The following is a 144,179-nucleotide window of genomic DNA, read 5'->3' on the forward strand; positions in this document are numbered from 1 at the left end:
CGAGCCCATTCTGGGTCCAGCTCTCAGTATAGACTTTGGTACTTTTCTTACTTGAGGTCTGGCCACCAATGTAATTTCCCTAGTCTTCTTAAATCCTAAATAAAATGATTCCTTAAAGGTGTTTGTTAGGGCTTCCCTGGTGGTGCAGTGGTTGAGAGTCCGCCTGCTGATGCAGGGGACACGGGCTCGTGCCCCGGTCCGGGAAGATCCCACATGCCGCGGAGCAGCTGGGCCCGTGAGCCATGGCCGCTGAGCCTGCGTGTCCGGAGCCTGTGCTCCGCAACGGGAGAGGCCACAACAGTGAGAGGTCCGCGTACCGCAAACAAACAAACAAACAAAAAAAAACAAAAGATGTTTGTTAAAGCTAAAGTCAACATCAAACCAAGTTGTATCATGACAGATCAGAAAACAAATTCATGAATTATTTTATTTGAACTTAAAATTGTATCCGAGTTGTCAAATATAAATATTAACACATCTTCTATTTTTAGGTTAAACTTTCAACAGGTTTACTGTCAAATTCATGATTCAGTTGTCAAATTAAGTAATTTCCTCTTTTTTTGTTTTACCTCTAATGACCGTTTTCATTGTTTATGTTTAATTTTGTATGCTGTCTCCAATTATTTTGAAGGTAGAAATGATATAAATAGGTCCTAAATAAGTCAAATTATATTAAATTAGTTCAATGAGTTGGCTGCAAAGATATGCCATTGGCGTCAAAGAAAGCTTTACATTTTTCTGATGTCTTGAGAAACTGAGGGGATTCGTTTCATTTCTCGGTGAGAAATCAGGCTCTCTCTCTCTTTCTCTCCAATTTCCTAGATGGCAGTTTCTATAGCAACCATCATCTTAATGTTCCTGCATCCCAACTCCTCTCCCTGAGTGTGAAATATTTGTAAACTTTTTTTGCCCAGTAAAAGCTTAGTAAGAAATAAAAAAAAGATAGCAACCCTCCACTTATTATATAGTGACAGGGGTTAATTTGAGTTGCTGGGTGGCAAACAAATGGTCAATGGCAAATGGTCATTACTGTGGTAGGAAATTCTTGGTTCAAATATCCTCAATTCACTCACATGTGTACAACAATAGGAATAAAGGAAATTAATAAAGAAAAGGCCAAATGTTAGGCCACATAGCATAGTGGTTAAAATGTGGAATGAACACTCATATGGGTCTGGCTCTCTTTCTTGACTGTGTGACTTTGATCAAGTTACTTAACCTTCTTATGTTAATGGGGACAAGGGAAAAAGTGAAATTACTGACCCTATAAAATTGTAGGAAGAATTCATCGTGCAAATGCATATTAAGTATTTAGTACAATGCCGGACACACAGGAAGTGCTCAACAAATGTTAACTTTGAAAAAAAAATGTAGCAGGTGGTTTATATGTGCCAAGAGGCATTAAGGTCCATCCTGGTGCTTTTATTTTGCCTTCAGTTTCTGTTAGTAATTGCTATGTAATTATTTTTGCAGTTTTGTAGTATACTATTTACTTTGAGATTAATAGTCTCTTCCCTCACCTAACTGCCCTGAACCCCTGCCTCTACCATAAAAGTCCTTTGGTTTAAGAATGTTGTATAAATTTCCTGGTCATCCAACAGAATGATCTCTGAACTGCTATGTCTCAAATCCCATATCTTAGAAAATGATGACAGTGTCTATAAAAAGCTTTGTCAAATACACATTCCCTGTCCTAAAATCCATATGCATCTGACTCATGCTGGCCCAGGCAGGTGATAATCTATACGTGGATCATTGGATGCTAATGAATCAGGGCAAAACTGCAGTATCCATGAGCAATCTATGAGTCCTGCTTGGCACAAGGGTGTATTAGCTCTGCAGGTCATACGCACTTATGCCCAAATAGCAATAAGTCTCCATATTAAATCAATTCTCTTTCACTATATATAGAAATAGATCACGTGCTAACAGTTTCTTTTCTGCTGATGCTCATTTCTCACATGTGGGGGAATATATATCCTCCATCTTTATTTTTCCCCTATACCACTCATTTACTGAGGACACACCCCACATGAAAGTAGACATCATAAAATAATCTGGGGAAGCAGTTTGTGATATATCTTTCCTCTCTGCCCCACCCCCCGACAAACAATTTATATGTAAATACACAGAGCTAAGGCAGACACTAACTTGTCCAAATTAAATGACAGTCAGTCCCTGAGGACTAGCAAACATTCTCCAGTACATCAAGGATTATGGTTTTTTCCCTCAGTCGCCTGACAGGACAAAGGACTGTTTGCATAATAGACATACGGTCTCAGTCCACCCATTTACATACAGAGAAATTAAAGAGAGCATGTGTGCATGATCACTGTATGTACAGAGGACTCATTCTTCCTTCCTGTTTTGGCAACACTTATTAAAGTATTTCCCCTCTTGGACAACTTGATTTTCACTAACTCTGTAACTTAAATGCCATAAATGGCAGACATTAATGATTCTTATGTCTTTATTTATGCCATATATGCACATACAAGAACATTACATTAAGGAAATGAAATCCTCATGATTTTTAAGAAGAAAAGTGCTATTTTGGATGTTAATGGAAAAATAAAATCCAGACTAATACATCGTTAGAAATTCAGGGGAAATATTTAGTACCGGCACACATCCTTGGAAAGTAAATAGTAACTTACATTTTTGCTGATTTTTCTCTTTCCCTACACCTCATCAGGCAGAGAGGATCATAAATCCTCTCTTAGGTGTTTGTTAATTTTATGATTTTTTATTAATGAAATAAGCATTGATAATAAGAGTCCATATTACGAGCTTTTTTTTTTTTAGATTTTCATCAAATAGATTTTTTAAAGCAACTTGTATTTTAAAACCTTAGACAACTCATTCTAGAAAGCTAATTAGAAAGCTAATTACCAGAATGGAAATGATTCATATCTGTCTGGGGGCAATTTAGGTCACAGATATGCTTCAAGGCCAGGAAGAGGGACATTATCTTTTAAGTTTTTTAAAATTTCTGATTCTATACTCAAAATTCACTTAGAGTAATATGAATTATGCATACATGATTTATTCCTGGATTTCCATAAAAATTTGAGGTGACTTTTTATATGTTTTGTTTAAAGAAGTGATGTCTACAGTGAAATTAAACATATTACCTTTCTGCAGGACAACTCATTCTAACGCTATGGAATGTTACATAGATTTTTCAAATCCATTTGACTAGGAATCTTTGTTCTTCCCTGTGGGCTATCTCTGAAGCATAGTATTTTATAGAGTCTATTAATATATCCACTCTATTAACTGGAATTTTTTATTCATTATATTGAGTGATAACATTCTGCTACTTTTTTTGAAGTCTCACTAATACTCCTTTCTCAAGAGGTCCCTGCATTCAAAACAATTTTTCACTACTTTAATATTAATAATTAGAAAGAAGAAAGAATTGAAAAGCAACACACCATTATATTCAGCTGGATTAAGGTGAAAAATACGGGGACATTTTAAGCAACCTCATTTCCCTTTCTGAAAGAGGACCACTGATAGAAACCCACCTTGGAGATGAAAAAGCTACGGGAAAGATGATTTCAGAGGGAGCTGTGTCTAATAGTTTCACCCTGGATATTTTGAGAAATCATTAAAATAGTCAATACTAACCACATTAACTAGTAATAATCACAAATTTTAGCTAATAAATTATTAATGTAATGTAGACGATTTGTCAGCAGAAAACACTTTATCCAGTCTTCTCATTTTCTTCATTTCCACTCTGAACAGTCTGATGAACTGTCAGTTACATACATAATTCTTGTTACAGTTTGTTTATTGCTTTTTAGCAACCCAGTAATCCTAGTGGATGAAAATATTTTTCATTTGTCACAGTGACACGTGCTATGAAGTGAAAATATGAACAGCTGCAAGATCTCCTAAGCTGATATAAGATAACATATGTATTTTTTAAGATTCCACCTGATTTTTTAAACATCCTACTTAACTAAAATTAACCACAGTATTAGACTTTGGTTTCCAATATGGCCTTATTGTGACAGAACTACAATTTCAGAAAAAAATTCAGCAAAGACTTTGACAGTCATACCTCAAGCTCAACATTTTAAAAAATTCCTTCTAAGGAATTTATCCTCCAAAACATTCTTAGATTAGACTTGCCTAACTCATGACTCTTAAAGAGTTCTTAATTATTCTCTGTTTAGTCCAGCACAAGCACTATTTTCATTAGCTTCCTCTGTGCTGGCGTCTTGGGTGGTAGATTACATTGCTTTACCCTTAGAATGTTTCTGCATTTCTACATTCTTGCCTGAGCCATGGATCATTACTATAGAAGTAGCCACATGGATAAAATATAACCATATAAAGTACATTTAAAAAGATGGGCATTTTGGCGGGGGTTGGGGACAAGGCAGGGGATCTTGATTTTATTTGTGTTGAAAAATTTAGAGTTTAAAATAAACATTTGTACTATTTTAGGTTGTTTGTAGTTATGTATTTAAAGAAAAGTTATCTCACATAAATATCTTATTAAACAATCATATTGGATGGGATTCCAAATAAAATCAGCCCTAAAAAATGGTAAATAATCTATGGATCTATTTGTAGAAATGCATGCTCTGGCAGTAATAAAAAATTATTTAAAATATGTTCTAGAATAATTCTTCTGATACATAAGATAGTTTAAAAAGCTGCAGATGGGAAACAGCAGGAAATAACTTTTCTGAAAGATTATATAAACAAAAGATAATAGCACAAGCAGAAAAAATGTTCATCAGACACTGAAATCTTCTTATACAGACAATTTGTTTCATACTGTGAATCTTTCTCCTGTGAATGTACACTGGGATTTTGCATGTTGCATATAATCCTCAAGTATGTGTATTTGTCCTGCATGGAGAATAATATAATCCAATATTTACAAATTAGGAAATTTTAAATATAAATCTTATTTACTATTGTCCTTTGAGAAACTGGAAGTTCTGTTAACAAAGGCCTGGAATTCCCATATGAAAAGAACTGGCTTAGGGAGTAAATGCTCCCTACACCATCCCACCATTTCCTATTTTCTTATATCCAGGCCATTTCATGACTGTCTGGACCCTGTAGGCATTGGTGTTTGAAACTCTTTGTATCAACTATATAAATAAATTCTTTTGGACAGAGTCCAAGTTACATCTCTCTTACACTGAGTACTATTTTATTGCAAAGAGGGATGTGATAAATTTATAGTACATGATTAAATATCCATGTTCTACCATATACAAAAATAAACTCAAAATGGATTAAAGACCTAATGTAAGGTCAGACACTATAAAACTCTCAGAGGAAAACATAGGCAGAACACTCTATGACATAAATCACAGCAAGATCCTTTTTGACCCACCTCCTAGAGAAATGGAAATAAAAACAAAAATAAACAAATGTGACCTAATGAAACTTAAAAGCTTTTGCACAGCAAAGGAAACCATAAACAAGATGAAAAGACAACCCTCAGAATGGGAGAAAATATTTTCAAACAAAGCAACTGACAAAGGATTAATATCCAAAATATACAAGCAGCTCATGGAGCTTAATATCTAAAAAACAAACAACCCAATCCAAAAATGGGCAGAAGACCTAAATAGACATTTCTCCAAAGAAGATATACAGATTGTCAACAAACACAGGAAAGGATGCTCAACACCACTAATCATTAGAGAAATGCAAATCAAAACTACAATGAGGTATCACCTCACACCGGTCAGAATGGCCATCATTAAAATATCTACAAACAATAAATGCTGCAGAGGGTGTGGAGAAAAGGGAATCCTCTTGCACTGTTGGTGGGAATGTAAATTGATACAGCCACTATGGAGAACAGTATGGAGGTTCCTTAAAAAACTAAAAATAGAACTACCATACGACCCAGCAATCCCACTACTGGGCATATACACTGAGAAAATCATAATTCAAAAAGGGTCATGTACCACCCTGCTCATTGCAGCTCTATTTACAATAGCCAGGACATGGAAGCAACCTAAGTGTCCATCAACAGATGAATGGATAAAAAAGATGTGGCACATATATACAATGGAATATTACTCAGCCATAAAAAGAAATGAAATGAGTTATTTGTAGTGAGATGGATGGACCTAGAGTCTGTCATACAGAGTGAAGTAAGTCAGAAAGAGAAAAACAAATACCATATGCTAACACATATATATGGAATCTAAAAAAAAAAAAAAAGGCTCTGAAGAACCTAGGGGCAGGACAGGAATAAAGACACAGACACAGAAAATGGACTTGAGGACATGGGGAGGGGGAAGGGTAAGCTGGGATGAAGTGAGAGAGTGGCATGGACTTATATACACTACCAAATGTAAAATAGATAGCTAGTGGGAAGCAGCCACACAGCACAAGGAGATCAGCTCCGTGCTTTGTGACCACCTAGAGGGGTGGGATAGGGAGGGTGGGAGGGAGATGCAAGAGGGAAGAGATATGGGGACATATGTATATGTATAGCTGATTCACTTTGTTATACAGCAGAAACTAACACACCATTGTAAAGCAATTATACTCCAATAAAGATGTTTAAAAAAAAGTAAATTTAACCTTATAGAAAAAAAGATATCCATGTTCTAACATGATTGCAAATAAATTATTTACAAGACTATTCCAGAATATCAGGATAAAACTAACTACATTATATTAGTATTTTAAGTGTTACAGTAAAAAGAATTTCTAAATAATAATGAATCTTTTATTTTCAGAATGTAAGAAACAAAGCGACTCCTTTCACCTTGAGGTGCTACTGTCTTGATTTTGCTAAAGTAAAATTATTATTGACCAGTAAAAATATACACAGATACTACTATTTATTTCTGTGGGTAGTAAGGCTGAGGTTCATTTCATATAGCTATCAGGAAATAGATAAGTAAAGGAATATTTGTCATTTATAGATGAAAGAGCATCCAACTCTGTAGGATATTTGAGATAGAATAATGTCTAAGTATTCCAAATAAAGACTAGCCCAATCTATAATACGTAAATTATATTTATTCAGCAAGTTTTCTGAGAATATTCTTTGACAGAAGCAGGCTTGGTTGTTTCTCCCCAGGCCATTTAGTTTTTCTTAGTCTAATAATCCAGTAATCCCACTACATTTATTCAGTTGGTTTATTGGTGGTTTTTTTTTTTTTTTTTTTTTTTTTGCAGTAAGCGGGCCTCTCACTGTTGTGGCCTCTCCCGTTGCGGAGCACAGGCTTCCGGATGCGCAGGCTCAGCGGCCATGGCTCACGGGCCCAGCCACTCTGTGGCATGTGGGATCTTCCCGGACCGGGGCATGAACCTGTGTCCCCTGCATCGGCAGGTGGACTCTCAACTACCGCGCCACCAAGGAAGCCCTATTGGTGGTTTTAATGATCGATTTTTGTGCTGCTGTACAGAAAGTCTGTGACTCAGATCAGAAATAATTATTAAGTAGCTTGTATCAGGGCCAAATTGTGGTTCAACAGAAAATGCCTTAGAGGTTAAAAGACCTGAGGGTCATTCCACATGCTACCACTGAATATCTGTGTAATCTTCTGAAAATTGCTTAACCTCTCTGGACCTCTGTTTTCTAACTTGCAAACAAAGATTGCTGCAATAAATAATATTCCATAGTTTTTTTTTTATCTTCAATTTTCTGATCATTAACTCATTTCTAAAACTGAATTTAGTTAAGATTAAATTAGAAATGAAAAAGCGGAAGTAACAACTGACACTGCAGAAATACAAAAGATCATGAGAGATTACTACAAGCAACCCTATGCCAAAAAAATGGACAACCTGAAAGAAATGGACAAATTCTTAGAAATGCACAACCTTCCGAGACTGAACCAGGAAGAAGTAGAAAATATAAACAGACCAATCACAAGCACTGAAATTGAAACTGTGATTAAAAATCTTCCAACAAACAAAAACCCGGGACCAGATGGCTTCACAGGCGAATTCTATCAAACATTTAGAGAAGAGCTAACACCTGTCCTTCTCAAACTCTTCCAAAATATAGCATAGGGAGGAACACTCCCAAACTCATTCTATGAGGCCACCATCACCCTGATACCAAAACCAGACAAAGATGTCACAAAGAAAGAAAACTACAGTCCAATATCACTGATGAACATAGATGCAAAAATCCTCAACAAAATACTAGCAGACAGAATCCAACAGCACATTAAAAGGATCATACTCCATGATCAAGTGGGGTTTATCGCAGGAATGCAAGGATCCTTTAATATATGCAAACCAATCAATGTGATACACTGTATTAACAAATTGAAGGAGAAAAACCATATGATCATCTCAATAGATGCCAAGAAAGCTTCTGACAAAATTCCACACTCATTTATGATAAAAACTCTCCAGAAAGTAGGCGTAGAAGGAATTTTCCTTAACATATAAAGGCCATATATGACAAACCCACAGCCAACATCGTCCTCAATGATGAAAAACTGAAAGCATTTCCACTAAGATCAGGAACAAGGCAAGGTTACCCACTCTCACCACTATTATTCAACATAGTTTTGGAAGTTTTAGCTACAGCAATCAGAGAAGAAAAAGAAATAAAATGAATCCAAATTGGAAAAGAAGTAAAGGTGTCACTGTTTGCAGATGACATGATACTATACATAGAGAATCCTAAAGATGCTACCAGAAAAGTACTAGAGCTAATCAGTGAATTTGGTAAAGTAACAGGATACAAAATTAATGCACAGAAATCTCTTGCATTCCTATACACTAATGATGAAAAATCTGAAATGAAATGAAGAAAACACTCCCATTTACCATTGCAACAAAAAGAATAAAATACCTAGGAATAAACCTACCTAAGGAGACAAAAGACCTGTACACAGAAAATTATAAGACACTGATGAAAGAAATTAAAGATGATACAAACAGATGGAGAAATATACCATATTCTTGGATTGGAAGAATCAACAGTGTGAAAATGACTATACTACCCAAAGCAATCTACAGATTCAATGCAATCCATATCAAATTACCAATGGCATTTTTCACAGAACTAGAACAAAAAATTTCACAATTTGTGTGGAAACACAAAAGACCCTGAATAGCCAAAGCAATCTTCAGAAAGAAAAACAGAGCTGGAGGAATCAGGCTCCCAGACTTCAGACTATACTACAAAGCTACAGTCATCAAGACACTATGGTACTGGCACAAAAACAGAAATATAGATCAATGGAACAGGATAGAAAGCCCAGAGATAAACCCATGCACATATGGTCACCTTATCTTTGATAAAGGAGGCAAGAATATACAATGGAGACAAGACAGCCTGTTCAATAAGTGGTGCTGGGAAAACTGGACAGCTACATGTAAAAGAATGAAATTAGAACACTCCCTAACACCACACACAAAAATAAACTCAAAATGGATTAAAGACCTAAATTTAAGTCCAGACACTATAAAACTCTTAGAGGAAAACATAGGCAGAACACTCTATGACATAAATCTCAGCAAGATCCTTTTTGACCACCTCCTAGAGAAATGGAAATAAAAACAAAACAAATGGGACCTAATGAAACTGAAAAGCCTTTGCAGAGCAAAGGAAACCATAAACAAGACGAGAAGACAACCCTCAGAATGGGAGAAAATATTTGCAAATGAAGCAACTGACAAAGGATTAATCTCCAAAATATACAAGCAGCTCATGCAGCTCAATATCACAAAAACAAACAACCCAATCCAAAAATGGGCAGAAGACCTAAATAGACACTTCTCCAAAGAAGATATCCGGTTTGTCAAGAAACACATGAAAGGATGTTAAACATCACTAATCATTAGAGAAATGCAAATCAAAACTGCAATGAGGTATCACCTCACACCGGTCAGAATGGCCATCATTAAAATATCTACAAACAATAAATGCTGTGGAGGATGTGGAGAAAAGGGAACCCTCTTGCACTATTGGTGGGACTGTAAATTGATACAGCCACTATGGAGAACAGTATGGAAGTTCCTTAAAAAATAAAAATAGAACTACCATATGACCCAGAATCCCACTACTGGGCATATACCCTGAGAAAACCATAATTCAAAAAGAGTCATGTACCAAAATGTTCATTGCAACTCTATTTACAACAGCCAGGACATGGAAGCAACCTAAGTGTCCATTGACAGATGAATGGATAAATAAGATGTGGCACATATATACAATGGAATATTACTCAGCCATAAAAAGAAACGAAATTGCGTTATTTGTAGTGAGGTGGATGGACATAGAGTCTGTCATACAGAGTGAAGTAAGTCTGAAAGAGAAAAACAAATACTGTATGCTAACACATATATATGGAATCTGAAAAAAAAATGGTCATGAAGAATCTAGGAGCAAGAGGGGAATAAAGACGCAGACCCACTAGAGAATGGACTTGAGTATACGGGGAGGGGGAAGGGTAAGCTGGGACAAAGTGAGAGAGTGGCATGGACATACATACACTACCAAACGTAAGGTAGATAGCTAGTGGGAAGCAGCTGTATAGCATAGGGAGATCAGCTCAGTGTTTTGTGACCACCTAGAGGGGTGGGATAGGGAGGGTGGGAGGTAGGGAGATGCAAGAGGGAAGAGATATGGGAACATATGTATATGTATAACTGATTCACTTTGTTATAAAGCAGAAACTAACACACCATTGTAAAGCAATTATACTCCAATAAGGACGTTAAAAAAAAAAAAGAAAAATAAATACCATATGCTAACACATATATATGGAATCTAAGAAAGAAAATAAAAGGTCATGAAGAACCTAGGGGCAAGACAGGAATAAAGACACAGACCTACTAGAGAATGGACTTGAGGACACGGGGAGGGGGAAGGGTAACCTGGGACAAAGTGAGAGAGCAGCATGGACATATATACACTACCAAATGTAAAATAGATAGCTAGTGGGAAGCAGTCGCATAGCACAGGGAAATCAGCTCGGCGCTTTGTGACCACCTAGAGGGGTGGGAGGGAGGGAGAAGCAAGAGGGAAGAGATATGGGGATATATGTATATGTATAACTGATTCACTTTGTTATACAGCAGCAACTAACACACCACTATAAAGCAATTATACTCCAATAAAAACGTTAAAAAAAAAAGAATTTTCTATACTGTATAGAAAATAAAGATAGGGAAGCTTTTTGTGTGTGTGTTTGTTTACTGCTGTTTTGAAAGCATTTAATAAATAAAAATTATGCTCTAAAGTAATAAAGATACAACACATATTATATGGTCAACAAAAAGCATTCATTTAAACTATTAAAGATCTTCTGACTGATATGGGTATTGTATTTCCCTTAAATTAGTTTTTAAAAAAATTTTCAATGTTTACTTAATATACTATATTTAAAGATGCCTAGGAATTTCAGCATTAAGGGACAAATCAATATATGCCCTTATTTTTCAATTGCTTGGTTTTTTTCGGGGGAAAGGTGCTAAGTTTTATCTGTGCAATTGATTATTGGGTATACAAAGTTACATAAAGATCAAGTGAAGTTGATGGCATCATAAACATTCATAGAAAAATATACCCAGTGAAATCTAATATAATTATTATATTATAATGACCTACCAAAAAAGTAGATGAAAGCATGCAAGGCCTCTTTAATGCGCATGTTAACTTGTACCAGTAAATGTGAATCTTTAGCTATCTCTTATCCCATTGTGTATGCTAACAGGATTAGCTAGTATTAGTCCCTCATCCACAAGAAATGTGATATGCAGTGTGACCTGCAAATCTCTCCTGGGATTGAAAAGGGCTAAGTTGAACCATGCATGATTTCAAAGCAATTCTCAGCACAATTATCTGCTTGACCTGTAAGATGAACAAGCATATCATTTAATTAATTGAACAGTGCTGTTCATTTTTCTAGTAATCACATGGTGATATGCTCTTGCTGATTCTGATGGGAATGACCAGAACTGCACATTAACTGGTCTGATGGCCACTTCCCACATTGCTATGAAACACTACTTTTAATCTTGACATGAATAATTCTTTTATAGGAGTCCCATAAAAGCATCCAAAAGACAGCATTAACAGCAGCTATTCCCTTACTGCAGTGATAATTTTTTTTTGATCTCCTAAAGTCATAATACAAAACATTTCCTTCCCCACTTATTTATGACGTATAAATGTAAGCCATATCTTTAAAACTGTAAAGGTATTTAGCAATGTAAAAGCTAGTCATATCTATGGTATGGTGAAGACAAATGCAGAAAGAACAGAATTGATGAAACAAATGTATTCGTTTATTCAGCTAGAATATAGGTGAAAGATTTCAATTTCATGTGGGTGTGTGGTGAGTGAAGGGAAAAGGGATGTATGCTTTTCTCTTATGAGAGAAAATAGAATACAGATTTTGTATTGAAATTATTCTGATGTAAAAATTCCAATTTGTTATTATATATATTTATTCTGCGTGCTCAATTAGGAATTTATTTTATGAACAAACAAATGGAGGAGCAATAGTCAGGCAGAGCAAGAAGAAAAAATACTCCCAAAATATTTGGCCACAGACTTTGTCTACTAGATCTAGATTCTCCTCTCTCCACTCTCTTTCTTTCCTTATCTCCTTATCTCTGAACCTCTCTGTCTCTTCCATTTTCTTAGTGCTTATGTGTCTGTTTCCCAGCTTGAGTTTCTGTTGTGTTTTCAACAATGAGATCAGATTCTAAAGTATAATAAATAAACAAACAAAAAAATCAATGTGTTAAACAGTTGAAATATCCTTTTCTATTTCCAATTCATTGTGCTTGTTAATTATTTATCACCTGAATTCCCTGATATAGCATAAAGACATGAAGTCAATGACACAGTGTGTGATGAAGGTCCAACTTTGTGTCATGGAGTAAGATTAGGCTATGATACACCTTTAGAGGAAAAACAGAATGAATCTTTTACTAAATAAATAATGACAAAAAGTAGATTTTCCTTTGCCTCCTTGTGTGAATTTTTTTCAGGTCAAACCAGGTAGTTGGCAAATATTTTCAAATGATCCCCTCAGAATTTCTATGCTGTAGATCAAGATTTCTTTTTATTTATTTACCTATTAAAATGTTCTGAGCTATAATGAATGTACAATATTATATCAGTCCCAGGTATACAACATAATAATTCGATATGTGCACACATTATGAAATGATCACCACAATAAGTCCAGTTACCTGTTTGTCACCATACAAAGTTGTTACAATATTACTGGCTATATTACCTATGTGTACATTACATCCTCTTATTTATTCTGTAGCTGGAAGTCTGTACCTCTTAATTTCTTAATCTCAACAGTATTGATATTTTGTGTTGGATAACTCTTTGTTGTAGGGACATAGTCTGTGAATTGTAGGGGCCTCTACTCCCTAAATGCCAGTAGTAATGTCCTCCAGACAAGGAGGAGACAATCAGTAAAAAAAAAAAAAAAGAAAGTAATATACGGCTCCAAGTACATTATTTGCATCATCATTTTAAATCATTCCCAGAATGTGGGTACTCCTGGGATGAGAAAAAAGAGGGAACCTGCATCAGTAATTGTAGGAAATACACTTTTATAGAAAATTATATGATATATTGACACTGATGAGAAGCAGACCCAGTTTTATTTTCAAGTTTCACTCAGAACGAGTCCATCCTAAGGGGACATACTGTCACATTTAATGCATCTGTTTAACATACTCACATAGCTTGCTTAACTATTCTAAATTAGTCAATTATTTTTCCTAAATTCCCATAGTTTTCTGGATCCTAGTTCAAAGCTTAGTGTCTGGGTGAATTCATCTAATTTTTAAAAGGTATAGAATTAAACTCAAAAATGGCTTTTTCAATTCCAAATAATTGCAAATAATTTACCACCATACCATTTTACATATCATGCAAAAGTTTATATCTAACTCAAAGTTTGAGTGAAGAGGGGAAAAAATAATTTTTTTCTCTTTAATAATTTTTGAAGCAACACTTTCTAAGCTGAAGTGAAAACCTAGAAGGACTCATTAAAAATTCAAGTAAACATTAATAGATCTTACAATTATTCTAATTAGGTTAATTTAATTATCTAGTTTTGTGGAAATAAGATGATATCTCTCTGAGATTCAGACATTGGTTAGAAAATGTTCTTAGGTTTGTACACTAATACTGTTCAAATACAGAGAATTTTATACATTAATTTCAGTTCTATTGTGTTAAAAACATCTTGTTTATAAAATAGAAGCTGTAAAGTATTTACAAATATTCTGGGGCACTCAATAGCATGGGAAGTAGTTCTTAAATGGAGAGTTGGAGTTTACACTGAATGTCTTGTACCTTGCCTTCTTATCTGTTTCTCTTTGGATCTCTTTTTTCCTGTGATAACCATCATCTTATTTTCCAGTTGTTATTATTGCTTTTCACCTCTGTTTTCCCAGGCAAAACCACAGAAATACTGCACATGGGATATAAATTCAAATAACACAATTTCTATAATCAAATATGTGAACCTGGCCAATTTATTAACTCCCTGAAGTCTCAGTGTTTTCATGTATAAAATGATAAAGTGAAATTATCTTATACGATTAGTATAAGACTAGTATAATAATTACTATTAATTCATGTATATATTAACATATTTGTGGTCAGAGAGTAGACTCTCCATAAAGAGTAAACATTATCCTTCTTCACTAGGTTGAAAATTCAAGACCGTTTTCCCCCTTTGGGAAAAGGGTATTATATATTATAGTACATATAAAATAAAATGTTGCAGAAATCTAATATAACATGAAATGCCTTTCATATAAATTTAGGGTCAGGCATAATTTACTATGGGTCTTAATTTTCTCCTTTCTATCGCTTTTGTCTCTTAAATTGATAGCATCTGTGGATTGTAAAAGACCTTAAAAAAAAGACCATAAGGACCTTTTCCCATTTGTTTATTACCAACAAAATTTCCAGATTTTCTAAAAATTTGTTGAGCACTAAGACTTATGTTTCTAAACACAATATGATTATATTCTGTATTTGAATGGAATTACTCTAATATGTATTACAAAAGTACTGCAAATGTCTGGTGAGTAATTTAAAATATTTAAGCTGAATCATTTATTTTGTTTAAAAAAATTAGAAGTGTTTTTAGATCAGATAGGATTTTCTAAGGTTTGGAAGCTAGTGCTGTTAGCTTGATTTTCCTTCTGGTAGCCAGTATGTCACAATTATTATCTATCAACAGACCATTATAGGAATTAGTGATGAAACCATTCAGAGATATTTTTTACAAATGGTATAAATTGAGCCTAAGTTCTCCTGTGGGTACTGAAAGAAAGAGGGGCAAAGAAATTTGGAAGCAAAATTGTCTGTTTCATACGTGTCTTCTGACCTTCCTGCTCAATTTTGTTCAATAGCTAAGCTTCCTTAAACTTTAAATCCAATTCCCTTGGAGAACACACACTTAGAAACCTGGAAGCAAGGGACACAAAAGGAACAGTGAATATCAGAGAATCAGAGAACATTTATCAGAACCATGGAAAAATGTATTTCTGAAACATCTGAATTGTATCTGAAAAATCTAGGTTTTCCTCCTCTTTTTTAAAAATATTTCCTTTAACCCTGTAGTCACTGTTGATGAACAATATCTATCTTATTCCAGTAAAAGCTAGAAGGAAACTGTCCAGCTGTATTCTCAGGCTCTCCATATGCAACTATAAAGAATCTGATCTATCTCCTGATACTTGAGACCCAAAGGCAGCAATAGGATTATTCTGGGACCAATTCCCTCTCCTGAAAGACTTCAATGAGTCCGAATATGCATTACCATCAGCAGGCCAAATGACTGATGGCATGGGACTCATCCTTATTTATCTTCCCAGGATTGGACAGACACCCTATTGATTTGTAGGTCATTACACAACATGTTAACAATCCAGTACCATCCAGTTCAAAAGGAAATTTGAAATTAGTGATGGATCTTCTTGCAGGTCTATGCCGAGGGCACAAGATGGGTAGTCAAGCATTACTCTATCTTGAAATTACTACATTCTCCCTTCACTTAATGTCAGTCGGACTTACGCAGAAGACTCTAAAAGATGGAAAATACCGAGCTTTTTAACCAAAAGAGAGTTTTAAAAATACTAAAATATGTCTTACATTCAGTCAAGTGGAATCTTAACTATTTTCTGAGAGGAATGCTGAGAAGTTTATAGGAGTGAAACAGAGCCCCACTTTCTTCAGCCATTCTCATGCTTTCGAAGTTCGTGGAACCTGATTTTAAACTGGCAGTTAATCTAAGTCCAGGCCTTGAAATGCCCGGAGGCGCTCAGCTGCAAAATCAGCCTCACGCAGGGTAACAGCACTTTGCTTTATTTGGTTTTGAAAATTAAACCAAAAGGCGACTATTCTGTGGGCTATTTGATAGGGAATTAAGTTCTCAAATGACATTGAAATCATCCTGTAATCCGGAGGTAACTTTGAAATAAAGAGCTCACTTTAAAAAGCTCACAGCACAATTTATGCATCCACATCTGTGCTGTACCCTATAACCCTGGAGGGTCCCACATTTATTCCAACAATGTATTCATTGATCCAAATATTTGTGTAGCTTCTCTTTTGGAATTGTCCTCAGATCCCATTGCATTTCTATGCCTATTATTATTTCATGTAACTAATTCATTCAGCAATGATTTCTTGAACCTCACTATAATACAGGTACAGCTCTAGCTGCTGGTGATAGAGCAGTGAACGAAAGAGGTGGATGAAAACCTGCCCTCCAGGACTTTGCATCTTAGTGTGAGAAGAGAGGCAAAAATAAGCGAGTAGATCAAGGACCTGCCAGAGGAGAGAAACTGCTAAGGAGAAAATGAAGCTAGGAAGGAGGATATGAAAGGCTTGGATGGGAAGAAGGGCTTTCTGAAAAAGCTCCACGGTAAGGGTGTCATTTGAGCAAAGACCTAAAGATGGTGAGGAAGGGAACCAGGTCTGTAGCTTAGGAAAGAATATTCCAGGCAGAAAGAACAGCACATGCCAAATTGTCTTTTATGGCATTTTTCGGAGGTAAATTTGAATGTGGAAATAGAAACAAAGTTTAGAAATTTGGGGGTGGTAATAAAAAAAAATCCTTACGGTCCAATCATTATGCTGTACACCTTAAACTTGTACAGTGCTGTATGTCAATTACATCTCAATAAAACTGGAAAAATGTTTCTCCGACTATGCACATATAACCATACATGCATACACACAGAGACACATATAACATACAACAGAGTTTTGTTATAAGGAAGTTGCCAATTGCCGGGCTTGAGCTTTTCTTTATTGCCTGGAAGTTCTCCTTCACACCAGTCCTATGATTCTCCCCACTTTCATATTTTGTTGCATGTTTAGAAGCAATACTCCTGACTTAGCAATTCCAGTTTACTGTCAACTTCCTGGACTTTCCTCTCCACCTCTTCGCCTTAACTGAAACTTGGCTCACCTCTGGAGACACAACTAAGCCAGCAGCATTCTCAAGAGCTTTGTATTTATTTTCTAATACTTTAGATATGTCATGGGCTGGTTCTTCCACATTCTCCTTTACCACCTCCAAAACCATTACTTCCCTGCCCTCTTGTTAAAACCAAACCAAACCAAACCAAAACAAATCAAAAACTTTCCTCCTGCTTCTTATAGATCACGGTCTCCTTCTCTTTCTGGCTGCCATCTCCAGCCTCTCTGTTGCCTCCCATTATATAAATATAATTAAAATTTCTGTCAATGGCTCCCAGACTTCCTTGAATCACCGATGACCCTCCGCCATTCAGGCTGCTTTCATCATCCATGCACCTTGATCTCTCAGACCCTTGATCTCCCCATTGAGGGATCATTTCTCCTGTCCTATCTCTCAGTCACAATCTCCCACTGTCACATGAAGGTACTTAGCATTATCTGAGATTGCCACGCATCTAAAATCACAAATTCAAGCACAAGCACCTCTTAGAGTTTGTTTGTAAGATAACCGAGATATTAACCTCATCAAAACCTACAGAACACAGCCTCTTTTACCTCATTCAGACCGTCATTCCTACCTTTCATTCACTTCTCTTAATATTATCATAGATTCCCTGAGCCTTCATTTCAATAATTGTATTAGCACATCCAAATTCGTTGTTCTCTTTATTAAACTTGCCTTGCAAAAACCCAATTTTACATAAACTACCTACTTTCTCCAGACTGCTCAGGAATAGCCATCTCATGCTGAGAAATGTCCCACAACAGGACAGACACTCAAAATAAATGTATGATCTCCAAACTCGAGAGGCCCTGAACACTGGCCATTGGACAGGGAAATCCTATCCCACACTTCTGAATAACATGCAAGTCTTCTTTGAGCTCCTGGAAACTTCCACTTCCATTTGGATCCTCACTTTCTATAGATGGCCCCAATTCCTACCTCCTAATGAAAAGTGAATTTTTCACAGGGATTCTTTTGACTTTCTTCTTCCAAACAACTCCTCCTACATTTCTACTTCTCCTTGTCTTTTTCCCTCCTGTTACAGCAAAAGGGCTGCTTTTACATCTAAGGGCAATCCGACATCCTCTGCTCTGAGTCATGATCCTTCCCCACCTTCTGAAAGAACTTAATCCTTTCAATTAACTTTTCATGCTTCTATACGTTCAAACATACCTTCTCAGTGTGATTCTTTCCAATGACAGTTACACTTGCTCCAACAGCTAATCTTTTTTAAGGAAAAGCAGTGCTCAAACCTCTCTCAACTTTACAAATCCCTCCAGCTACCACCGATCCTGTTGCCTCACAGTCACTATTGAAAACATTTGTCTGTGGATTCATTTTCCGCACTATCATTTTCCCATGGCCACTCAGTCCAGTCTGGCTTCTGCACTCATTACTCCTCAGTGAAAGTTCTGAATAAAGTTACCAGAGCCACAGTGATTCCAAAACCAAAGGTCGTTTTTCAGCGCTTAACTTCTTTGCCGTCTCGGCCACTTTGACCATGGTGAATATTTCTTAATTGCTTCAAGCACTCTTCTTCCAGTCCCTGTGACATCCTCTCTCTGGTTTTGCTATTACTCTGCTGCTGTTTTCCTCCAAGCTCCTTGGCAGTCTAATCACCCTGCACCAGACCCCTTAATGTGGGAGTTATTCAAGACTGTGTCATGGGTGGACTTTCCTTCCTTTGTTCTCTCTAGGGTATTCCTAGGCAATTTCTTCCATGGTCAACTTTTCTACCATCACCTATAGGCAGGTGACTCCCAGAATTATTTTTCTACCTCAACCCTCCTTGTTGAGCTTCGGATCTGTATATAAATGAATATAATGCAGAATCACTATCCAAACATCTAAGAAGAGACTACGTCCCAACTGCACTTTTGACCTTCTCTCCCATAGCCCGGTCCTCGACCTTCTTTGGCTGGCTCAGCGAATGAAATCATTGAGTCAGAGATGCAAACCTGGGCCTCAGGAGTCATACTGATCCTGACCTCCAGGTCACCTCCCAAGTTTAATTCATCACTGAATCTTGTCAATTTCATTACACTCAAATTCATCCACTTCTATCTCCACTACCAGTAGTTTAATCTAAGCTACCATTATCGTGATGAACTATTTGATCTTGCAGGGTGAATTCTATATGCTCAATCACCACCAGCCTCTCAATTAATCACTTGTTTGTACAAAAGACCTCAGCCTCATTATATTCCTCCAAAATATCAGTGTCATAAAAGGCAAAGACATTCAAAGAGACTAAGGAGACATGATAACTTAATGCAATACCTGATCCAGGACTGGATCCTGTACTGTTGGTAAAAAAATACTATAGAGGACACTATTGGGTCAGTTGAAAAAATTGAAATATGGATTCCATAAAAGTGGTTGTATTCATGTTAAGTTTACTAAGGTTGAGAACTCTCCTGTGGTTACATAAGAGAATATTCTTATTCTTGGGAATACAAATCGAGATGTTGTAAGAAGAAAGGAAAATTAGGTAAAATGTTAAATAGACGAATAAGGTTATGCAGGGTCTAGTCTTTGCAATGTACTTATACTTTGTACTATTCTAATACTATTCTATACTTTTAGCAACGTATAAAAACTCTTCAGTCCCATAGGTAATTATACTAACTGTGAATCAGAGAAAAAACCAAAACCACAAACCTAGAAAAAAAAAACCAAAAAAACAACCAAACAAAAAGCGGCTCTACCACTTTACTGTGCTTTAGTTTCCTCAACTATAGAATGAACCCTTGTTCATGGAGCTGTTTTGCAGATTAAATGCATTGATGATGATGTAGTGTGTTTAGAATAGATCTTGATACAGAATAAACATACATATACACTAAATGGTAGCTGTTAGTGGTGTTATTATTAATTACTTTCATACCATAAAGGAAATAAGAATAGTAAGACCTATCAAAATTCTTTCTTGATATGATAACTCCATCTGTATGGGATTCCTTTCATTTGATATTGCAGATTAATTTCAAAGAAAGTTTGCTACTGAAGATGTTTTACACAAGGGTCTTTGTTATGTAGACAAAAATCATGATTGATGGTGCAAGGCTGGTTTACAGATTTAAAAAAAATTGAAATAGGTTTCTGTAGCGTTTTGTTTTAATGTTCACTTCTACTGAAATGACAGAGGGGAAAAAAATCAGTGTTGTTAACTCATAGAAATTTTCCATACATCCCTATGTGTTTATATGTGCAAAAGAGTTTGTTTGCAAGGGGTGGGAACAGGAAAAGGAGGAGGAGGGAGAGGAAGAGAAAAGGGAGGAAAAGAAAAAAGTAGAAAATAAGAAAATGAAGAGACAATACTGATGGTGGTGTACAAAGAGAGAGAAATAGCTTAACTCAGCTGCAAAAATAGACAATATTTACATATAGTTATAGTTATTTCTATCTTGTGAAGGGTCAATCAAGGTTCTCCCAATGGAGAAAAAGATTAAGGGCCATTCAAAATCATGTGAAACATCAATACCCTCTGACAGTTTTATAATTAATGTGAATGCAAAGTATCCTGCACCTTGCGATAAGGACAATAAACAAGATGAGAAGCCATTTGAGGGTATATTTGGAACAATCAGACAATGAGATTTGACTTTGATATACTTAAAATGTAGTGCAAGAGATCAGTATTATTTCTAGTGGTCATGGTGATTTCTTTTTTTTAAACCTGTTTATGTGCAAAGGCCAATGCTTCCATTGGCATGAATGGCTACAAACATTTCTCCAAATTAGGAGAGGGGTGAGGTTCATGTCTACAGATGGATTATGTTATATGGTCATGAAATTTGTATGGTTTACTAATGTATAGAGCTCTAGCTAAATATGGAGAGATTCTTTAACCTCGAATTACTTATGCCACACATCCTTTCAAAACTGAATTTTGGCAAACAGCAAATGATAAAACTTGTAAGGCACTGACACTTGTAATAGAGATTAGACTAATTATCAATGACCCCAACTAATTTCACTTTCAGGAAGAAAAAAATCTATTAGTAAAATTACCTTTTTAGAGATTCATCACATTGAACCCTAAAGCCAATGCAACCCTTTGGTTTCTTAAAGTATTTTAATATAAATAAGGATAGTCTAATTAGCATGATATTTTATATATATATATATACATATATTTTCAATAATGTTATTTAAAATGAAGATACCCAAATAGCCATAAAAGAAAAATGTTTATAATTTACTATAATAAAATATATATTTGCCATGTAAAAGTGAAACATATTTAACATTCTTTCTACAAACAGGCCCTGATTTACTGCATTATAGGGAATTAAGTATATGATTTAAATAATTCCAAATGCATTATTTTATTTTAATAATCTTTGGCAGACAACTCTAAGTACTTTTTTGTTTGTTTGTTTCAGTGAACAATAATTCTTTGGCTAAAAATCCTAAGTAAGCTGGATTAACTAGGAGAAGCATCAGTCATATTACAAGCATCAAGAAAGGCTAAAATTGTGTCAACTGCAGAAAAGGGTTACTTGGGTTTCACAAGTGCCTTCAAAAATTAGGGTGCTGTTCTATGTTTATAATAAGCTAAATAGCTTAGTGCTCATCGTTGAAAGATATCTTCCAATGTGCTAAAAATAAGATAAATATAAAAGTAAATTTTAGTCTCTTTTATTCCTGTATAAGTCTTAGATTATATTTATTCAAAATATCTAATGTCCTTAATTCTCAAGTCATAATTTTCTTTATGAAAGATCTCTGTAAAAATGATTGAGAATTTTTTTTTTTAACTTCAAAAGTATATTTTTGCCAGCAGGGACTTTTTCTTTCCTTTTATCTACCATTAAAATGTCATCAACAAGAGGGTTTTCCAATCAGCCATTTGTGGCCTTCTGACAACCAACCTTAATTTGAATATCTACTATCATTTCTAGTCTTTCACAGAGGAAATCCTCAAATATGGTGAAATTAACCAGTTCCCTCCCACTATCCTTTGGTCTCCCATACCTTCAATCTGCCCACGAGTCTGCAAGTCACTTTGGCCCGTCCAAATTCCTCCACTTTAGTAACCCGGTAAAGCCTAACCCCTCTATCAAGCTTTTCTAGGGATTTAAAGCTCTAGTTTTCTTATGCTGAATGCTTATGGCATATATCATATTGTAACATTAAAATTATGTTTTTTAATTTTATATCTTTTTAGAGTGTTTCAAAATTGTCCTGTCTTCTATTTCTGGTCTTATATTTTATCTCTGGTAGCTTGCTGTAGTGAAAGAGGCTAAGAAGCAGAGGTCCAGAGTACAGCTTTATGAAGGGGGAAAAAAAAAAGAAGGATAATTTTCTATTATAAGGGACAGAAAGAGAAAAGGATGGGTTGGAGAAAGTCAGGCAGCTGGCTATATTTTTAATTTTACCATAGTTATTTTCTACACTTCATCCGTAGTTTGTATCTAAAAGTTAAAACCATTAAGTAGAGATTAAATTATTATTATTGGTAAATACTGTTCACAGCAGAGTCTATTGGTATGCTGTGATTCTTTGTCTATGGTTGCCTGAATAGTCTCCTAGAGCATTAAATCTTCCTAATTTCCAACATTTTGAAAAATTGGCCCTTACTATCTACTCTTGCTGCCACTACCCTAGTCCAAACCCTTAGCCATTCAAGCCTGGACTTCTTTTTGATAGTTTCTTAGCTTTTCTTTCCAATATATACTTTCTTACAGGTATACAGGGGGTGAGGGGGATTGAGGGTAATTATCTCTTTTTTAAAATTTAAATTGTTTAAAAAAGTAGGTAATTATTTATTTAGCTTATTGACTATAATAACCCCGGGCAGTTCACTTCCATTTTATTCATAATGGCTATTTCCAATACTACCTATTCACCTCTAACCTCTAATATACCACTGCCACTGCTTCTGTTTATCTTACAGCTGAGGACAGACCCTCTGATTCACAGAGAAAACAGATGGTATCCCAATAATTCCTGACTTCAAACCTACAGGCATGGCCTGACTTTTTCCAACTTACCCTTTTTTCCCCTTCGTAAAGCTGTGCTCTGGGCCTCTGCTTCTTGGCCTCTGTGGTCACTTGACTATCTACACTCTCCTTCAATACTAGGTCCTTTCTAGTAGCATATGAACACACCCAAGGCATTTCCATCCTTGAAAAATAAACAAATTAAAACAAACCACATGAATTACCTCTACTTGCCCTTTCTACTTATCCTCTCCACTTCCTTATCTCCTTTACAAATCACTGCATTCCAGCTTCAGTCCCAACATCTTCACAACACAATGTTTGCCAGTCACTAATGGCTTCCTGTTGTTAAATCCCAAATGGACAGGAGTCCTTTTTAGTTTTCATTTTCCTTCTGGATATAACCCCAACTCTCACTGGCTTCAACTGACAACTGGCAAATTAAAATCTTCCAAGAACAACCTTTTCTGGGGCTGCCAACAAGTTAAAATCCATTTGGACTAGGAATGTTTGAATGAGTAAGTGATTTTACTATTGGTCTATATTAGATATTTAACGAAATTAGTCTTCAGAATCACAACTGGAATGTGTACTGTGCCTTCTAAACAATGAATCACCACAGTTGTGGTATTTGCAGAAACATACCTAAAAGAGAAAGAAAGCATAGTCTCTGTAGCATACACAGACTCAATCTTTAACATTTTTTTTTAATTTAGTAGTAACAAGGAGAGACTAGAACAATGTACATGTTAAACATATTTGAAATCAGAGTTATTGAATATAAAGATAATAAGCAGCACAGATCCAATTTACTTACATTGCAAGTTAAATGAAAACTGAAGAAAGAATATCGAATAGGTATTAAAATTTTACTACAGTACGAATGAGATTTCATGACTTAAACTTGATTATTAAAATTATGAGTTTGAGCACTCTCAAAGAATGGTAGAAATGAACAAGAGGTTACAAAACATCTCAGATCACTATACTATAATTGCCCTCAACAGGAAGAAGCAAGAAGAGAAGCAAGCGAGTAGGACAAATGAAATATAAGGACTTTTATCAAACTCAATGTTATTTATTAGTAATAATGTTCTTGAAATGTGCTAAAGATTCAGAGACATCCTTGAGGAAATAGAAGTCATTGAGAATCAAAATACCCAGGGGCAAAGAGAGTATTATGCTTGATGAGAATGACCTATGGTTTCAACTGCAGGAATTGCTGAAAATTCTAGAGTAAATCTCTTCAGTAATCATTTTATCTGAATCACACACTTCGGTCTTGTCGAATTCTCTGTGCCAAATGATGCAGAGAAACAACTGTTCTTGAGCAGTCTGTTGCAGCTTTTAAGTACAGGAGAAATAAAAGTGAAAAATCTTACTGAAATAATTTAATCGACCAAAGTGTTTGGATCCAAATTCCAGTAATAGCAGCACCATGATCAAATTTATTTGATTACGACAATAGCAGCCCACTCCGGGGCTTCCCTAGTGGCTCAGTGGTTGAGGGTCCGCCTGCCGATGCAGGGAACACGGGTTCGTGCCCCAGTCTGGGAAGATCCCACATGCCGCGGAGCGGCTGGGCCCGTGAGCCATGGCCGCTGAGCCTGCACGTCCGGAGCCTGTGCTCTACAATGGGAGAGGCCACAACAGTGAGAGGCCCGCGTACCGCAAAAAAAAAGCAGCCCACTCCGGAGGTGATATTGTAAAGACACCACCACATACTGTAAAACAGAGAACACTCTCAAGAGCTTGTACCAAGAATGTGGTGTGGCATGAACTGCCAAGCATGGCCTGCAGGACTCATGCCAAGCATGGCCTGCAGGACTCATGCCATTCAGCGCTGGCACAGTACGCTCTGATTCCTCTTGTTTTTTACCTTGCTGAGGCCTCCCTGTTATTTCAGGGAATAAAATTTTGTCTATATCTGAAAACAGTCACATCAAACAAAGAAACAAACTATGAAGCCATGTAAAAATAAATTTAATTAGTAAATTTTCAAGTATCTTTGTTATCTAATTTTTAAATGGAATATAACAAACAATTTCTGAACTAAGCAAGTTACATAGAGGGTAATGAAAACATGACGTGTATTCCAGCCTGCCTCAACATCACCTATACTCCACTCTGTCTCCAAGGTTCCAGATTTTTAAATGAAAAATTCATATATTCGAAATTTCTAGAAATTTACAACCTTTCATATGACTGCCAAAGTAGTATTTCTAAAGTCCTGTTTTCGTGAGGTCTCTCTAGCCTGGCTCCCCTATCTCTTCTAAGGCAAAGTGGATAACTCTCTGCTATGGGTTCAATATTCTCTGACACTCTGGCTTTATGACCTAGGAAATTACTTAATGTCTTTACATTCCACTTTCCTAATTATAAAGAGGGCAGAATAGTAGTTTTTATTTGTGCATTAAATAAAGTAACAAATATGAAGAGTTCAGCCAACCGCTGACATAGCCTAAGTACTCAATCCAGGTGAGCTATTATGATGCTACATGATGGCAGACGCAAAAACCTAGGGATCACTCTTGACTCCCCCTTTTTTCAGGTCCTGATGGATGTATGTGGTGTCCAAGTCTCACTCATTTTTAACTCCTTAATATCTTTCAAATCTATATCCTCATTCCCTGTCCAGTATCTCTGCTTCACTTTAGATTCTGTTGTCTGTTGCATACACTTGTCTCCTGGTCTCTAGTTTCAAGGCCTCTGCTCCAAATCTAATTTCCATATAGTAGTTTAATCCTATAGAATAATTTAGTCATATAGAAATCAATTCACATCACTTCCCTTAAAGATAAAGTGCAAAATCACTAACATAGCACAAGAGCCCTTTGGGATCAAGCTATTGCATGGTTTCCAGCCTCATTCTTGCCACTCTGTTTTCAGTGCTATAAAAACTGATTGGATTGACCTATGATCAAATCTCAGTCAACAAAGAATATGTTAAACATTTAAACATATTTGGCCTTTCAGTTTATTCATGCTAAGTTTTTGCTTTCTTCTTGACCTTATCATTTTTGAACTGCAGGAGAGAACTATGAAACCAAACTTTTTACTGTATACACACACGCCAAATAATGCCTTTACCTCTGAAAATACTTGTATTGCTACCACTTATATGGACATATTTTATTTTTACTTTAAACATATATACACTTAGTCTCACCTTTAACCCAAATATATTAGAATTACACAGAAATAATCAATTTATCTGCCAAATGAGAGAAACATTCTCATTAATGTATAAGGACACTTCATTTTTGCCTGAAATTGGTTTCTGCTGGCTTAATCTTCCAACAGACTTTTCCTAAATGACCTCATTGTTTTCAAACATAAAGTGAAATCAGAATCATCCTCTAAGGACCCTCTCTCCCTCATCATTATACATTTCCAAAAGATTATGCCACTAAATTTCTAGACAGCTTCATCACTGGAAAGCCAAGAATGTTTTGATCACTAGAAATGCCGCTAGAGAAGATGGTACCTTCCAAGGGGATATAATCATTTGAAAATTTATGTTCCTGTATGTGGGTTTTGGCTTGCCATTCATCCACTTATTTATTCACACATGCAACACCTCATACATCAAGAAAATGTAAGTACTGAGTTTTCTTAGCATTTATATTCCAAAGGGAAAATACATTTTTCCTCAAAAAAAAATTTTTTTTAAATCTGTAAAGCTGGGATAAAAATAGTAACCTACCTTAAAGAGATATGGTGAAATTAAATGAGTTAATAGATTACTATGCTTAAAACAGTGCCTGGCAAATAACCAATTCTCATGAACTGTTAGCTATTATAGGCTATTATTTCATAAACAACAATAGAATTTTGATATATGTTTAGTCTTCAATATTGGATTTTTGAACTCACTTTAGATAAATAGTAATAATCAATACTCATGTAGTATATAAGATTCATGGTTCACATGTATTTTCCCTGAAAAGTTAGCATGATGGTGCTTTGGGGTAATTTGAAAGGCAAGAATGAGAGTAGTGATGCAAATCCCATACAAAATCCCTCTTGACTTAAACTCTTGTAACAGGGTTTGCTAGCTGTCTCCTAATATCCAATTTTTCCTTCATCCTTTTGGTAATAAGTCCTATGAGTTTTAGCTTTTTTTTTTTTTCCCAACAAAAGATACATTTTCTAGACTCCCTTGCAGCTAGGTATGAAATGTAAATACATTTGGGCATTGGCATATGAAATGAAACAGGATGCAAACTCTGTATGGTAGTCTTGAAGGGAGGATTCCCCTGCCTTCTTCTTCCCCTTTATGTGACTGGAATATGAACATGATGGCAGGAGTTGGAGCAGCCATTTTGAAGTAAGATGTGAAAGCTCTGTGTTGAGAATGGCAGAGGACCAAGAAAAAAGAAGCTTGTGTCTTTTGACCCCATACTAAGATTGTAATATGAAAAAAATAAATTTCTCACTTATTTAAGACACTATATCAGGTATTTGCTACAGTAGCTATGCCTGTATTCTCTACTTAAAAACCCCATATTTAAAGATCTGGCTTGCCTACCTATAAAATTTGCATTCTATCCAAATAAACATGGTAGAATAAATACTGTTTTTGTATTTTAAATTTAGTGTTTTAAAATGATATCCATTAATGTCTATTTAATTATTTTTTCATTTTATTTTAAAGACACAGCTTCAAGAGTATGCTTCTGTCTTGAATGTGATATTAATTTAGCTTCAATGAGAAAAAATATTCTTATGACTATTGATCTCAAATTTTATATGCAAATTAATGATAGATGTAATTTTAAAAACAGATGAAAATATATATAATTTCAAAACACAATTTAAAAATCTGATGTTTAGAAATGCAGATATTTTATGAATTAAGAATACTTTTATTGTTACCTTCCCTAAGTGGGAAGTGCTGGGTGTATTTAAATGACAGTTCCAAAGGGGCTTGAAATTTCATGAGTGGTAGAATGTGGGTTTGATGATTAAGAAATTCACAACATTTCTTTTTAGAATGGCTCTTTTTAGAGTAACAAATACAGATGTTATTACGTACCTGCTATGAAACAAATTGTGCTTACACAGAATGAATGGATAGTATGTGTTTCTTCCTCTGAGGAAACATGAGCTCAAGAAAGTTACCATCAGATGCAGGAATTTCCACATATAGGAAAACAGATACAAAGAAAGGCACACACAAGATGCGGTAATGGCAACATAAAGAGAGCAATGGATTATTTAAACCTCAGCAAATAAAAATGGATTATTTAAACCTGGCATTGCTTATCACATTCACCATATATACACTTCAGTTTTTTACTAATTATCCAATGCTGCTTGACAAGTAAGAAGTCTTTTTTATTAAAAGGAAAAAATATGTTCGCTCAGTCTAATGCTCTCATAATATGGGTGATAATAGTTACAGTTTAATTATTAATCTATGTTGATATTGTTAAATTATTGGTATTTTATATTTTTTCCAGTTAGTTTTTGATGCTCTATTCAATTCTATTTAATACAGTTTTTTTTTGAAACCACTGTAAAAAAAATAGTTGATAATAGTTACTATGCATTGAGTGACTATGATGTCCCAGGTACTTAACCCTCACTATTTCTTTTGGTTCCGCCAAAAACCCTGTGAGGCAGGCGTTACTATTATTGACGCTTTATGGATGAGACGTATCCAAGTAGGGATTTGAGCCTATGTTCATCAGACTCCATTGTCCACATTCTTTCCATTATGTAATCTTCATCCTTGATTCACTTCCTTATTACACTACTGGTCCTATTGCATAACAAGAATTCATGTCGGTTAACTGTTCCCTCTTCTCCCTCTGACTGTTAGCTCCTTAATGCTTGGAGCACTCGATGAATTTTATGTAATGAAAGACATGTGCTGAAGAAAATTTCACTCTGACAGTCCTTGAAAGGAAAGGATGCCTCTTTAAGGCAAATACAATCCATCTTTAAGCTGTGTACTTAAACATAAATACAGCCTGGATGGTCTTTTAAATACTGCCTTTCCAAACCATAGTCAGCAAGCAGAAGGTCTCCTGCAAAATTCTCCATTTGTCCCTAAATTTATCAAGCTTTGCTTTCGTGACAGAGTTGCCAAATACGTTCTTGATAAAACATGTTCTGTGATGGCATCATGTAACGACACCCACAGGCTGTACACCTGTGGTCAAAACAGATAGGAGAATGGCATATTTAGATCAGACAATAAAAAGAATTGAATATCTGTGCTCTGGTTCTACATATGAAATTAAGCAGTATCAAGCCCGAGCTTAAAAATGATTCCCTTACTATATTTCTTTATTTGAATAAAATATTACATATACATACATATATATATATATATATATATATATATAGAGAGAGAGAGAGAGAGAGAGAGAGAGAGAGAGAGAGAGAAGGTCTTCAAGATAATGAGTTGTTTTCAGTTTTTTTCTTTGTTTGCTTACACCTTGTTTCATTCCCCCCACCCCCATCCTTCTTTTAAGACATAAGGGCATTCTGAAAATAGAATGCTAACAGCTGTAACAGTCTGGTTACAAGAAGTCAGAAGTGGCATGAAAGGATATCAAGAGATTTGCCCATCAAGTAAATTTTAAATTAACTACCGTACATGATTAAAATGTCTAAATATTGGTTCATTGCTTAAATGTTTCAATTCCAAGAAAATTCATCTAGTCATAACATACACATTTTTTAAACCACTGTATCTATTTAACATTGCTTCCAAAAGATCATATAGTTTGTTATTCTTCAGTAAGAAAATTGGGTTTTAAATTCATTCATCAGGACAGAATAAGATTTTTCTTTTTATGAACTCCAGATACTCTTTAATACTGAATTTCAAACAAAATATTTTCACATGGAAAACTACTGGGAGGCATCTACATATTCTTTTGAATTTATACTTCATATAGGACTTGTAATGGATCCTTTAAAATTACACTAGAATGTGGCCAGAAACTGCAAAGTCAGATATTTGCATCCTTCCTAATGCTCATTTACACATTCATCCACCTGAGTATTGGAGACTTTCAGCTAACCTAGAATCTGATTTGATTAGGCAACCAGCTGGCTAGCTTTGAGGTCTTTCCAGATATGGGAGTGGGGGAGGTAGGGAGTGAACCTTGAAAAGGAGAGTCCACAGAAACATGAAGTAAAAAAAATTAGGTCATGACTACAGCAAAGAAAAAAGTGTAAAGAGAAAAAGGCAAAGGTACAGTGTGCAAGGTAAAATGAAACAAAGGAAGAGTAATTAGGAAAACTGCCAGTTCCTTTCACTGGAGACCTTGGGGGAAATGCTTTATCATGCCTAATGACAAGTAACCTGCACAGAGTCAAAACTACATGTGAAAGGTTTGTCCTAAATTGATGAAAACGATAATGAAAAAAAAAATCCTACATTTAATCACTGAGCAATGCATTCCCTGAAGAACACACACTGACTCACAGAACTTTAATTCCATTCAGGATCACATCTCAAAAACACGTTTTTCCCTTGAGTGGGGTCTGGCCATGTCTCTGACTCAGTCTGTTTCTAGTTAAGTGCAGCATGATGCAATGATGGGCTGGAAAGAAAATGTTTAATTAAACTGTCTCTCTGGTATCAGATATTTAAAGTATGTAAACTATGCTCTCTAAAAACTGATAATTAAAGCCATTGACACTAATTTGTGTGTATAGATGTAGTATTTTATTTTGGATGTCTTACAATTTTAAACTTGTAAAGAAAATCCTTAGGAGTAATAATATAACTAAAACATAACTTACGATGTGCCATGCTATCTCCTATAATTCTATGTATGTGTCATTTAATTTTCACAACAACCCTATGAGGTAGGCACTAATTTTATCCCTAGTTTACAGATGAGAAACATGGGGCAAAGTAACACTTCATGGCTCGTGAGTTGTCTAGCTGGTAACTGAATTCAACAGTCTTGCTCTTGTGTCGAAATAATAATATACATGAGTTTTGATATTACACAAGCTTGTTTTTTTGATTATGAATATTGAAGAGAATCTCACCACTTAAAATGCATTATTTGACCTGAAAGCCTTCTCAGAGGTATTTCTACTAATGATTTTGTTGTCTTGATCATACAACAGCTTAATTTCCAAGTCCTTTCCTCACCGCAGTCTGCACCACGCAACTCTGGAACCACCTGGCCTTGCGTCTTATTATCTGTGTGACTCTCACTGTTGCTTATGTCCCTTCTGTCCCATTTCCTCATGTGTAAAATAAGGAGAATAACAGTATCCATATGTAACGAGAACCAAGCAAGTTCTAGTGACAGTTAAACTAGCTAATCCATATAAAGCACTTACTACAGGGTTTGGCATGAAGTAAGCACTCAGTAAATGCCAGTTTTCATCACTGTCACTGATGTGAGGCAGTCCTCTGCTCATCTCATGCTCCTCTAATGTTATGCAGACCTTACATTTCCTATTATTGCATAAAACTTTGGAGAAAAACAACAAGGTCCTGTTTAGTTTTGGTAAGGGCCAGATAGACACAATGGGGAAAATCTATAAATGCAGAGAGATCTTTTAAAATATTGTAATATAAATGTGGCATCTTTTTCTCTCTCTAAACAAACCATTACCTAATTCCAAAGTGCACGTACCACAAAATATTCAACTTTAAACAACTTTCTACTTTCCTGATAGCCAAACTCCATACCGGGGTCATCAATAGCAGCTTATGAACTTCATCCTTTTCAGATGGTTTGAAAGGTTTAAACCAGAGAAGAAACTAAAAATCAGTTTATTTGGAATAATGAAATTTAGGGTTTGGCAGCCATTACTCTTACAAAGGTATCTAAGGAGGTACAATTACTTAAAGAACTCTGTTTAAGCAACACAAAATAAACATTTTTTAAGGCAGTGAGAGAAGGAAAAGCAATAACAATCTCCCCAACTTTCTTTGCTATTTTGAGCTTTGCTGACAACAGAAGCTTTTCAGCTGCTGATCATAAAGAGAAGAAAATCTTATTTTAAGCTTCAGTCCACAACAAGAAAAATTATTCAATATTCTCTGTGACAATGCTCACAGGCACCTTGGAACTTCTGTGAGCTCCAGGACCTACTCCTCAAGTAATATATGGTGGCATGGAATCAATGAGAAAGTAATTTGTACGCCAAATACAAGTGGACACTGTAATGAGGCAGAAGGACTTATTTAAACTGGAAAGCCCCAGACACAGTATAAATAAGCATCTTGGCAGTGGAGACTGGGACAGACATGAGTGCATGTGGATTTGGGAATGTGCTTCCCTGCCGGAAATCATTCAATTATCAAAATTCTTTCCCCCTGAGACTTACAAACAGAAACCTTGGCCAGTGCTCAAATATTAAACATTAATGATGTTCTCCTGATGTTTAAAGAAGAGAGGGAAGGCTGTGGTCTATGTTAGTCGTTAGAGAAACAGTTGTGAGGGAACTCTGGATAGATTTTGGGAAAATTAAAGATATTGCCATCAGCTTCCAGCTTTGTTTTTCTAGTAAGAAGGGAAGCATTTCTGGATGCTCTTAGTTCTTCTCTACTTTGAGATAAGTGATTGTACATTTACTTTTATGATGGTTAGTAGATTTATTCACTCATTTAACACATATTTATCAGATGCCCACTGTGTGCCAGATGTCACGGAAAACTCTGGGGTGCAAGGGTGAAGATGACAAAGTTTATGCCTAAGAGAGGTAAGGTCCTGGGGAGGGGAGTCAGACAAAAGGGAGTAAACCAGGAAGATAATTGCAATTTTTAGTAAGGAACATGGAAAAATCAAACGAAAGGCTGACAGAAAGGATAAGAGAATAATGTTTTATGTAGAACGAATGAACACATGGTGAGGAGTTTGGATTTTATTTGAGGTCTGAGAGGAAGTCATCAGAAGTTTTTAAAAAGCGAGGACTTCCCTGGTGGCGCAGTGGTTAAGAATCCTCCTTCTAATGCAGGGGACACGGGTTCGAGCGCTGGTCTGGGAAGATCCCACATGCTGCAGAGCAACTAAGCCCGTGCGCCACAACTACTGAGCCTGTGTGCTGCAACTACTGAAGCCCACGTGCCTAGAGCCCGTGCTCCGCAACAAGAGAAGCCACCGCAATGAGAAGCCGGCACACAGCAACAGAGTAGCCCCTGCTCACCGCAACTAGAGAAAACCCACGCGTAGCAATGAAGACCCAACACAGACAAAAATAGAGAAAGAAAGAAATTTAAAAAGCAAAATATTGTGATCCAATAAATAAAGATCACTTCTGCTACTGAGTGAAGATGTGTAGTAGGGTTTGGGAGCAGGGGTGGAAGTGGGGAAGTTAAGATTTTGTGGCAATGATCTAGGCCAAGAAAGGAGGTGGTTTGCTCAAAGAGATGTCAGAATAGAATCCCACAAAACCTCAAATTAAAGCAATATTTTGGAAAGTCAATAGGGCTTGCTGCAGAGGAACGGGGTGTGGGGATTGACTGTAAGGTAAGAATCCTAGGGGGCTCATAGATATCTAGCTTGTAATTAGATCTATAGCATTTTGTTTTGTTTCCAGGTTAGAACCTCAGACCTTATTCACCTTATAACTGAAACATCTGTAGCATTATTTTGTTTACTAAAGATTTTACTGGGGGTCAGGTTTGGGAGAAGGGGGAAGAGAAAGGGCTCCCTTTTAAACATACTGCAACTCAGACTCTTAGGAGGAGTGCAGAAAATAAATATGTTTTTATGTGCATCAAATACTATTGGGAATCTACCTGTTACTCAGTTTTATTTTCTTTCTATCAGAACTTATTTTCCTCTGATTGAAATGATTTCAACTTTTAAAAAATACCCATCTTAAAATAAATACTGCTACTGCTCTTAAAGTGTATTTATTTATGTACATATTTATTTATGTATTTGTTTCTTCAAAAAGAAATTCTGAAACACGCCTATTGAATCATGTAGGCCAGAAAGTTTGGCAATAACATTTTGTGTTAAAAATTCACTTGACCAAAGAATTCAGATTTTCTTGACAAAACTCTTGAGATAAGTGTAAAGAAAAACTTTGTTGTTCTTTCACAACAAGTATTTTGTTGGGTGGTGACTATATTGTATCTCAAGATGTATACTTGGATGAATAATGCATGTTAGGATTTTGAATTTTATTGGCTAACCATTATTTCATTAATTTATGGTCACATCATTGAAATCATTGAACATTAAACAATTATTCAACTTAGTATATGTACTGGGTTGAATAGTATCCCCCCAGAATTGATGTTCACCTGGGACTTGTGACTATGCTCTTATTTAGATACAGGGTCTTGCACATGAAATCCAGTTAAGATGAGAGCACACTGAATTAAGGAAGATGTCTTTATGACGGGTGTTCTTATGAGAAGGGGGACATTTGGACTCATACACAAAGATACACAGGGGAGAAGTCCATGTGAAGATGAAGACAGAGATTGGACTTATGCTGTCACAAACCAAGGGATGTCAAGCATTGCCAGCAACCCTCAGAAACTAGAAAGGCAAGGAAGGATTCTTTGCTAGAGCCTTTGGAGGGACCATAGCCCTGCTGATACTTTAATTTTGAACTTTTTGCCTCCAGAACTGTGAGAGAAAATATTTCTGTTGTTTTAAGGCACCCAGTTTGTGGTAATTTGTTATGGCAGCCTTGGGAAATGAATATAACATGCAAAAATAAATAGCAGCTAGCATTTATTCAATGATCATTATGTATCAGGCTTTATGTTAAATGAAAGTTTGGAAAAAAATTTCTTATCAAGATTACTTATAACTTTGCTTATATCCTTAATATAGCAAAAACTGATGTCATTTAAAATTTTTATCATCAGTTTATAAATCAGAAAATACACCCTGCAAAGAAGTACATAGTCATACATACACAAGCATCCCATTAATCTACAACTTTTCACATTTGCTACCCAGGGAGACATCTTACATTAAATTATATTCCTGTTCTATCAAACTTACCAGACCATGAAACTGGCCTACGAGACTCAGCTAACCTTACGTGTGTGACCTAACAAATGGCAGGGCACTGGGAATTAAGCATATACTGTAAGCTTTCCAAACTAAAAAACGCATTCACATTTGTTTATACACTGCAGAAATTTGTATAACATTTGTTTCTATCTATGAAGCACCAAAATGACCATTAAATGCAATACATATAGATGATAAGTGTGTAGACCAAAAAGAAATTGGTTAAGTAAATTCTCTAAATTTTTAAAATAATCTGCACTAGTGTCAAAGTACACAGCCATACCGAGTCAGAGAGATGTTTGAATGGTAACAAGGTCAGTAACAGACTCCAGATGTGTCATTAGAAGACCCTGAGGAAAGCTCCCAGTAGCTTGGGCATTAAGAAGGACTCTGCTAAAATAAACCTCATTTGGAATGAAAGAGGCTATCCTTTGCACTCATAATAACATACTTTAGTTCTTACAATACTAGCAACCTGTTCCAATTCACCATCAAACATTTTAAAAACAATGACACTGAATGAAGAAGTACAAAAGAGCTGTTTTAGACTTAGGTCACTTGCTGGATTTTTGGCTACTTTTGGCTTGGTGACAAAAATAATTATTGCCTACTTATGTTCCTTCAGTTTAAGATGGCCTCCAAGGCTCTCAGAAACTCCTCTACGCCAATTAGAACAAGGATACACAAAAACAACATTAAAAGTTACAGCCACTTTTTTTTTTAATAGTTATATAGGGCAAACAAAAGGCAAAACTGATCTGGTCTTGGGGTTACATATTCATAAGATATGAAACTCTTACAAGTGCTAAATCTTAATGAAGAAGGGAAAAAGGAAAGAGCGTAGACAGTGATTATAACTTAGCTTCTAAAACTTACAGCTTCCCCCCACTTCCGTAATTACGAACATTCTGACTAAACTGGGTGACTCTCATGTGTAAGCCATATGGATTCTTTTCAAGTGATTAAAGCAGAGTGTGACTGTATAGTAATTTCAGTTCTGCCACTTTTCTCATTATGTCACTTGGGTTGCTCTGTGGTTTAACCTCCCTGCAATTCAATTTTCTGGTGTTCCTTGTAAGGAGTACTTATCCACCTGGCAAGAAAGCTCTGGCAAGACTTCTTTTTGTTTTATTTATTAATTTTCTTGAAATGCTTCCCTTGACTCTAAAACAGCATCCCAACCTGGGAAATCATTCCAATATATGCTCAGAACAGCTATATCTGTAATTAATGAGGAATGGATTATTGTTGAAACATCTGACCATTTAACTGTACCTTCATTCAAGGGTATGAGGCCAATAACATTATTTCTGATATGAGAAATATATATTTTTTTCATTTATACACTTAGTATCAACCCACGTTGGATCAAACAACTACTTTGCATAACAGGAACTTTCCTCTCTGGCCCCTTTGCTTTATTTAAATTAGTTATTTAGACTTTTCAGTGTACTTTGTGCTCTGAATCGTTTATGCTTCCTCCAATCCTTGAATAACATCTTTGTTCCCCCAGAAAAAGGACACACGCGCACGCACACACACACACACACACACACACAATCAGAATATTATTACTGCTCCAGCACAAATTGATGACTGAAATAAGAGAGGAACTAACAGAGATGATATCTGTTCCAGTAAACTTGGGAAATCAGGAGAGTCAAGCATTTTCTTTTGACATGACCTATAATGCCATGTTATGAAAATAGTTCAATAGTGAACTGGCAGAAAGAAGGCTTAATCTGAAATACCAGCTCTCCCTTTAACTATGCATCCTTAGGAAAGTCTCCTTCATTATCTAAACTTGTCTCATTGGGTGAAAGCCTTTCCCATTAAGAAGTAAATTCATATAAGCCAAGGTTGTAATACATTTTCTCTGTGGTGTTCCCCAGTGTTCACAATCATACCTAGGATAATCTAGTAACCTTATGAATCTCTGTAGAATCAGAGAATGAATGAATGAACTTCAGTTTCTTTGTCTGCAAATAGACATTATAATGTTTTTATACAGGGATTTTTACAATAATCAAACGGCATATACAGAAGCATCTAAAACAATAACTGTCACATGGTAAACAAGTAGAATTTCAATATGTTCTTTCTTAAATAGGAAATTGAAAAAGAAAAAAAAAGAGCCTCTGCATTTGTTGTGCGATGTTATCATCTATCTTACATACCAAAATAAAGAGAACAGATTAACTGAATGTGTGAGTCCATCACCCACATAAAGCTGGTTGGAAAAATGGTTCTGCTCCCTCACTAATCTCTTTCCATATCCCCAAATGCTGCTTAGTCTTAGGATAAAATAGTTTTGTTCTCCCAGTTGATTTTACTGCTGAGCTAAATAATTTTCTGAATCAACATATAATGGTTACATTAGGCAGTCTATTCGCATTGTCAATAAAGCAGTATTTATATAAGCAAAAATAATTCTGCATTTTATTCATTAGTGTCTATGTGTTTTCTCACTTTTACAGTAAAAACAAATTACTGGTCTGGAAGTACAGGTACACACACACACACACACACACACACACACACAGTCTTTTGTCATGGTAGTATATGAAGGGAGATTTCAGTTGTCAGAATTTAGGCTGAGACACTGCAAAATGTCAAATATTAATCATTCATCAGTCCCCCACCTCCACCTTCCACTGACAGCAGGAAGAAGTACATTAAGAGAATTACTTCCCCATTAAGTGAGGTAACATCTGCCTCAAAGCTGGGTGAGGATGGAGTCTGGACCATCTCCTCAGCAAGATCTGTTCATGTGGAATAACATAACAGAGGCATACAGTTTTGCCTGAGGGCTCTTTCACGATTTGGGGTGCACCATTTGGTAGAAATTGTAATAAAGCAAGCATCGTTTGGCACACCAGTAATCTGCATTGAGTAAAGACTTCTGAGTACAAAATTCATACACACGATTTTCATTGTTTTTTTTTCCTTTTAACTCCATAAATCATGATGATAAAAACCAACCAACCAACCAACCAACCAACCAAACACAACACTTAAGAACAGAGGTTTTTCCATCCACACGTTTAAATAATGACTTTCTGGATTTCCTTTTGGAACTTTGCATAAAAGTAAAACAATACTTTCTAATTAGGAAGGGTCACCCTTTCCTCAGAGGCTGCAGACACATGGTACATATGCTCATCACCAGCCTCACATTTTCAAGCATTTTCAGTAGACAGGGCTTGAGAGTGTAATGAACGGAAACAGCATGACCATGTTAATCCAGTTGTGATTAAAACCAAGGGGAACTAGTCATCGTTTAGAATTAACAAAGTTTGTACGTTATGCGATTGAAAGGAGTAGGCCTTCAATAAATGAGGAATGAGGAAAAATAAAAACTTCAATAATATTTTACTGATGTTTGAGATAGAACTTTCATTAATATGACAGATACCTCAGTAAAAATGAAGAAAATAACTTTAGGACCTTGGACTCACACTAAGTTTGTGAACTCATCTAAATTTCTGTCACTGAGACATTTGATGAACTCAAAATAAGACTTTAACTTGTAAAATGTCTTACAAGTGAAAAGTAGTGTCTTTACATCTACTCATTTCTGTGACTTTTTATTCTTATGACAACCCTGTGATAAAGATACTGCAGATGTCAGTATCTTAACTTTTAAGAGAGAGAATAGAAGTGTCCCATTTTTATAAAGCATTCCGGGTTATTCTGAAGCAGGAGCTCGAGATGTACCTTCTTCTACTGTTTGGGGAGCTTCTGAGTGTAATTAGAATGTGTGTTGGTCACCCCCAAATCTCTCAATTTTAACTGAAGTTCTGTACGTGGTATTCAGTAGTTTTGGTTAAATCAATTAATGTACGTAAACACAATACATTATTTTGTGGGCACGATTGATCTTTTTCATAAATAGGTTATATCCTCACAAAGGACATATTCTAGGGATAGGGAGGGTGGGAGGGAGGGAGATGCAAGAGGGAAGAGATATGGGAACATATATATATATGTATAACTGATCCACTTTGTTATAAAGCAGAAACTAACACACCATTGTAAAGCAATTATACCCCAATAAAGATGTTAAAAAAAAGAAAAAAAGGACATATTCTAAGGCCTATCACATATACCAACAGTCACTTGCCAGAAAATAAGTTTGAGGTTATAAGCCTTTTGTAATAATGTCCCTTAAACCCTGGGCAAAAATAATCCATTAATAAACAAATGCTAAAAACGAGGTAAAATAAACTAGGATAATTTAAGCATATTTTTAGACTGTCAGTTTGGGAATTCTGGCAGCTGGAGAAGTAGGGTGTAAATGTGATTTTTAGACTCATGATTGATTTCTATTAAATCCAGTACATGACCGAGAAAGAGGAATTTATCATACTTTCAGGGAAAAAAACATCCTTAAAGTCCTTCTCACTTGCTAAAAATATCCAGTAGAACACAAAGTTACAAATTGAACTTGACTCTCTGGGCAGGGATGGAGTAAATTAGCAGATCTTAAAATAATCGTGTAAACTGGAACTGCCACTCTTTGAGGCAGCCTGATCATTGGACTGCAATGAATCCCTGGTTTGTACAACTCCATCAGGGAAGCCCCCCCCACCTTCTGGCCCAGTTTCGGTTAGTCTGGCGTAGGATAATGCCTTTCAGTTACGGCAGCTCACAGTTTACACAAGTTGTTCACATTCCATTTGCTCATTATATCCCATAATGATCATTTGAAGTAAGCTGAAAAGAGAACATTGCCTTCATTTTATAAACAAAGAAAAGTGGCTCAGAAAGATCAAGTTGACTTCCCCAAGGTCACCTGGCAAGGCAGTGGTTGAACCGACATCAGAACAGGGGTTTTCTATGCTACTGCTACACCATGACATACTCTGATATTTTGTGGGTTTTTTTTCCCACCTAGGAATGATAACCAGAGTCATTCTCTTAAACCACAAATAATGACTGGAATAAGAAATTAGGGCAGGAAAGCAGCCACTATAGATTCAGTCTTGTGCCTTGTTTGGCTTAAAACTTCTGACATAAATTAACATTTTGTTTAGAAATAGAGACATCACTGAAACCCCAGCTAGACATTAAATGATGTTCAGTCTTTGGACTGTGTTTCACTCCATCTAAGTTGTGTCTTTTTCTCCCTTTAAATGTGTTGGCCATATTTAAACATTTAGCTACAACAATTTCGACCAGAGACTAAATTAAATGAAGAAATTTTGGAATTTGGTATCCCTCTCCCATTGCATATCTAATTTCATACCCTTGCTATACTTCTTATACCTACAATTTGATTTCTTTTTGTTCTTGTCTTTGTTATTTTAACCTCTTAATATTTTACCTGTATGGCAACAATTAAATATTTTCTCCTCAAAGATTATAGTGTACACGTGTGAAATATGTTTTAATTCATCAACACACAAGAAATGCATATGTACATTTTGAAATTAAGACACAGTATGGAAATACGATAGTTATAGGTTTATTCTGTAGTTTCTCCATTTAAAAGTTTAAAATAAAATTGACTTCCTATTCTGTTTTCTCCATGTTAATATGCTTTAGGCATACTGTACGTATCTCAGTTTGTTTTTGAATACCAAAGATCACACTAATGGCTTTATTTACTGCTGTCTATGCCAATATTAATATTTTGAGTATAGTGTCACAGCAGCACCAATGAAGAAAGAGCTTCAGAGTGAATTCCTCTGGAAATACATCAGTACCTTAGCCTGAAGTACAGTTTGGGATTCAATTATTCAACTCCTTTGGCTATTGTTTAATCTTTTAAATATTCTATTTCCATTGGGAGACACCAAGCTCAGATGACCACAAACTTTGTCATTTCAAAATGTCGACGACCCCAAACTCAAACACTTTTTCAAAGACTGTAATTGTTAAGAATGATAATTATAACGTTGGACAATCAATCCAGGTAAAGGCTGATGAGAACATTAGACTATCACCTAAAAATCCATTTTAAAAAATGCTATTCACCATGAGCAACATATTTGAATACCACATGCTATAATATTTATGCTAGTATGTGCCATTTTCAAAATGTGATGTCATGTAGAGATGTTTTTCTTGAATAGTAGAGAAAAAAATTGTGTAGCTAAGAATTTGTGAACTTTGTATCTTGGCCCTAAACTTTAATATTCAAAGCACAGGGCTTCCCTGGTGGCGCAGTGGTTAAGAATCCCCCTGCCAATGCAGGGAACACAGGTTCGAGCCCTGGCCCAGGAAGATCCCACATGCCACGGAATAACTAAGCCCGTGTCCCACAACTACTGAGCCTGCGCTCTAGACCCTGAGAGCCACAACTACTGAGCCTGCGTGCCACAGCTACTGAAGCCCACGCGCCTAGAGCCCGTGCTCTACAACAAGAGAAGCCACCACAATGAGAAGCCCGCGAACTGCAATGAAGAGCAGCCCCCGCTTGCTGCAACTAGAGAATTTTTTTTTTACATTTTATCAAAATGTAAAATGCATTTTGTAATTCTTAGGTATTTTATCAACAGGTATTTTTTATTATCAACAGGTATTTTTAGGCTTCCAAGGCCAGATACAAACTTCACTTTCTTTTCACCAGTTTATCAAGTTGTAAAGAAATGCTAAAAATACACAGTAAGAAAGAATGAACAGAAAACTCAACCTAACAGGAATGCACTGTACGCATCGTTAGATATCTATATCTTTATATCTATATCTATATATCTATATCTACATCTCTATCTGTCTGTCATCGATCTACTTATCTATCTGTCTAGGCTTTTGCAATTTTATTGAAAAAGTCAGCTGATTTAGTTGAAATTAACTTAAAGCTATCCTTGTTATAAAACCAAAAAATTCTTGAAAATTATACCTAAAATCGCTCCAGTTTATCATAAATACGCAATTTCAAATGTGTTTGGAAATACTCTACTTGCTATTTTGTGATAGAGCTCAGAATCATTCTTTTAGATATGTAAAAATCTTGTTTTTGTTATTTTTAATATACATTAAATATAAATGCATACACTACATGTCGTGTGTGTGTGTATGTATGTATGAATATTGTCTGGGACCCAAGTATGCATGGAAAATGAATTTTCTAATAACATGGAATTATGCAACCTTAGAATTCAATTGTTATTTATAGAAGTACACAAACTGATTTATAAAAAATCATCTTGTGACAAGTTTTAACTAAGTTTGGCTTAAAGCTTACATAAGGAAATTTAGTTATTGTAGTGTCATTTTTTTCTTGTCTTTACAAGGAGTTTTACAGAAAGTCTTACAATGTTGAATCAGAGAACAGAGATAGTCCAATGAATGAGTTTGTTACCTGAGCAGAATTGAGGCCAATGATTCCTTCTGCTCTATTGTGAATGGTATTAACGAAAAGTTACAGAGAACTTCAAATTCTGATAGTAACAATCACAATTTCACTGAAATGGCATACTGAATTATCTGGGACCCCAAGTCATCATATCTGACCTCAAAAGCCATCAAAATTTTCAATATAACAATTTAACTAAAACATATTCATAATTGTTTATACATAGTCTTCCAAATTAAAAATGAACCCTGAGCAGCTCTATGCTTAATATCAATTTTCTCTCACAGCAAAGAGAAACAAAAGAAAGCAAGCTATTCACAATACCTGTAAATCTCATCCCCAGAAATTACCATTTTATTCCTTTTTACCATCACATGCAAGTGATATTTAAAGAATAACTTTTCTCTATAGATAAGACCCTGATAAATCTTGAACCAATTTGTTTGCCTTACATTTGATTTTAAGGATTATCTTTCTTTCAAGAAACATAGTATATTTTATACTATAAAAATTTATAGTATATGTTACCTTGCTAATTTGGCTACATTTCAAACCAAAGGAAATCAAAATGTGAATATCTCTTTGCAGATTCCCATTTTCATGTCATGTAGAAGAGTTGCAAAAACTTTCATGCTATTTTGCTTTTATTTTCAGGACTAAACATCTAGCGGATATAAAAACTAAATAGCACCAGATACTGTAAAAATAGGTTGTATATACTCAGTATCATGATTTTCAAACATATTGTGAGTAAAAGAAGAAAGAAAATGTTTTTCTTCCATCATGCATTTTTATGGCCATCTTCTTGGGAGCTGGTATTAAATCTACTCTTTTGCAACATTCTCCATCTCTACCCCCATCCCCACCCAATGTATTTTCTGGCGTCTGACCTAAGTTGCTTATATGATTGGTCAGGCTGTCCTGGCATTAAAACAATTTAATTTACTTGCAAAGATATTTCTAAATCTCTTTTGTAAAAGACACAAAGGATAATGTATCAGATCTGAAAAGGAATTCAATATAAGCCAATCGGAGAACTACATAATGTCATCACTATGTAACCAAATGAAGAAGAAATGCTTTCTACCTAGTTTGAAAATAGTCAGGAATCAATTGTTATTTCCTAGAGTTGTTCCACATTTTAGCAGACTTAATGAGATTAAGACTATGGTTTACTCAAGATTAGAAAAGAGCTTTCTGGACAAATGTGAAATTTGTACTTTATATGAGGTACTCATCTGAGGCAAAATTAAGGGTCTTCTTTGATTATGTGGGTTTGTGCAGATCTAACAGAATGTTTTCTTGGTTGAAAGGTCAGGTGCGCGGGCCTCTCACTGTCACGGCCTCTCGTTGCGGAGCACAAGCTCCAGACGTGCAGGCTCAGTAGTTGTGGCTCACGGGCCTAGTTGCTCCATGGCATGTGGGATCTTCCCAGACCAGGGCTGGAACCCGTGTCCCCTGCATTGGCAGGCAGATTCTCAACCACTGCACCACCAGGGAAGCCCTAAATAGCTTTCTTTAAAAGTATCCTACATGAAAACTCTTTTCCTCCTTTTTTTTTTTTTTTTTTTTCTTTTGCGGTACGCGGGCCTCTCACTGCTGTGGCCTCTCCCGCTGCGGAGCACAGGCTCCAGACGCGCAGGCTCAGCAGCCATGGCTCACAGACCCAGCCGCTCCGCCGCACGTGGGATCCTCCTGGACTGGGGCACTAACCCGCGTCCCCTGCCTCGGCAGGCGGACCCTCAACCTTTCCTCCTTTTTATAAAAGAAAACAATATACTATATATACTTTACATATAAATGATAAAATGAAGAAGTATTTACAGAATATAGTATAATAAGGTGTTAAGTTGTTTGCTAAATTGGGATTTCCAGAGTGTGCTCTTACAAATTTCATTTATTTTATTTCAAAGAGGCCAGACAACTCCTGAGCCTTCCTGAGATGTTTGAAATGTAAGACTCTCTATTACTGGATGAAATTAGCCATCCTTGATGCCCAAACTTCAACCAGAAATGTTCACTGGCAATAGAAAGGATAATAAGATTATACAGTTTTAGTGATTGGCTTTAATTAAAATCCAAGATTTCAAATAGGTACTCAACATTGAGAGCAGTCTTAATTTATTTTTTTCCCAAAGAACTGCTTTTATACACTTTAATATCATCTATTTCATATTTTCTCTTTTTTCAATTTTCCTACAGCTACTTCTAATCTGCACTCTCAGTTTAGAACACAGTGTTTCAAGAAAATGGAAGCTATCAATTAGAGAACACCTTTATTTTCTTGCAACCAAATCCACTAAACTATATAAGCCAACTTCGTCGTCTTTCTTCCCGTTACAACAAAACAAAGTACCTCCTGATGACAAAGACCAATCCCTCCATACATGCACTGGATTCCATTCTTCTTGCTCTTTTCCAGGACTTTGCTCTTCTGGCATTTCGCTCTGTCTCCTTCATCACCAGTTTTCCCACTGTGCATCTCCCTCCTTGATTGTCTTGTTTCTTCTTTTTCTTCCCTTCCTCTTCTCCCTCCCATGTAAATCGTTACAAATAATGTACAAACATTCTCTAGATCTCAAGGCAAATAATAGCCAATTGTATCAGCATCCACTCAGTTACTAAAGCCAAAAACCTGTTGATCGTCTTTAACTACTCCACTTCTCTGACTCATATCCTATTCGGCATCAACTTATTTCATTTCTACCTCCAAAATCTACTTCAAACCCATGTACCTCTCCCCATCCTCATACCATCTTTGCTCAAACAACAACTATAAACACTTAAATGGTCTCTAAGCTTCTACACATGCCCGATTAGCAATAATGATTTTAAATTCAACAACAAACATAAGAACAAGTTACTCCAAGGCTTGTATCATGGCCATATTTTGAATATGCAGGACCCACTCAACTTGCTTTTTCAGCCCACTAGATTCTGATCATCCAACACTAATGGAGACAGTTTAACATGCCAAATGTTTCCCACCACAGTTCCTTTGTTCATATGGTTCTTTCTAAATGAAACAGTGTCCTCTTCTCCCTCAGTCTCTCTCATGGCTAGTCTTTCTCAACCTAAATATATAATTGCTCAAGAACCTCTTCTTCTAGTTTAAGTTGATCTCATTATCATCTATTATTTAATTTTTTAATCAAAATTTATCTCTGTCTCATCTCTCTCTTTCTCTCTGCACACATTCATCCATTCTATTATCTATCCTTTTTATTATTTTTCCCTTCACCACATTATAAGGTCCTCAAAAGGCAGGAAGTATGCCTTTTAATTTAGTATTTTATACCCATACTTACCATGATGCCTGGCATCTAGGTATTTCTGAAAGATGTGTTAAAATAATTACCCCTGAAAATATGACCCTCAACCCAGGGATAGAATACTGGACTTAAATCAGAAAGCCTAGGTCTGGCTAAAGTTTTCTAAAAACATTTTGAGGCTTCAGATCAAAGGTACTAAGTAACGTTACTACTTGCTGACATGTAGGGCTGGAATAAGTAAGGCCTGACATTTATGACTGCACCAAAAATCAGTCTTTAGAGATATTCAGCACTTACTACTAATAATTTCAGCTGTATTATAAGATAACATGATCATGATTTATTTTAACATTAGTTTGCTTAAGTTTATTTGAAATTGTTTCTGGGTTATACTGGCAACAGAATGGGGAAGAAAGGATCTTAGAATCAGAATAACTTGATTTGAATGCTAGTGCCTCTACTTTTTTTTTTGCGGTATGCGGGCCTCTTACTGCTGTGGCCTCTCCCGTTGCGGAGCACAGGCTCCGGACGCGCAGGCTCAGCGGCCATGGCTCAACGGGCCCAGCCGCTCCGCGGCATGTGGGATCTTCCCGGACTGGGGCACGAACCCGCGTCCCCAGCATGGACCCTCAACCACTGCGCCACCAGGGAAGCCCTGCCTCTACTTTTTAACCATGAGGATTAGGAAAGTTATTTCTTATTGGAAATAACATCCAAAATCTTATCAAGCCAAAATTTTATCATAGAGTTTTTGAAATTATCAAATCAGAAAATATAAATTTTGTTCTAAACCATGCAAAGCCAATGTAACATCTAATTGTTCCTATTATCTTTCGCATGGGGATAGAGATGAGTATCTCTGTTTTCTTGTGGAAAGATTATTAGGGTTTAATTTCCAAACTGGAAAAGTAGATATTTACTGAGGTATCTAGGTCAGAACTTAGCAAATTGTAGTCCTTATTTACTTTAAAATTCCATCCTCATTCATGTGTTTAACAAATTCTTTTTGGAAATCTATCATATGTAAAATACTGAGTGAGGCACAGTTATACAATGTGAATAAAGTAAGCAAATTCCTGCCCTAATGGAGTTTAATATCTAGAGGGGAGAGAGAGATTAAACATGTAAGATCACAATTATTTATAAATGTTTTAAGTTAAATGATGGAAAATAATACGGTATTATAAGTGATAAATAGGGAAAAAGTTTATAGTGGGTAAGAGAAGAGCTTTCAGAGTTAGTTGTTATTTTGTGATAGTAACAATAAAAATATAATAACATTATTTTTCATTTGCGTGTTCTGCTGAAATGGGGAAACCAAGATATAACAGTTTTATTATGTAGATATTACTATATAGAGCTTTCACTTATTAGATTAATCATTTAATATATTTATTTTTCAATTTGTCATATTAATTAAAATATTTTAAAGTTGTTTGTTTTGTATAACTTTAATGCGGTTACAAAAGTTTTATGACATAATGGTACTTAATATTAATAAGTCAGATACATATTTTATGAATGAGAAAACACAATTTGCAACACTAATTCATAACAAAAGAGCAAAGCATCAAAAAGTTGTGAGTAATAAACATTAGTAGTGAGTACATAAAATTTTATGTACTTTTCTTTTCTTTCTAAAGTTTAGGATGGATTTGTGAAAGGTAATGCCACTGTAAATCACTGCATTCATCTGTGAACTGTTGTATGCACATGTATATAAATAAAGCTTTTTTTTTTTTCTCTTGGAAGCTTCCCACACACATCTGTTTCTTTCAGCAGATATTCTTTAAGACAATAAATGATTTCAGTTGCATGTCAATCAGAATGAAATCCAGTGAGAGTTCACATGTAATTTCTATTTGTATTATTTTGGTTAAGATATTTAATTGTATAAAGACTAAAAGAGCAGCAAAGAGAAAGTAAGGTCTAGTCAAAATCTATTTGGTAATGTGAAAATTATGAATAATCATAGTTTTAAGCCTCCAAAATTGAGAAAAACCTGCAGGAGACAGAAAATATCCTTCTTAGCTACTGGGCACTGACACGTGGATGCATTTTCTTCTCTGTGGGTGGTGATTGCTATAGCTGCTTTAAGAATCCCAAACATTTCGTGGTATACGAGAACATAAATGATGCATGTAAGGATGGATTTCACATCCTAGCCCAAAGATCATTTTTCTTTTTTCCAAAGATCATTTTTCTATCAATGGTATTGACTTTTAACAGAAATCTTAAGCACATTGTTATATAAAATAAATTGATGCCCAAACTCTAAGTAGATGGGTTTGGTTTGTGTCCAATGACAATGAATGGTTACATACAGCTGCAAGAAGTCATAACCAACTGGTTTCATAGCCTTCTGTTTGAAAAGGTGCCCAATCAATTTTATACTAATCAAAGTGGATATAAACTTTGCACTTATTTGGCTCAACATTTAAAAATCCTTTCCAAACACTGACACAATGAATAACTATTTAGAAGTTGGCTCTCCCATATTGTATAGGAAAAATTTCTTTTAATGTATCTTGAAGTTTCTCCCATCATTCTCCCTTTCATTTATGTTTTTTGTTTGCTTATTTAGTTCTTTGTGTTGTTAGAGAAAGATGTGAACTCTACATAATCAAAGAGCACTATCTGATATGGCAGTATGTGGTTATTTAACTTTAAATTTATGAAAATAAAATAAAACTTACAAATCAGTTTCTCAGTTGCACCAGCCATATTTCAAGTGCTTGAAAGCTACATTAACATATCTCCATCATCATAAAGTTTCACAGCATTCTGCTGTTCAAAAAGGCTAAATATAAAATAGAGAAATATGTAATAAAAATATATTCTCTCTTACTTATAGCCCTAAATCCAGTTTGAGTGACACTCCATTCTTGGAAGTGCTCTGAACTGATCTTGCCACTCCATTCTCAGAGTTGAGCCCATTCTAGAACAGAACACCAGAAGTGGCTTCCAAAAATAATGTGACTTCCATCCAGCCAAGATGATCCTCTAGGTTTTCAGAAGTTTTTAAACTGTCACAAATCTTGCAACACTTTGCGGCCTTACTTGGTGGCCGTTGTGCTACAAAGGTTGTGAAACCGTAAGCAGTGACTCAAGTGGTCTCGGCTGATAGGGGAGAATGATGATGGAAATCTTATGCTTTATCTTTCTTTTGTTTTTCACCACTCCACTGTTAAACTGCTAAAAACTTTCCTCAAAAAGTTTTTAGCAGTTTAACACTTATAAACATGCAGGGAAATCAATCTATCTGAAGCTTTCATTTCTCTTTATAGTCATGATGCAGAACATCAAGTATGACTTTAAAAGGTTTCTGTCATTGGTCTGCTTTGCAATTACCTTAAGTCTTGTTCCTAACTCATAGAAACTGAAAATAAAGGGAGCTCTTATGCATGCATGTTATCACTCATAGCAGCTTACAGACCCCAGCAGGGATTTCCTTCTGACCCAGTAACAACAATCTGCCCACTGCCTGCAGCCAATGAAGAATCACCACAGCCCTCCCCAATTTCCTCTTAACACTTAATAAAAGCTGACTTTCCCTTTGTCTCCTTGGACTTGCCAATGGTTCACCGTGGTTTGCATGTCCTGAATTGCAATACCTCTGCCATTCCCAAATAAACTCTTTTTGCTGGTTAAATAACTGGCTCTTTTGTTTTTTAAGGTCAACATTACATGGCGACCACAAAGGGACCCAAAGGAGATAAACCCATATAGAACTAACAACCTCTAGGACTGTGCAAGGTACCTACTTGAACGCCTTGTGCTCTCTGCCGGTGAGTTGTCTTTTCCTTTTTGTTCTGTAAGTGTCCTCTCAGATCCCAACTCTCTCCTTTTGGTTGAGCTCTTCGACTTTATTCAGGATTGTTTTTTTGTTTTTATGAAGGCACCGTCCTTCCTGGTGAATATGTTCCTGTTTTCTGAACTTCTGGTTTTGAGTAATGGGCTCCCAACCTGCTAAATTCTCTTAGGAGGGTCCTCCTTCTGGAAAGTCAGGTGGTCTTACGTTTAAATACTACGATCCCTCCTCATGTGCAATTTTATTGAAATGGACCAACTTAAAAATAATTCAGAGGCCATTATGGAGAACTTTCATTATCCCCAAACTTTTCTTAGAACCAAAAATAGAAGACCACGGCTCCAAAAGAAAACCAACTGAAAGGATTCCTATTTCAATTGATATCTTGTGGTTTCCAAGAATATTGAGGACTCTAAAAGTGCCTCTCTACAAAATACTGAGGCATACAAACAATTGAAAGAAGACAAAAACACTTCTGATGTCTCTTTCTCCCCTCCCTCATTCTCTCACTGAACTTCCCTTTTTCTTTGAACCTCTCCCCAGTCTCCCCTCCTCTGAACCCATTAGAACCTGCCCCTTTAAAATCAGACCCTCTGAGGATCCTAATGCCTAGCCCCTAATTTCCTATGTGTCCTGGACTAAGGCTGAACTACAAGCCATAGTCAAGGATTTTCCAAGAGTTACTAAAGATGCTCACAAATTTTCCAAGGAATTTAATATAGTCATCCAGACTTAGCAGTTTTTTCACATGAATACCAGCTAGTTCACATGCTTATTGGCAAAGGCCAGGACCATCACTGGGTGAAACTGAACTAATTGAGATGATCCTGAAAAATCTCTATAACTGTAAATGGGAGACCAATTCTCTGCCTTGTTATATGATCGGACTTAGCCATCACTAAACTACTTCACCTGGAAATCTTAGGACTTTCCCAAACCTATTGGTTGGAATGAGATTCAAGTTTGCATTCCAAAATCCAGTGAACCTATGCACGACCATTACAGTAGACTCCAAATTGTTTTTAAGTAAAATTCTGGTCTTCCTATCCATGTTGAATCCACTTGGGTAGCATTCAACACTGTTCATTAATGGGCAAAACCAGGATCTTTCCCTTCTAGTAAAATGGACCAGGATGGAATGAGAAACCATGTCTACTCCAGATTTAGTTAATTTAGCAAATCAGCTCACCTACACCCTAGAGGATTTGAATAAAAGGAAGATCATGAAAATCCTTAATTTTCAACTCCAATAAATGGAGGCCGCTAAAAAAACCCAAACCCCTCCTGGTCTCTGTCATGATTGCCAAAAGCCAGGACATTGGAATAAAGCAGGTGTAGATGATATAAATTTACCTGGAGGCTCTGTTTTATTACAACAGTAGATGACTTGCTTCTCTGCTCCCCTTCTCAGGCCTCTTCACAGGAAGACAGCATCCACACGTTAAAACTTTTAGCCTTAAATGACATATTCTCCAAGGGAAAATTGAAGTTTGCTCAAACTCAGGTTTGATATTTGGGGCACCTGATCTCAGAAAAATGACTACATTTATATCCACATAACCGTCCTGACATTCTGAACTGTCCTAAACCCAAAATTAAGTGTCAATTATGAGGTTTTCTGCAGCTAGCTGGCTACTGCTGAAACTGTATTCCAAACCTCTATATGATTTACTAAAACCAACAAACCTGACCCTATTATTTGGGAAAATCAGGATGAATTAGCCTGTAAAGCCCTAAAGGAAAGCTTGATATATCACTCATCCTTGGACATCCCAATTATCAACATCCCTTTTTTTCTTTTTGTATTTGAAAAGGAAGGGAGCGCCTTTGGGGTAGTCACCCAAAAACATGGGGGCCACCATAGATGCATAGAGGATTATAGCCAAAGCTAGACCCTGTGCCACAAGGATGTTCCCCTTGCCTCAGAGCCATTCTTGTCGCAGCCCTTTTAGTAAATCCCACCAAGAAGATAGTCATGCAATCACCTCTAACCACCTTTGTGCTTCGTGCAAAAGAAGTCCTCTTGAATTCTCATCATACTTGACACTTTTTGGTCAGCCATCTCACCTCCTGTGAAATCCTCTTGCTAACTTCTCATATAACTCTTTCTCACTATAATAACCTTAGACCTCCACCCTTCTTGCACACTCTATGGATGATACCTCTCATTACTGATTGACTTTCATGGAGCACCTCCTGACCCCTCATGATATTCTACAGGAAACTCCTTTGGATAACCCTGGCTTTTCATGGTTTACTGATGGGTCTGATGATGTCAGCATCATGATAGTATGAGAGGCTGCCTTTGTCTCTTCTTTCCCTTTCAAGCTACACCTAGTAAAACAACCATAACTCAAAGGTACCTCTGCCCAACACACCAGAAGGCTGGAGAGATCCACACACCTAATACATCTGATGGTGGATGGGAACACATAGAGGAGGTGAAACCAGAGAAGCAGCAGAAGTGGTGTCTGCATTCCCAGCCTCCCAGCCACAGTAGCAAAAGCTGTAGCCACAAAGAAACTAGGAGCAGCAGGGGGACTGATGCACATGACTCCAGCCTCTTGGTTACAGTGGCACCCGTAGCCACGGGGAATTAGGTAGCAGTGTGGTGTGACCCACGACCCTGGTCCCTCCAGCTGCACTGGTGTCCAGGACTCCAGCCTCCATACCTGTGACCCTGGTTCTTCCCCATCTTCCCTCTCCCCCTGCAACAGCAGTAGTGCCTGCTAAACAGGCAACCCTGAATGTGGCAGAAGTGCCTGCCATCCTGATGCCCCCAGAAGTGACACCAGTGACTAAGGCACCAAAGACCCTGGAGGCACAAGGAGTAACAATGAGGACACCTGTGACACCTCTGGCAGAGGCAGTGGAGGGTGAAAGCATGAATTCTCAAATACAACCAGAGGCAGCTCAGGTAAGGGAAACCAGAAACGTGTGCCATAGCACCACCTACTGAAAAAAGAAAGGCCTCTAATTCCCAACCTGTTGAATTGTTAGAATCAAAGTAAACAAAGCTTTACCTAAATAAGAAAGGTGTTTGCTACTTTAAAAGTGCCGACAAAGGAACAAGTTATAAAGTGCCATGAAAAACCATGGTAACACAATATGACAAAAAGAAAATGACAATGCTCGAGAAACCAAACTTAAAGTCATGGAAGACTGTGATCTAACTGAGAGAATTAAAATAGCTCTCACGAAGAAACTAATGAACTTCTGAAACCTGAAAGGCAGTTCAATAAGCTCAAGAATACAATTAATGGATAGATGGAATATTTGAACAAACAGAAATTCTGGAGTTGGAGAACTGAATGAGATGAAGAATGCATTAAAAACTACCATACAGTCCAACAAGAACACAAAAACACTAATTTGAAAATGTATATGCAACACTATGTTCATCACAGCATTATTTATAATAGCCAAGATATAAAAACAGAGGGAGGATCTTCAAGATGGCGGAGGAGTAAGACATGGAGATCACCTTCCTCGCCACAAATACATCAGAAATACATCTACCTGTGGAAAAACTCCTACAGAGCAACTACTGAACGCTGGCAGAAGACCTCAGATCTCCCAAAAGGCAAGAAACTCCCCACATACCTGGGTAGGGCAAAAGAAAAAAGAAAAAACAGAGACAAAAGAATACGGATGGGACCTGCACCTCAGGGAGGGAGCTGTGAAGGAGGAGAAGTTTTCACACACTAGGAAGTCCCTTCACTGGCGGAGACGGGGATTGGTGTGGGGGAAGCTTTGGAGCCACGGAGGAAAACGCAGCAATAGAGGTACAGATGGCAAAGCGGAGAGATTCCTGCACAGAGGATCGGTGCCCACCAGCACTCACCAGCCCGAGAGGCTTGTCTGCTCACCTGCTGGGGCGGGCGGGGCTGGGAGCTGAGGCTCAGGCTTCGGAGGTCAGATCCCAGGGAGAGGACTGGGGTTGGCTGCATGAACACAGCCTGAAGGGGGCTAGTGCACCACAGCTAGCCAGCAGGGAGTCCGGGAAAAAGTCTGAAACTGCTTAAGAGGAAAGAGACCATTGTTTCCTGGTGCGCGAGGGGAGGGGATTAAGAGCGCTGCTTAAAGGAGCTCCAGAGAGAGGCGCGAGCCGCGGCTATCAGCACAGACACCAGAGACGGGCATGAGACGCTAAGGCTGCTGCTGCCGCCACCAAGAAGCCTGTGTGCGAGCACAGGTCACTATCCACACCTCCCCTCCCAGGAGACTGTGCAGCCCGCCACTGCCAGGGTCCCGTGATCCAGGGACAACTTCCCCGGGAGAACGCACGGCGCGACTCAGGCTGGTGCAACATCACGCCGGCCTCTTCTGCCAAAGGCTCGCCCTACATTCCATACCCCTCCCTACGCCCCGCCTGAGGGAGCCAGAGCCCTCTAGTCAGCTGCTCCTTTATCACTGTCCTGCCTGTGCGAAGAACAGATGCCCTCAGGAGACATGCATGCAAAGGCAGGGCCAAATCCAAGCTGAACCTCAGGAGCTGTGCTAACAAGAGAAAGGGAAATTTCTCCATGCAGCCTCAGGAGCAGCGGATTAAATCCTCACAGTCAACCTGATGTACCCTGCATCTGTGGAATACCTGAATAGACAATGAATCATCCCAAAACTGAGGTGGTGGACTTTGGGAGCAACTGTGGACTTGGGGTTTGCTTTATGTGCCTTATTTGTTTCTAGTTTTATGTTTATCTTAGTTTACTATTTAGAGCTTATTATCATTGGTAGATTTGTTTATTGTTTGGTTGCTCTTTTCCTTTTATTAATATATATATCTTTTTCCTTTTTCTCTTTTTGTGAGTGTGTATGTGTATGCTTCTTTTTGTGATTTTGTCTGTGTAGGTTTGCTTTTACCATTCGTCCTAGGGTTATCTGTCCATTTTTTTTAGTGTAGTTTTTAGCACTTGTTATCATTGGTGGATTTATTGGTTTGGTTGCTCTCTTTTTTTTAAATTACTTTCTTTTTGTTATTTTAATAATATATATATATATTTTATTTCAATAACTTTTTAATTTAATTTAATTTAATTATATATTGTTTTCTTTCTTTCTTTATTTTTCGTTTCTCCCTTTTCTTCTAAGCCATGTAGCTGACAGGGCCTTGGCGCTCCAGTTGGGTGTCAGTCCTGACTTCTGAGGTGGGAGAGCCAAGTTCAGTACATTGGTCCACCAGAGATCTTCTGGCCCCTCATAATATCAATCGGTGAGAGCCCTCCCAGAGGTCTCTGTCTCAACACTAAGACCCAGCTCCTCTCAATGACCAGCAAGCTCCAGTTCTGGACATGCCATGCCAAACAACTAGCATGACAGGAAAACAACCCTACCCATTAGCAGAGAGGCTGCCTAAAATCATACCAAGTTCACTGACACCTCAAAACACACCACTGGACAGAGTCCTGACCACCAGAAAGACAAGATCCAGGCTCATCAACCAAAACAGAGGCACCAGTCCCCTCCCCCAGGAAGCCTACACAACCAACTGAACCAACCTTACCCACTGGAGGCAGACACCAAAAACAACAGGAACTATGAACCTGCAGCCTGAGAAAAGGAGACCTCAAACACAGTAAGTTAAGCAAAATGCGAAGACAGAGAAATATACAGCAGATGAAAGAGCAAGGTAAAAACGCACCAGACCAAACCAATGAAGAGGAAATAGGCAGTCTACCTGAAAAAGAATTCAGAGTAATGATAGTAAAGAAGATCCAAAATCTCAGAAATAGCATGGAGAAAATACAAGAAATGTCTAACAAGGACCTAGAAGAACTAAAGAGCAAACAATGATGAACAACACAATAAATGAAATTAAAAATTCTCTAGAAGGAATAAATAGCCGAATAGCTGAGGCAGAAGAATGGGTAACTGACCTGGAAGATAAAGCAGTGGAAATAACTACCACAGAGCAGAAGAAAGAAAAAATAATGAAAAGAATTGAGGACAGTCTCAGAGACCTCTGAGACAACATTAAACGCACCAACATTCGAATAATAGGGGTCCCAGAAGAAGAAGAGAAAAAGAAAGGGACTGAGAAAATACTTGAAGAGATTATAGTTGAAAACTTCCCTAATATGGGAAAGGAAATAGTCAATCAAGTCCAGGAAGCACAGAGTCCCATACAGGATAAATCCAAGGAGAAACACACCAAGACACATATTAATCAAACTATCAAAAATTAAATACAAATAAAACATATTAAAAGCAGCAAGAGAGAGGGGCTTCCCTGGTGGTGCAGTGGTTGAGAGTCCGCCTGCCGATGCAGGGGACATGGGTTCGTGCCCTGGTCCGGGAAGATCCCACATGCCGCGGAGCAGCTGGGCCCGTGAGCCATGGCTGCTGAGCCTGCATGTCCGGAGCCTGTGCTCCGCATCGGGAGAGGCCACAACAGTGAGAGGCCCGTGTACCGCAAAAAAAAAAAAAAAAAAAGCAGCAAGAGAAAAACAAGTAATAACACAAGGGAATCCCCATAAGGTTAACAGCCAATATTTCAGCAGAAACTCTGCAAGTCAGAAAGGAGTGGCAAGACATATTTAAAGTGATGAAAGGTAAAAACCTACAACCAAGACTACTCTACCCAGCAAGGATCTCATTCAGATTTGACAATGAAATTAAAATCTTTACAGACAAGCAGAAGCTAAGAGAATTCAGCGCCACAAAACCAGCTTCACAGCAAATGCTAAAGGAACTTCTCTAGGCAGGAAACAAAGAGAAGGAAAAGACCTGCAATAACAAACCCAAAAGAATTAAGAAAATGGTATTAGGAACATACATATTGATAACTATGTTAAATGTAAATGGATTAAATGCTCCAACCAAAAGACATAGACTGGCTGAATGGATACAAAAACAAGACCTGTATATATGCCATTTACAAGAGACCCACTTCAGACCTAGGGACACATACAGACTGAAAGTAAGAGGATGGAAAAAGATATTCCATGCAAATGGAAATCAAAAGAAAGCTGGAGTGGCAAAATAGACTTTAAAATAAATACTATTATAAGACACAAAGAAGGACACTACATAATAATCAAGGGAACAATCCAAGAAGAAGATATCACAATTGCAAATATTTATGCACCCAACATAGGAGCACCTCAATACATAAGGTGCTAACAGCCATAAAAGGGGAAATTGACAGTAGCACAATCATATTAGGGGGCTTTAACACCCCACTTTCACCAATGGGCAGATCTTCCAAAATGCAAATAAATAAGGAAACACAAGCTTTAAATGACACATTAAACAAGATGGACTTAATTGATATTTGTAAGACATTCCACCCAAAAACAACAGAATACACTTTCTTCTCAAGTGCTCATGGAACATTCTCCAGGATAGATCATATCTTGGGTCACAAATCAAGCCTTCTTAAATTTAAGAAAATTGAAATCGTATCAAGCATCTTTTCCGACCACAACAGCATGAAAGTAGATATCAATTACAGGAAAAAAAATCTGTAAAAAATACAAACACATGCAGGCTAAACAATACACTACTTAATAACCAAGAGATCAGTGAATAAATCAAAGAGGAAATCAAAAAATACCTAGCAACAAATGACCATGAAAACACGACAACCCAAAACATATGGGATGCAGCAAAAGCCGTTCTAAGAGGGAAGTTTATAGCAATACAATCCTACCTCAAGAAACAAGAAACATCTCAAATAAACAACCTAACCTTACACATAAAGCAGTTAGAGAAAGAAGAACAAAAAAACCCCTAGAGTTAGCAGAAGGAAAGAAATCATAAAAATCAGATCAGAAATAAATGAAAAAGAAATGAAGGAAATGATAGCAAAGATCAATAAAACTAAAAGCTGGTTCTTTGAGAAGATAAATAAAATTGATAAACCATTAGCCAGACTCATCAAGAAAAAAAGGGAGAAGACTCAACTCAATAGAATTAGAAATGAAAAAGGAGAAGAAACAACTGATGCTGCAGAAATACAAAGGATTGTGAGAGATTACTACAAGCAATTATATGCCAATAAATTGGACAACCTGGAAGAACTGATTCTTAGAAAAGCACCACCTTCCGAGACTGAACCAGGAAGAAATAGAAAATATAAACAGACCAATCACGAGCACTGAAATCGAAACTGTGATTAAAAATCTTCCAACAAACAAAGCCCAGGACCAGATGGCTTCACAGGCGAATTCTATAAAATGTTTAGAGAAGAGCTTCTCAAACTCTTCCAAAATATAGTAAAGGGAAGAACACTCCCAAACTCATCCTATGAGGCCACCATCACCCTGATACCAAAGCCAGAACAAGGGGGCACAAAAAAAGAAAACTAGAGGACAATATCACTGATGAACATAGATGCAAAAATCCTCAACAAAATACTAGCAAACAGAATCCAACAGCACATTAAAAGGATCATACACCATGATCAAGTGGGGTTTATTCCAGGAATGCAAGGATTCTTCAATATACACAAATCAATCAATGTGATACACCATATTAACAAACTGAAGGAGAAAAACCTTATGATCATCTCAATAGATGCAGAAAAAGCTTTCGACACAATTCAACACCTATTTATGATAAAAACTCTCCAGAAAGTAGGCACAGAGGGAAATTACCTCAACATAATAAAGGCCATATATGACAAACCCACAGCAAACCTTGGTCTCAATGGTGAAAAACTGAAAACATTTCCACTAAGATCAGGAGCAAGACAAGGTTGCCCACTCTCACCACTATTTTTCAACATAGTTTGGGAAGTTTTAACCACAGCAATTAGGGAAGAAAAAGAAATAAAAGGAATCCAATTTGGAAAAGAAGAAGTAAAACTCACTGTTTGCAGATGATATTATAGTATACCTACAGAATCCTCATGAGGCTACCAGAAAACTACTAGAGCTAATCAATGAATGTGGTAAAGTAACAGGATACAAAATTAATGCACAGAAATCTCTTGCATTCCTAGACACAAATGATGAAAAATCTGAAAGAGAAATTAAGGAAACACTCCCATTTACCACTGCAGCAAAAAGAATCAAATACCTAGGAATAAAACTACCTAAGGAGACAAAAGACCTGTATGTAGAAAACTATAAGACACTGATGAAAGAAATTAAAGATGATACAAACAGATGGAGAGATATACCATGTTCTTGGATTGGGAGAATCAACACCGTGAAAATGACTATACTACCCAAAGCAATCTACAGATTCAATGCAATCCCTATCAAACTACCAATGGAATTTTTCACAGAACTAGAACAAAAAATTTCACAATTTGTATGGAAACACAAAAGACACTGAATCACCAAAGCAATCTTGAGAAAGAAAAATGGAGCTGGAGGAATTAGGCTCCATGACTTCAGACTATATTACAAAGCTACAGTAATCAAGACAGTATGGTACTGGCACAAAAACAGAAATATAGATCAATGGAACAGGATATAAAGCCCAGAGATAAACCCACACACATATGGTCACCTTATCTTTGATAAAGGAGGCAAGAATATACAATGGAGAAAAGACAGCCACTTCAATAAGTGATGTTGGGAAAACTGGACAGCTACATGAAAAAGAATGAAATTAGAACACTCCCTCACACCATACACAGAAATAAATTCAAAATTGATTAAATATCTAAATATAAGGCCAGACACTATAAAACTCTTAGGGAAAAACATAGGCAGAACACTCTATGACATAAATCACAGCAAGATCCTTTTTGACCCACCTCCTAGAGAAATGGAAAATAAAACAAAACAAAACAAATGAGACCTAATGAAACTTAAAAGCTTATGCACAGCAAAGGAAGCCATAAACAAGATGAAAAGACAACCCTCAGAATGGGAGAAAATATTTGCAAATGAAGCAACGGACAAAGGATTAATGTCCAAAACATAAAAGCAGCTCATGCAGCTCAATATCAAAACCCAAACAACCTAATCCAAAAATAGGCAGAAGACCTAAATAGACATTTCTCCAAAGAAGATACACATATTGCCAACCAACACATGAAAGGATGCTGAACATCACTAATCATTAGAGAAATGCAAATCAAAACTACAATTCGGTATCACCTCACAACCAGTCAGAATGGCCATCATCAAAAAATCTACAGACAATAAATGCTGGAGAGCATGTGGAGAAAAGGGAACCCTCTTGCACTGTTGGTGGGAATGTAAATTGACACAGCCACTGTGGAGAACAGTATGGACATTCCTTAAAAAAGTAAAAATAGAACTACCATATGACCCAGCAATCCCACTACTGGGCATATACCCTGAGAAAATGATAATTCAAAAAGAGTCATGTACCGCAATATTCATTGTGGCTCTATTTACAATAGCCAGGACTTGGAAGCAACCTAAGTGTCCATCGAGAGATGAATGGATAAAGAAGATGTGGCACATATATACAATGGAATATTACTCAGCCATAAAAAGAAACAAAACTGAGTTATTTGCAGTGAGGTGGATGGACCTAGAGACTGTCATACAGAGTGAAGTAAGTCAGAAAGAGAAAAACAAACACTGTATGCTAACACATATATATGGAATCTAAAAAAAAAAAAAAAAGGTTCTGAAGAACCTAGGGGCAGGACAGGAATAAAGACGCCGATGTAGAGAATGGACTTGAGGACATGGGGAGGGGGAAGGGTAAGCTGGGGCAAAGTGAGAGAGTGGCGTGGATATATATACACTACCAAACGTAAAACAGCTAGCTAGTGGGAAGCAGCCACATAGCACAGGGAGATCAGCTCGGTGCTTTGTGATCACCTAGAGCAGTGGGAGAGGGAGGGTGGGAGGGATATGCAAGAGGGACGGGATATGGGGATATACATATCTATATAGCTGATTCACTTTGTTATACAGCAGCAACTAACACAACATTGTAAAGCAATTATACTCCAATAAAGATGTTAAAAAAGAAAATTCCTGCTAGGGAAGATTCAACTTACCACTCTTCCTCACACACAGTGTTTACGACCTCATGATCCTGTAAACATTACATACAGCAGAACTATGAAGTGTACTAGAGTTTCATTTTCTTTCTTTTGCATTGTTTTCTTAGCGTGAATAAAGCCCTCTTTTTTTTAATTTGAAAAATAATTTTAAAAAAAGATAATAAAAGAATCCATGTACCCATCCACAGATGAATGGATAAAGAAGATGTGGTATATATATACAATGGAATACTACTTAGCCATAAAACAAAAGATGGAATCTTACCATTTTTTGACAATATGCATGGATCTTGAGGGTATCATGCTAAGTGTAATAACTCTGATGGAGAAAGACAAAAACTGTGTGATTTCACTCTTATGTGGGATATAAAAAAACAAAGTAAACAAGCAAAACAAAATAAAAAACACAGATGCAAAGAATGGATTGGTGGTTACCAGAGAGAAAGTGGGGGCTTTGGTAGGAAGGCAAACTGGGTAAAGGAAGTCAACTGTGTGGTGATGAATGGAAACTAGAATTCTGATGGTGAGAAAGCTGTAGTGTATGCAGGAGTCAGGTTATAATGTTGTACACATGAAAATTGTATAATGATACAAAATAATATTACCTCAACTTTAAAGGTGAAAATGGTAAATATTATGCTTGGTATGCTATTGTAACTCCTTTTAAAGGCACTGAGGCAGCACCTTTGCCCTCAGCTACATGGGTCCAAAAGGCTGAATTGTACGCTCTTACTTGGGCCTGCATTTTAGCCAATGGCAAAACTGCAAATACCTATACTGACAGTAGGTGCACCTTTGGAGTAGTTCATGACTTTGGAATGCTATGGAAGCAGGGAGACTTCGAGACTTCCTCACTTCCAGCAGAAACCAAATTTAAAATGGCCCTTGTGTCCAGTAATTATTCAATACCATACTCTTGCCAGCTGCTTTGGCTATAATCAAGGGCCCTGTGCATTCAAACTTGACTCCAAGGAGGCTGAAGAAAACCAAGTCACTGATATTTCCACAAAAAAACACTGCTCTCAAAGAACCTTTGTCATGTGCCAAAGGGGTATTAAATCTAATAACTGTTAGTTCAATTATTAAAGAATAAATATAAATTTATACTATTTATTCTATTCTATTACTTGGCCCAAGCCAGAAAAAGAATTCTGGCTTGGACCAAGTAATAATCTAGTCCTGCCAGAGAGTCTAAAATTCCCATTAATGGTCTGTATGTTTTCTCACCAGACAGAAGCCTTCCCTTGCAGACTGGCTACTGTTACTTCTGTGACTAAAATTCTACTAGAAAAATCATCCCCCTGGGGATGGCCTGGGGATTCATATTCACTGGGGAACTCACTTCCCTGGACAAGTGCTTTGACAAGTCTGTCCTGTATGGTCAGTTTTACAACACTTTCACTGTGCTGACCACCCTCAATCATCAGGGCTATTCAAATGTACCAACAGCATCATTAAGCCTCAACTCGCAATTTGTAGAGATACTCTGGCCCAAAGCATTAGTCCTTCTAAATCTTAGGTCTACCCCTTTTGGAACCCATTAACTCTCACTCTTTGAGATAATCAGAGGATTCAAAATGCACTTGGCCCCTGCCGCTTTCAATCCACAGCCGGTAAAGGGGATATTCTTCAATATTTCAAAAACCTTATTGCTTCTGTTGAGAATGACCATACTTTATAGAACATTCTTTCTGCAGTGCATTCCGGGGAGATGAAGACCTTAAGCAACACACCTTGCAGTGCAGAGATTTTATCTATTGGAAAAGACATCCCCAGAAAGACTCTCTTCAACCCCACTGGAAAGGCCCTATTAGATACTGTTAATCACTCCTTGTGCTGCCAAACTCCAAAGCAGAGACTTTTGGATCCATGTGCCACATTTTTTTTTCTTTTTTTTTTTGCAGTACGCGGGCCTCTCACTGTTGTGGCCTCTCGTTGCGGAGCACAGGCTCCTGACGCGCAGGCTCAGCGGCCATGGCTCACGGGCCCAGCCGCTCCGCGGCATGTGGGATCCTCCCGGACCGGGGCACGAACCCGTGTCCCCTACATCGGCAGGCGGACTCTCAACCACTGCGCCACCAGGGAAACCCCATGTGCCACATTTAAAGTAAGCACCAAACCCTGACTGGAGCTGCACACAAACTGATTACCTGAAAATAAGGATTTCCAGGAATCGAAGCAGACAACCGTTGAAGGAGACAGCTTTCCCAGGCTTGTATACTTGTATACCTCTTCTCGCCCTTATTTCCTCCCTCTCTTTCTTGGCCAAGTCTATTGCAAAAAGGGAAAACCTTTCTGACTGTTGGATCTGTCACCAGAAACTCCAATCTGTTCATGATGTTGGAGACCCCTTGATCTTATCCACCTCTTTGATCTCAAGTTCCATTGTTGATTATACCCACAAGCCTATGGGTGTTACCAATTTGTTTAGGCTGTTATGGCCAGGTGCTCCCATAACTTATTTCAACCTTTCTCTGACCATGACCACATGAGTTCCCATCTTATGACATTTGTTCCTCTCCCTATTTAAATAGGTTCTGTTCCCTTGAACCCAAGGGAAATATTACACAAACGGGCTGACTCCTCTTTGCCAGGCTTTTAGAAAAGACCCTTTTAGGCTGGGATGCTTGCTTGCAGAATGTCTGCTCTGCATCTAATTCTTACATAATCATTTTAAGCTTTATACCTGTTGCCTATCAAATTTTGTAGAAACAAAATGCCCAATAGGGTGACGCTAGCTCAGTGCTTTGAGATAATCTCCAAGGCTTATGACCTTGATAAGATATAGACCTCAGATGGGAAATGCCTGAGAGTTCTTCCTCCTACCTTTTCTAGTTCCTCAATGGTTTCCAATCTGTGTACTTCCCCTCCAAGGTGGGACATGACATGCAGGAAAGGTCCTTCCTGGCATCAAGGGACAAAATATAATTCCACTGAAATTGATAAACTGATTCTTGATCAAAGATGCTTTCAAGGGAAGATCTTGATCAAAACGGGGAAAAGTGAAAATAAAAGAAGCCTCATTTAAAATGGAGTCAGGAAGCCCAAAGGGAGGGCTCTCAGGCACGTATCATTCACCAAAGCTTACAAACCTCATTAGGAAGAGAGTTCCTTCTGATGCATCTATAGCAAGCTGCTCCCCACCTGCAGCCATTGAAGAACCACCACAGCACTCTTCAATTTCCTCCTAAAATCTAATAAAAACTGGCCTTCCCTTTGTTTCCTTGGACTTGCCTATGGTTTGCCAGTTTGCGTGTCCTAAATTCCAATTCCTTTACTATTCCCAAATAAGTTCATTTTGTTGATAAAATAAATGGCTCTTTTGTTTTCTAAAGTCAATGCAACCCCTCCTGTAATTTCATCACCTTTCCACAACTGCTTATTATTTTGAATATAATTTTCAATTTGATCTAATTTTGATTGTTTCTTATTTGGTACAATATAAGCACAATTAAAATTAGTGAAACAGAAATCTGATGAATATCCATCAGTCATTTAGGGATTTAAGTATATCATAAGAGTCTTTCATTATGGTTGGGGAAATCATATTTCAGGTTAAATTAGGAGAATGATGTATTTCTAATAATTCACTATTCATGAGCTGAAAAGAAACAATCAGAAAAATTCATTGTCAAGTTCACTTGCAAAAGATTGTGTGCAAAGAACAATAATCACAGGTACACTATGGTAAGGCTCCTTTCTAGTGGTTTTGAGTTCTGGAAGAAATATCATCCTTCACTTAATTGGAAATAAGCTGTAAAACAAATCTTATTATGTCATCATTCTTTTGATACTTCAGGATTCATATGCACCAAAAATCCAGATTTAAACAAAACAAAACCCTACTACAACACCAAACTTTTATTCTACAAGGTCAAAGTTGCATTGAAAATGATATTTAAAGGTCCCCAAACTTTTAAATCTCAAAACGAAAAACATTTAAAAATATCTGGGAAAGTTCTACACCTGTCTGTGCCACTTGATGAGAGTATTAACAATATGGTTTAGTCACACCCACCTAGTTGATAGTTCGGACTTATGTAGCTTCACTTCTCCTTTTACACACCATCTTGGTTTCAAATTTACCTTTTGGTATCAAGCTCATGCTTGACCCCAAATCAAGGCATTTACTTGGACTGATACTCTGCAGGGTAAGTTGGTTTGCATTGGCCACTTGATTTCACCTCCTTTAGATAAACACATAGCCTAACTATTCCCCCAGACCCTTGGTCCCTAACCTTGTATCACTCTGCTTGGCTGACACCACCTGCATCAGTCTTATCCCAACCACCACTGCTGGGGGAAATCAATTGATTAGCAAGGGTTCTGAGTACCAGACAAAGCAATACTATTCTGATTCCAAAATACCAAAATTAACTATGTTTGCTCACACAAACGTCTGCTATATTATCTTTTGGACATTTTAAGTATTTTGAATATTTCATAATAAAAAATGTGGTACAGTATTAACTCATCTTTATAGATATGAACTGCAATGTCCTTTCTAGTCCTTCTTCTGGAACACTGACCTCCTTCAAGAGAGTTGCATTTATTCAATAATACCCTAAACGGCTAGTGGGAATGAATTTTTCTTCCAACTAGAGAAGGCAGATGTGTGTAAAAAGAGCTTGACATCTACAATTAACCTCTATATACGTGTATGTGACATATTTAAATTTTCTAGGCTTAATATTTACTCAAAGGGGAATATGATATTAAAATATGAAGGAAATAAGAAGTGACACTAGATTATATTTTTTTCCTAGAGAACAAGATCAGTGTCACATTCATCTTAGTATTTCAAGTGTGTAGCATAGGGCCTGTCTCAGAATAAGCCTACTATCTTAACGCATAAATGAATGAGACTTAGTTTACTTATACCATATCACTGATTGCCACCCGCCTTTGTGTAATATGGTCACACAAAAGAATTAGTGTGGGTTTGTACTGTTTGGAGACAAAGGGAAGGAATATGTGTAGTGCGAGCAGCCCAGTTTAGGTAGAATGATTTCACCTATGAGGATTAATGTCAATTGTATAATGGCTTTGAGAATACCAGTTCCTCATATGTTTATTAGGGTCCATTCTTTGCACCTCTTCAGTTTATTAAAGGTGAGCTTCAACATTTTGCTGAAAATTAAAAATGTGTCTGTGAAATCTCAAAGGAACACATGGGAGTTAAAAATGTAATTAGCACTGTTTTTTAACAAAATTTGAGATTGTCCTTTCCTGAGATACTGTGGAATATGAGCTGCAGATGTGTTTACTCTGGCAAAAGACTCAAGATCAAAACAACTCCCATAAACAGAGAGCGAAAAAGCCATTTCTACCCTAAAGCCCTAGGTTCCATTCTCATGTTACTTTTAGAATGACGATTTCAGTGCACTTCTGCAGTGTTTACAGAATTGTTTTAAGTGATACAGATAAAAATGTATCCAAACGTTTTCCTAAAAGAGTAGTTATCTGAAAAGCTTTTGCAGTAAAAATAGCCTATGAGGAAACAAATTCATTAGTACAAAGAGTGTCTGATGCTGTGAGGATAACATCCCCACAGTGTCGCTTCTATTTTGCCGCCCGAAAAGCGACAAACTGACATTTTAGGGGGAATCTAGATAGGCTAAAAGTACAATGTGTTTATAGATAAACACACCTGCACATATGTACACACAATTTCATGGAATTTAAAAGTTATGGAAGGTTTTTCCCTTTTGTTTTAGTTTAGAAGAGGATCTTAGCATATTAAATTGTGGCATAATCGTATAGTTTTAATACCACTAACGATGAGATCTTCAAAAGGTATGACAGGGGAAAGAATACATTTGGCAACATTTATGGCTTTAGTATTAAAGTGTCAGAATTTCTAAATGAATAAATAAGTACGTAAGTAAAGGAGATAAGTTAGGCTGGTGGCCCAGTAAGAACTAAGCAAACCTTAAGTGGTATCCACTACTGAAAGGCAGATGGGCAGTTTTTCAACTCAGCTTCACCCGAATTGTCACCATAAAGGAAGGAAGGCCAGAGCTATTGGATCTTTCCTTATTGCAAGAGAATCCAGAAATCAGAATTTTAGCTTGAAATCTTCTAATGGTTAAATCCCTGCCTTGTTTTCCCTGTTCATAAATGGTTCAGGCAAAAAAAACCAAAACAAAACAAAACAAAAAACAGAACAAAAAAACACATCTGCCAGCCATATTAAGCTACAGGGATGCCAATTTATGATCTCTGTTTTCGGCCAGTCAATTTGATCCATTTGCAATATAGTGTACTTGGATGTCTGTATATAAATCTCCCTGGGTCACAATGCAGCAAGAGAATGCTTTCTGGCTGGACAAGTAGTTAAAGGATGCTTTCTGAACTCTAATATAATATAATCATATTTATCTTATATAAGCATCTATTTTTAACACAAAAGAAATAGTAATATTTCATAGCAAATAGCTTCCATCATTCACTCAAAGTATTTACACTACTATTGTAATATGACTTTTTATATTAATATTTAAATGGCTATGGAAATAATAGAGTTTTAGATCGAGAAGAAATATTATCATGACATAGCCAATTAACTGACCGATTTTATTATTTAGCAGAAGGTAGAAAAGTAAGCTGTAAACATATGTGTTTTCAAAACAAATTACTCAGCTGTTGTATGTCATGCATTCTTTAACTCCTCTCTGAAGAAAACTGAACATGTGTAAACAAACCATTACCAGAATTTACTATTAGGAAGCAAATATATATGACCAAATCTGTCAAGGTTATTCTTATTTTTCAGGTCTCCCCAGTGTCTTTTTTTATCATAAGCACTGGTCCTCCTTCAAATAATTCAGCACTGAGAATAGCCTCTTTTTCTTGTTGCTAACACTGCAGCTGACTCATACAGAATGGAGCAAATAAGCTGATCCAACTAGTGGTTGAAGCTCTTTGCCATAATAACGTGGCTTAAATAAATTTTTCAAATAGAAAATGTTCGGACATTCAAAAGAGAACGGCTGGTGGCAACTACTACTTCTTAAAAGTGTATCGCTCAATTTCCCTCTGCCTACAATGGCTTCCCCCTCTTTCCAGCCAGGCAAGCTCCTATCAGTCCTTCAAGTTACTGATTGCCTCCCATGCAAAGCCTTTCTTAACTCCCACAGAGAACTAGTACCTTCCTCCTCAGTGAGGCTACAATGCTATGTATGTTTGTATGTATGTATGTATGCATATATGTATGCAAGTATCTTTCACTATTCTCCCATTAGTTTCACTGGGGCCTGGATATGTTTAAATATTATACAATTCCCAGCATTTATAACATTGGCACATTGGAGTTACTGAATTAGTCATTGTTAAATGAATGACTGATTGAATAATTAACAACTACAACTTAAGCCCTTAATTATCAAAATTTTTTAAATTAATCATTTATTTTCCGATGTATTTTGACATGTGGATTCTGGAATAAATTATCAAGTAAAAATGATGATATGGAAATCTACCTAAGCGTGTGTAGCTGTATAACCCTATAACTGCAGTCAAGATGTTAAGGAATATAAAAGCAAATATAAGACTATAGTTTTTAAAGGACAAGTATCTTGACATTCAAAAAATATTTACTGAGCACCTCTATTATGCCATGCACTTTACTGTGTACCGAGGAAAAGAAGAAAAAAGTATGAACTCATTAAAAAAGGAAGACTTCTAATAATAAAGACAGAACCGTTGGGATATGTAGAATCTTTGCATCCAATAGTTACTAGCTAATGAGAAAGACATGGAGAGTTGGGAATGTAATTCTGCATGTTACTTAGAGGTTATGCAGAATCTACATCCACATGTTCAAATCTAACATACTTAAGGTAGCACACACACAGGTAGGTAGATAAGCCCTCACGATCTACTTTCAACACTGCCAGGACACATCTGAGAGAAAGCAGATGAAATACAGCTAACTACAGCTGTTTGGGGAAGGGATCCTGGTTTAAACTAGGATTATTGTGGAAGTGGAGAGAGTTAAGATTTCCTTATACCTTAATATTATATTCACTATCTTTTAATTTTAAGTTGACTTTTGAATTGCTATCTCAGACAATATCCCAATTAGTAAAAATGATAACACAAACAATAGATTTTTATCACCAAATCTCTAACATAGGGGTTCTTTTCTAAAATAGATGTTAAGGCAAGAGATGGATACTGAGTTTCTGAGTTTAAAAGCTTAAATCGGTGGATACGTTGTTTTGGAGTAGAAAAGATTTGATTAAAGTAAAATATAAGACATCTGTTTTGGGGCTAATATGAAAATTATAAGAAATTCATTAAAAGCAATATATGCATTTGAAAATCAAAATGTATCTCTTTATTTTGTTGACATATTTATCTCAACTTCACATATTATATATCAGATGATGGAATAATATTTTATCTTTTTAAAATTAAAATAAATTTTAAAATGTGGTAAATGCAGTGACTGTGAAAAATAATTAAATATTAAGGGGACATTCTGCTCTGAAGTTCCAGAACACCAGTGGGATTCTTTCATGTGATAGACCCACCAACACACACACACACACACACACACACACACACACTCACATTTGGGGTCAAATTTGGAATAAATGTTTCTCTTGAATTTAGCCAATTTTCTGCTCTAAATCTGTGAAGGTTCTATATATTCTAGTTTGTGATGAACTGAGGGCCTGAGAATAGTGGGAAAAAAAGAAGAGTCTAAATAAACTCAACATGTGTGTACATTTCTTCTTGGTATAAATAATCACTGCCCAAAGGTAATATAATACCATAAAGTATTTCTTAAATGTATCTTTTAAAAGACATAGGTTACTTATAGAGAAACTATTCTTCATTATTTAAAATAAATATACTTTTATAGTAAAAATACTTTGTACTATACCATACAAACCTATGTCACAATTTTGGTAATTGTTGTAAAATAGTTACTCTATATAAGTGAACTGAGAAAAAAATAGTGATTAAGTTTTAATTTTGAGTTAAAATTGACATAAAAATACTATCAAGCTAAGTATAAAATTAACAAAGGCTGACAAACAGTTTAGCTATCCTTACAAGAAAGTCTATATTTGATTGAAGGGAGATTGTGTCTAAAGCAAATGTAGTAATATGGCTATTGGTCAATCTTCTAAATTCATGAATCTTCACTTGTAATAGAAACAAGGTGATAAAATGTGAAACCAAGGATAAAAGGAATAAAATAAAACTTCTAAATTAATTTAATTATTCAAAACATTTAGAACAAGTGAGAAAATAAGGCTTAAAAAAGAACTTTTTATTCATGTATTTTACCACATAAGTTTGTTTCATGTAATTCCCATTTTTTTAATATTTCCCATGCCTACTTATACCTAGAGCTTCATCAGTTGATTTTTAGATTATTATATTAGGTACTGTTGAATAACTGAACTTATTGAAAATTATAATTTAACATTCCCAGTGATTTTTAAATCAACGTGCTATTCAAATACATTTATTCAAAAGTCTATGTATGGGTAATTGATTAAAGCTATTCAAAGGTAATATTTTAGCTATAAGAAAACCAATAAGGGGGAGAAAAGTTATTAAATCTTACACTCACTTCACTTAAAATCTATAGCTCCCTTGACAGAAGGTGAAATTGTGGAAAGCAAACAAAACTCTGCAGTGTTTTTCTTACCATATTGCCTGCACCTGTATATAATTGTAATTTCCCAAAGCATTACTAAACAGGTCAAAGGTTGTAGAGTTACTTCACATAGACTAGCCCTTTAAACCCAGAAAACTAGTGTCTCATTTTAACCATACACGTAATCTGTGCCTAAAATTAGAAAGGCAAGCAATGTTATCTGGCTCTTCATGGTCATGTCTTGTCTGGTAACCAGAGGCACGAAAGAAGGCTTGATCATGGGACCATTCAGGGAAGTTGTGCAATGAAACAGGAAGCAGGGCCAAGGAAACATATCAAAGCCTTGGATTTTTCCTTAGCTCTGCAGACGTTATGTGAAATTCCTCCTAAGGGAAAGGATACAGGAAATTGGGTAATATTTTGCAAAGACCATTACAGCCTGTGTCTCTCAATAACCTAACACATATATGGCCTAAAATTCCAAGCAGTCAGATAATATAAACAATCTAGTGGATCTTTGAAAGAAATATGAAAATATGTTTAAACTTTGTTATTCATAATGGTTTACCATAAGATATTAACATCTGGAAACATAACTTTTTGAAATATAAAAAAAATGAAAGATAGACAAGGTGAAGGAAAAGATGAGACAAAATGAAAAAATATGACAAAGGGAGGGAAAAATATGCCAACTTCATTTGCATTATATGGGGATGATCCTGGCAAGTGATTTGAACGGCAGCTATGTTTGAATTTGTAAGTCACTGATACTTTAGCATAAAAGCCACAGCCTCCAAAATATAAACAAGAGAATCAAATATGAAAGAGCTGAATCCACAAACATGCCCCAAAGTCAATGTCATTTACTTCCCAGGGACACCTTCTTTCAATTGTCCAGTAATTTTCTTTACTTTATTCACATTTTGAAGAAATAGTTCATGGAGACATAGTTATACTCAATTCGACTAAAAGATGCCAACCTTTTCCCTTGTATTAAGTGCCACACAGAAGCAGAGGAACCTCAGGTTCAACAGCAAAGAACTGAAAACATATATACTCGTAGTAAAAAACCTGTTCGACTTTTATGCACACCAACCTCAATTACTCATCTGGATTTAAACTGCTATGTGTTTGTTCTGGAGCTGTGGAGAAACAGGATAGAAGTATGAGAAATGAATGGATTTTAAACGCCTGAGGGACATTTCCAAAAGCCTGCCTGAGGAAGAAGTGTATGATCACAAAATGAATATCTATAAATACATGTATATATAATATTTACAGTGTAATAATAATAATCACAACCAATACCTGAAAAGAAAGTAATTAGAGTTGATCTTCCTTTTATAAATTCCAGATAAACAAAAGGATTTCATTATATGGCATATAATTTTTCAAATCCACAAGACTTATAAAGGTGAGTACCAACTATTTTATGCTCTGCCATATAAAGTTTAATCACAATGAACACAAAACAATAAGTTATTTTTGTAAATCTTTCTCCATCATCTTTTGCATGCAAGTAGTGACATCATTGTTCATATATGTCCTTTTGCCTCTGCCAGTTTTGGGAAGATTTCCAGAGCACAATGAATCGCTCTGTCCTATAAAAATTTAGCATTGTGACATCATGTAACAGTAACACTAAATTCTTCAGTTTGTTGAAGAGGATGCCTAATAGACTAGTTTAACATCTGAATTAAATTATATACGTAAAATTTTCTAGATGTGGAAATATTTTGAATTTATGTAGTTTTGCTCTTCATTGCAGATGTAGCCTCTGTCCTGTGTCTAGGACACTGACATTCAATCTGATAGCATAACCAATCAATCTCTCTGCTTTGGCTATTGCCTTGGTAACAAGAATAGTTTGAGTCACAGATGGCACATGAGGCGAAGTCCCTAGTCATTCCCAGATATATGCAAACTATGTCATTCTCCTTTACTTTTATCACTGTATATTCCCATGTCGATGAAGATACTGAAAAATGCTAGCACAAACATATTTAAAGAACACACTAGTCATTTGCATTTCCATTCACAAGTGTGTTTTACAGACTCTAGAGGAATGAGAAACACAATGACTAAATAGTTGCCCCATCTTCCAGATGGTTCTTCGTCTTTCAATATTATGAGAGTGGTACCACCAAAATTTCACGTTAACGTATCTTATTCCAGTGTTTAAGACCCATAATCTTGTTCATTTTTCTTCTTTGCCTGGTTCAGTCTTCTCCAACCACTCCATTCTAATTTTTATTCCTGCCCTTATCACTTCATTGTATGTACTGAATTTCAAAGGAAAGGGAAAGTAAATTAAACATACTAATGTTTGATTTTGATCTACACGTTTCCATTTTGTTAACTTGCTGTGTAACTCCCAGGGTAGTAACTTCTACATTTCTTTGCAGTCATTTTTTTGTCTTTTTTTGTATGTAGTCATGTTTTATACATATTTTTAATCTAAAGTGAATTCAGATGGACATAAATGAGAACATCTTGGTCATTCAACATGAAACAAAGGAACACCCAGCTATCTATTTTGTGGGTGTGCATGTGTAAGATGTTATAGCTTAAATAGTAATTTTCTTAAAAACTCAGCCAACGCTACATGATATATTAATTTGATTTGTTTTTAAGATATCTAAGTATTTTCCACTGAAAATAAAAAATCCTATATTCCTCAATTTTCAAACTTTGCACCGGTTAATAATAGGGGAAAAACCCCACCGTTTCCTTTTTCTTAGTGGAAGGTTTAAAAGTCCTAAAAGTACATTCCCCTGATACTTGTAATTTACTATTATTACACCACTTCTGAAAGTAAGGAAATCCTTTTGAATGACCTCAGTTTTTATTCTTTTCTGAATGACCCACTTTGATGGGGTGTCATAATTCCTAATGGAAGTTTAACAGCATTACTTCCAACTTTAAAGCACAAGGCACGGTTATAGTGACTAAATTAAAACAAACAAACAAACAACAGCATCACAACTCAACATTTAGCGTTCTTACTTCAGAATACTTCAAACTTATGACTCCTTTTGATGTGTGTGTATTTTGCTATGTGTTTGTGTTTTCCTAATTGCAAACTTGAGTACAGAGTTTGCCCAGTTGCAATCTTGGATAACAATCTGGAAATGTTTGAAATCAAGGAGGCCAGATGCAGAAACACTGTTGATCAATCTCTCCTTACTTTCAAAACCTCTGTTATTAGACCAGCTTCCTTTAGTATTCTACAGCTGCCCAGTAAAATGACCTTCACCCTTCTGTTCCAATATACATTACTATTATTAACATTGAGTATTTTATTTCTCCTCACCTGTTATTGTCCTTTCACATCCTCACATTTTTTTCCCATTTCCACTCATTTCAGATAGTACTTAAAGTGTGTAGAACCCAGATAAAAAGAATTTGTGTTATTCTCATTTGTATAGTAGAACCATTTTACTACACCAAAAGGAAATGCTTTATTAGTCTTTTTATCCTTTAGGAAATGATATTAAATTTTGACAAGGTTATTTGATGATGTTGTACTCGAATAGCAAACAACATGTGACTTTCTACAAAATGCAAATTGGAACCCTCTGACTCTAACTGGGTTTTGCTCCAATACCTAAGAGACTATGAAGATTTCAGAACAAAAGAGTAGTTAGAAACCTCTAAAATGTCTAATTTAAGTAAGTCCATGTTAAATTATTTTCCTAGAAAATCAAAAACTTCCCTAGAATGTAAGTGCTTCCTATGGTAGAAGTTCAAAGATACATTAAAAATGCCCTTCTTTGTTAAAACAATAATAAAAGATTAAAATGGCACACTTTTTGGTAATAGTATCATTTGTCTCAATTTCCAGACTACATCCTTAAGCAGATAAACTCCATTTTTCATTTTCTGGTCTGAAATTTATTGAAGGCCATAATGATTAGCATTGAATCAGTAAAACAGAACACCAATAGCCAGAATATGTGTGTGTGTGTGTGTGTGTGTGTGTGTGTGTGTTAGAGAGAGAGAGAGAGAGAGAGAGAGAGAGAGAGAGAAAGAGGTTTGAAATTAGATTTATTTTGAGGGTATCTTCAGTAGAGGGTAACTCAAACCAACGGCTACCTCTTAGTTTTCCTGTAGGTAAAAATGTTTCACCGGTTTCACTGTCTCACTGTTGTCATTCAGGCACAGTTGTAGTTCCTCCCATCCAGGAAGATATGAACTTGGATTTGATCTGGTTACTATGCTGGTACTGTCAGTAATGTCACTGCTGAGCTGCCTGATTTAACTTTTATCTTTCTCTCAAATCTCCTGGTAAAAATAATATAAATTTTATGTTGCAGTAACAAGATGCAAGGAATAATGATTGTGACTATAGGGAAGACATTTCCAGAACCATAGCTTATAGTTAATTTACAATTACTAATATCAGCTTGAACTTTTGTTTTATGACGTTAACCAAATAATGTATTTTGTTAGGGTGAAAAGGCTTACTATTGCCAAAACATTGTAATAAGGAGTCTGTCCTTTTCTCATAGGCTGAGATTTCATTTTCCTTCTATGTCCATCAATGGGGAGAGATGAAATTTGAATATGGCCTCTCTGAGGGCACACATAAAGAGCTGGACCAAAAGAATTTGTCATCAAAATTCGAATGGAATATTCATCCATGCAATTCTTTTCCTGTGTTCCTCTGTTCCACTTCTATTTGCCTCTATTATACTCGTGGTCTTCTGGGACAGAAATGTTGCTTCAAACCTGATCCCTAATATGTTTAAGTTCTTCCCCCCTATACCCTTAACATCAGATCTGCTCATCTCAATAGTATTCTCTTATTATACAGCCCAGTCTTTTATCCTTAACCCATTTATTTCAGGGCCGTACATACTTATTCAGTCTTGAAGTCCTTCCATTTTGTCCTCTAGACATCTCTCTCTGCTATGAACCCACTAGCTTACACATATCTTCAGGTTTTCCCTAGAATGTTATCTTAATCTTATCATTAGCTAAACCCTACTTCTTAATCAAAGAACACCCAATCTTATAACCTTCTTAAAGAAAAAGTGCTTAATTTTCTACATTCCTTGGTTCTTGGTACTGGGAGGTAGGGGCCACATTCTTTTTGTTTCGGGCTTCTACTTCTAGAGTGGTAGCTTTCCACCTTTATGCAAAGATCTTTCTATTTTGAGAGGTACATCCCATCCGAACAAACCACTTTCCCCCCGTGCTGTCGTCTGATTCTTTCCTGGTCACTCTCCAGATTAACAAAAGATATTGACCTAATCTATTTATTTCCTGCCATTATCCTGGGGTATTTCTATAACCATGTGGAAAAGAGATCTATGACCCTGGCCTCTGAGTTCCATAAAAATATAAGCCTAAACTAAATTTGAACTGTCATCAGACATAATTTCATCTTATCTAAATTCTGTGACCTCAATATATTGATTTGATATTCCATATTGATTACTAATTTTGTCCACAATGAAAATCTAGCTCTTAACTACTCAAAATTCTCCCAATTGCTTAGTTTCAAAATTTAACTGAACCAAAACCCTGCTTAGCAAGCCTTTGAATTTTTCACTGGTTGCTTCCCTTTGAGCTCTCCATGATAGAAACTTGCACCATGTTTGCACCTTATTGGTACCTAATCACAGTGTACTGGGACTTTCACAATATAACCCATACCAAATTTTACCTGACTCTCTATATCCCTCAGTGATGTTTTCCAGCTCCCATATTATTTCTTAAATATGCCAGACACTCTTTCCCATCTTTGCATGGTAACCCCCAAACTCATCTTCCAAGATCCACCTTAAGCCTATCCTTTTAATTATGTTTTCTATGGCTCTCTCAAAGGCTTGGTACTTCTTTCACAAAGTGTTATAACACAACAGATATGATAATTTCTCTCATTATATACTTTCCCACACCTGCACCGCTCAGGATCCCCCAGTGGAGTGTAGGCCCTCAATAACAAGGGCTACTTTAATCACATTTATATCTTTAGTGTCTAGTGCAGTACCAGGCTTGTTGTGGGTTTTCAGTATATTATTGCTACCTAAATGCTTTTGAATTCTGGTCACTTTTGGATAGACTATCATAAACTTTCAGAAAGATTGTTTATAGGTTAAAATTAACTACACTCTCCCCAATTATACATATTCTTATGATAGCTGGCTGCAAGTGACAGCAAGTTCCATCTGGAAACAAGAAATCTAATCAGTATGTCAAACATTTGGAGAGACCACAAGATATGTATCCACCCTACAAAGCTGATTTTAGGCAATTAAGAAGAGCTGATTCTGAGTTTTAATTTTCTTGGATTCAGAACTGTATAAACAACAAATTGTGATCTTTTAAACTGAAATTCAAAACTGTAATGTAAGAAAAGAGTTCAGATAATTTGGGGCCGAACATCCCTATATATTCTGGTACCTAGGAAAGTGATTATCACACAAGTAGTTCTTGAAAAAGACGGTTGAGTGAATGAATTGAATAGCCAGCACCATGCTTTAAAAAGCATCATCTCCTTGAAGTTTGTATAGCTATTTTAATTGTCATGGTCTTATATTTATTATTTACAACCAATAAGATAGCAAGTATGTGAACCTAATTCAGAATAGTAAAGAAAAACAGCCATCTTGACTCATTTAATGAGATGGAATCCTTTCTCTCCCACTCTCCCAAAACAATAATAAAAAGGACAAAATACTCAAAATCTAAGGTGTATGGATTTAGTGGATTTAGATAAAGGCGAGCCTAAAATTTCATATGTCTGAATAACAAGTCTCATGTTTTAAAATCACAATAGTTTTGGTAACATTTGAGTATACAGAGGTGAAAAATAGAAAAGGAGATCGACAAACAAGATACAAGCAATTATGAAATCTATACTTGCAAATCCAGTAGCTATGACTGAACATCAAAACTGTTGAAAATCAAGGTGAAGAATGGAATCATAATATTTTCAAACTCATTCTCTGGTGGTGAGGTGGGATAAAGATTCCTCCAATCAAACTGTGTCAAAAATTTCTTATGAGATGCCTTGCATAAGGCACATGAAGGTTGGCACAGATACATTTATTTATATTTTCATTTAAAAGTTAAAATGTAACTGTGACACATAAATAGTCAATTTTCCTTAAACCAGAGAGCAGAATGTGTATGGAAATGAACCATCTTTTACGTATCTTCATATTTATAGCAGCACAGTTGGGCCAATTACCAATATACAAGATTTAAATGATTAAAGGTAACATCCTATGTGTAGACTTAACAATACAATTACGATTTGAAGATGCCATTTAGTTTCTAGAAGAAGAACCTGGACACATCGGGATCACCTGATGTCCATCAATTGCTGAAACGAAGGCTTTCTGTTTGGATCTCGCTTGCCCAATCCTGGACACGTTTTGTGAGATGTTCAGGAAGCAGAAGTTATATAGATTTCCAATTGAAATGGATTTGTCTTATTTAAAAAGAATTTAAAGAGATTAGTTTAGTTCCAGGTCAAATTTCCACTTAGAGTTTAAGTTATACCAAAAGAGACCCTGGGTCACGGGGGTCAGATTGGTCTCTTCTGAGAGAAGCTTTAAATTCTAAAGCGGGTTCAGAAACTAATGCTAAGTGCTTACGGAATCACTAACTTTGAGTCAGAACCATATCTGCCATAGTCTTTGTGCTGGTCATCATTCCCTAATTTTTGTAGCTACTCCAAAATGTGTTCGGACTGTAAAACACACATATTTTTTCTGGTACATCTAATCTTATGAAAACTAACTTTTAACGCCATGTGTTTACCACAGGAGAATGGAAAATGTTATGTTGTCATAGTCCTTTAATATAAGTTTAATTTTTAAGACTCACAAAATCTCAAAGTCTAATTCTCAATTCTGCTTTGGCTTTAACAAGTTTGCTTTTGATTTCTTTATTTTTAAATAAAAGATGTGGCTGGCATTCAGTTGAAACTTTCACATTTACTTCTCTTTCCTCTGGTAAACTAAGCAGATAGCCTAATTACACATTTTGTAGGAACTGAATAAAGTATAAACATTCAGAATAAACTGTTGGAAATAGTCACTTGAACTCAATTCCCTTTTAAGCAGTCTAGTTTAGCCCAGTACTCTTCAATGGGTCATTTATTATGTCAACCCACTATAGAGTACATCAAAGGAGCTTGTCACTAATTGATTACATTTCTCTACCACCATGATTCACAGTGCTATAGGGACAATTACATAACTGTTTGACTTTTGCAAAACTGTGAGTTTAAGTAAACACAATTCTTTGTTATCATGATCTCTAATGGGCATATGCACAGTAAGTATCATAGTATGTAACTAGATCTTACTACATTGTCTGTCTGACTTGTGGCTCACAAAAATCCCTCTTTTGTGGCAACTGGAGTTCTGAGGAACAGCTGCTGATCTCACACTGAAATTAAAAACATTTGAGTTGTTTTGATTTATGTTAGCTCCCCTGGGAAGAGAGAAATGAAAAATGGATGCTTTGTGTAAATAAAATACCATTTCTCCAAGCTGTATAAAGAAATTGTCTAAATATACTGATATATTTCTTTTATTGAAATATGGTGAGACCCTGTTACCATATTGTTAGAAGGGAGGACGACTAACAATATTCTAATAAACAAACTGCTAGGATTCTCTTTTAATCAACAGTGTTCTGAAGGTGCAATTTTATCATCCCACCGCTAAAACCCAAGTCTGAATATTGCATGATGTTGTTATGAAATGCAACCAGCAATGAAGATCATTAAAATGATACACTCTCAGGAAAGCCTAAGAAAACCAGTTTCTCTTTTCTATAGGAGTTCTCCCCCAAAAGTCCAATGTCTTGTCTTTAGTGTTTCACTGTATGTGAAATCATTTGTATGGGGATGAGTGAAATAGAGATATATTGTTCTCATAATTGTTTAAATTAAATTCACTAATGTAGACTTCCATGTTGTGGATATATTTTTTAAAGTGTCAGTTTACTTTATATACCTCTTGGTGGGAAGGAGCAGGTCCTTTTATGATTAGAATTCTCTAAGGATCTTGTGAAAACAAATCATCAAGAGAACCTATAAGCACACCAGCTGGTGTGATTGATTGGCAACACACGAACAAAAAGTCTCTGGGTTTAAAGGTACATTCCCCTCCTCCCCCCACCTAGATCATTCTGTACTGCTTATTTAATGTTTTTTTCTTTTTTTAAAAAAGTGGTCCCTGACCCTGGTGAGATTATGAAGGACCAAGCACATTATAAATGATAATATGCTTCCCCTCAGGAAGCAGGGTTTAAGTGTCAGAATTTTTCAGTAGTCCATGTTGTCTATTTCTCTGTTTTATGGTCCCTTTGAAAAGACTGAACTGTTCTTTTCAGCAAATAGTAATGAAATATTACTTTAGCATGGGAGTAGAATTTCCTTCTTTTATTTTAGGATGTTCTGAAACAGAATGCCAGCTTCCTCTTACACTTCCTCTAAAATGGTTTTAAAATTGCCGGACAAAAAGTTGTTTCTTGTTTCTTTTAATGGGTTAAAATATGTAAACCAAGTTTTAAATAATTTAAAATTAATGAATATTCCAAGTGCAAGTTGTTCATTAAAGCATATATTAAAAAATGTATCAAGCAAGGAGATAATTTGTATTTTAATTATACTGCTGAAGGAATTCCACTAATTGAGTTAGCTATAAAGGATTTCATTTGAAAATTTCCATTTTCACCTCTTTTGAGAAGGAAGTTACAGGTTAAAACTTGTTACTACCAAAATATCTGAGTGCTACAAAAATTTCAAAACATTCAATATCATGACAACCTAATGGTTACATAGGGTATGAATAGTTCCTTTGAGCTCATTGTATTGAAAAGACTTCTACATGTAAAGCAAACAGATTTAATAAATACACACAAAGAAGCTGGATACTTTCTTCTGGCACAATTGAACCTTCCAAATCTGTGCATTATGACAACCATAGTATGCCATTTGAAGTAAAGGAGCTGTATTCTTTTCATCACCAAATATACATTATCAGGTATACTGAAGTTTAGGTCACATTACCAGAAATCAGTCTTCATGCTTTCAATTAATTTTTTTAGACATAATGGAATTCAGAGAAAAGAGCATGAGCTTTGGAATTATAGAGACCCAGTTTGAATTCTGACTGCAACATAGACAAGAGTCTGATGTTCAGTAAATTATTTCATTCTCTGGGTCCTGAATTCCTCATCAGGAAAGGGGATTAATATGTGGCTTAGTGGGAATTATGAAGATACGTAAAGCGCTTGGCTGAGTTCCTGACACATGGTGAAGGTGCTGTCATTTTCATTTCTTATAGAAATAAGTCATGCATGCTATTATATATGCTCTTCCAAAGGCACAAATAAAATCTCAGAATTGATACTGTTACCATTGCTAACCTGATACGATTTGAAAATAAAGTAATTAAAAGTATTAAGTGTTTGCCAATAAATACAGTCATTTTTGGAGGGAATCTTATATCTGAGGTAAAAGAATTTTTTTAATTGGAAGAAATTAAAATGAGAAAACAACAGTTTTTTTTTACATATGTACATGAATTCTTGCCAATTCAATAGAATTCATCCAAAAGTTGAAGAAGAGTTTAGAATTGTAATTAAAGTGGTGAGATGCATTTGAGCAAGGACCAAAAATGAAAGATAGTTTTAAATATCAACCACTATAGAAAACAATACAACAAACACTGAAAAAACATCACTGGGGCTAAAAGGTGTATTAAATTCTCAAAAAGATGTTTAAACCTGTACAATATTAACTATATAAGAAAAGAAATAGAATCAAAATAATGTTTATAAAAAATAAATGAGGATTTCATTTTAACATGAGATAAATGTCTTACAAAGAATATATGGTTTTGTGAAATGTGATTGTGTAGATTTTCAATTAATAAACTGTGGTATAGACACATCCTGTTAGAAGGCTTATGCTTAAACTTTTCTTCAAGTAAATCCTTTATGCTGAGAAACACCCTTTATTTGTAATAATTTAGAATTCTAAGCCAAAAGGTAAATTCCTATCTTCAGTTTTTCACCCACTGTAAGGTGAATTGATTATACTGTGAATTGATATTTGCCCTTGGCATGCTTCATTAACTCACTTGAAACAATCACATGCATTCCAGTGGACGGAAATATCTAATAAAATTTCCAAAACAAAAAAAAAAAAACAAAGGACTATCCCAATGGGTAGAAATATATAATAAATGTTCCAAAACAATAATAAAAATGAAGGGTTTTTCCCTTTTTCCTTCAAAAGCTGAGAGCTGTCCTTTAATCATATTGTACTAACTAAAGGAATACTTAAAGAAAATAAGAAATGGGCAATACTGAACAATGGAGCTGACCCTGGAAACAAAGTTTTGGGGAAAAATTGTCTAATTTCATAAAACGAATATGATACAATCCTAGTATACAAGCCTGACATTTTAGAATGGGTGCATAAAATGTTACCTCTTTTGACTCTATGACTTCTACTCACTCACTCACCATCTACAATATTGTCTTTGTATATGTTACATTCCACAGTACTCCAGTCAGGAGATAAGTAAAATGTTCAATGAGGACAGATACACCACACAGGGTTTATTTTTGGCCAAAGTAAAATGGAGGGGCAGACAAAATTCCAGGAACTGAGCGTTAGTACTGGAACTATATACGCCATACACATGTCCGAGTAATCTAATCAGTCTCTGCTCTCCTTTGCATACACGACTCTGCTTCCTTCTGAGCATTTCCACATTTACACTGCTCACCACCTGATATGGTTCATTAAGGCAAAATAAAGTGATGAAAACTGAGAATGGTATTCTCTCCAATTTATTCTCTACTTTCATGTTAACTTTTTAAAATGTACATAGATAAAGCTTGAGAAAATGGAAAAACCTTAGGATACAGCTGAAAGAGAGTATTAAAATCAGAATCAATTTTGCAGAATATTCAATCTCCAGAAGCCTACTGAAACAGATATACAGATGCTTAAAATTAGTAACAGGATATAAATCTGAGATAGTTTTTCTCAGAGGAATAAGCAAGCTGATACTTGTTACACAAACCTTCTTAACAGCAACATATATAAAAACAATGCAGGATGTTTTTGTAAGGCCTTCTTTGAATTGATTTTACAAATCCAGCCTTTTAAATTTCACAGATTTTAAATGAGTCTGTTGTGACAGTTGTAAAACCTCTATTACATGTTCTTGATAGAATATGGTGTCAGAAGGAGTAGAATATAGGTGGTAAATAAACAAAATAAATAAAACTGACCTTAAAATTCAGAAGCTGAGATTTTAATTTGGTAAGCATCATTTTTTGAGCTCTTTCCTTCTCAAGATATTAATATACAGTATTCTTTCACTCCCAGGACAATCACAGCATTCAACAACATGTTTCATCTACGTGATAAAGTAGTTTGACATTCTTGAAACAGGTTCCCAGAAGGGATGGAAAAATTAGTTAAATAGTAAAGTAATATTCATTTACTAGGCCAATTAAAGGGTAAAATGGAAACGTTATTACAAACATCATTTTCAATTACTTATAACACCCCATAAAAATGTAAAAAGCACATTTCCACATTTGCCTGCACTGTTGGGACAGAGAGCTCAATATTTATTATGAAAAATTATTTAAGGTAAATTTGTCAAACAGTTCATTCAGTTGCTCTTTTATCAGATGTAGGAATGTATAGAAAATAAAACTTGGTAGAATATTTCAAAGCAGAAGAAAGAGAATCTTTATTTCCTTAGTTCTCAATTCTTCAGGGAAAGGAGACAGTGGGGTCAGGGAAGCTCAGAATTTGAAGAAGCGTTTGCAAAAGGCATTCCCCTGCCTCCCCAAGACATTTCCTGCTGGAGAGATGGGGAGCGTCGATCAGCCAGTGTTATCTGAGCCAATCTGTTTACCTCAGACTGTAAATCACCTCAGTGGATCTTAGCCCTGGACCCCTCTGAGATGTCCTGCTCAACCTATAGACATTATCCATTTACAAGCTCTCTTTTTGGTTTTTTTTCAAAGTGAAATGAAAACCCTGCCATTTCAGAAAAAAAAAATGTGTTTACACAACCAAATGATTTCACATCTGGTGAAATTCAAGCTGCCATTTTGTAAAAACAACTCTAAAGTATACTGCTCAGAAAACAGTGCAATACCTTTCAAAATATCACTGGACTATAAACTGAAATAAACTGTACATTTCAGGATTTTAATGGGTGGATTAATTACTTAACATTTCTTTTAATTCATTTCTCTGATAAATCCAAACTTGTTAAAATTATTTTTATTAGGTAAAATTACAGAATAAAATACATGTAAAATAATGTATTAAATGTTTTTATTAGAATTTTAAACAATTATTTCAATGTTGTATTCACACAGTGGGAATCTCTTGGTAACATGTCAAGTATAGCTGAAAATACAGTAGAAATAAAATAGATTTGTTTGTTGATTTGGGTTAATTGCATCAGGAAAAATTCCGTTTAGTGAATTGATCCACTTTGGAAAAAATGTCTATATTGATATGAATAACATCATAGTAACAAAAAACAGGAAAAAAAAGAAATTCTATCAAGATATATGTGCTCATCTATACTAGAAACAATCTTATATTTGAAAGCAATAAGCATGATTTAAATTAACTTTCTTTTATCCTCTTCATGACAATGAGTGTCCTGTTTATAGGTAAAATATTTCTAGAATCTGTGGCCAATTTCACACCTATAAATTCCCACAAGCTGACTGCTGCATGGCAGAAACCATCTCTATATCAGGTTACAACACCAACAAATGTTCTGTCTCCTCAAACATGTTACATTATTTTATTATAAATACTTGTAACAAGTTTTTTTTTCCACTGAAACATGTGTGCACTAATTAATTGGTAAAGTAGAAATTGCATACGTTTTGTTGGCCATGGTAAAGAGTACACGTGTAGGGAAAATAAAAATTCAGGGAGTAAATAAAAGCCAACAGATCAAATCACTCCACACTTGCAAGAACTCAAATTAGGGACTACAACTGGGAGAAAAATGAAATCATTCAGGCATGGGAAACTTGCACATTTAGTTGTGTTGAAACGTGCAATTTTCAGTCTGTAAATCTCAAATTTGATTTTCAGGATAAATCTCCAAAGGCAAGCATTGACTTTGTAATCTTTTCACTCATTCATTCATTCAAATTCACCTGTGGACCTAGTACGCTGCCCAGTGCTGTGCCAGTAAGTGTGGAGATGGCAGTGAGCAAAACAAAGTTCCTTTGCTCATGGAGGAAAACAGATGTTAGGATGATAAACTATGAACATATATGCCATATGATGAAAAGTTCTATAAGAAGGAGGAAAGCAGGGTCAAGCAAGGGACTGAAGTGGTATTTTATGGACTCTGGTTTGAGAGGTCCTTGCTGATAAAATGAGACTTGGAAGGGGACCTGAATGCAGTGAGAAGCAAGCATTGCATTTGGCCCTGAATCTGTTACTTGGCATTTTGAACTGATCTTGTGTAAAATTAAATTGTAAATTGATAAGACGGCAAATCAACAAAGATGACATTTTAGGGAGAGTTGCTGTTATCTTGAATTTTTCACTAGGATTACTGGATAACAATCAGATTTATTCCCAAACTTAACATGAAATAATTGGAAAATATTCAAGGTTAGCTGTTCGTACTGCATTTAGAGAACAAATTCTAAAATGAAGAGCTATCTCTAGGAGATATTTCCTGATGAATATACAGCTGAAACATGGCCACAGAGACACTGCCCCCAATCTAAGCTAATGCTATGCTAAACAAACAAACAAACAAAAACAACCTTAATGTTATTAAGTACTAAACAGAGTGATCTAAAGAATTACCTGAAGGTTTGTGAAGAGTAAAATCCAGATCCTCTTAGGCTATTTAATGTTATTTGTACGTGTGGCAAGGAGGGTAAGGAGAGCTAAATGACTATAATACACTTAAAATCCGAGTCACACTTTAACAATATTAAATAACTTTCAAAAATCAAACAACTTGAACAAGAAAAAGGCGTACTAGTGAAATTTGTGGCCATCTGTATTAGTCAAAGCTAATTTTAAAATGTTGTATGAGACTGTGAAATATGAATATCTTTTACATGTTTATTAGAGAATAATTTGGATGAGCATACCTCTTCCAAATCCTACAAATCTGAAGCATTTAATGAAACATATTGTATCCAGCCAATTGCCCAAACATTTTTGGGGGGCTGTATATAATAGTAGCTACAACATAATAGTACATATGAAATAAAGACAAACCCTAAATTTTAAATTTAGAGGCAACTCGGAATCCTATCCAAACAGATGTGAATTTAAATTGTGCTCCTTTTAACCACATATAACTGTTGTTCTATTTGCGTACTTTTTTTTACGTTAACTGTCTAATTGAGCATTCACAATCTAATAAGGTGCACACCAGGACCCAAAGAGACCTCCTGTTAGGCCCTGAAGGGTAAAGGTTTTGTATCACTTCCAGATTTTCAATTAGATCCTGATTATAACATGCTTCATTTAAAGCTACAGGAATTCCAACCCTGTCAACACTACTGGACCATAACATGTCTGTCTTAATTACATCTGATTAGTTCTGGGCCCAGCTCACATTGTGTACCCTGACTCTGTAAAAAGCTGCTCATCTGTTTGGCAGCTGCTGGTGTGGAAGAACCTTATTCATCACGCTGCAGAAGACTGTGTTCCCTCACCTTTCTCTCCTGGGATGCTGGGCCTTTTGATATCCCATAGCTCCATAGGATCAGCCAAATAATGCACCTCACTTATCACTGGCAGTATGGCGGAGCTGGGAATGGAAACCTCAGCTGCTCAGGGGCTACTGCTGGGAGCATTGTGAGCTTGTCCTACTCTCCCAATCAATAACGTTCTACAGGACTATTGTAAATTTTAAGTTTTGCAGAGATTGACTTACTCATCCCATGCATTCTTTAAGCCTGTATTACAAGAAGACTATACAAAATACTTGTCATGCATTTTCTGAAATCCACTTTCAAATAAAATCAGTGTTATCAATTTCATTGATATAAAAAAAAAGAGTTGGTAACTCTTAAACAAAATGTGTGGTGACATCCACTGGGGTTTTTTTCTCTGGTATTTTCTATTTGCCTCCAGAAGCCACCAGATGAAAATGTCTGTATTGATTTTTTTTTATTTGATAACACTGAGCTTGTTTCATGACTAATGGTTCCCAAGCCATCAGAACATCCTAATTTACTCTGCTTTGTATCTGGGTAGCATTTTGATAATGGTTGAATTAATACTGGGCATTGACATCTTTATCTGTAGTTAAAGGGAATTCTCATTTAGTTGTGAGTAATAGCTGAGGGTTATCTGATTCACTGGTCTTCAGTAGTAATAATAGTAGCACACATTGTACACTCTATGCTAGATTCAATTTATGTGTTTTTACATATATTAATTTAATCCAAATAGCAACTCTAAAAGGGATATACCACTATTTAACACTATGGAGTACTTAATTCCAATTTTAAAGTGAGAAAATACATAGAATTTGGGATTAAATAAATTGCCCAAACACCCAGTTATGAAATTGCAGAGGTAGGATTTGAATTTCTTTCTACCATAATGGGCCTTATATAAGACTTATTTAGCCTGGAACTTAGTATCATAGGGATAGAAAAATGGGGTTTTCCTCACTTCTATTAGGATTAACTTGTTAAATAAAAAGTGTAACTATACCTTTGGTCTCATTTTAAACCCACCACCTCCTTGCTCATTAAACTTCAGCCTTCTTTTGATTTCTCACGCATATCAAGTTCACATCAAGGTAAGAGCTGTTGCCCTAGCTGTTCCTTTTGCGTAGAGAGCTGTAACCCTGAATATTTACAGGGTCCTCTTTCCTGTCACATCTTATCACTAATCTCAGCTCACATCTCACTCCTTCAGAAAAGCTTTCTCTGACCTTCTTGCCCAAAAGATAATAGTATTTCCCTAGTCATCAATTTTTCACATTATTCTCTACATTTAAATTTTTACCACAGCTAATACTATCCCTAATTATCCTTTACTCCTTCTATGGAGTCTGATAAGATCCATGAAAGCAGAGTTATTGATCTTGTTCACGGTTGTTTCCCTCAAACTTGGAAAAGTATTTGGCACATGTAGGTTCAATAAATACTTCGAGTATGTACAGTCAGATAAACTATTAAAAGCTAACGATACTATTGAAGGGGGAAACTGAAGAATTATAGTCAAGTAGTCATTTATCTAACCTCAAAGAATACAGCCAGAGCCCACAATTAGTAAGGTTGGCATAATTCGTTGAGCTCCAGTGCCCTCACAACGAGGAGAAGTAGACACCAGAGCTCTGACTCTCCTGCCTTGTTTCTGACATCTAGTCTCCAGCTTGTAACCCCAATGGGTATATGGTTTCCAGTCTCATTTCTCTGGGCCTGAGAGCTAGTCTTGAAAATGTGCTTAGTATACCAAGCTATTTCGGGCAAGTACATAACTTCTTTCCATTCTCCAACTTCCCAGTTCTACACCCACCCCTCCACCAACCCCCTTAATAGGTATTGAAGTACCACTGCTGAGCATCAATACCAGAGTAGGGCTGAGACATTTTATACTATTCATTTGGATGATTACTGCTAAGCAGACTGCCTGAATTTTGCATATCCCTTGCTTTTCTTCTGATACTCGAATATGGCTACACTCCAGGACACCACGGTTAACTTACTATTCTCTCTCTATACTGTCTCGTAGATTCTATCTCCTGAGGCAGATTTAAAAACCAACTATGAATGTCTCCAAATTCCTGTATCCATCCCAGACCTATCTGCTTAGCTTCAGATCCACTTATGCAGACCCCCAATGATTTTCACATAGAGAAATCAAGTTTCAAGGGCTATTTTATATCCCTGGTCCTTTAGCAACACTCTTCCCCACAACTTCAGACCCCCTGCAAGCTTGATTTAGAAAATGTTATCAGCATGTCTTGTAGACTCTATTTCCAAAATGTTTCTCAAATCCAAACATTTCTTTCTATTTCCATTCACAGACCAAGGTTTGTACAATTATCATTGCCCACTCGGACTAATGCATTATTCTTCCCAATATTCTGCTCTCAAATCACTTGTGACCTCCAGAATGAGGTCTTTCCTGACCTCCATATTTAGATGTAGACCCTCACATCATGAACCATTTTCAGCTTCATTTCCCTGCTTTATTTATTTCAATGAAACTATCCCTACCAGAGATTACATATTTTATTCATTAGTACACTTGTTTATTGTCTATATTCCCAATGGAATATGAGTTCATTGAGGTCAATTCCAGTGCCCAGAGCAGCTACTGACAGATAATAATTGTTCACATATTATTTGTTGAATAAATATATGGGGGGGGTGCTCCCTGGTGGCGCAGTGGTTAAGAATCCACCTGCCAATGCAGGGGACATGGGTTCGAGCCCTGGTCCAGGAAGATCCCACATGCCGCAGAGCAACTAAGCCCATGCACCACAACTACTGAGCCTGAGCTCTAGAGCCCGAGAGCTGTAACTACTGAGCCCACGTGCCACAACAACTGAAGCCTGCGTGCCTAGAGCCCGTGCTCCACAACAAGAGAAACCACCGCAATGAGAAGCCCGCACACCCCCACTCACCACAACTAGAGAAAGCCCACGCGCAGCAACAAAGACCTAACGCAGCCAAAAATAAACAAATAAATAAATAAATTTATAAAAAAATATATATGAATGAGAGATGTTATACTCAAAATTGTAACTCTTCTTCAAAGCTAAGATACTATACTCAAACCAAGCTCTTTCATGTAAATGGACCTAATCCAATGAAATTTGGACCAAACCATCAATCAAGCTTTTAGGCATCTTCAGGTCTCTCTGAACTTGGAATAGGAGTAGTTTAGATTCATGTTGAGATACGGACAGCTCTATCCATCCCTAGTTTCACCATACACATATTTGTAAAAGTGCATCCATTCATTTATTACCTCATTCATTTAACGTGTTTTTGTAACTATGATAACTGGTTACAAAAAAAGAATAACATAGAATATCTACCCTTAAGTGTTACAATCTTTTGAGTGTTGTAATTTCTATTTAATTTCAGCAGATTAGGTATTAAAATATAGACATACATACATACACACATACACACATAACAGAGATGAAAGAATTGTCATTCAATAAGACCAAAGTTGTCATTTATTTCCCCCAAAATACTGTTTAATTTTTCAAAAGTATGATAGATTGTAAAAAAATTTGATGTATTCCAAATGTATTAGTTGAAAAAACTCATATAATTAAAGAGTTAATAACATTCCAAGGAAATTTTAAAATATTGGCAGAAAATAGACTGCAATACTATTTATGCCTTTCCATTAGACAATTTGACAAGGGTACAGATTTAAAAGCCCCATCCTATTTCACAAACTTTTATCCCTACTTTTAACGTGCAACCTCTTGTGCAATTAAGACCAATGGATTGTCTGCAGAAAAGCCAAGAAAATTGTATTCTTTTTTCAACGCTTTTGGGAGCTTTCTTCTAAAATTTTATAAATCCCTTTCTATGTAGTTCAAATAGAAAAGACTGCCAGGTTCTATTACTTCTTAGTGTCTGAGCTCCCCATAAACAGAATGATTATATATGGCTAATCTTTCAGAGATTATAAGTTTTGTGCAGAGAGACAGAAAGAATCCTATGGTCATTATGTAGATGAAACAATCCTCTTTTAGCCCTATTTAGCTAAATTCTGACAACCCAATCCATACATAGGTGGGAAATAGGCCCCTGAGAAAACTTATTTCACTTGTGGCTAAGTTACTAACCAGTTAAAAAAAAAGCTAGGTGAATAAGAAAGATTAAAATTCTTTTACAGTATATCATCTGCAATATGCATTTATGAGTCATATAGAAGCTAGTTAAAGTTACTTCAGAAAACTAGACAACTGAGGATGAGAAATGAAGGTAAATGAAAGAAGACATGAGGATATAGAGTGGTGTTAAAGTTAGCAGCTTAAATTCACAGACATTATTTGTAAAGGTCTTATTCCTTTTGTTTGTCTTTACCTAAAATTAGAATAAAATACAGTCTAAACTTCAGGTTTTAGGCTGATGCCATAGAAAGCTAAGAAGTTTTGGTGTTTCATATAAATTTTAAGAGTGTGAACTGCCTTTCTATAACCTCCTGATTCTATCCAAGTCTCACACTCTCACATAAAAGCTTAAAGTTGTAGTCATATTTTCTGTGCATGGACTTTTCCCCTTCAGGCTTACATTTTTTATTTTATTTTGAATTTGGATGATGAGCTTCCAATGTAAAAACCTGACACAAGCTTCTGAAAATCCTACGCATTTATACTTTCAATAAATGCTCATTGTGCAATATGAGTTATCATAGGGTGGTGTGGTAGAGCAGTAGAAAACACATCAAACACCTCTGACCTTACAGAGCTTACACTGTAGTGGAGGCAACAGCCATACCAGAGATAAACAAGAAAACGTAAAGTATGTTAGACAGTGATGAAGGTTAATGGGAAGGATTTTTTAGAGAAGAAAATCTGGTGATTTTGGGGGAGAATTGTCAGAGTATTTTCAGAGAGGAAGTGAGATCTGGCATAAAAGGCAGCTTTAGTGAGAAACATGGAAAGTTTATCTTTGGTACTGGGAGAGACTTTCATCTATGTTGGCAGACAGGTAGGTAGATATGTGAATGTGGTGGTAGCGGTTTGTTGGAATTCTTTCTGGTTGCTTTGATGTTCTTAGAGGCTAAGGATGGCATGAAGTAATGTAATCTGAAGGGGTGAGAAATTATTAAGGAGTTGTTAATGAATAGATTAAGGAATTAAATATAAATGCTCAAGAGCATCAAGGGCCCACCTAAAGCTATTTAAGCATTTTACACCTTCACTTATTTTCTACTTTCCTTATTCTGATTATTTTTGGAAAAGTTATGTCATTCTGAAATTATATCAGATACTATAATGATTATCAAGAAAGTATGCAGCTGTCCTCTAGATCATAGCACATTGTTCATTACTCTAGAATACTAAAGAACAAACAAATGAATAAAGATAGTGACACACTCTTATTACACACTGCAATGCTACATGCATGCCAGTTTACAATTTTATCTCCACACACATACACAATTAAGAACTTAACTTTCTAGAAATGTATTTTATCTCTCCAATGAACTTGGAAATATTTATAGCCTATGGATTAGCTCCTGTTTCTTTACAGAGAACTAAGCGAATGAACATCTCTATTTTCAAATAAGCAGAAGTCATTTCCTGTGCATGTATGTATGCATGTATGTTAAGGATGACACCAAGTAGAAAAAAAATCATCGCAAGAACTATCCCACCCCCGATCACATATTATCTTTCCAGCTCACCATGGCAGAGGTGGTAACTTTCTTCCTTGAATTCCCATTGCTCTCTATGTACTTGTTAAATATTCCCACCCCCTAGTTTTGTTGGGTAGGCTTCTGATAAGTACATTTTAGCTACCCAACTAGATTTTCAGGTCTCTCAGAGAAGTACAGCACTGAGATTAAGATCATCATTTCTGGAGCCAGACTATCTGGATTTGAAACCCTAATCTGGCACTTTCCTTTCCCTTGCAGGTTATAGCATATGCTTATGTTACTTCAGGATTAATACACATTTGCATGCAGACACATCTACCCACCTATGCACACAGAAACTGACCAACCAAATACTGCCACTTCCTACTTGAGTAATCTTGGGAAAATGATTTAATTCTATGAACTTATTCTTTTGCAAAGTGCTCATAATAGTACTTCTTAACTTATAGACTTATGAGTACTAAAATAAATAGTAAAATTAAAGGGCTTAAAATACTGTCTGGAAGACTTGTGGATTAAAATGGCGCAGTAGGAAAATCCTGAGTTTACTTCCTGCCAGAGACACACCAAAACTACAACTATAGATACAATAACTATCTCTGAGAACAACCTGAAGACTAGCAGATCATTTCTACATGTTCTACAAATTATTTAAAGCTTATAAAGAAACTGCAACATCAAGATAGGTAGGAAGGGCAGAGACTCAGTCTAGACAGAACCCATACCACCATTGTGGTGACCCATAAGCAGGAGGAATGTCACAACAGCAAAGTTCCCTGCTGATGACTGAGGGGTCTGAGCCCCAGAATGGGCTTCCCAGCCTAGGGGACCTGGACTGGGAAAATGAGCCCCAGTAACATCGGACTTTGAAAACCCGTGGGGCTTACATCTGCAAGAGCTGGAGGGCTATGGGAAATCAAGATTTTGCTCTTGAAGGACTTGTGTCCAAACTCACTGGTTCCAAGTTCCAGAGAAGAGGCAACAGCTTGGAAAGCACTGAGTCATACAAAAAGGAGAGTCATTGACTAATATTGGGGCAGGTGTTGGAGGGGCAGGGATCTTCTGGAACTTTCTAGTGACGGAAGCACTGGTGGGCACAATTTTTAAAAAATGCTCCTTCCATCTAGCTGGCCTGATGCTAGAGAGCGACATTTCTGTCATTCTTAATCACCTTAGCTAAAGTCATGCACCTCACCCCAGTGTTCCCTTGAGGACTTGCCCCAACCAACCTGCCCACCCTGGCCAGCCCTTCGAAAGCTGCTCCTGCCCCACTCCACCTGGTGGGCAGCCCCAGCTAGAACTGGCACTCCTCCAAGGCGGCTTTTGCTTCATGGGCCCATACCTGTACCCCAGTGTGCTCACAACAGTCATGGCCAGGCCTTGCAGCCAGGCGGGCTGGGGGCCAACCCTATCCAACACCATGCCTATGGCAGACATGGTCAGAGCTCATAGGAAGCCAGACTGGGGACCAACCCCCACCCACCAGGGCATCCACAGCAGTTGTGGATGAGCCATTCAGCCAGCTGAACCAGAGGCCATCCTGCTCACTAGTGCACCTGCAGCAATGATGACCCAATCTCAACCATAGGATGTATTGAGCCTACACAGAGGTTATACCTGAAGCATCTGGATCTGGTGACCAGAAGGGATTGTGCCACTGGGCCCACAGGACACCTTATACATAAGACTCTTATTTGAAGACTGGGAATACGGTCCCTAACACATAGAAGAAAACACAGAGTTACGCAAAATGGGGAGACAAAGGAATACTTTCCAAATGAAAGAACAAGAGAAATCCCCAGAAGAAGAATGAAAAGAAATGGAGAAAAGCAATTTACCAAATACAGTTCACAGTAATAGGTATAAAAATGCTCATTGAACTTGGGAGAAGAATGGATGGACTCAGTGAGAGTTGAAAAAAGAGACGGAAAATATGAAAAAGAGCAAATCAGAACTAAGAATACAATAACTGAAATAAAAAACACACTAGAGGGAATCAACAGAAGATTAAAAGATTCAGAAGAATGGATCAGCAATCTGGACTACAGGATGGTGAAAATCACCCAATCAGAACAGCAAAAAAGGAAAAGAATTAAAAGTTGAAAATAGTTTAAGAGAGGGGGCTTCCCCAGGGGTCCAGCGGTTAAGACTCCATGCTCCCAATGCAGGGGGCCTGAGTTCGATCCCTGGTCAGGGAACTAGATCCCGCATCCTGCAACTAAAAGATCCCGCATACCACAACTAAGACCCAGCACAGTCAAATAACTAAAAGGGAAAAAAAGATAGTTTTAAGCAAACTCTGGGACAACATTAAGTATACTAATATTCATATTATAGAAGTCCCAGAAAGACGAGAGAGAGAAGGGAATAGAAACCCTATTTGAAGAAATAATGGCTGAAAACTTCCCCAACCTGGCAAACAAAACAGACATCCAAGTCTAGGAAGCACCGAAAGCCCCAAACAAGATGAATCCAAGGAGATTCACACCAAGACACAGTGAAATTAAAATAACAAGCTTAAAGAGAGAATATTAAAAGCAGCAAGAAAAAAACACCTAGTTATGTAGAAGGAACTCCCCATAAGACAATCAGTTGATTTTACAATAGAAACGTTACAGGCCAGAAGAGGCTGACATGATATATCCAACGTGCTAAAAGAAAAAAGCCAAAAAACAAAAACCTTATAACCAAAAATTCTCTACCCAGCAAGATTATCATTCAGAATTAAAGGAGAAATAAAAATTTTCCTAGACAGGCAAAAGCTAAAAGAGTTCATCACCATTAAACTGGCCTTATAAGAAAAGTTAAAGAGGCCTTTTTAAATAGAAAGGGGAAGACCATACTAGAAACAAGGAAATTATGAAACAAAAAGACCTCACTGGTAAATCAAACATATAGTGGAAATAGTGGATTAGACACCTACAAAGCTAGTTTGAAGGTTAAAAAATCTAGTAAAATCATCTATATTTAAAATAATTAATCAATACACAAAATAAAAAGATGTAAAATATGATGTCAAAAGCATAAAATGTGGGGTGAGGGAGGGAATAAAAAGGTAGTGCTTTCAGAATATGCTCAAACTTAAGCAATCATCAACGTAGAATAGACTGCTATAAATATAGCTTGTTATACATGAACATCATGTTAACCACAAACCAAAAACCTATAAGAGACACACAAAAAATAAAGAGAAAGGAATAAAAACAACACTAAAGAAAGACATCAAATTACAAGGGAAGAGAACAAGAGAAAAAGAAACAGAGAAGAACTACAAAACAACCAGAGAACAATCAACAAAATGGCAATAAGTACATACATATCAATGATTACTTTAAATGTAAATTGACTAAATGCTCCAGTCAAAAGACATAGGGTAGCTAAATGGATTGAAAAAAAGACGTCACATGTGTATGCTGCCTACAAGAGGCAACTCACTTCAGACCTAAAAAACACAAGCAGACTGAAAGTGAAGGGATGAAAAAAGATACTTCATGCAAAGGGAAATAAAAAGAAAGCTCGAGTAGAAATACATATATCAGACAAAATAGACTTTAAAACAAAGACTGTAACAAGAGACAAGAACATTACATAATCACAAAAGGATGAATCCTACAAGGGATGTAACACTTCTAAGTACCTATGCACCCCAAATAGAAGAACCTAACACATAAAGCAAATATTAATAGACATAAAGGGAAATATTGATAGTAATACAATCATAGTAGGGGAGTTTAACATCCCATTTATATCAATGAATATAGTCCAGGGAGAAAAACAATTAGGAAACATTGGCCTTAAACTACACTCTAGATCATATATATATATATATATATATATATATATATATACATATATCATTCCATCCCCAAACAGCAGAATACATTCTTTTCAAGTGTGCATGGAACATTCTTCAGGATAGATCCCATGTTAGGCCACAAGTCTCATTAATTTAAGAAGACTGAAATCATATCAAGCATATTTTCCAACCAAAACAATACAAAACTAGAAATCAATTATAAGAGGAAAACTGGAAAAAACACAAACATGTGGAGGCTAAACAACATGCTACTAAACAACCAATGGGTCAACAAAAACAACAACAAAAAATCAAAGAGGAAATTAAAAACTACCTCCAGACAAATGAATATGAAAGACAGAATTCCAAAATCTATGGGATGCAGCAAAAACAATTCTAAGAGGGAAGTATAGAGATACAGGCCTCCCCCACAAAACAAGAAAATTCTCAAATAAAAAGTAAAACCTTACACCTAAAGGAACTAGAAGAAGGAGAGCAAACAAAGCCCCAGGTTAGTGAAAAGAAGGAAATAAGAAATATCAGAGAGGAAATAAATGAAATAGAGACTTAAAAAAATAATAGAAAATGTGAATGACATTAATAGGTGGTTCTTTGAAAACAAACAAAATTGATAAAATTTTAGCCATATTCATTAGGAAAAATAATATCAGAAATAAAAGGAGAGAATTACAGCAAACGCCACAGAAATACAAGGCATCATAAGAGATTACCATGAACGATTATAGGCCAACGAATTGGACAACCTGCAAGAAAAGGATAAATTCCTAGAAATATAGACTCTTTTGAGACTGAATTGGAAGAAATAGAAAATCTGAATAGACTGATCACTAGGAATAAAATTGAATGAGTAATCAAGCAACTCCCAACAAACAAAGGTTCAGGATCAGATGGCTTCATAGGTGAAATCTATCAAACATTTAAAGAAGAATTATTATCTATTCTTGTCAAACTGCTCCAAAAAATTGAAGAGGAAAATCTCATTTTATTAGCTCAAGAGTGATCAAGAGATAGGCATTGGAGGTATAGACACAGAGGTAGCAAAGAGGAGAAAGAGGATGCTAGAGGTAATGGTGGAAAAAGAGTGTGCAGGCCCTAAACAAGCTTTTACCTGATTGATCAAACTGTATATAAAATCTGCCCTCTGGGGGACCTTCAAGATGGCGGAGGAGTAAGATGTGGAAATCACCTTCCTCCCCACAAATACATCAGAAATACATCTACATGTGGAACAACTCCTACAGAACACCTACTGAACGCTGGCAGAAGACCTCAGACCTCCAAAAAGGCAAGAAGCTCAACATGTACATGGGTAGGGAAAAAGAAAAAAAGGAAAAACAGAGACAAAAGAATAGGGATGGGACCTGCACCAGTGGGAGGGAGCCGTGAAGGAGGAAAGGTTTCCACACACTAGGAAGCCCCTTCACAGGCGGAGACTGTGGGTGGCGGAGCGGGGAAGCTTCGGAGCTGCGGAGGAGAGCGCAGCCACAGGGGTGCGGAGGGCAAAGCAGAGAGATTCCCGCACAGAGGATCGGTGCCGACTGGCACTCACCAGCCCGAGAGGCTTGTCTGCTCACCTGCTGGGGTGGGCAGGGGCTGGGAGCTGAGGCTCAGGCTTCGGAGGTCAGATCCCAGGGAGAGGACTGGGGTTGGCTGCATGAACACAGCCTGAAGGGGGCTAGTGCGCCACGGCTAACCGGGAGGGAGTCTGGGAAAAAGTCTGGAGCTGCCGAAGAGGCAAGAGACCATTGTTTCCTGGTGTGCGAGGAGAGGGGATTCAGAGTACCGCCTAAAGGAGCTCCAGAGATGGGCGTGAGCTGAGGCTATCAGCGTGGACCCCAGAGATGGGCATGAGATGCTAAGGCTGCTACTGCAGCCACCAAGAAGCCTGTGTGCAAGCATAGGTCACTATCCACACCTCCCCTCCCAGGAGACTGTGCAGCCCGCCACTGCCAGGGTCCCATGATCTAGGGACAAATTCTCTGGGAAACACACGGCGTGCCTCAGGCTGTTGCAATGTCACGCTGGCCTCTGCTGCCGTAGGCTCGCCCCACATTCCATACCCCTCCCTCCTCTCTGCCTGACTGAGCCAGAGCCCCTTAATCAGCTGCTATTTTAACCCCGTGCAGTCTGGGGAGGGAACAGATGCCCTCAGGCGACCTACACACAGATGGGGGCCAAATCCAAAGCTGAGCCCAAGGAGCTGTGCAAACAAGGAAGAGAAAGGGAAATTTCTCCCAGCAGCCTCAGGAGCCGTGGATTAAATCTCCACAATCAACTTGATGTACCCTGCATCTATGGAATACCTGAACAGGCAATGAATCATTCCAAAACTGAGGTGGTGGACTTTGGGAGCAACTGTAGACTTGGGGTTTGCTTTTTGCATCTAATTTGTTTATGGTTTTATGTTTATCTTACTTTAGTATTTAGTATTTAGAGCTTATTCTCATTGGTAGATTTGTTTATTCATTTGGTTGCTCTCTTCCTTTATATATATATATAGAGCGTTGCTTTTACCAGTTGTCCTAGGGATCTGTCTGTCTATTTTTATTTTTTTCTTTTTAGTATAGTTTTCAGTGCATACTGTCATTGGTGGATTTGTTTTTTGGTTTGGTTTCTCCCTTCTTTCTTTTTTTAAAATAATATTTATTTTATTTTAATTTCAAAAACTTTCTACTATTTTCTTTTCTTTCTTCCTTCCTTCCTTCCTTCCTTTCTCTTTTTTTCTCCCTTTTCTTCTGAACCATGTGGCTGACAGTCTCTTCTTATCTGGCCGGGTGTCAGGCCTGAGCCTCTGAGGCGGGAGAGCCAAGTTCAGGACATTGGTCGACCAGAGACCTCCTGGTTCCATGTAATATGAAACAGTGAAAGCTCTCCCAGAGATCTCTATCTCAACACTAAGACCCAGCTCCACTCAACGACCAGCAAGCTACAGTGCTGGACACCCTATGCCAAACAACTAGCAAGACAGGAACACAAGCCCACCCATTAGCAGAGAGGCTGCTTAAAGTCATAATAAGTTCATAGACACCCCAAAACATACCACCAGACACAGTGCTGCCCACGAGAAAGACAAGATCAAGCCTCATCCATCAGAACATAAGCAACATTCCCCTACACCAGGAAGCCTACAAAATGCACTGAACCAACCTTACTCACTGGGGGCAGATACCAAAAACAATGGGAACAATGAACCTGCAGTCTGTGAAAAGGAAACCCCAAACACAGTAAGTTAAGCAAAATGAGAAGACAGAGAAATACACAGCAGATGAAGGAGCAAGGTAAAAACCCACCAGACCAAACAAATGAAGAGGAAATAGGCAGTGTCCTAAAAAAGAATTCAGAGTAATGAGAGTAAAGATGATCCAAAATCTTGGAAATGGCATGGAGAAAATACAAGAAATGTTTAACAAGGACCTAGAAGAACTAAAGAGCAAACAAGCAATGATGAAAAACACAATAAATGAAATTAAAAATTCTCTAGAAGGAATCCATAGCACAATAAATGAGGCAGAAGAACAGAGAAGTGACTTGGAAGATAAAATAGTGGAAAGAACTACCGCAGAGCAGAAGGAAGAAAAAAGAATGAAAAGAATTAAGGACAGTCTCAGAGACCTCCGGGACAACATTAAACACACCAACATTCAAATTATAGGGGTCCCAGAAGAAGAAGAGAAAAAGAAAGGGACTGAGAAAATACTTGAAGAGATTATAGTTGAAAACTTCCCTAATATGGGAAAGGAAATAGTCAATCAAGTCCAGGAAGCACAGAGTCCCATACAGGATAAATCCAAGGAGAAACACGCCAAGACACATATTAATCAAACTATCAAAAATTAAATACGAAGAAAAAATATTGAAAGCAGCAAAAGCCACAAATAACATATGAGGGAATCTCGATAAGGTTAACAGCTGATCTTTCAGCAGAAACTCTGCAAGCCAGAAGGGAGTGGCAGGACATATTTAAAGTGATGAAAGGGAAAAACATACAAGCAAGATTACTCTGCCCAGCAAGGATCTCATTCAGATTTGACAGAGAAGTTAAAATCTTACAGACAAGCACCATCCAGCTTTACAACAAATGCTAAATGAACTTCTCTAGGCAGGAAATACAAGAGAAGGAAAAGACCTACAATAACAAACTGAAGGCAATTAAGAAAATGGTAATAGGAACATACATATTGATAATTACTTAAATGTAAATGGATTAAATGCTCCAGCCAAAAGACACAGACTGGCTGAATGGATACAAAAACAAGACCCGTATATATGCTGTCTACAAGAGACCCACTTGAGACCTAGGGACACACAGAGACTGAAAGTGAGGGGATGGAAAAATATATTCCATGCAAATGGAAATCAAAAGAAAGCTGGAGTAGCAATTCTCATATCAGACAAAATAGACTTTAAAATAAAGACTATTACAAGGGACAACAAAGGACACTGCATAATAATCAAGGGATCTATCCAAGAAAAAGATATAACAATTGTAAATATTTATGCACCCCACATAGGAGCACCTCAATACATAAGGTAAATGCTAACAGCCATAAAAGGGGAAATTGACAGTAACACCATCATATTAGGGGACTTTAACACCCCACTTTCACCAATGGGCAGATCATCCAAAATGAAAATAAATAAGGAAACACAGCTTTAAATGACACATTAAAAAAGATGGACTTAATTGATATTTATAGGACATTCCATCGAAAAACAACAGAATACACTTTCTTCTCAAGTGCTCATGGAACATTCTCCAGGATAGATTGTATCTTGGGTCATAAATCAAGCCTTCATAAATTTAAGAAAATTGAAATTGTATCAGGTATCTTTTCCAACCACAATGGTAGGAAACTGATATCAATCACAGGAAAAAATCTGTAAAAAATACAAACACCTGGAGGCTAAACAATACACTGCTAAATATCCAAGAGATCACTGAAGAAATCAAAGAGGAAATCAAAAAATACCTAAAAACAAAGGAAAATGAAAACACAACAACCCAAATCCTATGGAATGCAGCAAAAGCAGTTCTGAGAGGGAAGTTTATAGCAATACAATCCTACCTCAAGAAACAAGAAGCATCTCAAATAAACAACCTAACCTTTCACCTAAAGCAATAAAAGAAAGAAGAACAAAAAACCCCCAAAGTTAGCAGAAGGAAAGAAATCATAACGATCAGATCAAAAATAAATGAAAAAGAAATGAAGGAAATGATAGCAAAGATCAATAAAACTAAAAGCTGGTTCTTTGAGAAGATAAATAAAATCAATAAACCATTAGCCAGACTCATCAAGAAAAAAAAGGGAGAAGTCTCAAATCAAGACAATTAGAAATGAAAAAGGAGAAGTAACAACTGACACTGCAGAAATACAAAGGATCATGAGAGATTAGTACAAAGAACTATATGCCAATAAAATGGACAACCTGGAAGAACTGGACAAATTCTTAGAAAAGCACTAACTTCTGAGACTGAATCTGGATGAATTAGGAAATATAACCAGACCAATCACAAGCACTGAAATTGAAACTGTGATTAAAAATCTTCCAACAAACAAAAGCCCAGGACCAGATGGATTCACAGGTGAATTCTATCAAACATTTAGAGAAGAGATAACACCTATCCTTCTCAAACTCCTCCAAAATATAGCAGAGGGAGGATCACTCCCAAACTCATTCTATGAGGCCACCATCACCCTGATACCAAAACCAGACAAAGATGTCACTAAACAAGAAAACTAGAGGACAATATCACTGATGAACACAGATGCAAAAATCCTCACTAAAATACTAGCAAACAGAATCCAACAGCACATTAAAAGGATCATACACCATGATCAAGTGGGATTTATCGCAGGAATGCAAGGATTCTTCAAAACATGCAAATCAATCAATGTGATACACCATATTAACAAATTGAAGGCGAAAAACCATATGATCATCTGAGTAGATGCAGAAAAAGCTTTCAACAAAATTCAACATCCATTTATAATAAAAACTCTCCAGAAAGTAGGCATAAAGGGAACTTATCTCAACATAATAAAGGCCATATATGACAAACTCACAGCTAACATTGTTCTCAATGGTGTAAAACTGAAACCATTTTCTCTAAGATCAGGAAGAAGACAAGGTTGCCCACACTCACCACTATTATTCAACATAGTTTTGGAACTCTTAGCCACAGCAATCAGAGAAGAAAAAGAAATAAAAGGAATCCAAATCAGAAAAGAAGAAGTAAAACTGTCACTGTTTGCAGATAATATGATACTATACATAGAGAATCCTAACGATGCTATCAGAAAACTACTAGAGCTAATCAATGAATGTGGTAGAGTAGCAGGATACAAAATTAATGCACAGAAATCTCTTGCATTCCTATACACTAATGATGAAAAATCTGAAATAGAAATTAAGGAAACACTCCCATATACCATTGCAACAAAAAGAACAAAGTACCTAGGAATAAAACTACCTAAGGAGAAAAAAGACCTGTATGCAGAAAACTGTAAGACACTGATGAAAGAAATTAAAGGTGATACAAACAGATGGAGAGATATACCTTGTCTTTGGACTGGAAGAATCAACATTTTGAAAATGACTATACTACCCAAAGCAATCTACTGATTCAATGCAATCCCTATCTAACTGCCAAAGTTATTTTTCACTGAACTTGAACAAAAATTTTCACAATTTGTATGGAAACACAAAAGACCCCAAATAGCCAAAGCAATCTTGAGAAAGAAAAATGGAGCTGGAGGAATCAGGCTCCCTGACTTCAGACTATACTACAAACCTACAGTCATCAAGACAGTATGGTATTGGCACAAAAATAGAAATATAGATAAATGGAACAGGATAGAAAGCCCAGAGATAAACCCACACACATATGGTCACTTTATCTTTGATAAAGGAGGCAATAATTTATACATGGAGAAAAGATAGCCTCTTCAATAAGTGGTGCTGGGAAAACTGGACAGCTGAATGTAAAAGAATGAAATTAGAACACTCCCTAACACCATACACAAAAATAAACTCAAAATGGATTAAAGACCGAAATCTAAGGCCAGACACTATAAAACTCTTAGAGGAAGACATAGGCAGAACACTCTATGACATAAATCACAGCAAGATCCTTTTTGACTCACTTCCTAGAGAAATGGAAATAAAAACAAGAATAAACAAATGGGACCTAATGAAACCTAAAAGCTTTTGCACAGCAAAGGATGCCATAAACAAAACGAAAAGAGAACTCTCAGAATGGGAGAAAATATTTGCAAACGAAGCAACTGACAAAAGATTAATCTCCAAAATATACAAGCAGCTCATGCAGCTCAATATCAAAAAAACAAACAACCCAATCCAAAAATGGGCAAGACCTAAATAGACATTTCTCCAAAGAAGATTTACAGATTGCCAACAAACACATGAAAGGATGCTCAACATCACTAATCATTAGAGAAATGCAAATCAAAACTACAATGAGGTATCACCTCACACCCCTCAGAATGGCCCTCATCAAAAAGTCTACAAATAATAGATGCTGGAGAGGGTGTGGAGAAAAGGGAACCCTCTTGCACTGTTGGTGGGAATGTCAATTGATACAGCCACTATGGAGAACAGCATGGGGGTTCCTTAAAAAAATAAAAATAGAAGTACCATAGGACCCAGCAATACCACTACTGGGCATATACCCTGAGAAAACCATAATTCAGAAAGAGTCATGTACCACAATGTTCATTACAGCTGTATTTACGATAGTCAAGTTATGGATGCAACCTAAGTGTCAATCGACAGACGAATGGATAAAGAAGGCGTGGCACATATATATACAATGTAATATTACTCAGCCATAAAAAGAAACAAAATTGAGTTATTTGTAGTGAGGTGGATGGACCTAGAGTCTGTCTTACAGAGTGAAATATGTAAGAAAGAGAAAAAGAAATACCATATGCTAACATATATATATGGAATCTAAAAAAAAAAAAAATTTTCCTGAAGAACCTAGGGGCAGGACAGGAGAATAAAGAAGCAGGCGCAGAGAATGGACTTGAGGATACGGGGAGGGGGAAGGGAAAGCTGGGACGAAGTGAGAGAGTGGCATGTACATGTATACACTACCAAATGTAAAATAGATAGCTAGTGGGAAGCAGCCACATAGCACAGGGAGATCAGCTCGGTGCTTTGTGTCCACCTAGAGCGGTGGGATAGGGAGGGTGGGAGGGAGACGCAAGAGGGAGGAGATATGGGGATATGTGTATATGTAGAGCTGATTCACTTTGTTATACAGCAGAGACTAACACACCATTGTAAAGCAATTATACTCCAATAAAGATGTTAAATAATAATAATAAAATAAAAATAAAATAATAAAGTAAAATAAAATAAAATAAAATAAAATCTGCCTTTCATCTATTCAGTTACCTGCATCTTAGTTAAGTGAGGACCAGGTATGCATTTCCTGTCCTCGATTATTGAAGAATGGTAGAGTGGGGTCTCTACCATTTCCAACTAAATCTATTCTAATATCTTATTCAGTCAATTGTTTGAGGAGGTGACACACCTAATCAAGTTACAAATCCCAAAATAAGTAGTCAACTTGTGACAGAACAATGAGTTTTGAAATAGAACACTCATTCATAAATATATATATTCATATATATATTTCTACTGTGTTAGTAATGTATTTCATTGTTTTACCTATAGTCATTACACATGTATACAGACACATAAACACACACAAACGTATGTAGTTATAAAGTCTCTTCCTAGTTTAAGGGAATCTCTTTGACCGACTTCTTTTGTAAAATTCTAAACCAGGGAGCCACAAACATGAATTAAATCATCTTTTAAAATTTTCTAGCAGCCACATTTAAGAGAGTAATAAATGGCAAAATTAATTTTCATAATACACAAATGTACAAAATATAATTTCAACATAAAATCGATATAAAATTATTAATATAATTTTATGGTTTTGAAAACCAGTGTGTGCATCTATAGCACTTCTGAATGGGCTCAATAGACTCATTAGCCGGTGGCTATCACATTGGACAGAACAAGTCTGAACTAATTTGTGGCTCAATTCTGCTCTGCCTATTAATACTGATCGATATATTTTCTTAATAGAAATAAAGGAAAAGTTATCTAAAAATAGCTTTGTAATACATCTGAAAATCTTAAACATGCAATTAGAAATACAGGCTTAGCAGAATATCTGGGCTTAACAGTAGGTTCCACAGTTATTAAGTCAGTTTGCTAATAAGCTTCTTGGGTACTGCTGAGAAATAACTGGACATAATTAATAATTAAATGGCTTAAGGGCAAAATAAATATTTCCCTAATGTTTATTTTTATTTAAAAATAAAGTGAAAACTGTGCCTAAGAGTGGGTATGAAAATAGTTGTAGAAATGGAGCTGCTTCTTCATGTGAAAATATGAAAAACAACTTAAATGCATTAAATGTTAACACTGTAATATTAAACTCTGAGATTTCCTGTTTCTGTTATTGCAGTTATGACCGACATGGAACTTGGAGTACAGTGAAAAGAAAAGCAAATGCCTACCATAAAATTTGTTCTGTAAGTACTTGAATAAAGAGTTGAGAAGAGTTGTCACTCATTGAAGTTTATTAAAGTTTTCCTTACAGTATTTTTAATCCTCCCAACAACTCTATTAGGTAGCTATTGTTATTCTACTATTTATCTATGACAAACTGAGTCTTAGAGACATTAAATAACTTGTTCAAGGTCAGGAGCTGGTAAGATATATAACCAGGGTAGACCCTGCATATGTTTTCTAACTTTAGAAATCAATTAATCAATTTCATGTTAATCAATTTCATGGAGAGACATATGTAATGTTTTAAGTAATGTATTATTATGTTAATATACCTTTCATATAATTTATAATAATATATATCTAATATATTAATATATTAAATGGACGGTTCTACTTTGGGCTACTTAATCTTAGAAGATTAAGCCATTGTTTGTTTCTTACTTCAGGGTGGCTGTAAAGAAATTTCAAATGAATTTGAGATAAGAAAATTACATTTAATGTTAGATGCTTTTACACTTGTTTCTATTTAATCTTTAAAATAACAGAGGAAGATTGATATTAACGTTGTTTTATAGATGAGGAAACTGAGGCTTAGAAGAGTTCCTGCTCATAGTGGCATATTGAGATTTTACCACGTCTGCCTGGCTACATTTCTATGTCTTTTCATGACACCATCACCCTAAGTTGAGGAAAGTTTTAAATATAAGAGGTTTATGGAAATGTGTGTAATGGGGTGCAAGGAGAGACAATGTACTGTTTTTTGTTTTTGTTGTTTTCGAAAAGAAGAGTTATTTTTAATCTTGTTCAAGATCATAATAGCATGCTTCTAAATAAGGAATATAAATTTAGATACGTGCTACCAGTTTTTATTTTGCTTTTCTAAATATTACAATATCTGAAAATACAAAGTATAAATATTCATCATCTTCCAAAATTAAAAAGAAATTTAAATAGTTGCTTTCTGTCACAATGGGGATTCACACAAATTCTTTCTTGTATTCAATTAATTATCATGATTAAATATTTTCAATGTCTATTATGTGTCAGACACTTTTCTAGGTACTGGAGATATGATACTTATCACACAATAAATTATTGCCCTTGAGAAAACTTGTGTTCTATAGATAAACAATATATAGAAAGATTTTGATGACTGTCAACTTTATGCAAAATTGGTCATATGGTTACTCTTATAAAATGTAAGCAACATTGTTGACGTTGCTTAAATTTGCTACTTCATAGATATTTGGAACTTTGAAGCTGAAAACTGAAATTCTCTATGTAAAAACTATTGCTAAGTATAAGGGTAGATAAAGGTGTTAACTAAGCTAAAGTATTCTTCTTCAATAAAATACGTGACTACTTGCTAAATTCTAGCCTCCGAAGCAAGAACGTTTAGAATCTTTCCCTCTGCCAATTGCGGATATGTAATAAATACTACTCATTTCTATCCTTTTGTTACAAGGTCAACTTGTAAGGTTAATTGAAATGCGTACTGAATAAATGCAGCCCTCCCCACCCCGTCCCTTTTTGCGTTCAGAATTGACTAAAATTGTAAAGTGTGGCTGATATATTTTGCCCTTTCTCATGAGTTTAGATTATCTTTTAAATATCTAGATGATCTGTAATAATAGTAGCTAATAGATATTGAACACTTATTCTGTACCAGGCACTGTTCCAAGTGTTTTATACATACTATCCTTTGTGCTCACATTGGCTTTCTTTTATTTGTGATAGTATCAATCTTTAATTTAGAGAATTATTTTGCTTATGTGCAATATGATATCATAAAATGTATATACTTCTCTCATTCAGAGGGCAGCCAACATACATTGGTGTCTTTTCTCCTCACTCATTTATTCAAAGTTGCAGACTGCAATTCAGCAAGGACTGCAAGAGGATGAGGTCTGAGGTTTCCTCCCTTGAAAGCAAAACATCATTATTACAGCCTGGAATGATATAGACCCCGTTGTAAGCAAGTTTGGAGACAAAGAAAGTTCCATTTCAGCTGAAACTGCACTTTTGTTTCCTCAGTACTGCTTCCTGCTTTATACATGGATCAAAGCAGAGAAAGGAGAGGGGCTGGATATTTGTGATTTTCTTCTTAATAGGCATGAGTCCATATTCATAAATAAATAAATACAAACCAAATCCATAGTTTGGGTATAATATAGTATATTGACTATATACGTTATTACTCATTCGTATCAGCTTACATCAGTGGTTTCAAACTTCAGTAGTCATCAGAATCAGTTGACATTTGCATCCAACCTCCAGTTTCTGATTCAGTATGATGGATTTGGGATCCAAGTATCTGCATTTTTAAAAAGTTCAAGATGCTACTAATGCTGCTGGTTCAGGAACCACAGTCTGAGAACCACTGATTTAGATAATGTGCATAAAATTTGGATTAATAGCTGCTGGGGCTGGGGCTTACTTGAACAAAATATGCTATCAATCTGATTTAACCCAGGTACTCAGGCAGTCTCTGTGTAGGTCACATGAATACAAAGTATTGCATCAGAAACTGTGGTAAAGCAAATGATATGACAGTCTTCTTTCCGAAAAAGCCCTCAGATTTAAGGAGGCCACAAATCCCTTTCTGAAGAATTAAATGGGGAATATACATAAACCAAAAATGAAAACCAAAAAATATTAATTGCTGTGTTAAATTCAATGAGTATACTGAGGACTATGGAAGCATAAATGAGAGACAACCAGTCCATTCTGGGAGTTCGAGGAAGGCGTCAAGAATGACAGGGTGCTTGAAATGAGTCTGGGAGATTGGAGGATAAGTAGGCATTAGGTAGACTAGAGAGAAAGGCCATATACGTTAATACTATTCCTGACAAACGTCTGCACTTGCTAGCAAAGAAAACTAGGTCACAAAGTGTAAATGGGATCATTATAAAAGCCATTCCCATCACTAGAAAATACAGCTCAAAGCATATTCCTTATTTATTGACAGTGGGCTGTTAATAATGACTATTTAGTCTTATACTGGTCCATTTGCTGTCAGATCTCTCTGAGCACTGTGTATCATTTTTATTCACATCCCTTCAGATGAGGGGCGACATATAGATACTCAAGAAATTTTCATGAAAGAAGAAATGGAAGAAAGGATATGAAGAATTATACCATTTAAGATAATTATTGATTTAAAACAATTCCTAAAGCAAAAACAAAGCAAGCAAAAATAATTATGCATGTATTTCAAATTTGCATTAATGTCTTTTTCTTTTAAATAAATTAAAATTGTGGTAAATGAGATATGTAGGAAAAATTTTGGTGACTCTGCTTTAGGATATTCTTCAGTTATAATTTCAGAAGTCTAAGGTGTAGATTTCAAGTCCTATTATTAAAAGACTATCTGGAATATCTAAAGCACCAGAATGCTTTAAATTCTAGTGATTTTAAGGTAGTATAGCTTGTCATTTTTTTTGAGGTGGTGTATCTGTTCTAATTTCCAATTAAAATGATAAATTAAACATACCATTAGCTTATTAAGCATTCATTTCCACAGAAAACTACCTATGCATGCATCTGTCCATGAGTACATTTACTAATTGTATCATCAATTCTAAAGTCAAAGCACAAATTAAACTGTTAAATACCATTTGCAAAGAGTGGCACAGTATCATATCATCTGAACAGTAGATTATGCTAATGGCAATCGGTATAGCACTGATCTATGTTTTGGGGGGTATATACACTGCTATATCTTTTGATATGATAAGAAATTGAAATCCCTTCTTTATAACTGTGTTTAGAATCAACTTGTAGAAAATTCAAGCTTTCATCTGTTAGGAAAGCCCAGGTGAAACTGCATCAGCCAGCCAGTATTGCATGGTAGAAATAGTTCAGGTTCCAATTTACGCATTTTTCTTAACTGAGTAATACAGATGTGCACCCCACAGTAGTGTTAATCTGTTTATTGCTTTAGTAAATCCTCAAGCATTTGTCCAACTACCATAATTCTTCTGGGAAGACAAGTTCCTACAAAAACTGCACAAGTGTAACAAGTGCAGTGCTCTAAAAGAAATTATTATTTTTTTAACTGTGAAATTCTAACAGATGCTGCCCAAATAATTGAACCAATAAAGAACGCAAAAGGTATTTGAGTGGGAAAACTTGACTAAAAACCAGGACACATATGCCCTTCTCTCAGCCTGGCCTCACACTGGTCATCAAGATTTTGGTGAAGAACAATTCTGACATTTCCCCTCTCTGATAATGCCCATCCTACAACCTCACACAGATTACTGTGGTGACTTGTGCAATGGAAATGATTTGATAGTTCAGTTCAATGAATATTTACTCAGAACCTACTATTTACTGGGCACTGGAAAGTCCGCATCAAATCAAAGAGATGGCCCTTGGTCTAATGGAGATGGAGAGACAACCCTTGCAGATTGGTTTAACAACAACAAAATCCTCAGTATATAAAGAAAATGACTGCAGAAAAAGCTTAACACTGTAAAATCTAAAAATCACAGAACATGTGAGCAGGCAATGGGGGGCAAGGGAAGTAGCTCCTGAAAATGTTGGGAGGGCAAAGGAACCTCTCTGACAGTGACACTAAATTTTAAACCTGAATGATGAGATTTCTGGGGGAAAATTTCCCATCAGAGGCATAAATTCATAAGCCTTCAGGTAGTTCTGAGTATTGGAAAGACAGAGAGATTGCCACATGGTCAGAGTACAGTAAACACATGAGAGAAGAGTATCAGGTAATGCTGGAATGGAAGTAGGATCATGTACATGCAGCCCAAGTTAAAATGTGTGAATTTCGGCTGGGGGAGGGATAAATTGGAAGATTGGGATTAACATATACACACTACTATATACAAAATAGATAACTAATAAGGACCTACTGTATAGCACAGGGAACTCTATTCAATACTCTGTAATGGCCTATATGGGAAAAGAAGCTTAAAAAGAGTGGATATATGTATATGTATAACTGATTCGCTTTGCTGTACACCTGAGACTGACACAACAGCGTAAATCAACTATACTCCAATAAAAATTTTGCAAAATGTTGGAATTTCAACCCTTGTTCAATGGGAAATTGCAGAGGGTTGGAAGCAAAGAGTTAGATATTTTGATTTATGCTTTTGAAAAGATTATACTTGGCTTCCATGCAGAAAATGATGCTCAGGGAGACAAGAGTAGAAATAAGGAGATCAGAGAGGAAAAGACCAATATTCAGGGTGAGAGTTGATGGTGGCTTTGCATGGCAGCAGTGAAGAGAGAAAGAACTAGACACACCCTGATTTGTACAAAAGTAGTTTGTACTTGAATGTACAAAGCTGGGTATCACAATGTTTTAAACTTTCTCTAGACCCAAAGGTCCCTACATTTAAATTCTTAGAATGATGCTTGAATATCCAGGTTTGGTAAATCCAATAGAATGACACAAATGATCTCATTTTAAAAATTTCATTTTGTTTCATCTTTCACCCCTCAAAAAAAAGACAAGTTTCCATACACTTTCGAGAAGATAAGATGAATCATAGCAGTACATAAAATCTTTTCTAAAAAGGTAAAACAATATCCTCTCACTGTCAAAGAGTATCTTCTGGCTTAAAATTACATAAATATTGACATAATGGAAGGGAATTTGAAGGAGCTTCTAATGTTTGAAAATTTAAACACAATGGAAAATTAAGAAATAACTATGTGAGATAACCTAAGGAGGAAAATCAATCTGAATTGTCAGATACATCCAGGGCCCTCTTGATAGGACAGTGGGCAATTTTTCTTCTTCATGGAGAACAAAGAATATTTGAAGTTTTTTTTTTTTTTTAAACAAAGTAAATTTATTTGTACTTTTTTGGATTATTATATGATTTTGTGATGCTATGAAGCTATATATGAACATACCTCTCAAGAACAAATACAACATAATGATTCCGATATGCAGGTAATATGATTTAGAGGTGAAGGGTGTTGTCTCTGGGGCCAAAGACCTTGGGATCAAATTCCAGCTCTGCCCCTTATCACCTGTGTGATTACCAGCAAGCCACTTAACCTCTCTGAGCCTCCCTTTCTTCCTCAGTAAAGAAGGGCACTGTGATGCTCAAATGAGTTCATTTATGTGTAATACTTAATTAGCATTAAGAATCTAATTAGCATTAAGAATTAGCATTAATAAGCTGTTATCAGTTACATTATACATAATTGAGAGACAAAGAAAAATGAAGCAAATTGGAATTTTTAAGAAAGATAATTTAGTCACCATAAGAAGTATTTGAGGGCCACTTTGCAGTCCTTCCTTTAGAAATACTTATATTTTAGGACTTTCCTGAAAAATTATCACATATTTCAGTCTATGAGAAATACTACAAATAAGCTCAAATAAAACTAAAGTGCCTGACAATTATTACATATAAAATGTATTAACTGAATATGAAAATGTATTTTGGCAATTGAATACTCAGTAAAATACACAGTTGAATATAAGTTTCTTACTGTTAAGAGAAAGCTTTAAGTATGGCATACATATTGGAGAAAACATATCAAGCATTTGTTACAAAGTGGCTAATGTATTTGGACTGTTTGATTTTATTTTAAACTGAAATAGAGCCCCCAAGTTCCTCAGCTTTGTCATCATACTCAAATCATACAAACATGCACCACGGCCATTAATCAGCACTCTGTAACTGAAGATGGATTTCTCAAAATAAATTTTAAAAATATGTCTAGAGAACAGGAAAATATGTAATGTCCTCTATCCTGTGGAAATAAATCACCATTTGCTGCTCTTTTCGTGTGTCCAGCAGTAAATTTCATAGTCAAAAGGTACAGAAGAAAGTAGAGGCCATTCTCTAGTCCCCACCAATCCTGCGCTAAGGGTTCATTCCTTGGGAATGATTCATACGACAACCCCAAAACAACAGACAAAATCTGCTTCTTTTCAATTCTTCCTGACAATGCAGCAATGGAAACAACACAACTCTGGGTGAAACAGAGTATCATGGATCTGACCACATTTTTGTTTGCTTTGGTGGGCTAGAACAATTTAAATTTCCTATATAATAAACGTAGACATAATGAGAAAAGCCAAGCTCTGTTGTTCTGTTAGCTCATTTGCACAATTCAGGGGCTTTAATCAAACAGACTTAAAATTTCATAACACAGATAAAAAATGAGTTAGTTAAAATGGGTTACCTTATTTGGCAGCAAAAAATGGTGGATTAATTATTACAATATCTCTTTTGTAAAGTGAAAGGTACATTATAAATTCTTTTAGATCAAAGGAGTTAGACATAGCACAGGTTTTACTTTAAGTGCCAATGTCTCATAAAAGTAGCATCACCTGTATTAATACACACAGGCCCCTTCTGTAGTATGGTCTAATTTATATCATCATCTTTTGAAAATGATATTTGGAAAGGACAGTTGGCAGCTCTAGTAAGAAATCAACCTTAATTTTCCTACTTGTCAATCTTACAAATGGGAACAATTTAAACCTTTAAAATGAAAGACATTTTAAATCTGTTTACAGTGATTTTTCAAAACTACTGGCAGGGTATTTGAGTCAAAGTAATACTGAGGAGTTGAATTGAGACAAAATTTTAAAAGAAAACATTTGAAAATCCTAATAAAATTATACATGTAAAATCAATCTATAAATAATAAATTTTATAGTCCATAATCTTAAAAATATTCAGGATTATGGATTTTTGGGGATAGAAGGTGCCATAAAAGAAATCCAATACAACTTTACTTCTTTTATGAGAATCTTCTCTTTAACAGGTGGTTTACAGGTTCTAGAAGAATTCACACACTCAAGGATAGACCATGAGCTGTAATACTATTCCATTATTACAAATCCTTCCTTGCATTTTGTTAAAGGCTGTTTGCTTATTGGTTCTAGTTCTCTCTTCTGGGCAGTAAGATAATGTCTATGCTCTCTTCCACATGAGAAGTCTTGAAAAAATTTTTAGAGCGTTATCCTCTCTACAGTGAAGTTTTTATCTAGGTCAAACATTCCCAGTTCCCTTAATCATTTCTCAAGTTACCAGGTAACAGAAAACTTTCCTGTTTGTACTCATCAAGGTTGTCAATAGTCCTCTAAATATGTGGAATCAGAACAATCTAAATGTTTAATTGTGGTTTATCATTTCCCTTAACAAGTGGAAGTCAGAAGACATGGGCTCTGGAATAACACCATCATTTGCAGTTGGGAATTTCTTTTTGTAAAATAGAAATAATTGTCTCTTACTCTTCAAAATATGTCAGCCCTGCCTAGTACAGAATTGTGTTCTGCATCAAATTTAAAATAAATACAATTGAAAGTGCTTTGAAAATTGTAAAGAACTAAAAAGTGTGGAGTAAATATATTGTTATATATTGTTATTATTTTTCAGCATTCTCTTAAAGATTAATTCAGTCTTCTTATCATAAGTGGCTGAATACTTTTTACTCATAAACTGTTATAACATGTGATATAATAATACTAGTTATGATTTAGCATATACTAAGTCCCAAGCACCATATGGCGCTTGACCTGTAATGTTTTATTTAACTGACATGACCTTGTGGAGATAGTACAATTACCTCCATTTTCTATGTTAGGGAATTCCCAACATGTGCTTATGCAAGATTATATTTATATTCTTATTAAATTTCCCTCATTTGTTTTCGATCACTGTTAACTTGGACCAACGGACTTCAAACATCTTTGCAACTCACTGTTTGTTAAAAATTGAGCAAAATTTCAATAAATCTATATATTTCTGTTTATAGACTATAGTTGTATGTACTGATGTATTAGTATATATTATACACTAATAAAATTAGAAATTTAAAAGGATGATCTAAATTTAAATGAAAATTCTAAAATTTTTTCAATGGAATATCCTGTGTGTCTGTGGATTAAGGGCAAAATGCTTTAAAACATCCCTACTATTCCTCTATATTGGGTTGGCAAACTAGTTTTTTAGTTTTTTTTTTAGCCTATTTTTGTACAGCCATGAACTCATAATGGCTTTTATATTTTCACATGATTGAAAGAAATCAAAGGAAGAATACTATGGCATAAAAGAATACTAGAGCATAAAAACGATATGAAGTTCAAATGTCATTGTCTCTAAAGTTCTATTGGAACACAGTCCCACTCATTTTTTTTCTTTGTGCTTTGTCTATGGTTACTTTCATGCTACAACTACAGAGATGAATGCTTGTGACAAAGATTGTATGGTTCACAAAGCTTAAAATATTTACTATCTGGCATTTGAAAGAAAAAGCTTGCAATCCCTGCTGTAGGCCAGCGAAATCTTATTTATATCAAAAGTATAGATACAGTCACTGGAAATACAAACTTGTGTAGTTAGAGAGACTCTAACTGGCCTCAGAGTTTGAGACTTAGGTTATACCCTAGTTCTTGTTAGCCACATGCCCCTCAGAAAGGATCTTCAGATTCTGGTTCTTTGATTCAGCATTTATGAAATGATGACATTGCGTTGGATGAGCCCTCTGTGCTCCAAGTTCTTCAGTTTAATACTCCTGAAATGAGCCATGCATATACAAATATACCTAATGTGCATGCACTGCAATAAGAATCAGACATATATGGTTTAAAGAGTCTTTCTAGACTTGATGGGATAACTAACTATAGCACTAATAAAAATAAATCTGAGCACTGATAATACAGTTCGCATCATTTAGTGTAGGGCTAAAAAACACATTTTCAAATTGTTATGCTTGAAAGAACAGAACATGCAATTCAGGAAAACGAACGCTACAGCATAAATAAATTATGACCTTCAAGACCATAAAAATGTAAATCCAAATTTAATGAGGAATTAAATACCCTAGAACTTACCATTAAATCAACAATTTGATCTTGATACTATAAAATTTATTTCACCTTTTAGAGAGTCTTAGACAAATATTTCTGAAACCCTCTAGGTTACTATCTGGATTTATTTTACCCATTCAGTTTTGTTTTAACTTGAAAAATAATTAAGACCGAAATAGTTCTATAAGCAAGTACAGTATGAAATATAATATTAAAAGCAAGCTATTTATAAGAGACTCCAATTTTTTTAAATAAATAGGAATAAGTTCCTTGTACTTTTAAATATGCAGGTGTGCTAGTTTCAACTTTATGAATTACTTCTCTGGATTTGTTAATGGTGGCAACAAACATTGTAGACCTTCTAGTAAAATGCATGTAATGGTGATTAAGAAATGTTTCCACATGGAGCAGTTACAGCTTGTAAAAGTATTACAGGAAAAGAATGCCAAATAACAGAGGTAGATTTTCCAGATGCCTAGGAAATCCCCTCTCTGTGAAAAACATTTGGAATCTAAATGAATTCTTTGAGGACAATAGGTTACCAGTTTCTCTCCTGCTTTAGAGTCGTTGTCTGACTAAAGTTTCTTGGTGATAATGAAGGAGCATAACATTCTCAGACATTGAGATTGTGACTCTATTTGTGTGGTGACCTAATTTCAGAAGAAAAAAAATTAGCATGCAGGTTCTAACAAGCACTGACATATTTAAAAAAAAAACAAAAGGAGACGGGTATTTAATGCCAGGTTTGTCCCAGAAAATCTAAGATGTGCAATTGCAACATCTATATGAAGTATCAAAAATGAATCCTAAACATGAGCATATCAATGTGCAAATTAATTTATATCAAAAACAAATATTCTACGGCTTGCTGTTGAACAATTCATTGCTTGCCATTGTAACAGAGAAGAACAAACCTGACTCCATATTGAATCTGTTCCTTTAGCTCTAACCTTTGTGCTCTGTTGCCTGTGCGTAGGTAGTCAGGCTGGCTCTGCATCTTTTGTAAAAGAATGTTGCCTATAGCCTGAAATCTAGAGGATAGTTCATTCTCAATGCTCTGACCTTTAAAGGTATAACACTTTTCCATTCATATAAAGATAAAAAGTTGCAGAACAGAGAATAACATTTGTCTTCTTGGAGGTTTATAGGAACATCGTGAGGGGACCTGGTTGAAAGCAGCAAGAAGGAAGGATTCCAGCACCAATGAGGAGAAGAGACAGCTGATACAATCTCTGACTTCTGAGTGAAAGCTCTTCCAGTAGAATACTTATATACAAGGGTGCACCTTTACTGCTTTTCCACTTCTATATCCTTAGCCTCTAGAAGCATGATTGGAAACAGGCACTCAGTAAACAGTTATTGAATAAGCAAGGGGTGCGATGGTGTTGCTACAACGGTAGACTGGAAAACCTACGCTATGTCAGTGTTTTGAAAATGGCCAAATTTGCCTTATTGCCTTAAGTGATCTTTCCTGTTAACAAAGATCCTGCTTGAGTGAATTAATTCCTAAATAATTTTTGAATATCAATCCTTTGCAAGGTGCTTTTCTAGGCACTGGAGATAAAGCAATGAATCAAACATACTCTCTGGTTTCATGGATCATACTCAAGTGGGAGAAGTCAAGACATAAATAAAAAATAAAATATCAATGTAAACAATGGACTTGTTAATCAACTGTAACCAATGTACTGCCTGGTGCTGGATATTAATAGTAGGGAGGCTGTGCATACATGAGGGCAGGGGGTACATGGGAACTCTCTGTAATTTCCATTCAATTTTGCTATGAATCAAGAACTGCTTTAAAAAATAAAGTCTATTAAAAAGTGTATTGTTAGGTTAGATGGTGATTGGTGCGCTGGAGAAAAAGTAAAGAGGACGAGAAGGATAGGAAGTAATAGGAGATATTTAAAAGATACATTATGATCACAAAAATTACCTGAACGTTTTTATATACCTTTCCTTTCTATTTGGTTATTATTATTTTCCTGCTTTTTTTCCTCCTAACCTATAAAATGTCTTTGATTTGACACATACATTAGCTAAATTGATAGGACATATCCTTATTAATTATCAAGCCTAAAATGCCTGCCCATCATACAGTCCTCATGGATCTACAAGGTCCCACATGATCTGTATCCCACTGGCCTCCACTCCAGCCTCCCCTACTTCCTCCAACTCCACCCACCCACACTGTCCTCTGGACTGCTCTCCAACACACCAAACCCTCCTACACCTCAGGCATTTGCCCTTGGTGTTTCTTTCTTTTTTTCTTTTTGCGGTACGCGGGCCTCTCACTGTTGTGGCCTCTCCCGTTGCGGAGCACAGGCTCCGGACGCGCAGGCTCAGCGGCCATGGCTCACGGGCCCAGCCGCTCCGCGGCATGTGGGATCTTCCCGGACGGGGCCCTGCATCGGCAGGCGGACTCTCAACCACTGCGCCACCAGGGAGGCCCCCGTTGGTGTTTCTTTGCCTGGGATGTTTTGGTTACATTTAAACACCTAGAATCTGGAGGTAACTCTCTGGGTTGAATCCTAGTTCTATTACTATTAGCCTATGACCTTGGCCAAGTTGCTATTCCTCTCCATGCCTCAGTTTCTTCATCCTTAAAATGGAGTTATTACTTTGCTCACAAGTGGATTGTAAGAAGTAAATGTGTTAATGGATGCAAAGCATGTAAACGGTGCCTGGCACGTGGTAAAATTTATGTAAGTGTTTCCAGATTGGCACACAACTCTCGTTCTTCTGCCTTCTTCAAGTCTTTACACAGAGAGGCCTACTGTGACTTTCTTATTTAATATTACAACCTCCTATGCCAGCCCCGTCCCTATTTCCATTTTCAATGGGTTGCACAGGATCTATCGCCACCTAACTTACTGTTTCTTCTTATTTAGTTTAACTGTCTTCTACAACTAAAATATTAGATCCATGAAGGTAAGACTTTTTTCTGGGTGACTGTTGCGTCCCAGTACAGTGCCTGTGTCTCTAGTTGATGCTCAATAAATCTATGTTTAACGACGGGATGAATATATGTATGAATGAATCCACTCAGCAGAGAAGATCTGAAAATGTTCACAGATATCTTTGATTCATCTATCTTTGACCCAAAGATATACTGGGAAACACTAGTAAGTTACTAGTTTGTGGCACCCGAATGTTTGTTTCAAATTTAAAACAAATCTTTTATTCACTTATTTTCTGCTACATTAAAAAAAAATGAAACTGACTGTTTTCTCCTCTGTCTTACTAAAGTTTCTGGATCTGCTTTTATAAATTAAAAGTTAAAGAAACCATTACAGAGGTATCACAATTTAAAAGGTATTTAGTTATATATCATTAACACTAATTCTCTAAGTATATTATTTTTATAATCTTCTATGTTTGTACAGCATACCACAGAAACAAACATTTACTCAAGAAAATCAGACCGGGGAATGACAGTATCATATTGATTCAGAAATGATCTAGGAATGGCTTTCTCATAACCCTAATCTACTTCATCAAAATGTACACAGAAATATTTGTTTAAACAAATTAAATACAAGCCAAATCATATGCTTACATAGCCTCATGATATGCTGAAATTTTTATTGCAACTTATCCTGAAATTATAAAATAATGAAGGGAAGTTATCACAGAGAAAATATAAGAAAACTTTATAATTATTTTAAAGGCTTTAATACAATGAAGCAACATTTTAAAAGTTTCTTTTCATCCTATTTAAAAAATTATTTGAACAAATAGTTTATAAATTACAAGGAAATACTAAGGTATGATGATAAAACAATAAAAACTATAATAAAAATTTCATTGTATACTGCATGTATAAAAGTCAAAATCAATTGTAATTATTGTTTTCAATATTTTATAATTTAAAATTCATTGAATTTCCAAAACAGAAACACTAATTTGAAAAGATACATGCACCCCAATGTTAATAGCTGCACTATTTACAATAGCCAGGACATGGAAGCAGCCTAAATGTCCACTGACGGACGAATGGATAAAGATGTGAGATATATATATATATATATATAATGGAATATTATTCAGCCCTAAAAAAGAATTTTGCCATTTGCAGTAACATGGATGAACTTGGAGAGCATTATGCTAAGTGAAACAAGTCAGACAAAGACAATTACTGTATATCACTTATATGTGAAATCTAAAAATTACAACCAACTAACGAATGTAACAAAAAAAGAAGCAGACTTCATAGATCTAGAGAACAAACTAGTGGTTACCAGTGGGGAGAGAGGAGAGGGTAGGGGCAATATAGGGGTAGGGATGTATGAGGTATGAGCTATTAGGCATAAAATAAGCTACAAGGATATATACAACGTGGGGAATATAGCCAATATTTTATAATAACTATAAATAGAGTATAATCTTTAAAAATTGTGAATCACTATATCATACACTTATAACATATAATATTGTACAGTAACTATACTTCAATTAAAAATAAAATAAAATAAAATTCATTGAATTTCTAATCTTATCTAATTTAAAATGCCAGTAAATGCTTGATGTTATTTATTATTTGTTGATTCTGAATTTTAATTAAGTAATCTTAAACCAACATACCAGCAGATTTACTTGGTGGCACAGTGGTTAAGACTCCGCACTCCCAATGCAGGGGGCCCAGGTTTGATCCCTGGTCAGGGAACTAGATCCCACATGCATACCTCAACTTAGAGTTCGCATGCCACAACTAAGGAGCCTCCATGCTGCAACTAAGGAGCCCGCCTGCTGCAACTAAGACCCAGAGCAACCAAATAAATAAATTAATATTAAAAAAAAAAAAGAAATTCAGGCATGAATTATACAAGTGACTATTTTTTTCAAGATTGCATTTAATATTCTTTTACCTCTGTCAAACAGAACCAGTCATATTTTCCAAATAGATTTACTTTACTCTCAAGAATGGGTCTCAGGAAATTGCCAACTTCGCTCCTGAAACTGCCTATTTGCTTACTATCATATCACCTTACCTCACACAGTATGATCACTTGGCACAAAACATTTGCCCGTTTCTAACATTTCTTGCCAGAAAATGGTTTCACCTACCAGAGTTGGAGACAACTGTATAGTTCCAAGGTGTGCTTTAGCTTTCAGTTTTATATAATTGAATAAACATGCTGAGACCTTTGGTGGATGAAGTGTTAAGGCAAGTGTTGTGTGAATACAAAATTTAAAACCAGTCTGTCTTTGCTCCAAGGGAAGCTGCTCTCCTACTCTGTTGTGTTAAATATCAACTTCACATGAAATGCTATTAACCAGAATAGTCTAGATTAGTTTTCTCCCTGTAAGTGATGATGATAATATCTATGTCGAACTACAAATGACATGTTTCATGTAAAGTTCTTGGCTCTTGGTATTCAACAAATAACAGTCATTGTTAATGATCTACCAGAGAAACAAAAAATATACTAGTCAAGATTAAATATTTCAGAAGTCTACAAAATAATGAGACAAATTTAAATAAATATTTTATCTTAAGCTATTTATATTGGGAGGCAGTAAATAATTTCAATAATGTTGTCATTTTTTACATAATTTGAACAGCTACTCTTTTGGGATTATCTCCTTAGTCAGAATGTGTTACAAAAAAAAAATCAGTATCATCTCTATAAGCACATATTAATTTTGCTCACAAATGGTGTTATCCTGGTTAACTGTTCATTTACAATCCATAACACTGAAAGTTTCTCAGATTTTGGCAAAAATTATGTTCACCATCAGGAAGAAAAATACTAAGGTCACAAGTAATTTTCATGTCACTAAATTTACTGTTTTATTTTCAGTCCTTGGATCGTTTCCTCCCCTTGATTTGTTGTCTTCACTCGGATGCCAGGACATTTGTCTCTCCTGGTTTTCTCCCTACATCTCTGCTCTTTTTCATTCTCATTTGCTGCTGGTACCTTCTCAACTTCTAAACATCTCTTGGACCTCTTCTTTTTTCTATCTCTATACTCACTAGCTTGATGATTTCCTCTGGTCTCATGAATTTAAATGCCAAATAAATGTTCTCTAATGGTTCTCACATTTATAGTATTTCTATTCACACTTCTCATCTGAGTTCCACACTCTGGTATGCAACTATTAACTTGACATATCCATTTGTACATCTGATAATCATCTCAGTCTCTGCTTAGTCAGCCTTTCTCTTATCAATAAAAGGCAACTCTATTCTTCATGTTGTTCAGGCCCCAAATTTTGAAATTAACCTTGACTCATCTCTTTCTCTCATCCTATATACAACCCTCCAATCCAACGGCAAATATTATTGATTATATCTTCAAAATGTGTCCAGACTCTCAACACTTCTCGCTCTTTCTACTGTTACCACCAGATCTGCGTCATCTCACAGCTGGTTTATTGTAAGAGCGTCCTGACTGTTTTCTCAGCTTCCATTGACCTTCCATCTCTTCTCAATACAGCAAAGAGTGATCATGTTCCCCTGTGAGTCAGCTCATAACATGCTTCTCTGAACCAAGTGTGTTTCATCATAAGTAAAAACCAAGGCCCTACTTGATCTTCTCATCCTTTTTTCAACTTTGACTTTGTGTGCCCTTTTCTCCCCCTCACTTATTCTTCTCCAGCCACACTAGCCAGCTTGCTCTACCACAAAGACTTCACAAACACACCTGTGTGCCACAGGGTCTTTGCACTTGCTGTTGAACACATGGCTCACTCCCTCTCCACCTGCACACAGTTGGCCAGTTGTCCTCTCTCCTCGTCATCCTAAATGGAATGACAACCTAATCCCATCCTCCCTGTGTGCACCTCCTGTTTCTCTTCCCTGCTTTATCTTTCCCTTAGCACTTATCAACATCTGACATGCTATGTATGTTACATTTTTACTTCTGTATTGTCCGTATTCTCCTACTAAAATATTAAGCTCTGTGAGAACCAAGAAGTCTGTGTGTTCATTGTCACATCCCCAAACCATGCCAGCGCCCAACCCCTAAAAGGCACTCAAAAACTTTGTTAAAGAAGTAAATAAATACACAAAAGTTTATAACTCATGTAGTTATTTAAAGAAGATATCTTGATTCCCATTTTGTGTCTTTACCACTCCAGCTTTTCTAGGTCTGGAATGATTCTTGTTTTTGGCTGACCTTGAATTCCACTCCAGTGATTTGGATCTTATATTTTAAGGACAGGCCCATCTAATTCCAACACTATCTATTCTTGCTTCTAGATTCCCTGCATCGTGGTTGTTCACCCTCGGCAGGTGGGATGACCTGTTTGCTCTGCTGGCCTTGTCAGAAGGCACTGGCTGTTCCACCACCCAGTGTCTTTCCCTTGAGTTTCTCAACACCAATTTATGCCAGTCTGGCTGGACTTTTCCCCACTGCGTTGATGGGTTTGTCTCCTAGATGCACCCCAAAAGAAAGTATCTGCCTCACCCCAAAAGACATGTCTGATTCCATTTCTCTCCCCTTTCCTGATTGCTTCGTACTGTTGCAATCTTCCCTAGCTATACTGCAAGAAACAAGTATGCAGAGTGCCTGACTCCTGCTTTGGGATCCTTCGCGTTTTCAGGTCACTTCAGGTGAACTGGGATCTTGGCCTGAGTGAGGGGAGAGAGAACTTCTGGGGCTCAAAATTTTATGTTATCAGGAAAAGGGAAATGTGAGACCTCTGGGTTCAAGTGTTTGTGACTATGGGTTGCAGACCATTCTAAGAGTCTGATCGATCCCTTGAGTGGGCACCTCATGATGGCTTGTCTTGGCTCTCCTCATCCTAGGAGAGAGAGAAAATAATTACCCCTCTTAGGATGTTAAGAAGAAAACTTCACATGGGAATGTATCTTTGTTCCACTTTTATTACTTTGTACCTCCCATTTCTTAGAAGCTAAGAAAGCAGTATATATATTTTTTCTTTTTAAAGACCAGATCTTGGGCTTCCCTGGTGGCACAGTGGTTGAGGGTCTGCCTGCCGATGCGGGGGACACGGGTTCGTGCCCCGGTCTGGGAAGATCCCACATGCCACAGAGCGGCTGGGCCCGTGAGCCATGGCCGCTGAGCCTGCACGTCCGGAGCCTGTGCTCCGCAGCGGGAGAGGCCACAGCAGTGAGAGGCCCGCGTACAGCAAAAAAAAAAACAAAAAACCAGATCTTGTGAGAAAAATGTAGACATAAATAAATAATAATTTTCATGAAATCCGTAAAGTGTTATTGAACTGTGTAGAGGAAGTGCACTGAAGTTTGGCAGGGAAAGAAAAGAACATAAGCAAACTCAGGGAGGCTGGCTAAAACCTGGTATTCTGGGTGAATTCTAGAGTTCAACATGGCTGATACAGAGTCACTAAGGGGATGTGATTAGAGATAACACAAAAGAGCCAGGCAGATGTGATGAGGCAGTTCACAGATAGAGAAGCCAGAAGGGCTCCCAGTATTTTATGGAATGCACAAATTCCTTAGTAATTAGGAATAATAATTCCTTCTATGTAAATACAAGAAAAAAATCACTACACAATATCATAATGCACTCATTCAATTAACAACATTCGAAAATGGGTAAGTCCAAGTGTAAGTGAGGGCCTGGAAAACCCAGAACTCTCATGAATTCCTCAATCATGAACTGTGTGGAAATAAATCTAGCTGTACTCAATGAATTAGGTATGCACGTCGCATGTCACTGGAATGGAATCTCTGTAGAAGTGTTTTTGCTACTCAGGCTCAGGAAATGACTTCTTTGAAGACGCCAAAAGTTGGTTGGATATGGGAGCTATGTCTAGAACATAATAAAACTCATGTCTATGCATTACCAAAACTGCTTCTGGGAACTGTTTAGATTTATTTGGACAGGCAACTGGGTTTTGGCTTCTTGTCTCAGTTCCATCTGACATCATACTTTGCCATCACATTTGTTTAACATCTCAGCAGTTCTTATCTTATTTTCTCCATTCACTTATTACCTAATCATTCTCTATGTCTTATTGTCTCACTGTAGCCTTTACTCCAACCGTCACACTTATACTAAACTTTAAGCTCACTTATTTTTAATATTTTATTTCATGTACTTATACATTACAATTATGATTAATATTTTCATTGCAGTAATTCTTTGTTTTCATAAGTCAATTGGAAGAATAACATACAATTCCCACTTTATAATATTAGAGGCTTCTTTTATTATTTCTACTCATCTGAACTGTAGTTTAGTATGTTAATTTTGATTCAGTCAGCACAATGATTTGGTGGAACATTTTCTTCAGGAAAAATTTGCCTAAAGTAGGTGAGTTGGGGACAAATACTTATTAGATGTTGGGTGGGGGGGAATGAAAAAAGGAGAGCATTCCAATTGATGGGAGATTCAAAGGCATGCAAATAAGCAGCATGGAAGAATGGAAAGTTGGCTGGATTTAACTAGAGGGGCGAGTCAGTCTGTAGTGGAAAAAGATAAAATTAGAGAGGTACAAAAGTGCCAGTTGACAGCAGACCTTGAATTATAGGCCAAGAGTTTAGACTTGATATAGTAGGAGTAGCTGATTCTTGAGCAGGAAGGTGATGTGATAAAAATGGCATTTGCAAAGATTATTTTAGCAATTTACAAAGGAATAATTGTAGCAAAAGGAGACTGGAATTAGGATCACCAAGAAAGAAGTGATTGTAACCCATGTGTGAATAGAATAGGCCTGAGGTTATAGAAAAAGGGAGAAAATGATGACTACATCAGACACTATAAAGGAAGAGGTTTCAAAGGTTGGTTCCTGAATCACCAATTTCAGAATCACCTGGCATATTTGTTAAAAATTCATATTCCTGTTCTACACGCCAAAACTCTTTAATGTGATTCTTCAGGGTGAGGATGGGAATGAGCATTTAAACAAATTTTCTATGTAATTATTTTTCCACATGAAAGTTTGAGAACTTCTGCTCTAAAGGAAGCATGAAAAGAACATGGTGACTACACTTGAGAATGAAGAAGGAAGAAAAGAGTACAATGATTACATGGCAGCCAGTCTAAGGCTTAGGAAAAATGACAGAGCAATTAATAGAGAAGTTTTTAATAGATTTTATTTTTTAAAGGAGTTTCAGCTTCACAGCAAAATTGAGCAGAAGGTACAGAAAGTTCCCACATACCTTCTGCCTCTCCCCGGATCAGCATCCCCCACCAGAGTGGTACATTTGTGGCAGTGGATGAACCTACATTGACAAGTCCTTACTATCCGAAGTCCATAGGTTGCGTTAGGGTATCCGAAGTCCATAGGTTGCGTTAGGGTGTTGTATAGTCTATGGGTTTGGAAACATTTATAATGACATGTATTCACCATTATAATATCATACAGAGCAGTTTCAATGCCCTAAAAATCCTGTGCTCTGCTTATTCATTCCTTCTTCCTCCTAAATTCCTAGCAACCCCTAATCTCCATAGTTTTGCCTTCTCTACAATGTCATTTAGTTGGAATCACACAGTATGGAGCCTTGGCTTCTCAGCCTCAGATTGGCTTCTTCCACTTAGCAATATGCATTTAAGGTTCATCCATGGAAAACATTGCACTATTGATGACATCTGAAACTACTACATATGGATGCTGCTTTATACAAAAATACAAGGTTCAAGACATAGGTGTCCCCAAGTCTAAGTGGTGGAAAGAAAAAAATTAAGCAGAAAATGAAGACTAGCAAACAAACATGTAGAAAAGTATCTATGGCTGCCCTCTGAGCAAACCTAGGAAGGAAGAAATATTTAAAATAATTAAAACCGAGAGGAGGAATTTGTTAGGTGTGAACTTTCTAAGAGCCTTGGGTTTTATGTCACAGGACATAGTTTTCCTAAACTAGACTTGGATAGGGATAACTTCGTGGGCTTATTAAAAGCTCAGGGCTTCTCTGGTGGCACAGTGGTTGAGAGTCCGCCTGCCGATGCAGGGGACAAGGGTTCGTGCCCCGGTCCGGGAAGATCCCACATGCTGCGGAGCGGCTGGGCCCGTGAGTCATGGTCGCTGAGCCTGCACGTCCGGAGCCTGTGCTCCGCAACGGGAGAGGCCACAACAGTGAGAGGCCCGCGTACCGCAAAAAAACAAAAAAACAAAAAAACCGACTCAGATTCCCAGGTCCCAATCCAGAACTGAGTCAGAGTATCTAGGAGACAAGTGCAGGAACTGGTATTTGCCAAGTTTCTCAGGTGATTTTTATGACTGCCTAGAGGCTGATTATTTCTTAATGAGATTCATAATTCCCAAAACAGTCCACAGAGGGATGGTGGTATATGTTGAAATAATACAGATGTAAAATATAGACTTGTCTCCAGGCATAGCTAACTGACATTACATAAGGTGTGGACAGCTGTACTTTTCTAGATTAAAATAGAGCAGTAGTTCCCAGACTGAGGTGATTTTGTCCCCCAGAGGACATGTGGTAACATCTGGAGACAATTTTGAGGGTTACAAATTGGAGTGGGGGGAATGTTAACTTGCATCTAGTGGGTGCAGAGCAGTGATACTGCCAAACATTCTACAGTACAAAGGACAGCCCTCCCCCTCCCCACAACTAAGAATTATTGGCCCAACATGTCGACAGTGCCAAGGCTGAGAAACTAAAATAAAGAGAAATAACAATTAAATGCAATATATGAATCTAGTTTGAATTATAATTTAAAATTAAAAATAACAGCAGTGGCAGCTATAAAAGACATTCTCAGGAGACTTGTGGGAAATTTGTGCATGGTCTAGCCAGTGTATAATATAGAATTATTGTTTTCTTTCTAAGATGATGTTATTATGGTTACAAAAATGAATGCTTTCATTTAAGACATGCATGCTGAAGTATGCAACCCAGTTTCAAATGATAGAGGGAGTCAAGAAAACTGTGTACACACACATATCCATACATATCTCTAGAGAGAAAGAACATAAATGTGATAAAACATTAACAGTTTTAAATATAGGAAGAGGTATACAAATGTTCATTTATCATTCTATCAGTTTTGGGGTTTGTTTAAAATTTGGTCACCACAAGGTTGTGGAAAGTGTGGGAACAGAGGTTTAGGCAGTTGACATGCGATTCAGTGAAGAATCTGACAACTTTGGCCCATCTTCTTTGATTTCATTTCTCTTCCCTCTTCCTTTTATCTAGATGCCTTTTGCTCTCTGGGGGCAAAAGATTCCAGACTGCCTCACTAGAAGGAAGTCTTTCACTTCCACTGCTGGGTCTAATTACCTGTTCAGTACCTGTGAATGAGAAACTACCCAGTGGCTTTCAAAAGCTGTTCCTTCAGGCACACAAAATAGGGAAAGAGATAAAGACCCGTACTGTTTGGTTTTCCCTCATACTATCTAGACCCGACCACAGCCACTTTCTAATGATATGATAACTTGAGGGACTAAATTCCTGCCGCGGTGAAGCTGCAATCTCTCCTCTGTTCTCCTTACCGTGCCAAACATTCCAAGGCAAGCAACAATTCTGCTGAAGCAGATCTTTCAGCTTTGAACAGTTTATAAACTTCTGCCACTTTTATTAAAGATACTGTTGCTTTTTTACTCTTGCTAAACACTCAAATACACTTTCTCTGTGTTTCATAGTGCCTTGCATACTGGAGTACCCTGCAGATATTTCATGGTTTAATATGGTATTTTCTACAACTGGTTAACATATTCAAATAGTACTGAGAGGTTAAGATGGAGGGAATTCATATGGGATTAGGTCAAGAATAATTTCTGAGAAGAATGTAAGTAAAGTCAGTTTCATATACACCAAATCCTAGATAAACAGATGCAGTGATGTCGATTCACTGAATTTACTTTCTTGTCTTTGATGTAAACGGCTGTATACTGGTTACTATTTATATTCATAGAGAAGTACTCGTTATCTGATTTTTGAGTTAAATTATTACAATAAAATACATTTTTACAGAACAGGGCTGGTAGTAGCTTAACAAAAGTGGCTTCTGATGATGACCAAATTTTAGATATGTTATACTTTTCAGATCAGAATCAAGGATGCTCTAGGTGCTGTTTTCTCATACTTTAAATTTTTTAGAGGTCTGAAACGCTGGTGGAACGAAAAGAAGTATGTTGAGATTGATTGTTAATTCTGCAGTTATGATGATGTGGAAAATATGTCTTAAACAGGCAGGTTGAATCATGGCTTTATTTTTATGACTTTTTATCAGAATCTGACTTCAGTAACTCTTTAAAAAAGTCATATTTTTAAAAATGTCTGCTACTATCTATAAAATAGATAACTAATGAGGACCTACTGTATAGCTCAGGGAACTCTACTCAATACTCTGTAATGGCTTATATGGAAAAAGAATCTAAAAAAGAGTGGATATATGTATAACTGATTCACTTTGCTGTACACCTGAAACTAGCACAACATTGTAAATCAACTATACTCCAATAAAAGTTTAAAAAATAAAAATAAAAATGTCTGAACACATATGCCTAGTACAGTAGTCTAAGTGAATATGTAGCATCTAAGTGAATACTTCTAGGCTTCAATTTTTTTCTGTGTAGAGATCAAACCACTTCTCAGAAGGTTTTCAAAGTTAGCATCAACTTTCTGACTGAAGCATGACTCTTCCAATAAAATTTCCTACATTAAAAAAGTTCCAGTGTGAATGCCTATTTCCTTAGGAGAGCTTAATAAATATGTTCTTAGATCACTAAGGCATATCATTTTTTAAATTAATCATTTTGCAAAATGATACATATTTTAGAATCTAATGCATATGTATCACACTAATGATTATTTTGAATAATTATTCAGAAAAAAGAGTTGAGTTATACTTTAGATTTTAAATTGAAATAATTTTCTAAGGTATACATTATTTGATGCTGTGATAATCATGACAATTTAAACTGCAGACAATCAAAATATTAAATTTAATTTAACTTTCTCTTGGGGTTTACAATATGGTGACATGTAAAAAAAAAATTGGCACAAAATAGTATGTAGTTTTTTAAATAGCAAAAGCGTATATAGCTAGATTTTAATGGTATTTATATCCAGGGATTGATAATACAGAGGGCATGAGGAAAGGTGGTAATTTTTCCCTTGTGTTTAGTTTTATTTTCTAAATATTGTAGTAACATTCATAAAATGGTAATATGTGTTCGTACGTCTTTAAAAGCTATTGAACACTTATGCTGCTTTATATTAGGATTCTAAACTTCTCTAAAATGTCAGCATATTTGTTGGATTGAAAATATTTCTGATGACGGTCAAGGTCGAGTATTAGCTTGCATGCAGCACAGCCAAAATTATCCTCTCAAGGAAATGCACTAAATAATGACGACGTGATAGAGAAATAAATCCCTCTTTGTCACTAAGTTAATTAAGGGATTTAACAAAAGTGATATCTGACCTGTCAAATAATTTTGATATATTCAACTATAGACAATAAATGGAAACACAGTGTTATGGGCAAAAACGTCTTAGAACCCTTATAGAGGAGATAGGATCCGAGAATACCTGGAAAACAGGTGAGCTGATGGTAAACCACCACAAGCAGGGGCAGAGCAACTGCTTTAAAGTCTTGCCAAAGTGTAACAACAAATGGAGCATATAACATTCAAATGTCAAGGAAAAAAAGTAGCTGGCCCACTCACCTGAGCACACCAATCATAAATAAGGAGGTTCATTTTGAACAAAGGTACCCAATGAAGCACAGACCTTAAAACTAAATGTAGTATACTGTGAATAGGAGTTAAGATGCTGTACATGGGAGAGCATACACATGGGCTCAGGTGGGATGGAGTGCAGACTCTGTTAGTTTTGTTACGTTGAGATACACATAGATAATAACACAAATATCAGAAATATCTTTGATTACGGCCAAGTTGACAAGAAATGGTGTTAATATTAAAATACAAGCATTTATTTGCACCTCTTACATGTGAGATATTATTCTATGGTTACAAGCAGAAATGAGGTAATGTTTCCCTTTCAAACATTCAGTCTTTTGGGTAGCTGGGCATACAGGAAACACACCGGTGGAAAAAGTTTCATAATATAGGTGTGTAGAAAGTTATTTGGAGGCAGAGGACTGAGAAACTAATTCTAACTGACATATGCAAAAGGCATCCCATTGAATGTCATGTTTGTGCTGGACGTCGAATTATAAACAGTTCTCTCTCTCCAAAGACAACTCTCTCAGGCAGGCATTTGGCTGATGCCGTATGATACATTTCTCAGCAAAAGTTAACAGTGAATCATGCATTTTATGTTTTTGAGTGGAAAAAGAGACAAATACTTTAGAAACTTCATATGCATATGGCAGAACTAATGTTTATATGCTTTCTCCCATTTCCAAAGGGACAAAACAAACAAGGAAACTTAAAATCAAAATGTCAAGTTTCTTCTCCAAAACAGGCCTGGTTATGGCTGAGTAACAATTCAATTTAAAACCGAAAATTTAATTAGAAAAATTATATCAGTAGAGTCTAAATATTAGCATGCTACTGCTTTAATAACATCCAAACAACATATAGTAGCTGGCTAACAATCTATTCCAATCTTTCTTTCTGTCTTGTCTTGATTTCATAGGATTTCTGATTCTGACCATACTTGAGACGATAACTCTGAAAAATCTTTGCCAAAGAAAGTAAAATGACTGTGATATTTTAGCATAAGCATTCATGAATTCCCTATTTATTTCATTCATGACCTGGCCTAATAAAAGTAATAGAATCACAGAGGGGTAAGAAGCCTATGAAGATAAACTGGAAGTAAATGCTTGCTCATACTCATGAGGATATTAAGACCCAGAGAGAATTTAAATGACCTGCTCACCAGACATAGCATTAGCTAAATGTTCACTGGGGTTCAGCACTTCAATAATAGTTGGAAAACTAAATATCCACTTTCAACAATGGATAGTCAACTAGTAAGAAAGTCAAAAAGGAAGTAGAAGACTTGAATAACACTATAAACCAAATGGATCTAATGGACATCTATAGAACATTTCAGTCAACAACAGCAGAATATATATTCTTCTCAAGTGTACATGGAACAGTCTCTAGGTTAGACCATATGCTAGGCCATAAAACCAACCTCATTAAACTTAAAAAAATATAGAAATAATATAAGGTATGTTCTCCAATCATAGTTGAGTGACATTAGAAAACAATAACAGAAAAAACTTTGGGAAACTCACAAATATGTGGAAATTATACAACATACTCTTAAATAACCAATAGGTCAAAGAAGAAATCACAAGGGAAATTAGGAAATACTTTGAGAGTAATGAAAGTGAAGAAACAACATATAAAATGTTATGAGATACAGCTAAAGCAATGCTCAAAGGGAAATTTATAACTATAAAGGCCTATATAAAAAAGAAGAAATCTCAGATTAATGACCTAACATTCCACATAAGACACTGGGAAAAGAAGAGTAAAGTAAATCTAAAGCAAGCAGAAAGAAGGAAATAATAAAGAGTAAAGTGGAAAGTAGAAAATAGAGAATATAAATGAAACCAAAGATGATTCTTCAAAAAGATCAGTGTAACTGACAGACCTTTAGCTCTATTGTCCAGAGAGAGAGAGAGAGAGAGAGAGAGAAGACTTCAAGTACTAGAATCAGATATATGAGGTGACAGTGCTACCAAACTTACTAAAATAAAAAGCCTTACAAAGGAATACTCTGAATAATTATATACCAATATATTAAATAACTTAGATGAAAGGGACAGATTCCTAAAAAGACATACTACTGCAATTGACTCAAGAAGAAATAGACAATTGCACAGATCTATAAAGAGGAAAGAGATTGAATTATCAATTAAATTTTTTCCAAAGAAAAGGCCAAGCCCAGATGGCTTCATTGGTGAATTCTACCATACATTTAAAGAAAAATTAATGCTAGTTCTTCAAAAAGTCTTGTGAAAAACAGAAGAGGAAAACTTGCCAACTCATTCTATGAGGTCAATAAAACCCTGATGCCCAAAGACATCACAACAAAAGACATCACAACAAAGAAAACCACAGATGAATATCTCTAGTGAAAATAGATGTAAAAAACTTCAACAAAATACTAGCAAACTAAATTCAGCAACATATTAAAAAAGAAAAAACTGCACCATGACCAAATAGGATTTATCCCAGTAATGCAAGGTTGGTTTAGCATACAAAAAACAAATAATGTAATACAACATATCAATAAAACAAAAAACAAAAACCATATGATCACCTCTATAGACACAGAAAAAATACTTAAAAATATTCAACACCCTTTCATGATTAAAAAATAAAACAAATTTTAAAAAATATAGAAAGGCACTTCCTCAACCTGATGATGGACATCCACAAAAGAAACATAACTACTATCATAATTAATGGTGAAAGGCTGGATACATTCCCCCTAAGATCAGGAACAACAGAAGGATGTCTGCTCTCTCCACTTCTTTTCAACAGTGTGCTGAAGGTTCCAGCCAGGACATTTAGGAAAGAAAAAAAAAAAAAAAAAGGATATCCAGATTGAAAAGGAAGAAATAAAACTATCATATTCACAGCTGATATGATTTTGTATATATAAAATACTAAGCAATCCATTAAAAATGATTAGAACTAAATGAGTTTAGTAAGGCTGCACAGTACAAAAACAATATACAAAATCAATTATATTTCTAACAACTGCAATGAACAATCAAAAATAAAATTAAGAAAATAATTACATTTATGTCAAAAAATTTAGAAATACATTTAACAAAAGGGGGGCAAATGTACACTCTGAAAAATACAGAACATTGTTAAATGGAAGATTTAAATAAATGGGAAAGCATCACATGGATTGGAAGATCTCATAGTTTTAAGGAGGTAATACTCCCCAAATTGATCTACAGATTGAGTGCATCTCTATGAGAATCTCAGCTGGCTTCATTGTAAAAATCAACAAGCTAATTAAAAAATTTATATGGATTAAAAGGAACTGAGAATAGCCAAAATAATCTTGTAAAAGAACACATTTGGAAGCTTTCTAATTCCCAATATTAAAATGTACTCCAAAGCAACAGTAATCAAGACAATATAGTACTGACATAAGGTAGACTGATAAATAGAATTGAAACTTCAAAAATAAATTTGTGTCTCTATGGCCAACTGATTTTCAATAAAGTACCAAGACCATGCAACAGGGAAAGAATAGACTTCAACAAACAGTGCTGAGAGAACTGTATATTCACATGCAAAAGAATTAAATTGGCCTCTTACCTCACACTATATACAAAAATTAACTCAAGATAAAGCAAAGACATAAACGTAAGAGCTAAAATATACAACTCTTAGAAGAAACATAAGGGTGAATCCACATGACCTTGGATTTTACCATGGATTCCTAGATATGACACCAAAATTATGAGCAACAACAACAGACAGACAGATAAATAGGACTTCATCAAAATTGAAACCATTTGTGCTTCAGAGGACACTAGCAAGAAAGTGAAAGTGCAGCCCAGAGAATGGGAGAAAATATTTGCAAACTATATATCTACTCAGGGACTCATATTTAAAACATATAACTCTTAGAACTCAATAATGAGACAAATACATGGGTAAGGGATCTGAATAATTTTCCAAAGAGGATACACGAATGGTCAATAAGCACATGAAAAAATGTTCATCATAGTCATCAAAAAACTGCAAATTAAAACCAAATGTGATACCAATTCATACGCACCAGGATGACTATAATTATAAATACAGACAATAATTAATGTTGGTATGAATATGGAAAAATCAGATGCCACATGCTTTGCTAGTGGGAATGTGAAATGGCATAGTCACTTTGGAAAACACTCTGGAAGTTTCTCCAAATATTAAACATAGAGTTTTATTTGACACAGCATATTGACCCCCAAGAGAAATGAAACCATATGTCCACACAAAACCTTATACACAAATGTTCATTGTAGCTTTATTCCCAATTGACAAAAGGTGGTATGTTTATTAATTGATGAATGGATATACAAAACCTGGTATATCCATACAATGGAATGTTATTTGGCCACTGAAAGGAACAAAGTGTGGATGCATGCTACAACATGGATGAACCTTGAAAACATTATGCTAAGTGAAATAGGCTAGTCACAAAATTGCCAGATATTATATGATTACACTTATTTGAAATACCCAGAATAGGTTATTCTACAGAGACAGAAAGTAGATTAGTGATTGTTTAGGGCTGCTGAGATTGGAGGATAGACAGGTAATAGCTAAAGAGTACAGCATTTTTTTGCAGTGGTGAAAATAAATGGGGTTGCTAAGTTATGTGGGAAATACTTAAAATTGACTGTGGTGAAAGCTGCTCATGAGTATTCTAAAAAACACTGAATTGTACACTTCAGATGGGTGAATTGCAAGGTATGTGAACTGTATCTCAAAAATCTCTTAAGGAAACGAGATTCAAGGTCTCTACTAGACAAATGGAAATTTTGTTTAAATAAAATCATTTTGCTTCACAGTTTTATATTGCCCCATGCATTTAAAATATATTATCTCATTTGATCTTAGAGACAACCATGAGAAAAAAAAAATAATTAAACTCCATAAAGTAGTTCAGGGAGTCACCAATGATCTCTTAACTTTGTGAGGAGGTTTTCTTTAAAAGATCAATAATATAAATTGATATTCTGTTAAATGTCAAAATTTCATTCAAATTTAAATTGTCTATGTAGTTGATAGGAATTAAGCAGCTCACAGATTTCGATGTTTCTCAGTTTAGCAAAGTCTTTTTGTTTTGTTTTTTTTTGTAATTTGTTTGATCTTGAATAACAGTGAAGAGAAATCTAAAATATATTTTACTTTTACCAAATCAAGTTTTTGGTCCCTTTAAGTTCCTAATGATATTAGGATAACACTGACCATAGCTCTTTCCCTGTAAGATTTATGGTGAGTACTCATTTCATCCCTGTTCAATTCAACTGTTTGAATATGATGTCTATTTTTTATTACATCTTGCCTTTTTTTAAAAAAAATAAAGATAAAACTACATAAAAGCTATTTCACTATCCAGTGGTTATTTCTAACAAAAGGGATCTGACTTAAAAAGAAAAAAAAAAAACTTGTGGGAAATTAAAAGGAGGGCACAATATGTCCTTTGCATGCATGTTTTTACTAGTTCCCATAGCTGGGAAGATGATTTAAAGTACAGTATGTGCAACCTGTTTTTCTGGTAATTACAAATTAAGACATATGTCTTTGCAACAGCAAGAAGCTAACTGCCATTTTTAAGCGTTCCTCTGGCTCTGCTGAGTTAATTACATTAAACAAAAGTCCCAACAAAGGTAATTACTAACAGAGCATCCTGCTGCTACATTTTCCTTTTGCTGAGTTTCTTCCTTTTGAACTGCAGGAATGCTAACTAGAAATGGAAGTGTCCCATCAAACTGTTAGGCTTACCTTCCTTTAGAGTACAGGCCTCTATAATACTTATGCCTGAAAGTCATGGAGGAAAAAAAAAGAAATTTCTGCACAATGTTCAGACAAATTATATTTTTTTCTTTTCTGTTCTCTTGCCTTTCTTTACTATTTAATTCATCAAATAAAAAAGATTTATGGATGCTCATTGTTTGTAAACTTGATGAAATAATTTCATGTATATACACAGGCTTTAATACACAGAATGTAACTATTACATGTATTGCAAAGAACCAAAGCTATTTTTAAGTTAGTCAATCTATTAATATTATACTGTCTAGAAAGACTTAAAGATCATATTAACTTTTAAACTTGTGCAACTGGATGATGTTAACTCTTTAATAATAGACAGTTTGTTTATTGATAAACTATTTTCCTAAAAGTGTCTATCCATAATAAATGTTACAGGAAAGACTTGCCACACTTTCTTCCAAATTTTAAGAGGTTTTTTGGGTACGCAGTTAGACCAGTATTTTCAGAGTTGATGGAAAAGAGTCTTGTGGGAAAACTTATTTTGATAAATTGTTACACATGCAGAAAAACTGATCACACTGACTGGATCTCTCTACAACATGGAAAATAAACTGGATTTTCAGTAAAAAAAAAGAGGCTTGATACCAGAGCAAATTTACAAGGAGACAATGTAGTCAATTGAATGTATTATTTTTTTATGTTCAGGCTGTAGCATTCTATTCTCCAAATGTTTAGCTAGTTGACATTAGATATAAAGCACTTTTTTGTGCCCTTGAGACAAATTAAGGATTCAGTGGGAGAGACAGACAAATTGCTAAGTTATGTGGGAAATGCTATAATAGATGTATGATTAAAGTAGAAGTAAAGAGGAAGAAAAAATTAATTCTGACTGGTTGAATCTGAAAGAATTAATTTCACAGAGAAGAATATACATACAAACACATGCACATACATGCACACAAGTACACATGCACACAAACACACATGCACACAAAAATAATCGTGCATAGGTAACTAAACTTAGAGTAGTCATGTGACTCCTTACTGTATTTTGAAATGATGGGAAGTTCAGCATGGTTGTATTTGATGATCTTTTACCTGCCCAATCCCTCAATTCAAGAGTGTGGCCATGTGATTCACTTTGTTATACAGCAGCAACTAACACAACAATGTAAAGCAATCATACTTCAATAAAGATGTTAAAAAAAAACACAAAAGAGTGTGGCCATGGAAGTGCTGGGGCTAAACTGAGAGGGTTCTTTTATACCCAGCTAAATAACTTTGATTTATTCAGTCAATAAGAAGTCAATAGGAAGCTAATAAAATTTTTAAGCAGAGGGCTATGGTTGCTGTGTGGAGGATGTACTGGAAGTTAGGTTCCAAAGAAATAAATAAGAAGTTATTGTCATAGTCTAGGAAAGGCACTACACTACTGCTCTTGCTGCTGCTACTTCTATTACTACTACTACTACTGCTTTTACCATCACCACCACCACCACGATGGGACAGAATGTACTGAGTACTTACCTTGTGCCAGTGACTCCTCTAAATTTTTAACATGTACAATCAGACTAAATCATCACCACAGTTCATGTGACAAGGAGAATGATAAGGAACATTGTTTTCCCCATTCTTTTCTGCATTCTGTATCTGCCACTTGAGCGCATCTTACCTTCATCTTATTTCAATCAACTTCCTCCTGACCTTTTCCACTGCTCTGCCTTCCAAAGGCCTGATTTGCCATCCATACTGCCCTCACATCAGTATCCTTCATTACTTTGCATCCCTATCATTCCACTAGAGCTGCCCAGCAGAATTCCAAACTTAAACCAGTGCTCTATCCCACATCTCTGTTCTGCAATTATGCAGCTGAGTATTCTGGATAATCTCACTCAAATATGTTGACTGGCATAATAACAATTCAAGGTTTCCAATCATAGCAGGGCTTATCAGCACCACTGACCAACCTTACAGATTTGTCATCAGCTCTTCCCCTCACTTCCTTGCCTTTAAAACTCCTCTAGTTGCACTCTGGCTTCAGGCCATTTATTTTTTTGGATTAATGTAATGGTTTTTTGTTCCTGGGCACTTTCAATTTTGGCCAAATTTTGACACATTTGCAGCAATTCATGAGTCATCTACTCAAACAGATAATGTGCACCAGTGCAACAGAGTGAAATCACTAAACTTAATCATAATGCTCCTCTACTTACAGCTTCTTGAAAATAAGAATAGTAATAATAATAATAATAGATCAAGTCTAGAGAGGTAGATTTTGGAGTCTTTAGCATATAGATCTTAATGGAAACTGTATGAGTGAGAAGAATCCCCATTTTCATAAATGGATTTTCTTTTCATAAATATTACCCATACATAGCATTTTTCATAAACATCACCCATCAGAGTAGTATTTCACAAGTTCATTTCTATGCTTCAAATGTAAGAGCTCAGAAATTCAGTTTCTCATCCATACACGATTCACAGTGTTTAAATTTTTATTTAATGGAGAGAAGACATTATTTATCATTTCAGAAGAAATGCTCATAGGATTGAACTTTTGACCTCAGATGTGCAGCATTGTTATATACAATACATTAAGAGAGTAGATTTCAACATGAAAACCTAACGCCTTTTCAAAATACATAAGATTCTCTGATGAAATTACAAACATCCCCCTCTTACAACTTCCTTATTTTTAGTATAGGACTTTTCAACAGTAAATTCATTCTCCTTGACGTTTAATCCTTCTCAGAATCATAGGACACATAAGTTAACAAAATGTTGACATGATAGAATTTCATTCAAGATGAATAATATATCTGACACCGTAATTCTGTAAGAAGGCTCATGATTCAGTATCACCCAACTTTTTAACATCACATCACTGCGTTTACTTCTTTATTTATGCCCTTGCATATACCAATGCCTGAATTTGTCTCTGCTTCTCTAATTCTGACACTTGCTAGTAAATGTGCTAGTCTGCAGTTTGTCTTTTCATTTGTAAAGGAAATCAATGACCAGAAGAGAGTCTCAGGGCATTCAGTGTAGGTTCATTAGATCAAACAAAAAACTAGAATTTCCCTGAGTTAACAGAAATTTTCAAAACTCCTATAGTTGTACTCTGGCTTCAGGCCATTTATTTTTTTGAATTAATGTAATGGTTATTTGTCCCTGAGCACTTTCAATTTTGGCCAGAAGGTACTGATTTCTTTCATTGTGTATTCATATGAGCTGGGCAATCAGGAAGCCATAATATATTAGGTCAGTCAAACTTCGAGATTCATTAATTTTTCTCTTTTTTAAAATTAATTAATTTATTTATTTTTGGCTGTGTTGGGTCTTCGTTGCTGTGCGCGGGCTTTCTCTAGTTGCGGCGAGCAGGGGCTACTCTTCGTTGCAGTGCATGGGCTCTAGGTATGCAGGCTTCAGTAGTTGCAGCACGTGGGCTCAGCAGTTGTGGCTCACAGGCTCAGTTGCTCCGCGGCATGTGGGATCTTCCCGGGCCAGGGCTTGAATCCATGTCCCCTGCATTGGCAGGCAGATTCTTAACCACTGCACCACCAGGGAAGTCCCAATCTTTCTTTTTATTTCGGCTTCTAGAAGAGTTTGTCTTTATGATGATCAGTGTAGTGTCCGAATATGATATAGAAGGAATGAAGAATTTTACTCTAGAAGTTTAAGAAAATTCTGTAACCGAAAACGTATCCTTCAAAAAATTATAAAACATGTTCTACTATTTGTCTTCTTTGTTGTCTCTAACAGGTAGTGAAAGCACACATCTGAATGATGTCATTTTAGATTTATAAAGGGGTGACCTTAACCTTTCAGAACCTACTCTGTTTATAAGTCAAGAAGCTTCTATATATATTTAAGGGGGAAAATGTCTGTTAGACATATACTTCATGAGCAATTGCAATATGTTTTTGTGTCAGAGAGTTAATGGAAATGCCTCAGGTATTAAACCAAAAAGTGAATCATTATGACAATTAAAAACATTAATTGAGGTAATTATAAGGAGATCATAGTTTATATAGAATTTAGTTATAATTTATACAATTATCTTCAGTTATACAGAAAAAAATAATGAAGCTGTTTATCTGAAGTATTTACCAAACTGAATACTGCAGCTACGGAGCGGCTACACATAAACGCTCAAAATACCAATTTGAGCTGGATCTGCCACAAGTCTAGTTGTGAGCTAATGAATTCCCTGAGGACAGAGTGGTTTGGAGAGAATACAAGACTTCTAAAAACACAACATAGCGCCAAATCAGATTATTTAATTTTGACTTTGTTTGAAATGAGTCTCATGTAAGTATAATTGCTAACCTCTAGCACGAACCTCCAGTTGTAAATCAGGAAGGTATTTCTACACATATAAAATAGGAAATCTGGTTCCTGACTCTCTTAAGCTGAATAAATAGGATCAAATTTCATCTACAGATCAATGCAGCAAGGAATAAGACATGAAATTAAAGGGGGGAGACAGCATTCTACGTATAAACTTTTCTGTTTCTTCTTTGCATTCCCAGAAGAAATATAAGTAAGATTAGAGTTTCTTTGCTGGTGTGTGTGTGTGTGTGTGTGTGTGTGTGTGTGTGTGTGTGCTTTTGAATACTGGCTTTTAGCACAGTCTCTGGAGCAGACTTTGGGGTCTGAATTCTGCCTCCACTGCTTTACACTGCTGCATGACATGGTCATGTTGGCTATTCTCATTGCCTCAGCTTCTTTACCTGTAAAATGAGATTGTAAAGGTAATACTACCTACCGCATAGGGTTGTTACAAGGATTAAGTGTTCTAGTAGCTGTAAAATGCTAAGAACAGTGTTTGGCATAAGATAAGCATTATATAAATGCCAGCTATTATTATTGGTACAGGGAAATGGAGTATGATTCAGGTGTATTAGTCATCGGGGTCCAAAGGAACAAGCAAAGGTCAGAGGAAAGGTCCTACTTGAGTACAGTCTCTGTCTCCTCTTTGGGTTTGGTTTAGAAAGGCTGACTGATATCCCGAGGGGCCATAATTGGTTATCCTGGGAGCAGTTTGAAGTCACTAGTGCTCTCCTTAATTTGCTGATTCCCCAGCTAATACATTTTGTTCTTGGAAATCTGTCTTGGGATTTCAGCACATGTATTGGAATCCAAGGTGTGTCTGGGTGTGCTTTAGTTATATTTTCTCATGATTGTAGTCTCACTGTGCATTTAATATGACTTACATATTTGAGACCCATTGTTCATTTCGAAAAAGGAGGCAAATCCCAGAAATGTGATAATTTAAACTAAATATCTCCTTTCTTACATTTGATCTATAATTTTAAGACTGGAATAGTAGCCTCCTTCCTTCACATGGAAAGACACAAATGATTATATAAAATTATACCCATTCACACATTTTGCTGTTACAAATCAGTAATGTACTGTACTATTTAACATGTATTTTATTGTCTTCAACATATTTTTGGTCATGGAAATTAAAGAATACTTCAAGTTTGGACAACATGTCATAGTTTAACATCAAGCGAGAGGCGTTTTTTCCTACCTACAAGTATCCACTTATAAATCAATGAATTGCTATTTAAAATATGTTTCTTCAGAGACCAGTCATATCATGTTCTCTGTGCTACTATACGATTACCTCTTTATTTATGTGTGCTGCTGAGTTAATTATAAAAATGTTTGCAGTGAGCCAGCGTTTTGCTTGCCTAGTCAGCATCTTAAACTAGATTAATCTTCTAGCAACACTTAATGGAAACTAAATCACACATCAACATGCTATAACAATATAATGATGAAACAGCAATTGAATCACTCAATTAACTCCCTGATAAATATCGAAACATATTTTGCTCCTATCATTTAAAAGTTAAAATAAGCCTTTCTCCTTTCTTTCTGTCTGCCTTTAAAAAATGGCTAAATTCTGGAGAATGAATGCATAAAGTGCACTTTGCATACAAGGTAAAAAGAAAAAGCTGCTTAATTCAGTTATTGGCTGAGCTTCCAAACAAAGGGGTACCATATTTGATATCATTTCACATGTAATGTCTCCATTCATAGATAATATAGAGTTGATGGTTAAAACTATATAGCTATAAATACATATATACACATACATTACAGTTAGTTCATTTTCTGTCTGTATAGGAATTGTTTTCAAAGTATTTCCTGGTATTACTGGATTGGTGGTTGATGCAGACCTTGCTTTAAGGGTTTTAATTACCGAATTTCCACAGTCCTGATGGGTCAAATTTTCTGTTTCATTCTAAGTGCTAGGTTGCTCATTCATTGCTCAACCTACTGAGTAAACTATGAAAACAGTTATCCAAGCCTCAGTCGTTTGGCATGTAATCTAGAATTTTCCAGTTTTATGACTATGAACATACCTAGTGTTATAAGAAGATCCTAAAGAGAAAAAAATATCAACATTATACATTTCTGATTAAAAGGCTCCATGATGCTAGAGCTAAAAATACCAAGCTATACCAGTTGTGCCTCTTTGTTTTCTCTAAGCGTATAATACAGCTGAAGATGTAACAGCTATATAAACTTAGCCCTATAAAGTAGAATATCCCAAGAGACCTAAAGACAGCAGGAAAGGTGGACTTCAGAGGAAGTGGTTTGAAGGACAATAGGAAGGATTTCTGGTGTTGGTGATACTTGAGTTAAGTTTGAATAAGAGAACTTTAATCACCAGATAAAAAAAGGAGGATAATTTCAGGCAAAGGAAATTGTGGAAAATACTCTTTGGACTCTATTTACGGCAGTAGCACCTAAGACAATAGAATAAGAGATTATGATATATGGGCAGGAAAGGTGAAGGTAGACAATTTCCTTGATTTAGAAGATTTGGACTTGGATGAAGAGATTAAGCCTCCAATGAGCAAGGATTTGCTACTGCTTCCAGGAGAGGTGGAACAGGACATGAGCATGAGTGTTCCTTCTTACATTCCTTCCGTGGCCCAGCCTCTTACCCCTGGAATGAAGCCAAGGCCCACCGGAAAAGGAGCAGACAAAGGGAAGAGATGGAGATGAAGTTCGGCCCTCCTCACTTGATGAAGAATTTGATTATGACGCTCTCCCCCAAGTTCACTCCTGCAGAGATAGATGCCATCAAAGAGCTATGCAAGCAAAAGAGAAAGAGCACAGAAAACTTTTGGAGGGAGTTCAAACAATCCCAACTTTAAGTTTCAGTAAGGTTTGATTACTAAATGCTTCTTTTAAGAAGAGTATAGCTAGAGACTTCCCTGGTGGCACAGTGGCTGGGAGTCTGCCTGCCATTGCAGGGGACACGGGTTTGAGCCCTGGTCCAGGAAGATCCCACATGCTGTGGAGCAGCAAAGCCCATGCGCCACGACTACCGAGCCCACGAGCCCACATGCCATAACTACTGAAGCCCACGCTCCACAACAAGAGAAGCCACTGCAATGAGAAGTCCGCACACTGCAACGAAGAGTAGCCCCTGCTCTCTGAAACTAGAGAAAGCCCATGTGCAGCAATGAAGACCCAACACTGCCAAAGATAAAATAAATAAATTAATTAAAAAAAGAAGAGTCTAGTGAGTTTTAATTTCATGATATTAATGCAATGTCTTGATGATCATATCAGAATGTAAATCCCTTATACATAAATTACGTTTAATTTTTTACTTTTATAAATGAGAGTTCTGAATGAAACATGACAGTGGAAAAAAAGAAAGAGATCTGTAATCAATTCTTCACTATTAATTTTATGTGTGACCAATTTTCTGTATTTCCAGAAGCTTATAAAATAATTTATGGAGGGCTTCCCTGGTGCTGCAGTGGTTGAGAGTTCGCCTGCCGATGCAGGGAACGCGGGTTTGTGCCCCGGTCCGGGAGGATTCCACATGCCGCGAAGTGGCTGGGCCCGTGAGCCATGGCCGCTGAGCCTGCGCGTCCGGAGCCTGTGCTCCGCAACTGGTGAGGCCACAACAGTGAGAGGCCCGCGTACCGCAAAAAAAAAAAAAAAATTTATGAAGACTTTTAAATTGTTACCTCACTTTCCTCATTCTTCTCTTTATAAAATTTAATCCAGGTGACTCTCACCCAATGTAGGACGAAAATAAACATAAATTTAGCAAAAATAAATAAAATAAATAAAAATACAGCAAAATAATATAAATTTATACAAACTTATAGCTTATCAATATACAGAGCAACTATATTTTTGCAACAGCAATAGTAATTAAAATATAATAATAGATCTCACCTGTTGAGGGCTAAGTTTCAGCCACTTTACATGTATTACCCTCAGGATAACTTCATATAAGGTGGCCATTCTTACTGTCACTGTTATATGATTAAGAAACGTGAAGCATAGCCACGTAAATAGCTTTTGCTTTAGGTCCCAGAACTAGTAAGTGGCAATGCTGGGAGCAAGCTGGCTCCAGATGCCAGAGTGCTGAGCCATGGTGCAGGATGCTTAAATAAGATGATGCTCTTGAATCAAACCTCCTCTTTGAGGACAGTAGTTTTCATCTCTGGCTGCAAACTAGAGCAGTATTTAAGCTCTATAAATGCCATGCTTGCACCAAACAGTTTCCGATCTAGTAAACTGGTATTCGGTTGAGTCTGTGTTTCTGTACTTTTAAGAAGCTCCACAGGTAATTCTGATGAGGATTTCCGGGGCAGTGAACCTTGAGGTAGATTCTTTGTTAGCCCGAAGCATTGTGGTATCTAATGGACATGTCACATCCTAAACTAATTTACTACATTTCATTTGCCACCCTTCATTAGTTCGCATAAGGGCAAATTAAAGTTGAATGAACCAAGACAAATATTTCCAATATTTCTTTTGATATACTTTACAATGAATCTTAATTTGGGAGGAATAAAATGTCTATTTTTTAAAAAAATAATAGAATTTTCTTATTATGCATCTTTGTGTCAGATAAAAATTAACTTCCCGTCTAAGAAGTAATCCCAATGGAACAA

The sequence above is a fragment of the Delphinapterus leucas genome, chromosome 4 (genome assembly GCF_059928025.1).
Source record: "Delphinapterus leucas isolate spDelLeu-1000000601 "Yukka" chromosome 4, BTC_Dleu_Yukka2, whole genome shotgun sequence".
Lineage (NCBI taxonomy): Eukaryota > Metazoa > Chordata > Mammalia > Artiodactyla > Monodontidae > Delphinapterus > Delphinapterus leucas.